The sequence below is a fragment of the Girardinichthys multiradiatus genome, chromosome 19, assembly GCF_021462225.1.
Source record: "Girardinichthys multiradiatus isolate DD_20200921_A chromosome 19, DD_fGirMul_XY1, whole genome shotgun sequence".
NCBI lineage: Eukaryota > Metazoa > Chordata > Actinopteri > Cyprinodontiformes > Goodeidae > Girardinichthys > Girardinichthys multiradiatus.
The window spans coordinates 38,794,983-38,933,210 of NC_061811.1; the positions used below are offsets into that span (position 1 = coordinate 38,794,983).

The 138,228-nt window shown below is 40.7% G+C and overlaps 1 protein-coding gene and 1 long non-coding RNA gene across 2 annotated transcripts; both read right to left on the reverse strand.

The window, feature by feature from the left end:
- Positions 1–14,545: 14,545 nt before the first annotated feature.
- On the reverse strand, positions 14,546–81,157 carry ehd4 (EH-domain containing 4). The gene is made up of 8 exons (XM_047392844.1): positions 80,688–81,157; positions 65,724–65,900; positions 62,810–62,907; positions 26,759–26,925; positions 26,536–26,669; positions 26,300–26,411; positions 24,213–24,377; positions 14,546–15,510 (listed from the first exon to the last, which is right to left on the reverse strand). The coding sequence occupies exons 1-8, from the start codon at positions 80,915–80,917 to the stop codon at positions 14,953–14,955; spliced, it is 1,641 nt and encodes a 546-aa protein (XP_047248800.1). The 5' UTR covers positions 80,918–81,157; the 3' UTR covers positions 14,546–14,952.
- A 34,138-nt stretch (positions 81,158–115,295) lies between these two features.
- On the reverse strand, positions 115,296–123,871 carry LOC124855947. Its single transcript, XR_007035195.1, has 3 exons — positions 122,984–123,871; positions 119,366–119,538; positions 115,296–115,357 (listed from the first exon to the last, which is right to left on the reverse strand). It is a non-coding gene; the product is annotated as an uncharacterized LOC124855947 (long non-coding RNA).
- Positions 123,872–138,228: the final 14,357 nt, after the last annotated feature.

Here is a 138,228-nt window from a genome sequence, read left to right on the forward strand (position 1 = left end):
TGGGGGACCGAAGCTGCCACCGGAACTGCCACAGCCTGCCGCAGGGTGGTAGGGGATTCCACGAGGATGCCAGAAGGTGCCAGACCGGCCGTAAAAGCTTGTCACGGCCGCGGTTTTTGTGGAAGCTGATGCTGATAATCGGCAAATGGGTTGTCATTATAGTTAATAGTGTATGTGGAGTTGCCACCGGAAGTGATACCAATGCTGATTAAGCAGGTGTCATTGTTGTTATAGCCTGTTTCCTTTAACAAGGGTGCCAGAGGATGTCAGGGGCTGCCAGAGGATGCCAGGGGGCGCCAGTCTGCCACGAGGGTCACTGTTGTACATTTACTTTGGCTATACTCTTTAGTGTCCACAAAGACTAATTAGTCTTCCTCAAACCTAGCAAAATTGTTTAGATTTTGTACATCAATAATTTCTGAGCAGAATTTTTCATAGTCCTTTTTTTCAAAAACAAAAGTTTAAAGTTCAGCTGGAGAGCTGTCATCGTATTCATCTTCCCAGTTCTTTATGGCCTCGAGGGTTTCAGTTTGTTCAGTGTTGTCCATGTCAAGTACTTTTGGAAGTGTGACTCTACCCTCAAATGTTGTTTTTGGCACCAATCAGCTGCAGTCTGACTGTCAGTCAACATGTTGCTTCCCTGCGAAAAAAGACGGTTTGTTGAGGGTATTCAGTATGTAGATGCTGTTACTTGTTAATATTGTTAGAGTATTGCAAATGAGCCTGAATTTTATACTATCATATTTGCTTTACATAATCAAAGCTCTATCAATTCCATATTATTGGATGAAGTTCGAGGACCGTGTGATTACAAGAGAGTTGCACATTGGGCAATGGTAGTGACTCCTGAATGCTTGTCTGCCTTCCTTACAGAAGCAGGACACCACAAATTTATCTTAAAAATAGATTCAGAATTGTTAAAAAAGCATACTCTACATGACAACAATAACATCTCATAAGAGACTTAAATAACATTCAACAAAATCATACCTTGATTGTTAGAAAAATAAATTGCTTCTCTCAGGTGCTTTCTTAAAAGGTGACCACTGTTTCCAAGTTGCTTTTTTTCACTGAAGATACACAGAGCAGCAGCACAGTCTAGAAAGGAATCAACATCAGAATAACTCTACTCACATGTAAATGTGAACTAAATATGTCAATATGACTAAATGAAAATGTAAATACAGAAACATTTGGCTTTCAGTTTTTAAAAACTGTAGCTACATTTATGTTCACAGACCAGTTAGTTTTGATCAACTTTCTGGGGCATAAAGTCCACAAATCAAACCTCCGCTTTTACAGTGACAGTGTATTTATTCAACCGAATAATCACATTGTAAAGGTTATGTTTCGGTGGAATAATTACTTTATCACAATAAATTTAATATTCCTCTCTTTGATAGCAACAACATATGCAGTTTTCAGTTAAGCTATCTAACTTATTTGTAGTTGTTATTGGACAATAAATTCTTGACATAGCCCTATATATATTACATTTTGTGTCTATTACAACTTTTTCTTACCTTCCTTGTGTAAACTTTAAACAGGGTTCAGCATTCAAACACATATCTGGCAACCATTTCAAATTGATCCCACCAGCATATCCAGAAATAAAACCTTAACTCATTTGGCAAATAAATGCACTTTATTCCGTCAGTCAAAAAAACGTCTTTTATTTGTTTCTATATTTTGCAGTTGCGCTCGCACAGCCTAATTTACAGACACCCTACACAGTGGCATGGGGGCCGTTGTCTAGGGTGCATCATGTGTTCTTGGTACACTATTAACTGCAGCAAGTTTTTGTAGCCTAGACCAAAACTGACATACAGAAAATGATACTATCATAAGTGTGTATCTTACTGTTAATTAATCCTTTCAAGAAATATGGGCTTATATTGTATTTCGCGAACTGATCTAAAACAAATCATAAAGCATGAACACAAACAGAAAAGAAGCAATTTAAGTGCCAAAGACAAACTAAGCAGAATGAAACAGAGCTATGGACTATTGAGCAAAAGAGATCACAAAAGTATGTCTGTCAATATTTTTATATTAAAAATTGAAGTGACTTTGAATTTAGGTTAGAATGTTGGTTAAGAAACAACCAATAACTGCATCATTGTCTGCAGCTAACAACTGAGTAACAGGTTAGAGCTTCAAACAACACATGGAGAATGACCTATCAGTCTTGTCTCTCTGGCATCCCCTGGCACCCTGTTGCATCCTCTGGCACTCCGTGGCACCTTCTGGCACTCCGTGGTATCCTCTGGCACCCTGTGGCATCCTCTGGCACTCAGTGGCATCCTCTGGCACCCCATGGCATCCTTTGGCACTCCGTGGCATCCTCTGGCACCCCATGGCATCCTTTGGCACTCTGTGGCATCCTCTGGCAGCCCCTGGCATCCTCTGGTAGCCCCTGGCATTATCTGGCAGCCCCTGGCACCCTGTGGGAACCTCTGGCAGCCCCTGGCACCCTGTGGCATCCTCTGGCACCCTGTGGCAACCTCTGGCAGTCCCTGGCACCCTGTGGCATCCTCTGGCAGCCCCTGGCACCCTGTGGCATCCTCTGGCACCCTGTGGCATCCTCTGGTAGCCCCTGGCACTCAGTGGCATCCTCTGGCACCCCATGGCATCCTTTGGCACTCCGTGGCATCCTCTGGCACCCCATGGCATCCTTTGGCACTCTGTGGCATCCTCTGGCACCCCCTGGCATCCTCTGGCAGCCCCTGGCATCCTCTGGCAGCCCCTAGCATCCTCTGGTAGCCCCTGGCATCCTCTGGCAGCCCCTGGCACCCTGTGGGCACCTCTGGCAGCCCCTGGCACCCTGTGGGAACCTCTGGCAGCCCCTGGCACCCTGTGGCATCCTCTGGCACCCTGTGGCAACCTCTGGCAGTGCCTGGCACCCTGTGTCATCCTCTGGGAGCCCCTGGCATCCTCTGGCGGCCCCCTGTGCCATCCTCTAGCACCCCCTGGGATCCTCTGGCAGCCCCTGGCACCCTGTGGCATCCTCTGGCACTCTCGTGGCAGCCTTATGGCCTGGGACATCCAGCGTGTTTTTAAGCATTTATTTATAATTTTCTGTGAGTAACAATTCAGAATAGCCGCTTGTGCTCTATAATAAACCGGCTGTTTGTGCAATAAATCTTCGTCATCCTTTCAGCACGTCACACATACACATAGTGCTATTTATTTTCCATGTCAAGTAAATACAATCACCTTATGTTATGGGTCTAAAGCTGTTTATTAAATAATAATCAATAATGACATCATTATTTAAAGGTAACAGGCTATAACAACAATGACACCTGCTTAATCAGCATTGGTATCACTTCCGGTGGCAGCTCCACAGAGACTATTAACTATAATGACAACCCATTTGCCGATTATCAGCATCAGCTTCCACAAAAACCGCGGCCGTGGCAAGCTTTTACGGCCGGTCTGGCACCTTCTGGCATCCTCGTGGAATCCCCTACCACCCTGCGGCAGGCTGTGGCAGTTCCGGTAGCAGCAGAACTGAGCTCGGCCCTGCTGAAACTCCGGTCCACTAGTTGTCTCCCGCTTTGTTTTTTTTGACGAGGTTTGCACACACTGCAGCAGGGATTCTGGACCACTCCTCCATACAGATCTTCTCCAGATCCTTCAGGTTTCGGGGTTGTTGCTGGGCAATACAGACTTTCAGCTCAGAATAGGTCTGGAGACTGGCTAAGCCACTCCAGGACCTTGAGATGCTTCTTACAAAGCCACTCCTTAGTAGCTCTGGCTGTGTGCTTCGGGTCGTTGTCATGCTGGAAGACCCAGCCATTTCCTTTTCTCTTTTTTTGGTATATCCCAAGATTGAGTTTTTTTTTTGCCACCAACGTTATTTCTTATGCATTATTTGTCCTTGGCTCTTAATCCATAGGATTCAATTTGACGTTTGTCCACCTTTTGCATCTATAACAGCTTCACCTCTTCTGGGAAGGATGTCCACAAGATTTAGGAGTGTGATCATGGGAATTTTTTACCATTCTTCAAGAAACAGATTTGTAAGGTCATAGATTGATGTTGGACAAGAAGGCCTGGCTCTCAGTCTTCGCTCTAATTCATCCCAAAGGTGTTCTATCGGGTTGAGGTCAGGACTCCACAGGCCAGTCAAGCTCATCCATGCTAAACTATTTCATCCATGTATTAATGGACCTTGCTTTGTGCACATGTTGGAAAAGGAAGGGAACATCTCCAAACTGTTCCCACAAAGCTGGGAGCATGGAACTGTCCCAAATATATTGGTATGCTGAAGCATTCAGAGTTCCTTTCACTGGAACTAAGGGGCCAAGCAAAGCTCCTGAAAAATCAACCCCACAGCAAACCCTGTAGAGGCACAATTTGTCATTCCTGAGAATGCGCCTCCACTGCTCTAGAGTCCAGTGGTGGCACGCTTTAGAACACCATGTTGTGATTATGAATATATTATTTAATATAAATGTTTTATCAAATAATTCAGTTGTTAAGGGTTGTCCTGTGAATACCAGCCCAATAAGGCAGTGGTATTAACACAATAGCGAAAAAAGATCAATCAAACTCTGGCATTATTGAACAGCAAAACTCTGCATGCACACAGAATGAATTCACACAATTTCTTAAAAGAATTTATTAAAAATAAGTCAACTCAAATTCAAACATATTTCAATCAACAAACTATTTACTATGCTAAAACAACCCAACTAAACTACCAAGCAGAATAAAAGAAAGAAGAAGAATTATGTACAATATGAACAAGTGAATCAAAGACTGTTAAAAACCATGACCAATAAAGTGATGCAACATAACCATTCAATGTTATTTACACTCACCGGCCACTTTATTAGGTACACCTTGCTGGTACCGGGTTGGACCCCCTTTTGCCTTCAGAACTGCCTTAATCCTTCATGGCATAGATTCAACAAGGTACTGGAAACATTCCTCAGAGAGTTTGGTCCATATTGACATGATAGCATCACACAGATGCTGCAGATTTGTCGGCTGCACATCCATGATGCGAATCTCTCGTTCACCACATCCCAAAGGTGCTCTATTAGATTGAGATCTGGTAACTGTGGAGGCCATTTGAGTCCAGTGAACTCATTGTCATGTTCAAGAAACCAGTCTGAGATGATTTGTGCTTTATGACATGGCGCATTATCCTGCCGGAAGCAACCATCAGAAGATGGGTACACTGTGGTCATAAAGGGATGGACATGCTCAGCAACAATACTCAGGTAGGCTGTGGCGTTGACACGATGAAGATATAGATTGAAAGCTATGTTCAGGGAATATTTTGTGGACTTTAATAAACGTTGCTCTCAAGCGCATGAGTCAGTGAACTTCATGACACCTTTAAACAACCATTCACAATGCAAGATCAGATAAAACCTAATTTTAATAAAATAACATTTAAAAAAAGTATTTGCTGAGTACAACCAACCTTCTGGATGACTAATTCTCAACGGTGTAAATTTTACACCGTTGAGAATTAGTCATCCAGAAGGATGTCCCTAAATATTAATAACATAATATTTAGGGACATATTTGAATAGGGACCAACAACCTTTCTGGTTAAATGATCTTTAGTGGTGTTTGATTAGTTATCACGTTTAGTAAAATAATATTTAAGGAAATATTTCCTTGATTGGAACTAACAACTTTACAGGGTAAATGATCTGTAGCTGGCTCATAAGGTGGGCGAGCATGTGTTCTTAGCTGTTAGTGGTTGGAGCTAACAAAAGAAGCTTAGAGTTGTTACCAGAATCAAACATGTACCTTTAAAATACCACTAATACAGCACGTTATGGCTGATCTTCTGTGTTTCAAAACCATCCTTGTCTCAACTTTAAAACACAACACAGAACACATCCTTAGCTGAGTGCTAGTCTGCTAGCACTTACTGTTAGGGTTGCCAACTCCTTGAAAAATAAATAAGGGACACCTCCTGGTAGGGCTATCCAACTCCACTGTCTGCACCTCTACCGGCCTGGTGATTTTTTTCACCCTTTTTCTTTGTGTGAAATGACTTTGGAAATATTTGACTTGAACCCAAGTTTAATTCGATGCATGTTTTTGACTGATACAAATATCCATGAAAAAATAATTATTCAGCAATTTATAAAATAATTTATTCTTTTTGCAAAATAAAATTACTAGACAAAAACAAATATCCTTCTAAAATAAATAAACCACTATTGAAAAGACCTCCGTCCTGCTTAACTTAAAACAATATAAAAAAGCATAACAGTATAATGCAAAACATTTTCGTAATAGTGCATTTAGTGCAAACAAAAAGTCTATAGAAAAGTTGTAAACATAAACACTTGTGCCTTAAAGGCCATGACTGTACAGTTGTGGTGAAAAAAATGTTGAACTAGTGAACTAAAAAATTCAGTACTGAATTATGTAGAAACAACCTATTTTTTCCATTTATATTTCATTTGAGCTCTTGCTGCTGCAAGGAGTTGTTTGTTTTTCAGGACTACCGAGTAAAACTCTGAGCAGGACATTTCATTATTTAGACTGACAATTAGCTCACTTCTCATTAATTCTGTAGAACATTTGTTCCTCACATCAGTCCCCTTATTTTTTATGATGGAGAAAATATTTTCCACAAACCCACTAGAAGAAGGGATGCTGAGGACAAATGGTACAATAGCCTGGATGTTGGGGATGTCAGCTGCCTGAAGAACTTGCATCCACCTCTCTGCTGTTCCACTGGACTGACACTTCGCCTTTTCCCGAGAGACTGTAGTGAGGCACTCTAGTAGGCAGTTTGCAGGAACACATTCCTCATAAAGCTTATCCATGGACTGACTGACTGACTGACTGACTGACTGATTGACTATCTATCTATCTATCTATCTATCTATCTATCTATCTATCTATCTATCTATCTATCTATCTATCTATCTATCTATCTATCTATCTATCTATCTATCTATCTATCTATCTATCTATCTATTTTTCAAACGTATCTGATGGCGAAACGCGAATCGACGTAACACCTGTATCTATCCTTAGCAACAGTACCTGCTGGCCAATGAGATGAGCCGAAATATTCTGTCAGCTCATTGGTCACAGAGCAGGATATGGCTGGTAATGAATTTACCGTAATGTTAAATATAAAGCACCCCATCATTTATTAATTCTATTGACATTTTAGTGAAGATTTTTGATCCACCTAATAATACGGGACTACGTGCGTCCCGTTTCAGCTCAATACGGGACGCGTACTTTTTATTCTAAATACGGGACAATTCCGTTTTTCAAGGGACGGTTGGCAACTCTACTACTGTAGCTGAGTTTTCTCAACAAAAACAAACATCAATAAACGAACATTATTTAAATTATTTACCTCTAAACTAAAGTTCTCTGCCCAAACACCACCTCTTACATGAACCGTGCTGAGGAGAAGTTGTCCTGGGCATTGAGAAAAACATCCACGTGTGGGTAAACAAAGGGTTAGCATGCAGCTAACCTCCATAGCTGTGTGGTGGGTGGGTCGTTCTGCCGACCCGGCCGAACTGCACATTACTGCTGTGGCCACGGTGCTGCGGTGCCGTTGTCCTTCCTTCAGGCCGGGAAAACCGCTTCATTCGGCGTTGTAGAGACAGAGTCTCTGCTGGGAACTCTGGAACACAGTTTGCTTCTGTAGACCTCAGAAAGACAAGTCAAGCCACGCTTGTTTATTATTCCCATTTGTGAATCAATACCGGATACAAAAACAGCAATGCATTCCTACTTAACTTTGTGCATATGATGGCGTGATTGTATGACACTCTTGGATCCAGTTTGAAGAGTTATGCCTGTTTGCCAGCAAGGAGACATTAACACACTGTCTCTCCTTCCAGCTCCGCTAGGGACCTGTGTGAAAGAGGTCTGTTTGTTGGAATGCGGGGTTTTTATTCAAACAGTGACGTCAGGGGTAGTCTGCTGTTATTCCTCCTGTTCCTGGGCTGAGTTGGGAGTAGGTTAATGTGATTTACCTTGAAAATTCCAGAAAAGATCAAACTGGCCTTTAAATGTTGTAATCCATGGCTGGAATTAACAACCACATCCAAAGTTTTGCATTGCCCTTGGTGATGTATGACCTGAAAGCAGTTGCTCACCATGGAAATTCATTTCATGAAGCTCTCGAAACACTGTTATTGAGCTAATCTGAAGTCCACATGAAGTTTGGAGGTCTGTAGCTATTGACTCTGCAGAAGGATGGCGACCTCTGCACACCGCACTCGTCAGCAGCCTCTGCCCCTGCTCAGTCAGTTTACGTAGCCTACCACTTTGTGGCTGAGTTGCTGTCGTCCCCAATCGTTTCCACTTTCTTATCAAATGATTTACAGTTGCCGGTGGAATATTTAGGAGTGAGGAAATTTCATAATTGGACTTTTTGCACAACGTATTGCACAGGTGGCATCCTGTCACAGTACCACACTAGAATTCACTGAGCTCCTGAGAGCGACCCATACTCTCACAAATGTTTGATTGGATCACCTGGTTTCAATTATTTGGATGAGTGAGCAAATATGTTTTACAATATAGTGCATGTCCTTCCTCCTTATAAAATTTGAAGACAGCATGGAGTAAATTTCAACTGGTATGTTAATACTAATTTGTATTCATTTGTTAATCCTTGAATATGTAAATCATAAAAGTTGTGACATTATGTTACATGCTGTAAATATTCTTGTACATGTTCAAAAAATTAATAAATGCTAAAAAAAAAATCCTTATGAATCCAATCAGTTAGTTAGACTTCAGGCATGTTTTAAAAACATAAAAACCAGGATGACTTTTAATTTTGTTGTTTTAAATTCAGATATAACAACCAGTTTTTTTTGGACCAAAGTCTTTCAAAAAGAAACCTCTTAGTCAGTCACTTACTCTGGGTGGCATTAAATTGGCCTCCATTAATACAGTAAAGAACCTTGGTGATATTTTTGACCAAGACATGATAATAAGATTTGATCCATTATTATTTTCACCTGTTTCACAGAAGACTAAGGCAAAGGTAAGCAATCTATAACCTTTTCCTTATAAATAAATTGTTCTGTTGATTTTTCAACTTCAGTGCATTAGAAGTTGACATTGTTCAAACAAACAAAAAAAAAGATGGTGTTTTGTCAGAGAATGTCTGCTGATTGGTTTGATTCAGGGAAATCAAATGTGAATGGGAAATGGTGTTCCACTAACTCGGTAGAGTTAAAATTACTCTGGACACCTTCTAGAAATATATGCTATTTGAAAAACCAATGTTGAATGTTATTGTTGAAGAACAACAATTCCAGGTTTCTTTTAAGTACTGGAGCCAGACTAACAGAGTCACAGCTCTTTTGAGTCGTGTATCCCTTTAATTATCAGTAGTTACAACTGAGTAAAGGCAATGAGGGTGTCCAGTGACATTAGTCAATGGAGACGCAGTTGGTAGCACTGTTGCCTTGCAGCAAGAAGCCCCAGGGTTCGACTCCCGGCTGGGGGTCTTTCTGCATGGAGTTTGCATGTTCTCCCCGTGCATGCGTGGGTTCTCACTTGGTACTCCGGCTTCCCGCTGTCCAAAAACATGACTGTTAGGTTAAGTGGTCTCTCTAAATTGCCCTAAGGTGTGAATGAGTGTGTGCATAGTTGTTTGTCCTGTGTGTCTCTGTGTTGCCCTGCGATGGATTGGCAACCTGTTCAGGGTGTACCCCACCTCTCACCTGTAGACTGCTGGAGATAGGCACCAGTTCCCCCGTGACCCACTATGGAATAAGCGGTGTAGAAGATGAATGAATGTTAGAAAGGTTATGTTAAGTGAGGTATCTCCAAGCTTGTAGTTTGTATTTTGGTGGAAAACATATCAATAAAAACTAGACTAGTATCAATCTTTGATCTATTTCTGTTTAGTATGCTGTCCTGTTATGATTCTGGCCCGTCTGCCTGCTCTGCTCTCACTCATGCAATCAACTCATCTACTTCACCTGTCTGCTGCTGCGCAATCACTGTCATGCCACACACCTGTGGAGCTGCAGTTATATACATCCCTCTGACAGGCAGATGGTGCCACATTTTCAAAAACATTTGTGAGTAGTTATCCAGCGTTCCTTCCTGACTGACCTTGCTCTCTGACGTTGCCTTGCCTCACGGATTTTGCCTGCCTGCCTGCCTGCCCCTTGTCTGACGCCTCTAGACTTGGAATTCGACCCCGTTTCTGTCCCTGGATTTACGCCTCAGCCTAACCACTGGTTTATTCAGCCTGAGCCCGCCTGACACTCAAGTCCGCCTGGAATTATTGTCAAGAGGACAATCACAGCTCTCTCTGAGAATTTGGATCAGTTGGCAATCTGACATCAGTCTGTTGGATGCTTCCTCATTAACTGTTTGGATCACTTCCTCCTCTGGATTCTGTGCCTCATTCCCATACTGAGAAGGTTAGTGGCTTTATCTAACTCTTTGCAAATCCTGAGTTTTATTCAGCCACAGACTGGTCTCTCTGTCCTCAGTGGTTCCTGGAAGCTGACTGCTGTTCCCCTGCTTTCTGATCCTGAGTTACTGAATAAACCTTTTTACTTATCACTTTGTTTGGCTGAATTTGCTTTCTGTCTCTGGTCGTGATACCTTCAACCGCTGGCTGTCTAGGTGGTGTCCAGAAAACTATGTGGGCTACATTGCTAATTGGCAAACATTTTGAGAAAAACCTGGTCTGATCCGGAGAGACGGCATCCATCCCACTTTGGATGGAGCAGCTGTTCTTTCTAGGAATCTGGCCGAATTTATTAGTTCTCCAAACCTCTGACAACCCAGGGTTCAGACCAGGAAGCAGGGTCAGTTTAACACTCCTCTGCAGCTTCTGTACCGATACCCACCCATTACCCTATTAAGACAGTGTCTCGCCCACTGCCAAAATTCAAGAGATTAAAAAATAATCTAAAAGGAGGAAATCAGGAAAATCTAATAAAAATAAACAAAACTCAGACTAAAAAGAGAAATAAAATGATTAAATGTGGCTTACTGAACATAAGATCTCTCTCTTCAAAGACTTTGCTAGTTAGTGACCTGATTTGTGACAATCAGATTGCTGTATTTTGCCTCACAGAAACCTGGCTGCAGCAAGAGAATTGTTATGAGTCAACTCCTACTAATATTTAAATTTTCACATTCCTCAAAATACTGGGCGAGGAGGAGTAGCAACCGTCTTTTAGTCTGATTTATTGATTAGTCCCAGACCAATTAATAGCTACAACTCTTTTGAATATTTAATCCTTAGTTTTCCTCATCCAAATTGCAAAGCACTAAAACCACTTCTGTTGTTTTGTACCATCCACCAGGCCCTTACACTCAATTTTTAGATCAGTTTTCAGACCTTTTATCTGATTTAGTGTTAAATACAGATAAGGTTATTATAGTGGGGGATTTTAACATTCATGTTGACACTGAAAGTGATAGCATTAAATGCTATATTTAGGTTATCTTAGACTCAATTGGCTTTGCTCAAAACATTAACAAACCCACCCACCTTTGTCTTCATTCTCTGGACCTTGTGCTGACATATGGCATTGAGTGTAAAGACATAACATTTTCTCATAACCCTTTCCTGTCTGACCATTTTTGATAACCTTTGAGTTTAATTTAACGGAGTACTCCACACCTGAAAGAAAATTTCATTATTGTAGATCATTATCAGAAAATGTTGTAACAACCTTTAAAGAATATGTTCCACTTTTAATTTCCTCATCACAGAAAAACACAGATGAGAGCAATAATTTTGTTTCTTCCCCTTCACAAATCGATTCTCTTGTTCATAGTGTTTATCATTGCGTGGTGCATTAGACAATGTTGCCCCCCAGAAAAAGAAGGTAATTATTCATAGGAGGCTGGCTCCCTGGTTTAATTCTGGGCTGCATAGTTTAAGGCAAAATGTTAGAAAATTGGAGAGAAAATGGTGCTCTACACACCTAGAGGATTCCTACTTAATCTGGGAAAACAGCCTACTGTTGTATAAAAAGACACTTCACCAAGCTAGAACAGCTTATTTCTCATTAATAGAAGAGAACAAGAATAATCCTAGGTTTCTCTTTAGTACAGTTGCTAAACTTACACAGAGTCATAGCTCTGTTGAGACATCCATTCCCTTAATTCTCACCAGTCATGACTTTATCGGATTCTTCTTAAATGAAATTGATTCTATTAAAAGAACCTGTTCTGTGTTTGGACTGTTTTGATCTTGTGGAGCTTCCTGAGTTATCAGAAATATTAGCTTCATCTAAACCATCAACTTGTATGTTAGACCCAATCCCAACCAAGTTAAGGAAGTGTTCCCTCTGATTACCAGCCCCATTTTAGGTATGATTAATTTATCCTTAGTAAATGGATATGTACCACAAGCTTTTAAGGTAGCTGTAAATAAACCTTTCCTAAAGAAACCTTCGCTTGACCGAGATGACTTGAAAAATTACAGACCTATATCCAATCTTCCATTCTTATCTAAAATTCTTGAGAAAATAGTTGCTAATCAATTGTGTGAGCATTTACACCGCAATGACCTGTTTGAAGAGTTTCAGTCAGGCTTCAGAGCTCATCATAGCACTGAAACAGCTCTGCTGAAAGTCACTAATGATATTCTTATGGCCTCGGATAATGGACTTGTGTCTGTTCTGGTTCTGTTAGATCTCAGTGCTGCATTTGATACAGACGATCACAATATTCTTTTAGAAAGGCTGGAACAGCGCTAGGCTGGTTTAAATCTTATTTGTCTGACAGATTCCAGTTTGTTCATGTAAATGATAAATCATTTTTAAACTCCAGGGTTAATTGTGGAGTACCACAGGGTTCGGTGCTTGGGCCAATTCTCTTCAGTATATATATATGCTTCCAATGGGTAAAATTATCAGGCAGCAATAGAATACATTTTCACTGTTATGCTGATGACACTCAGCTTTACTTATCCATAAATCCTGATGAGCCCAACCAGTTAGATAGACTACAAGCATGTCTTGAAGACATAAAAACGTGGATGACTTTAAATTTTCGGCTTCTAAATTGAGACAAGACAGAAGTTGTCGTCTTTGGACCACAATCTTTGAAAAAGAAACTGCTTAGTCAATCAATTAATGTGGATGGCATTAAATTGACCTCCGGTAATAAAGTTAAAAACCTTGGTGTTATTTTTGACCAGGACATGTCATTTAAATACCATATTAAACAGGTTTCTAGGATTTCCTTCTTTCACCTCTGGAAAATTGCCAAAATTAGAAATATCCAATCATCACACATCAGAGATCTGATTGTTCCATATGTTCCTAACAGAGTACTTCGTTCTCAGACTGCAGGTTTACTGGTGGTTCCTAGAGTCTCTAGAAGTAGAATGGGAGGCAGATCCTTTAGTTATCAGGCTCCTCTCCTTTGGAACCAGCTCCCATTTTTAGTCCGCGAGGCAGACGCCCTGTCTACTTTTAAGGCTAGGCTTAAAACTTTCCTTTTTGATAAAGCTTATAGTTAGAGTGACTTAGGCTATCCTGAGCTATCTCTGTAGTTATGATGCTATAGGCTTAGGCTGCTGGAGGACATAATGACCACTTTCACTCTCTCTGCTACATTCTCACCCTACTCTCTAATTTTGTGTTATTTGCTGTTAAGTCAGTTTTAACTTTATGTTCTCTGTTTTTTTATTGTTCTAGAAACTACATCTGACCTGGCTCTGTGTTTAGCTGTGGCTCCTTCCTGGAGGAGGACATCGGTCAAGCTACTGCTGCCAACAACTTCATGCTCACCTTATGCAGATGATCCACTTGGCCCTGTCTTTGAGTGTTTAACTCTGTCTCTCCTAGACATAACTACTGGCTGAGCTTTTACTGTGATTAACTGTATGTGCTCTCTCTCATAATCTTTACATACTGTGACTTAAAATACTGGCTCAGAGTTCATCTGCTTAGCTGTATTTCTCTCCTAGATGAACCCACTAAAGGAGCTGCATCCATTAACATTTACTTTTCTTTCCTACAGAAAGTAATCCTGGATCAGTGCTTCTGTGTTCTCGAACCCCCAGTCGGTCGTGGCAGATGGCCGCTCACACTGAGCCTGGTTGTGCTGGAGGTTTCTTCCTGTTAGGGAGTTTTCCTCTCCACTGTCGCTACATGCATGCTCAGTATGAGGGATTGCTGCAAAGTCAATGCAAGCAACTGTCCACTGTCTCTACATGCTCATCCAGGAGGAGTGACTGCTACAAGTCACTGTCTTGATGCAATCTACTGGGTTTCCTTAGATAGAAAAATGTTTTAACCAATTTGAATAATAAACTGAATCTGACTGCACTGTTTGATAGTTGGGATTAATTGGAAAGCATGTAGCTTACTTGAAATCTGTATGATTCGATTGAACTGACTTTGTAAAGTGCCTTGAGACGACATATGCTATGAATTGGCGCTATATAAATAAAACTGAATTGAATCGAATTCTAAGATGCAATTAAGCAATAAGAAAAATGCTAAAAATATTTATAAATCAGTCCAGATAAACACCAGGCTGTGTATGTTTGTTATGCATTGAATAAAAACATGCTTTGTTCTAATCCTTACAATATTAAAAAGAGGTCTTTAATTTGATAGGGAAACCTCATAGAAAGAAAAAATCCCAGTTCTGTACAATCCATGAGTCACATCAATTATACTGTAGCTGATTATTATAGTAAATGACAAACAGAAGACATGAATCCAAAAAAAAAGTTAAGGCAGGAAGTTTAGAGAGGTTAATGAGAATTTTTCTTTTTTCTATAACAAATCCCTCTTTCACACTAGTTTACAAATGAAACCAGACTTTTCCTCTCAGGAGTCTTTGACTTAGCTGAATTGTTTGAAATACAAACTCTTGTAACAAAAGTTATATATTTGATTGTTTAATCAGTTGCAGTTTTTCCACATTTAGACACTGTTCCATTACAGCCTGTCTCTTTGGTGGCTGGTTTGGCACCCTGTGAGCTCTCTAGTCCTCAGTGTGGTTGTACAGTGCATCTGCAGTGGGATTTTTACGATGGGATGGAGGGACAAGGTGATCGGGAAGCTCGGAGGGCAGCTCATATCCCTCCAGCTTAATCTGAATGAGATGCTGAGCGAGGGCAAACTCTTCATCATCAAGCATACCATCTCGATCACAGTCAGCTAGCTTCCAGATCTTTCCTAGCACAGTGTTGGGTAGCCGGGAATTCATCATCTCCTTCTTTGCATTGACGCCAGTGATCTTACCGTTAATGGGCATCAGTGTGTAGAAAATCTCATCATAACGGTGTTTGTCACGACTGACGATCCAATCGTCAGCATCTGCGCCGGCACTGATACCCTCACCATAGCCCCGACCAAAAGGTCCATCCTCAGAGCCCTCAAAAGCACCACCTGACACCATGGCTGGAGGTTGTTTGGACTCCTCTTCCCGGATCATTGCCATCAAAACTGCAATCTTGGTGGCCAGCATCTTATCCACTGATTCAATCAGTTTCATCTTCAGAGATGGAAACTTACTGAAATCATAGTGTTGCAGCATTTCCTGTAGATCAAAAAGAGACACACAGTCAATAAATAAACTGTCATTGTATTCACCTCTGCCTTTAGATAATCATATTTTATGGCTTAAATGAGCTTGTTTAACTCAACCCAAATTGATGTGTTATTAAGAAATGCAAGTCTCCTATGTATGTTTTAGTGTTCTGCAAGTTTGAAAAGCAATTAAATAGTAATTAGCAGTTTGACTGGAGTTAAATATGGACTTATTTACATCTTTGATGTAAAACCTTAATAAAAACAATGTTTGGCTCAAGTGTTTCTCTTTGGATTGGCAACATTAACAGCAGTTTATCCTAACCTTACATGTCACTGTGATAAATCTGAAAATCAAATTATCAGCTGTTTGCAGCATGACACAGCATCCCTGCTGACCTCTGTGCAACACCAAACCCTGTCTGAGTCAGTGCTGTATGTTCAGGCAGGACCAGTCTTTAAGAAAAATCCCATGCAGATGTCCCCTCATGCTCTTAGATTTCCTTCAGACAATATACAGTAAATATACACTGAGCAATCATCTGGAGACTGGAATTGACAATTTTCAGTTTGATAAGCCCCAACTTGTGGGCAATGGTCAGAAACTCAATCATAGATAAGGTTTTGTGGCATTATAAACTGATTTTGATTGGATTATATTATAACTAGGATCAAATTGGATTGTTTGTAAACAATACATTTGCATCTGTCTGTGTGACTGGATTTTATTGCTTTGATCTCATTATATAATTTTGGACATGAAATGATTTAGTGTGTCTTATAAAGTTCCTTGAGATGACATGCTATAAATTGGTGCTATGAATGAACTGCATTGCACTGGGGTATATGATGGCACCAGGGTGCAGCGCTTGCTGTCCACCACTGGCAAATGTGTTTGTGTTAACATTGTTTTTACTGTTATCCACAATAACCACTCTGCTGGTGTATGATCGTCCAGCTCTTTTGGACTTACTGTTTTCTGTTAGGGGCAGAAGTGTGATGGACAGAAAACCTAAACCCTTATTTTGTTGGGGGTAGCTTGTGACCTTTGCCGCCCCCTGGCAGCTTTGCTAGATGTACCTATATGGCGTAGACCAAAGCCTCTTGCATTGACAATATCCATAAAATTTGTGTTAATACCAGGTTAGTGTCCAACAAGACTTTTTTTCCTGAAGGATTTCTTCACTGCCATTGAACTGCCGTTGAGTCTAAAATTTTCTTTGTATTTTGCTGCTAGTAACCTGCCCATTTTTCTCTGCACACTTTGTGCTGAGGCAGACGGAAAAGTGAGTGCCTACAAATGCAGACAGATTTCTCTATCCACTTACTTCAACTATGAACTGTATTTGTACTTGGTTGATTCTGGCCAATACTGTGCGCAGTCATCGGTTATCCACCGATGACCAATAAGGATTTTTTAAATGAATTTTCAGATCTTCTGGCTAAAATCACACCTAAACATGATAGAGTCCTTATTATGGGAGATTTTAACATACATGTTTGTTTTCCTGACCAACCCCAGGTAAAGGGATTTTTAATCCTAATAGACTCTTAATTTGACCAAATTTGCAGCTGGGCCCACACATTTGATCTCGTTTTATATTCTGGTTTAACAGTTTTCTGCTAAAAAGACTTTGGAATTTCTTTATGGCTAAGGCAACTAATGTCATAACATTACAGTAAACCCAACCCAACTCTGCTCAGATATGCCCCCTGATTCTGACCCATAAATCTCTGATTTTGAGCCTGTGACTTTACCCTTTTTATTAGAGGTGGTCGGTCATCTAGAGCCTACCTACTCACTTTCCCCAAAGACTACTTAAGGAGGTTGTTTCTTCTGTTATGAACATCAGTTTTATGTCAGAATGGTTCATAGACTCGAAGCATGCAAATGTGTAACAACTCCTCAAAAAACATAGCCCAGATCCCAACAAACTGTCAACTAAGATTTGTTAAACTGTTGTCACAATTTTGGGTTTTAGAATAGATGGCTTGTCTTTTAACTTGAACACAAAAGAAAGACCACACAATTCCTGTTTCAGCCTCCCTGGACTGGCTGCCTGTCTGTTTAAGAATTTATTTTAGAGTTATTTTATTTATTTTTAAATCTCTAAATGGTCTTGCCCCAACCTACCTCTCTGAGCTCTTACATGTGTATTCCCCCTTTTGGTAACTCAAGTCAGCAGACCAGCTACTCCTGGACATGGCTAAAATGAAGCAGAAGCCTAGAAGGAACAGGGCTTTTGCAGTATAAGCCCCAAAGGTGTAGAACTTGCTGCCACTCAATGTTAGACAAGCCACTTCTCTTTCCATTGGCTTTTGACCAATGGAAAGGACATTTTCATTGGTCAAAGAGCTTTGATACAAAAAGGTATTTTATTATTTGGTCTACTGCTTTTTTATTATTTAAAATTATATTATTTTAGTTTTTTTCTGCTTTTATAATATTTTTAATTTATTGATGTAGGTCTTGTATTTTGCTCTTTTAAATATATGTTGTGACATCATCACAGCTTCTAATAAAAAAATCATGATTCAAAGAAATAACAGCTTGAATGAGGTTATATTATGTCATAGCATAAATCTTTAAAAATGTATAAAAAAATGTTTTTGTTTTTGGTAAAATTTTAATTAGAACATACTAGGGATGGGCATTTAAAGTATCTTTTATAATTATCATTAGCTGCGAAATGCAGCCTACAGAAGTCATCATGGGACCTACAGCAGACTCTTGCCAGTCTTCGAGGGGTAAGTCCAAGTCAAGTCTTTGAGGACAAGTCCCAAGTCAAATCTCAAGTCTTGTAGCAGCAAGTCCAAGTCAAGTCTCAAAGAACTGAAATAAACATTATCTCATCAAATCTATTAAATATAGTGCAGCTCTAAGCCTGCATCGCTGTATGACAGAATTCCAAACCTGTACTGTTACTGTACTGCCCTAAATTATTACATGCACATTTAATAATCATCTTTCAAATTGATCGAATTTAATATTTACCCTATTAGAATTGTAAATAAGAGTTTGTTCTGTAAAAAAAATAACAGAAAGAGATTAAAACATCTAATGTTGAATTTTTGAATGAATCAAATACAGTGCTTTTTGTGTTTGCAATGATTAGTGTAACAACTGTTATCCATGTTTTCATATTGTCCACTCCTTCACTATATAGTGAACTAAAAAGGTCTGGAGGATTTTTCTCTCCTCACTCCAAGCTGCAGAATTTTTAATAATATTGGAAAACCATTTTTAATCCAAATTTAAAACCTTTGTTCTGAATTCTAAACAATAAAGAACTTTAAATGTAAGGTATAAATTTAAACATATTAATGGGACAAAGTGTAGTAGGTAACAAAAATAGTAGTTTTGCTATTTTGCTATTTTAATGTGAATTGATCAGGATGTCTTTTTTTCATTTTTAAACTTAAGTGCCCTGGTATTGTTGCAGCTACTGTGGGGAGAACAAGTATTTGATACATTGCTGATTTTGCAGGTTTTCCTACTTCTAAAGCATCTAGAAGTCTTAATTTTTATCATAGGTACTCTTCAGTGACAGAATCTAAAAAATAATCCAGAAAATCACATTCTGTTATTTTGAAGTAATTAATTTGCATTTATTGTATGACAAAAATATTTGATCACCTAACAACCAGTAAGAATTCTGACTCTCACAGGCCTGTTAGTTCTTCTTTAAGAAGCCCTCCTGTTCTCCACTCATTACCTGTATTAACTGCACCTGTTTGAACTTGTTATCTGTATAAAAGACATCTGTCCACACACTCAATCAAACAAACTCCAACCTCTCCACAATGGCCAAGACCAGAGAGCTGTGTAAGAACATCAGGGATAAAATAGTAGACCTGCACAAGGCTGGGATGGTCTACAGAAAAATAGCCAAGCAGCTTGGTGAGAAGACAGCAACAGTTGGAGCAATTCTTAGAAAATGGAAGAAGTTCAAGATGACGGTCAGTCTCCCTTGGTCTGGGGCTCCATGCAAGATCTCACCTCGTGGAGCATCAGTGATCATGAGGAAGGTGAAGGTGAGGGATCAGCCTAGAACTACACAGCAGGACCTAGTCAATGACCTGAAGAGAGCTGGGACCACAGTCTCAAAGAAGACCATTAGTAACACACTACGCTGCCATGGATTAAACTCCTGCAGCAGACGCAAGGTCCTCCTGCTCAAGCCAGTGCATGTCCAGGTCCATCGGAAGTTTGTCAATGACCATCTGGATGATCCAGAGGAGGAATGGAAGAAGGTCATGTGGTCTGATGAGACAAAAATAGAGCTTTCTGGTCTAAACTCCACTCACTGTGTTTGGAGGAAGAAGGAGGATAAGTACAACCCCAAGAACACCATCCCAACGTGAAGCATGGAGGTGGCAGATGATGGTAGAAGAGATTACACTCTCCACAACAGACTTATAGAAGATATGCAGCATCTTGCTGCAAACACCGAAGGTCCTAAGCTTCCTCAAGAAGCACAGTCTGCTCTGTCCCTTCTTGTAGATGGCTTCATAGTTGCATCTCCACTTCAGTCTGTTGTCCAGGTGAACACCAAGATATTTCTACTCCTCCACCACCTCCACCTCTTCCCCCATTATGGAAATAGTTTAAATAGGATAATAGGAAATAGGCAGTGTGTATCAAATACTTGTTCTTCCCACTGTAACTTAACAGTGAGGTAATATCAAAGGTAATTTTTTTTTTTGTTCAGAAATTATCCAAAGTGATTTAATACAACATTCAGTTGGGGAGACATTCATGTGGTCATTATTTTGAAGCTAAGCTAACATAAACAGATTGGTATGAGCTATTAACATCCCATAAATCACCAACTGATTGATGTTTAGCTGTAATGGAAGATGAGCAAGGAGGAAACCTTTGCTCTCTCAGAAGAACATACTGGATTCCCACTAGAGAGCAATGTTGGATAAGCAGTCCTCAGTAACGCAGTAGCTAAGACTACTAATTCTGCCCTGGGGTCCTTTACATGTGCCTCATGCAGTTCCTAATTTTCTTTGCAGCAGAGCAAACAAAGGATTTGTAAGCGTGGCTAAACACAAGTAACTTCAATATTCAATAATATGGCACATTAAATATGCTGCACTGTTCTGTTAATGTTTAATTCCTGCATGAATGCTTGATATGTCTTTTTTCTGTAGGTTTGCAATAAAATTATTCATCTTTGTTACTGAACTGAATAAGACACTGTAGTGCGCCATTTAGCTATGTTACCATTAGATATATTTTTAATTTATGTTGTTTGCGGTTGTGCATGCAACGGCTCATAAATGCATTGTAATTCAGGAATGGACACAGTTTGAGCTTTCAGTAAATTTGTAAAATCTGATCTTGTTCTTTGGACAGATGAGTCTAAAATCGGATTATCTGGACACCAGAAAAGAGGACATGTTTTGCATAAGCTAATAAACAGCATTCCAGGAAAGGAACGTCAAACCAACTATGAAGCATGTAGGTGGATGTGGCATGGTTTGCTGCAGCAGGACCTGGCCACCTCACCCTTAGAAAATCCACCATGAATTCTATTGTGTATCAGAGGGTGCCTGTAAAGCGTGAAAGTATCTGTAGAAAAATGAAAGATGAAGCCGAACTGAACCCTACAACATGCCCAGATCTTGATCTCATTGGGATGTTATGGGCTGATTTGAAACCAGCTAAACCCAACATAAGAGAAACCCCTCAAACACATCAAAGCTGAGTGAGGAGTGTGACACACTTTCTTCAGACTGATGTCAAAGACTAGTGGATAACAAGTCTATCACTGAAGTTATTTTAGCCAAAGGGGGTGAGACTACATATTAGGGGGTTTGGTGTCCTAATTATTTTCTCAGCTAGAAAACATATTTTGTTAATATCTTGTTTTTAAAAAGGTAATTTTCTTTTGTTCAGAGAAATTAAATGGATTACTTTTCCAGACAAACAAAATTAGTTTAGACATCAACGTGTGAATATGTCCTAATAAAGAACTGTATATTTAGGGCAGGGTGAGGGTTCTAGAATATAGCTACTCAAAGTGGCAGCATGTTGGAGTAGCTCCGTTATATTTATTCTGATTCATTCTTTGTAAAACGTTTTATTTTTCCTTTTCTGGTTGAGGGATCGATTGTTTTGAATGATTATTCACTCTGGTTTTGGATGCTAGGTACTAGGTTTTCTTTTGTTTTTGTTTTTTTACAACCAGTACATGCTGATTAACATCTCAAATGTTTAAATAATATTTGAACTATGGCCCAAAATCCCTAATCAGATGTCGTGGATGTAGAGCAGGAGCAAAGAGCAGAGATAGAAGGACACATTTGAAACAATCTCTTCCATCAATCATAATAGGCAACATGAGATCTTTGGCAAACAAATTGTATGGACTTTAAGTGCTAACAAGGAACCCTGCCAGACCATTAACATTGCAGTATTATGTGTACCACCAAGACGGAGCTGCTGGATAATATCCCTAACCACAGCATCTTGTCCATATCATTCCCCTTCAGTTGTTGCTAAGCTACAGACACAGCACCCCAGTGGCCTGTAGCAATATCTGGTGATTTTGACCATGCTTCCCTCTCTGCTATACTTTCAATGGTTCAACAGTCTGGCCAGCTGCTCCACCAGAAAAAACAAAACGTTGGATTTGTTTATCCAAATGTCAAGGACTCATACATCTCTAAAGCAAGACTTCATCCACGCAAATCAGATCATATTTTTGTTTTTCTTTGCTTGGAATATAAACCCTTTGTTATTAGGCAACCTTTAATAAGAACTGTGAGGAGATGGTCACATGAAGTTAAGGAAGCCCTGCTGGGCTGTTTTGAGGCTACTGACTGGTACGCACATGGAGAGGACATCAATGCCACACCAACCCCATAGTGCGATGCTTCCCCAATAACAAACCCTGCATCACCAGTGACCTGAATCAACTGCTAAACAAGAAAAAAAAAGGCACACAGGGACCTTTTGAGGAGTATACAGAAGCAACTTAAAGTCAAGATTAGAAGCGGCAGCTGGAGAGACTGAACAAGAACAAGGCTGTAGTTCCAGAAGGTGTAAGCCTGACGAATTCTGCAGCACCTCTTCAACTTTAGCCTGAACCAAGGTTCCAGTGCTGTAAGAAGACATCTTGCCTTGTTCCAATACCAAAGAAAAACTAATCCATCACTCCTTAACAACTACAGACCTGTTGCCCTGACATCCCACATCATGAGTGTCCAGGACAGACTCCTGTTGGCCCACCTGAGTAAGCAAAGAAACACCTTTCAATACCTTGTGCAGTTTGCTTATCACCGTATAGTTGGAGTTGAAGACAACATCATACACCTGCTTCAACAAACCCGCTGTCATTTGGGCATAGCAGGCGGCACTGTGGGGATCATGTTCTCTAATGCATTTTACACCATTCAGCCTGAATAGGTATGCTGAATTGATAAATACTTTTCCACCCAAAGCTAATGAAAACATTGCATTTAACTTCTTAGATTACATTTTTAATATAGAAATGTGGGCTTTTTGATCTGCAGCAAAATGCTGTAGATCTTCTAGAAGGCTGTTGCGGTGAGTGATCATGTGATGGCCTAAAAAAGCTCAACAAGCTGATAAACAAGGCTGGTTTTGTTCTGAGGACTGCTCTGGTACATCCGGAGATGATTGTGTAATCAGATAGAGGCTTGGTAAAAAGTCTCATGGAGAACCCTGAGTGTTCTCTTCATTAGACTGTATTACAATCAGTCAAAGGCTTTTCAGATCCACTGCGGTACTGACCACTACAGGAGATCCTGCCCACAGCATCACAATCCAAAACATCTCTTTGAAGAAACTGTTATTATATATAGGAGTTACAACAAAATTTTATTTCCCTTTTAGAGAAATCAAGTATTTTTGAATTCATTTAAAAATAATAGAGTGTTCTAATTTTTCCACATTGCTGTTTAAAGGCCTTTTTCAGGACACTGTGTGCATGTCAGCTGAGCACACATCTCACTAGGGGACTGAGAACTCTCAAACATCCACTCTTGCCAACTACTCGGGAAAACAGACACCCACTATCAGCATAAAATCTCCCTGCAGGAATCACAGACCAGCTGCAGTTCAGTTCATTCTGTCCTAAGGGTCGAAAGCTTCTATAGCATCACACAAACAGTTGTGGTTCAAAAAAACATTCAGGCTTCTACTTTTTTCTTGTCACATCATCTCAACAGTTTTCATCAGCAGGAACACGTGTCCAACAAACTGCCTGAGCAGCATTATCACTGTGCACAGAGAACAGCAGGGCAGATGCAGATTGTGTAACTTAACAATAACCCTTTTCTAACTCAGAATGTCCTACAAGTTGTAAACAATAAGTATTCTTTGCTAATAACTAGTGTTGTAGGCAACAACTTGTACTGCCCTTTATTTATAAGTAGGCTCTGCAGTTATCAAGAACACCTTTTAAAAATATATCTAATCTGATCTGTGGATAGTTGTATAAATCGGTTTCTAAAATTCCACTCAGGGAAAATAAAGATTTATCTGTAACAGTTTTTTATTGGTGCTGCCAGGATTTGTTTGTGTCCAGGTTAGTTTGTTTTCATTTTCCTTATTAACCAAAACTAAGACTTGTATTGCAGAAATGCAACCTTCTGTATGATTAGCTGTGTTTGAACCAGCCACACTGCAGAAACATATTTGGTTGGTTTTAAATGGGACAGAATATCTGCTTCTACCTGCATCTTGGTGACATTAGGGAAGTCTCCAGGGCTAATGTGATGCTCTCTCTGCAGGATAGTGTAGATCTCTGGTAGCCTCATGATCAGCTCTTCCTTCTTCTTTTCACGGCCAAAAAGAGAAGGCATCTCCTTCTTCAGGTAGCTGATGATGTAAGCGTGCACCTGTGGGAAAAAACAAGATTTTAGAGCATGGCCTTGGGCAATTTGATGACAAAGAAACAGTTTGGAATTCAGTTGAACTCAGATATTTCCATACACACACTCATTGTCTGACACTGAATTAGACTAAACATTTTGTTTGGGGTCAGTTAAGAGTTACCAAAATTATTTCTATTTGCTGAAGGACGAAATAAAGAGAGCCAAATCTTTTATACATTTTTCAAATTTAGAAATGTACATACATTCCCTTAATGTTTGATAGGATTGTATGTTTATGATAAAACAATTATATCCTATCCTAAGCTTTTCACAATATTTTTCCCAGCCCAGTCCTCCTGACAGAACCGCTCTAACTGGGCCAGGTTTGTAGGTCACCTTGCTCACACACACATTCTCAGCTGTGCCCACAAATGTTTTATGGCACTGAGATCAGGGCTTTGCAATGGCCACTCCAAAACATTGACTTTGTTGTCCTTAAGCCACTTTCTAAGTTATCCAATAATATACTTAGGATCCATTTAGAATCCCCATTTGTGCCTAAAGCTTTAACTTCCTGACTGATGTCTAGAGATGTTGCTTCCATCTTTTCATTTTGTGAAGTGCACCAGTCCATCTTGCAGCATAACACCACCACGACATGATGCTGCCACTCCTGTACTTTACAGTTGGGATGGTGTTCTCAGACTTGCAAGGTTCCCTCTTTTTCTTTCAAGTATAACAATGATCATTATGGCCGAACACTTTAGTTTTAGCTTCATTAGACCACAAGACATGTCTCCAAAAGTGAAGATTATTGTTTCTGAGAGCATTTGCAAAAAGCCTAGTCTTATTTTTATTTTGCTTATGGAGTATTGGCTTCTTCTTCTCTGAGTGGCCATTCAGTCCATGTTGGTACATGACTCCTTTCATTATGGATAATGATACACTCTTCAGAAGGTCTTTAGCTTTGGCTTTGGGGTTGAATCACACGTCCATCTGTGGGACACAGAACCCATCTCCTTTCTGAAAAGCATTATGGCTGGACATTCCCATGCTGTTTATACTTGCAGTTAATTGTTTGAACAGCTGAACGGGGAACTTTCCAGTAATTGGACCCAAGGATGAACCAGACTTGTGGAAGTCCACAATTCTCATCCTGATATTACGGTTGTTTTCTTAAATTGTTTTTATGATGTCGCAACAAGGCTTTGTGTTTTAGGTGTTCCTCCATCTCCAAGTGTACCTCCAGTTAACTCATGTTGTGGATTAACCTATCAGAAGCTTACAAAACAACGACATCATCATCTGGGGTTTCGCAAGTTGTTTAAAGCCATATCAATTCTAGTGTCGCTTCTGAATTTTAAGGAAGATAATAAAAAATTTTTTTTCCATTATTCGGGTAATATAATAATTGTGATAATTGTAACTGACCTAAAACAGGAAAAGTTTAATCTGACCTAATTTCAGACATTTAGAAAATAATACTTAAGTATAGTGTATTTAAATAGCTAGTTTTAACTGTATGTGTCTTTTTTTGAATCATAAATGACAGTTTCAGCGCTTTAAAATACTGAGAATTTCTGATTGCTTCCAGGCTGACATCCAAACGAGGCTCAAAATTCAGAATATTCAGACATCGCAGTATTTCATCATTAAGTTATTTTTACAATATATCATGGTAATATTTGAAAATTTGCAGAATATAACATTGGGAGTAAATCTTTTTTACATGAATGTAGAGTACTGCTTTTTCGAAAACATAAAAAACAAATTAGAAACTAAATCTTAATGCAACAGTTTGAAAATAACCAGTAAAATTTTACAGCCAACTAATTGCTTTAAATACTAAAAGTTCAAGAATTTTCATTACATTGTGGATACCAAAGAACATTTATTAATGTTCCCGTGTTTCCCTAAGCATCTGAATATGTAAATTATTTTCTCACCTTTGCCAGCCTTGCTCTCTTGATGAGGTCATTGAGTTTACGGAGTGCAGCATTCCTTGGAAGACTCTGGATATCCCGAAAGAGATCCTGAGACTCAGCCTCGAACAGGCGCCTAAAGATGAGGATAATTGAAGTATTATACTTTACAAACAACAACCAAAACTGTCCAATAATGAACAGAGTGAACATCATTATGTGTGCACTGGGTTTTGAATGAGTGAATTTTTGAGTGAGACCTGTTCTCAGTGTTCTGCAGTGGTTTGGCCCAAAAGGAGCCCAGATAGACTCTCACCACCTCTGGGGTATTAATCACCTTCCCCAGTGACCACATGAGGGCACCGTACACCCGCATTAACTGCTGGGTGTCCACCTATGCACAGAGAGGAGAGGGAGCTGCTCAGAGCGACAAAGACAAGTACAGATTAACTTTAGTGTCTAGATTCACTCTGCCCATCAAACCTGGTCCGCCTTGTTGAGGACAACTCGGATCTTGTCATCTTGTCCCTTAAATGCTTTGATGGCTTCAGAGAACTCGTCAGAAATATCCAGTTTGTGGGCATCAAATAGCAGGATGATCCTGTCCACCCGCTCTCCAAACCAGCGTAGAACCTCTGCAAAGTCATAACCTGATGGTGGATGGAAGGGGAGACAAAGGGTTATTAGAAAAACTCCATATTATCTAAGAGCTCTGAAGTTGTTGTATAAACGTGTCTATAGGGCAAGCTAAGTGAGTAATCATGCCAACACATCATGTTTTACTTGTTAAACATGTAGAAAAGAGTCCACACTCCACTGCTGATTAGCAAACAAGCTTATTCAAAAATTGTCCAAGATACAAGGAAGTTATTGACTTAATGGCCTGAGATACTTTTTCAAACTCAGCACACACATCTGTTTGAGTTATTCTTTGGCAGAACACAACGTTTTTGGAGGAGATGTACAAACTTTGAGGGCATATTCGTTGAACTTTTGTGCCTTTTAATTGTGTGGGTGTATTTTTTTGAAGTGTGTAAAGTCATCTGTGGCAGTGTGGGTGTGGCCACTCAGATAACAGTGAGCTCAGACCTGGAAACTCAACCCAAGGCAAAAGGTTTTCAACGTAAAATGGAAATTTCCATCAAGAGAAAAAAGTCCTGCTCCCTAAGTGATTGTGCTCCAGCTGGGCGTATCTCCCACCTGTACACGAAGTTGGTGTTTTTAAGAGAATCTTTAATCTTTAAAGATTGCTTACAGGCAACAACTCAATAAACTATATTTATACTTCAAACACCTACAAGTACATTAAGATGAAACTCAGTCATTTCAGTGTTGTTTTATGCAGTATATTGAGTATAGGATATTACTTTTTCGATGTATACCCTGAGGACCACAACGGAAAAAAAATTGTCCACATAAACTCTGATGTAGCTGAGAAATGTCATCTTCAGTTTCTGCTGCACAGCTGATTGAATGACGAATCGTTGCCATACATACAGAGTTTACTTTAACTCATACAGAAATCATCCAGACTTTAACTATTCCTGTATGGTCCTTTAACAGGGTTTTACAATGGAATATTCCACATCTAGTGTCTGTTACTGTTCCTCTGTAACTCTGCTGGGAGTAACAATTAGAAATAGAGTTTTCCATTTGTTTCAATATAAATTTGTCTAATTAATGAGGTTGTTACATATAGCTAAACTTCTATTTGTCCCTGGTGAGATTGGTGGAATATTTGTCAGGCTGGAAAGTCTCATAAATAAACAAGGGTGTTGGCACTGGAAGCAAAACGACGTCCGCACCTCCCTCCCCTCTCAGGGCTCAGGTTACACCAGCGGCTCAGAAATTGCCCAGGGGAGATGATGCTGAACAATAAATACAGTCATCAGCAAGGATATTTCCTGCACCTATGAAACAAATTTCAGCTGACAGCAATCACATACCAGAAACACAGAGAGGAAGCAAACTCCTGCAGGGTTAAAACCAAGGAAATTCCTCTTATATGAGGTCTAGTTAGCCTCTGCTTCTATAACAGGGTGACTGATTACTTTACATGTTCCATTTCCTTTAAAAAGGGAAATGCCTTCAGCCTAACAATACTACTTCCCCTGCAGTGTTTTCAAATTATGAGAGTACAACCTTGAAATGAAATGGTGGATAGTCCTAAATATATTCCACACAGGATTTCACCACTAAAAGGCACTGTGGAAGGAAGGGACACCAATGTCTGTACAGTCTACAGAAAATGTCCTCCCAAATAAAACCATGATGAACTATTTCTTTAGTTGTATGGTTAGAACACCTGTCCCTGAAGGAGAGGAACTCACTGAACCAGCTGGCTAAGTGGTCAGGATGGCTGATCTTGGAGTCACAGATGTGCTTGTACCATCAGTATCCGCAACCCCTCACCTTTAGCATACCAAATAACAATATAGGATGGATTTATTCATTAAATTGTATGATACCATTTATGTCTTTTTTTAAATGGTATACTCCAAAAAAGCCTATATTACCAAAAAGACAAACATCCCTATAAAACCATAGGACTGTTCAATGGTTCTTGGCCGTGGGAAGCAAAAACAAATTTAAACAGGAAAGTGTGCAGGACACCGTTTACATTTAAGAAGCATTATTGTTTTGGGGACAAATAACTTCACTTTTCTGATTCATGAGGTTGAGACTTTCAGCTCCATTCTATCAACAAAGGACATTGTAGATATTAGAAATAACCTTTTTAAACATTGAAACACCCCTTTATTACCAGTAATGTGCATTATTAAAATCAGCTTAATAAAATAAAAAATAAAAAACAAATGCCATCTCTAATTAACAGTAATTTGGAATTTACAGAAAAATATAAAACATGGAATTCCAGATCTAAATATCCTCCTAAGAGTTTGTCTAAGAATGTATATTTTCCCTGTTGTAAATGAGTGAGACTCCACCCTCTGATGATGACAGAGTGGCAGGAGATCTGAGTGAGCATTCTGGCCCAGAGCCCAGAGGGCAAACCGCAGCCCCACCCTGCAGACAAGTTATAGCCAAACATGCAACTAGTATTTTCCGCACAGCTTTATTTGCGATATAGCAAAACCTACGCTACGTGGGACAGAAAAGACAATCCCTAATTATACTACAACAAAGTGAACTTGATTCAGTCGCAATGCTTTGCACAAATCTTCCTGGTCAGATACAGCTTCCATTACAGGCTGCTGAACAGAACATTACCATGCCAAAAATGTCAAAGGTCTGTCAGCATCTGCATAGGTTAAAAATGTTTTATTTATATTTATCTAGTTGACAAAAAAAAAATTTAATGACTATCTGAACAGATTGTTTCATGGCCCTTTTAGAGTGTGTTTAGTGTTGGTCAAATAATTCTCAAATTGCTACAAGGATTCAATTCAATTCAGTTTATTTATATAGCGCCAATTCACAACACGTCGTCTCAAGGTACTTCACAAAAGTCAGGTACATACATTACAATTAATCCTAACCATTGAACAGTGTAGTCAGATTCAGCCATTTATTCAAATTGGATAAAAAGTTTTTCTATCTAAGGAAACCCAGCAGATTGCATCGAGTCAGTGACTTATAGCAGTCACTCCTCCTGGATCAGCATCTAACGACAGTGGAGAGGAAAAACTCCCTTTTAACAGGAAGAAACCTCCCGCAGAACCAGGCTCATTGTGAGAGGCCATCTGCCACAACCGACTGGGGGTTTGAGAGAACAGAGCAGAGAAGGAAAAAGAACACAGAAGCACTCCAGGAGTACTTTCTATATGAAAGAAAAGTAGAACATTAATGGTTATAGCTCATTTGGTGGCTTCATCTAGGAGAGAAAGACAGTTAAGCAGATGAACTCTGAGCCAGTTTTCAAGTCTAGAGGATGAAAGAGAGCAAATACAGTTAGTCACATTAAAAGCTCAGTCAGTAGCTATGTCTCGGAGAAAAATAGGGTTAGAAAGACAGGGCCAAGTGGATCAGTAGAAGGTGAGCATTAAATTGTTGGCAGCAGAAGCTTGGACAATGCCCCCTCCAGGACGGTGTCACAGGTAGACACAGAGTCAGGCCAGGTGTAGCTTCTAGGAAAAGAAAAGAGAACATAAAGTTAAAAGCTGAAATAACAGCAAATAATGCAAAATTGGAGAGTAGTGTGAGAATGTAGCAGAGAGAGTGAAAGTGGTCATTATGTCTTCCAGCAGCCTAAGCCTATAGCAGCATAACTACAGAGATAGCTCAGGATAGCCTAATTCACTGTAACTATAAGCTTTATCAAAAAGGAAAGTTTTAAGCCTAGCCTTAAAAGTAGACAGGGCGTCTGCCTCACGGACTAAAACTGGGAGCTGGTTCCACAGGAGAGAAGCCTGATAACTAAAGGATCTGCCTCCCATTCTACTTCTAGAGACTCTAGGAACCACCAGTAAACCTGCAGTCTGAGAACGAAGTACTCTGTTAGGAATATATGGAACAATCAGATCTCTGATGTATGATGAGAGGATATTTCTAATTTTGGCAATTTTCCAGAGGTGAAAGAAGGAAATCCTAGAAACCTGTTTAATATAGGATTTAAATGATATGTCCTGGTCAAAAATAACACCAAGGGTTTTTACTTTATTACCAGGGGTCAATTTAATGCCATCCAGGTTAAGTGATTGACTGAGCAGTTTCTGTTTCAAAGACTCCGGTCCAAAGACGACAACTTCTGAGAAAATTTCAAGTCGTCCAAGTTTTTATGTCTTCAAGGCATGCTTGTAGTCTATCTAACTGGTTGGGCTCATCAGGATTTATGGATAAGTAAAGCTGAGTGTCATCAGCATAGCAGTGAAAATGTAACCCTGTGGTACTCCACAATTAACCCTGGATTTTATAGATGATTTATCATTTACCTGAACAAACTGGAATCTGTCAGACAAATAAGATTTAAACCAGCCTAGCGCTGTTCCCCTGATCCCTACAGCATATTCCAGCCTTTCTAAGAGAATATTGTGATTGACTGTATCAAATGCAGCACTGAGATCTAACAGTACAACTACAGACACAAGGCCATTATCCGAGGCCATAAGAATATCATTAGTGACTTTCAGCAGAGCTGTTTCAGTGCTATGATGAGCTCTGAAGCCTGACTGAAACTCTTCAAACAGGTCATTACTGTCTAAATGCTCACACATTTGATTAGCAACTATTTTCTCAAGAATTTAGATAAGAACAGAAGATTGGATATATGTCTGTAATTTATTAAATCATCTTGATCAAGTGAAGGTTTCTTAAGTAATGGTTTAATTACAGCTACCTTAAAAGCCTGTGGTACATATCCATTTACTAAGGATATATAAATCATATCTAAAATGGGGCTGGTAATCAGAGGGAACATTTCCTTAAATAATTTGGTTGGGATTGGGTCTAACATACAAGTTGAAGGTTTAGATTAAGCTAATATTTCTGATAACTCAGGAAGAACCACAGGATCAAAGCAGTCCAAACACAAATCAGGTTCTACAGTTACTTCCAATGTCGTCACACTTGCTGAGGATGAAGTAATCATCTTCGGGAGTATGTCAATGGTTTTATTTTTAATAGAATCAATTTTATTTAAGATGAATCCCATAAAGTCATGACTGCTGAGAGCTAAGGGAATGGATGGCTCAACAGAGCTATGACTCTGTGTAAGTTTAGCAACTGTACTAAAGAGAAACCTAGGATTATTCTTGTTCTCTTCTATTAATAATGAGAAATAAGCTGTTCTAGCTTGGTGAAGTGTCTTTTTATACAACAGTAGGCTGTTTTTCCAGATTAAGTAGAAATCCTCTAGGTGTGTAGAGCGCCATTTTCTCTCCAATTTTCTAACATTTTGCCTTAAACTATGCAGCCCAGAATTAAACCAGGGAGCCAGCCTCCTATGAATAATTACTTTCTTGTTCTGGGGGGCAACATTGTCTAACGCACCACACAATGATAAACACTATGAACAAGAGAATCGATTTGTGAAGGGGAAGAAACAAAATTATTGCTCTCTTCTGTGTTTTTCTGTGATAATGAGGAAATTAAATGTGGAACAGATTCTTTAAAGGTTGTTACAGCGTTGTCTCATAATTATCTACTATAATGAAATTTTCTTTCAGGTGTGGAGTACTCCGTTAAATTAAACTCAAAGGTTATCAAAAATGGTCAGACAGGAAAGGGTTATGAGAAAATGTTATGTCTTTACACTCAATGCCATATGTCAGCACAAGGTCCAGAGAATGAAGACAAAGGTGGGTGGGTTTGTTAATGTTTTGAGCAAAGCCAATTGAGTCTAAGATAGCCTAAATATAGCATTTATTGCTATCACTTTCAGTGTCAACATGAATGTTAAAATCCCCCACTATAATGATCCTATCTGTATTTAACACTAAATCAGATAAAAGGTCTGAAAAGTTATCTAAAAATTGAGAGTAAGTTCCTGGTGGATGGTACAAAACAACAAACAGAAGTGGTTTTAGTGCTTTGCAATTTGGATGAGGAAAACTAAGAATTAAATATTCAAAAGAGTTGTAGCTATTAATTGGTCTGGGACTAATCAATAAATCAGACTGAAAGATGGTTGCTACTCCTCCTCCTCGCCCAGTATTTCGAGGAATGTGGAATTTTAAATAATTAGTTGGAGTCGAGTCATTTATAGTAACATAATCCTCTTGGTGCAGCCAGGTTTCTGTGAGGCAAAATAAATCAATCTGATTGTCACAAATCAGGTCACTAACTAGCAAAGTCTTTGAAGAGAGAGATCTTATTTTCAGTGTTTTGCCAGCTTTGAACATCTACAGACTGAGGTTTTTGCCAATGAGCTGTGATGACCATGTTGCACCCTGGGGATGGTCTGTTCAGGGTAATATTCGGTGTTAGTTCATTTTTGGGTCTCCACTGATTCCACGTTTGCATTGTCCTACGTTACTTTTTCAAAGCTATAAAGTAAACTTCTAAAGGCTTTCCTTTAACAATGGCTTCTTTTTGCCACTTTCATGTAAAAACTAGATTTGTCAGACATTTTCATGTTTAGACAGTGCATTGAACAGAGCTCTGTGAGATCTTCAAAGCTTGGGATATTCTTTTAGAACCTAACCCTGGTTTAAACATTTCCACCATTTTCTCCCTGACCTCTCTGCTGTGTTCCTTGGTCTTCATGATGCTGTTTGTTTTCTAAGGTTCTCTAACAAACTTCTGTGGCCGGAAACAGAATAGCAGTTTTTAGACCAAGATTACCTCCATAGGGTGGCCGGGCACTCCCTTAGAGATCGGGTGAGGAGCTCGGCCATCCGGAAGGGGCTCGGAGTAGAGCTGCTGCTCCTCCACATTGAGAGGAGCCAGTTGAGGTGGCTCGGGCATCTATACCGGATGCCTCCTGGACGCCTTCCTCGGGAGGTGTTCCAGGCACGTCCCACCGGGAGGAGGCCCAGGGGACGGCCCAGGACACGCTGGAGGGACTATGTCTCCCGGCTGGCCTGGGAATGCCTTGGGCTCCCCCCGGAGGAGCTGGAGGAGGTGTCTGGGGAGACCCGGTCCCGGATAAAGTGGAAGACGACGAGTATGAGTACGAGACCAAGATTATACTACTTATTGGACTTTGTTTAATAATTAGGAGAAATCTTAAAGCACTTGGTTACACTGGACTTCAAGGGGTACTGATTTTTTTGTAAGGTAATGTAGTACCTGGACACCCATTCACTGCAGAATTTTCTCAGATTTCAATTAATTTCTTTTTTTATAAATGTTTGCAAGCAATGGGCACATAAACCTGGATGTATTCTTACAAGTTGGGTACACGTGGAAAACAAAAGGTAAACAAAGTACAATCCAATAAGTTCCTGCCACATTTGTACAGTCACTGAAAAGGGACAACTCAAAAAATATGCCAAAAAGCACACTTTTACCATTAGTGTAGTTTACTGTTACAGTTGCAGGGAGAAGCTAGAATTCTGCAGAACTCAAACATGGATGCAGTTCAGTTCAGAGCATCGAATGTCACTGAATCAACAATAACGACCTCAGTGAGGTTTTACTTCTCGTTGGTAGAATATTATCAGTCTGTCAGTAATGTTAAATTAGTATGCACCGTTGCTGAATAATAGCTGGTCTCCAGGAGGAATTTTACATCTGATGCTGTCATTCACCCAGGCTGACTCAATGCAGGGGCAACAAAGTAAGTGTTTAACAAGAGGAAACAGAAGGTAGCTCTGGAGCATGATCATACAGAAAAGCTAAACAACAGCAAAAACACATCAGATTTGTTACACTTCTGTTTTCCTTTTTTATATTTGATAGTATTTGATTTTAAATACATTATTCACCTGCACATAGAGAAAAACTGCTAATCCTGAAAATCCTCTTTGCAGCATAAAGACACATGTCTTTAGCGTCTTTTATAATCAAACCTGTTAAGAAGCTGCTGTGCTGTTTTTGGTAAGAAATATGCTGCACTTTTAACAGCAAACATAAAGGCTGCAATGCCGTGCATAAATACTCATACTTACTCTTGAACTTTTTCATGTTTTGTCATGTCACAACCACAAACTGTATAAGGTTTCATTTGGCTTTTTTGTTGCAGACCAATGCAAAGTAAAGCACAATTGTGACATTGTAAAAAATAACACACGGTTTTCAATATTACAACTACAAATCTAAAGAGTTTAGTGCATTTATATAAACTTCCTTTGTGACAACACTTAGAAAAGCACCGTTTGTTGCAATTGGAGCTGCAAGTTTTCTTGTGGTATCTCAGCTTTGCATATTTAAAAATGGAAATTCTGTCCCATTGTTTGCCAAACAGCTTATGCTTAGTCAGATTCAATGGAGAGGGTCTGTCAACATGAATTTTCAAGTCTTACTACAGACTCTCAGTAGGATTTAGGACTGGACTTTGTCTGAGCCATTCTAACACCTGAATATGCTTTGATCTAAATTCAGTCTGTATAAAAGGTGAAGGTGCGGGCAGGAAGAATCAGCATGACAGTGTGTTTGACTGAAGACACTCTATTGTTGTATTACTGTTTTGTGAAGAGGATACTCTTAGTTCTCCATTATGTTCTTCATTTATCAAAAGCATTTCTTTACACAATCTTCTCCAGAAGGACCAGAACAGAACTAGCCTTGTTTATCTGTTTATTCAACTATTTTCCTCTTTAGTTTTATTTCTTTTACATTTATAGTGATACATGTTGACAAAAACCAAAACAAAAATACTCACTGAACTTAGCCAAACTTTTTTTCTGACATAAAACAAAGAAATCAAACAAAATGAGTATTCTAAAAAGCAGTAATGTTAACAGTATTTACAGTAAAATTCTAGAATAACATTAATCATATATATATATATTTTTTTAATCCAAGCGTTGATACAGTTATACACATCACTCTTAGCCACTCATCTTGCTACTCAAGATGCTATTGATGACCAATTAAACTCTCTAAAGTATATTTAAGTACATGTGATAATCTCGCTAATGGTAAAATGGACACAAGTTTATGATACCACAATTAAATACCAGGTGGCTCTATATCTAACCATCCGTTCAAAATACATAGTACTGCAGTATATGCAGCAATTCTTAAAACATGCCTATGCTTATATTCAAGACCAGAGCCTATAATCCTAAAACTAGGCAATTTGGATTCTTAGAAATATTGATACCAAATATATCCTTATAGATTTCCAAAAACCTAGGATTTTAGGACAAGACCATATAAGATGACCATATATACCTGGCTAGTTATTACATTTGCAACATGCAGCAGAACACTTGGTAATATATTTACTTCAAACAGCAGGTGTTACATGGAGTCTATGAATAATTTTATATCGAGTCTCATACAATATGTTAGAACATGTAATTTTCTTTGCATTCGGCAATATATTTGTAAATATTACATCATCTATATTGTAAGGCAAAATCTTCAAAATTTTTAATTCATAATGACAGGAGTTTTAGTAAACAACTGTACATAAATACATTCAGACACCTTCATGAGGACTATTACAACGAGGCACGTCATGACGTCATGATGTTTTACAGATTTGTATAATTTTGTTTGTGAGTTTATTTTTGTTTTTATTTATGGGTGCCAGCCATGTATCCCAGGATTTTATAGAGTTTTTTTATGTAACCAGTCACACAAGGACCAAACACTACAAGGTGCAAGACCCTTTTTTATTTATTTAAATGTTCATAAATAAATTATTAGAAATCCCTCACCAACAAAAAGTGTCTGTTATTCTTTTCCCAAAGTTCACAGGGAAGGCAAAGGCTTCCAGTCAAAGGCACGACGGACGGACGGACGGACGGACGTCATCGGCTTCCAGGATGTGTCACAGCGGCTGGAGCACAGAAGCTGACTTGTTGTATATTATTTTTGCAGACCCTACGACAGTTTTAATGATCACCGACACAGAGGCACAAAAAGAGAGATACGAGGGGTTAAATGGGCTTCAGATTCAGGGTAATGGTGAGAAACTGCCATTTTTTCAAGCAGAAAAAAAAAAAGACACCAGCTTGAACAGCGGACGAATCGGGTGAGTCCATGGGAAAACTAGACGTGATCATGGGTGTATATTTAAATGTGAGAGGGTAGTAGGGGCTGAGGGAGAAGAGGAAGAAAAAAAAAAATGCAACCCGTTCTTTGCAACAAGTGGGTTGTCACAACGTGATTTCGCCCGGTATGGTGGAGCCAGGGGACTTGTTGGCGAGCACCTGGCGGGCAGGTTACTCCTCGTGGGACCCGGCCTGGCTCAGCCCGAACGAGAGATGCAAGCACATCCCCTAGTGGGCCAACCACTTGCAGGAGACCATGCATGAAGGACCGGGGCAAAGAGGACTGGGCAGCGGACGAAGATGGAGGCCTCGGCAACTCGATTTCCAGATGCTCAAACTGGCTCTAGGGATGTGGAATGTCACCTCACTGGCGGGGAAGGAGACAGAGTTTGTGTGGGAGATATCGGCTAGAAATAGTTGAGCTCACTCCACGCACAGTGTGGGCTCCCGAACCCAGCTCCTCGAGAAAGGCGGGACTCTCTTCTACTCTAGAGTGGCCTGCGGAGAGAGGCGGCAGGTTGGGGTGGGTTTGCTTGTTGCCCCCCAGCTTGGCTGTCTCATGTTTGGGTTTACTCCGGTTGATGAGAGGGTTGCATCCCTGCACCTTCAGGTCAGGGAGAGGTCTCTGACTGTTGCGTCAGCCTTACATGCTGAGCAGTGGTGCGGAGTACCCGGCCTTCTTGGAGTCCCTGTCGGTGGTGCTGCATAGTGCCCCTCTCTAGACTCATTCTGCCGGGGGATTTCAAAGCATACGTGGGAAATGACAGTGACACCTGGAGGAGTGTGATTGGGAGGAATGGCCTCCCTGATCTGAACCAAAGTGGTGTTAATTTTTTGGACTTCTGTGCTAGTCACGGCTTATCCATAATGAACATCATGTTTCAGCTGGGCACATTATGAGGCGGTGGAGGGAGTTCTTCCCTGGAGGAATCAGAGACTGGGTACTCCATGGAGCCACCATGGTTGTGAAGGGGGACCAAAGGGTATGTTCCAACTACAGGGGGGATCACACTCCTCAGCCTTCCTGGTAAGGCCTATGCCAGGGTATTGGAGAGGAAAGTCCGGGTGATAGTCGAACCTCGGCTTCAGAAGGGGAAGTGTGGTTTATGTCCTGGCCATGGAACACTGGACCAGCTCTACACCCTCTACAGGGTGCTTGAAGATTCATGGGAGTTTGCCGAACAAGTCCAAATATATGTTTTGTGGACCTGGAGAAGGCATTTGATCGTGTCCCATGTGATGCCCTGTAGGCTGCGCTCCAGGATTATGGAGTTGGGGGCCCCTTATTAGGGGCCATACGGTTTTTGTATAAGCAGAGCAGGAGTTTGGTCCCTATTGGCACCAAATCGGACATGTTCAAGGGGAATGTTGGATTCCGGCAGGGCTGCCCTTTGTCACTGGTCATGTTCATCATTTTCATGGACAGGATTTCTTGGCGTAGCCAAGGGTTGAAGGGGTCTGGTTTGGGGACCAGTAGATTTAGTCTCTTCTTTTTGCAGATAACGTGGTCTTGCTGGCGCCCTCTAGCCAAGACCTACAGCATGCAGGGGCTGTACGCAGCCGAATGTGAAGCTCCTTCAAGGCCATGGTTCTCTACACGAAAAGGGTGGAATGCCATCTTCGGGTTGGAGGGAAGCTCCTGGTTCAAGTGGAGGAGTTCAAGTATCTCAGGGTCTTGTTCAAGAGTGAGGGGAGAATAGAGTGGGAGATTGACAGATGGATTTGTGCGGCCGCTGCAGTAATTAGGACTCTGTGTTGACCCGTTGTGATGAAGAGAGCTGAGCTGAAAAGCGAAGTTCTCGATTTACCGGTCGATCTGCGTTCTTACCCTCACCTATGGGCATGATACAAGTGGCTGAAATGAGCTTCCTAAGCAGGGTGGCCGGGCACTCCCTTAGAGATGGGGTGAGGAGCTTGGCCATCCGGGAGGAGCTCAGAGTAGAGCGACTGCTCCTCCACATTGAGAGGAGTCAGTTTATTTGGCCCAAGCATCTCTGTCAGATGCCTCCTGGATGCCTCCCCCAGGAGGTGTTTAGAAATACAGATACTGTTTTCAGTAATATTGTTTCAAGTTCAAACCACATTTGTAACTTGGAAATTGATGGAAATAGCTTCTCATCTGTAAATCAAGAAAAAGATTTCATAAATCTGTCTGAAAGAAGATCCCGTATCATACAGATACCAAGATCATTTCATATTTTAAAGTATATATCTGAACAAGCTTGTCTAAAGTCAAGGTTACAGAAAATAGGTGCCAAAGCAGAGTACAGGTCTAGGATCCAAAAATGTCTCAGAATGTTTTTTCCATGTTTTCAGAAAATTTCTAATCATAAAATTATCTTTTATTCCTTGAATTGAGATTCTACTATTCCATTCATAAATAAGGCAAAGAGTTCGATCCAGTCCAGTTGCTTCCAGCTCCAGATAAGTTGAATTTGTTTCTTTTTTTGAACCAATTCAGCAATATATCTCATTTGAGATGCCCAGTGATAAAAGTTTATATTAGGCAATGCTACTCCACCTTTGTTCAATGGTAGCTGACGTTTTTTCCATTTTAAATACACAAATTTATAAAATAAACCGTGTTAACTTAAAAAGCCTTTCAGTTGGGACTGAAGAAGAAGGGTTACTTAAAAACGGAACATCATCTGCATACAATGAAATTTTATGTATTTTTTCTTTGGCTTGAATACCAGTAACTAAAGTGTAGCATCTTATAATTTCAGCAATAGGTAACATAACTAAAGGGCACAGACAACAGGAACACATGTTTGCACCTATTAAAAATGGAGGACACGTTCAGCTTTATGAAGTCACTGACTGCGATGCTGCTACTCCAACAGATGACAAAAATATAACACTACAATAGATTTATAGAAGACCTGTAACATCTTTCTACAAACACAGAAGGATCTAAGCCTTCTCAAAAAGTCTGATGTCCAGGTGAACACCAAGGTATTGTTATGGTCTGGCTCTATGACCACAACAAATAAAAGGAAGCAATGCATGGAATACCTTAAAATTAGGTTTATTTAACAGAAAAAAATCAAACAAAAGCCCTGGCTGGTTGTAGGAAAAGGAGAGGAGGAGGGAGAGTTACAGGAAGTGGTGGGTCTTAAAACTCTTCTAGAGAGACTGGCCAGCTGTTTCCACTTCCAATCAGCACCCTTTAGGAGCTCTGCAAAAACAAAAATGTTAGAAACGCAGAGGACAGGCCTTGGGCCGTAAGACCCCCCCTCTTCAAGACAGGGTCCCCACTGGAACCCTGATCAAAAAAAATATATAATTGTTCTACCGATATAAACCAAAAGAACCTCAAATCCCATCCCAAGACCACAACCGGTTCCTAGAGGAGACTCAGTTAGAAAAACAAGAAAAAAAAAACAAAAATCTATTGGTTTGATGCCCTGGACAAAGCATCTGCGATGACATTATCCTTTCCCTTGATATAACAAACATGCAAGGAAAAAGATTACAGAAACAGAGACCATCTGATTTAGGCAGCGAAAATAGTAAAAGAAAAGTCAAAGGGTCATGATCTGTATAAACAGTTAAAGGGCCTGCACCCACCTCAAAATGTTGCAATGACCAAATGAGATCAAGGGTCTCTTTTTCAATGACTGAATAATTTTGCTGGTGCCTATTAAATTTCTTAGAGAAGAAACTCACAGGTCTTTGAATTCCAAATTCATCCACTTGCAAAAGGACTCCCCCTGCACCAACGTGACTGGTGTCGACTTGAAGTTTAAAAGGCTTACTTATATCAGGAGCCAACAAGACAGGAGAACTACACAGCATCTTCCTCACCTTTTCAAAAGCCTGCTGACAAAGAGGGGACCAAATGTATTTCACATTACTTTTCAAAAGGTCCGTTAGAGGTGCAACAACAGTTGAAAAGCTCCTACAGAAAGCTCTGTAGTATCCAACTAAACACAAGAATTTCATGAGTTCTTTTTTAGTTGTTGGTGCTAGATACTTTTCAATGGCTTCTACTTTTCACTCACAGGACACAATTTGCCCTGACCCACCTGACAACCATGATAAGTAACAGTTGCTTGCGCAAACACACATTTGGCAAGATTTAATGCAAGATGTGCATCGGCTAGACCATCAAAAAATGTCTTGAAGACCAAGTGTCTGAATACACAACAACGTCATCCAAATACACAGCACAGCCCTCCAAGCACCCAACAACCTTATTCATCAAATGCGGAAATGTTGCCAGTGCATTCCTCAAACCAAAAGGCATAACACGGTATGAATACAAACCACTAGGTGTAACAAAGGCAGAGATTTCACATACCCTTTTAGATAAAGGAACCTGACAATAGCCTTTCAGCAGATCTATCTTACTCATGACTTGTGAATTACCAACTTGGTCAATACAGTCATCCATTTGAGGAAGAGGGTATGGGTCAGGTTTGGTTATGTTTTAACTTTTCTGAAATCTGAACAAAACCGAAACGTTTTGTCTGATTTTGGAAGATGATGCCTGAACAATACTATTCTTTAGCATATAGTCAATCTCAGCATCCAGATGATTGCGTTTTTCTTGATTAACCCTTTAAAATCGTTGCTTTATAGGTTGTGCATCACCCACATTAATATGTTCGATTGTGACTGGTAAATAACATAACACAGCGTCCAATTTTCCAGTACTTCAGAATTCTTGAGTCTCCCGGTTAACGATTCAGAACCTGAAACAGGCAACCCAACTTCATCCCATTCCTCTCCAGCAGATGTCACTGTGTTACCAACACACAGGGTGAACTCCATCCACCAATGCAATCTGAGCTACACGTGCATGATAAGGTTTACAAACGTTGACATGAATCAGGCACTGCTTCCTCCTCCGCTCCGGGGTAGCAATAAGATAATTTTGCTCTGACAGCTGTTTCACAATGGTATATGGACCAGAGAACTTGGCCTGAAATGGAGAACTAACAATAGGAAGTAAGCCCAGTACTTGATCACCTGGAACAAAGACACGATGTTCAGTTTTCTTGTCATACAGGCGTTTCATCTTTTCTTGAGCAGATGATAACTTCTCTTTTTCCAACTGCATAGCAATAAAGAGTCTCTGCCTAAACCCATTAATATAATTCAAAAGGTTTTGAGGTAGTTCAGCTTCCTTCCACTCAAAGCAGTTAAAGGACCACGCACAGTATGACCAAACACTAATTCATTCGGGCTAAAGCCCGTACTCTCCTGTGTCGCCTCTCTTGCTGCAAGTAACAACCAAGGCAGTCCATCCTCCCAGTCAGCATTTATTTGAACACAGTAAGCATGGAGTAAATATTTTAATGTCTCATGGAATTGCTCTAGTACACCTTAGCTCTGTGCATAAAATGCTGTAGATTGATAGTGCCCAATGTGCAGCTGCTTCAAAACCTCTGCAAACGTGAAGAGAAATGTGATCCTTGGTCAGTCTGAATGACTTTTGGTATCCCAAAAATAGTAATAAACTGAGTCAGAGCTCGCACCACAGACCTTGCAGTAAACATGTGCAATGGATATGCTGCTGGATACCTGGTATTCTGACAGTCGTTTAAACTTAACATGGAAAAAACTTCCTGAGCACGACCAACTAAAACACAGTGAAGCAAAACTGTGGTCAGAATGAGACCAGCCCCATGTCTCCGCAATCTTTATCAATTGCTCTCTTGTATACTGCTCCAGAAATTCCATTGATGGAGATTTACTAAAATCTTCAACAGACATGGCTAACTTTATAAATATTACAAACAGTGACTTTCAAAAGAATTATGTATGTATGTATGAGTATATATATTTATTTATTTATTTTTTTGGTTTGTGAATTCTGGATCAAAAACATAGATGTTAATTAGGAAGGTTACTTAAAGTTAATTTAAGTGCAATTAGAGGGAGATGGGGTATGAAAAATAAGTTTTACTTCTTCATACCCCTTTTCAGACAATCTATATTAATCAATAATCAATGTCAGATCTCAGGTTAAATATACTGACAAGTTTACTTATTGGAAAATGTTTATTCTACTAGTTTCTATTTATGTTTAAGTTAATTTGATTTATTTGGAACTGGAAATTTAATTTAATTTAATTTTTACCAAACACTTCTTCGTATGGTATTTGGATATTTGTTTGTTTGTTTGTTATAAGCATTTCTGAAATTGATTTATTTATTTACTGTTGTTTGTCATTGTCTGAAATCATTGTCTGAAATAAATAAATAAATAAATAAAAGAGTAAATTGCTGACTACTCGTGCAACCCAAAACAACTAAACTGAACTTTCCCTGTGACTGCCTACCACAACCTAACTAGCTCAATCCTAGTCTTCAGAGAACAGGGATGGCGGGTACTTATGCACTAAATACCAATAGAGTGGCAAAGCGACTAGTAAACTGGCAACCGCTGTCACCATATGATCTCACACTACTATCCTTGAGCCTATGAATCCCAAAGGGGAGACACACTGAAGCCTACAGGGGAGTCAGTTTTAAATTCCCCTAATTGCACAAATTAGGCAACAATCAACACTCACCACTGGATTCTTCACATGAAGTTGAGAGCAAGCAACTTACCCCAAGCCAGAGAAAGAGGAAAAACATTTTAAACAAAACTTAACATTTCCACACTAGCTTCTCAACTAACTTAACAAAAAATGCTTACAAAAATGATCATTTACTGAATAAAAAAAAAAAAAGTTGTGCAAAATTTCTTTTTCAATTTGAACGAGCCCCCAATTTGTAATGGTCTGGCTCTATGACCACAACAAATAAAAGGAAGCAATGAATGGAATACCTTAAAATTAGGTTTATTTAACAGAAAAAAATCAAACAAAAGACCTGGCTTGCTGGAGAACAATGAGAAGAGGAGGGAGAGTGGTGGATCTTAAAACTCTTCTAGAGAGACTGGCCAGCTGTCTCCACTTCCAATCAGCACCCTTAGGGAGCTCTGCAAAAACAAACATGTTAGAATCCCAGAGGACAGGCCTTGGGCCGTAACAGTACTAATACTACTCCACCACCTTCACCTCTTCACATCATTTGAAGTATGACAATAAAACTGAGGGTCAAAAGAGCGTAGGGTAATCTGAGATGCATCTATCCAAGACATTTGCATAAACAAATCCAACATTTTGTTCTCTCTGGTAGAGCAGCTGACTAACTGAAATGTTGAACAGAAGTAGAGGAAGTAGAACAGTGTAGAGGAGAGTGAGGTGTGGGTAAAATCAATAGAAATTGCCACAAAGGCACTGGGGTGTTGTGTCTGTAGCTTAATAATACCTGAGCTAATGAAATCACTTGCGGTGTCAGCAACACTTGATGGTGGAATGTATATGGTTACCATAATAACACTAGTGAACTCTCTTGGTAAACAATATGAATCAAAACAAACATCCAACAGCATTTAAACTGCAGGGGCAATATTTCACAGTGGTATATCCTGGATTTTCTAATACATGTTCTATTTTAAATTCTGCTGTTTCTTTACTAATGTTCTCGAACAAACCTTCGAGGGCTTCACAGAACAGATGGATTTGTACCAGGCCACCACAATATATTGCAAATTTATTGTCATCGCAATCTTACTGTGCGCAATATGGATACCGCGAAGAACTGCCTTGACTGCAATTAGTGTTAATTATTTAAGTACCGGGCATTGAGTCTGTCTATTGCAGCAAAATATTTGGCAAAACTTTTTTAATGGAGCATAAAAAGTTTAAGAAGGTAGAGAGGTGGTATGGGGATAAAATAATTCAGAAACAACAACCAACTTTTTTCATTACCAAGTAGTATCAGACTAGTATTAGTCTGATAGTACTAGTATCAGAGCAGAATACTAATGCGTGCCACATTTTTCAGATTCAATTTACAAACGTTTCTGAAACTATGCCTCTTTTTCCTTTCACTTCAAAGTATATATTTTTTTATTTTGTCTGGAACCTAAAATCTCAACAAAATATGATTTGAACGTAATTTGGTCCACATGCAGTCCAGAAATGCGCAATTAAGTTATTTGATTTGCAAGTAGATGGTACATGTACCCAAGCTCATAAAATAATTTTTAAGTCTTAGTCGAGTCCGATTACAGGTTTTCCTAAATAGCATTATGTCAAACCCTGGCAGCTCCAAGGAGAAAGCACAGGAGCATCTGGGACACCTTCTGTTGAAATCACTGGCCAAAAGAGAGGCAAAAACATGACAAGATGACTGGATTAAATTTCTGTTCATCATTATCTTAAATGGACTACAGCAACAGTCCAAAACAGCAAGTACTGCAAGCAGAGCACCTTACTATATAGAAGCTAAAAATCTTGTCACCGGACAAACCTGAAACCTATACAGTGGAGTGAACAAGTATTTAATACATTGCCGGTTTTGCAGGTTTTTCCACTTCCAAAACATGTAGAAGCCTTTAATTTTTTTAATCATAGGTACTCTTCAATGGTGAGTGGCTTGACAAATTTCACTGTAAAAATAAATAAATAAATAAATAACTTCCTATTTTTGGGATGAAAAAATATTTTCAGTTGTGAAAACTTGAAAAACTAAGTGTGACATATCAGGTACAATATCTGAAGTCAGTCCAGCAAACCAAGGTAGTTGCAATCTTTAACATTATTTAGTGAGTTGTCAGTACTTATGTTGGGACCCACAGCCATGGATTTCAACATTAAACTCCGGTACGGACCTTTCTGGAACTTTCAAAATAAAGTGTATTAACTTTCTTCCGGCACAGCCAGGAAACGGGATAACTGCGGACTTCCTGTGACGCCACTACCCAAATAAAAGCACAGCTGTTGCTACATCCGCCCTCTTCCACACGGCCTTCCAGAGGGACCGGATAGGGGAGAAAAGCACACTGATGTCTCTTTGCTGGCAAACAGACATAAACTCTTCAACTGGATCTAAGGATGTCATACAATCATCGATCATATGCAAAGTTAAATACGAATGAAATACTGTCTGTGTATCCGGTATTTACATTCATGAACGGGGGTAATTAAGGTACAAGCATTGCTTGACTTTCTCTCCAAGCCCTGTAGGAGCAAACGGTGTTCGAGAGAAATCCCCTGCAAAGACGCGGTCTCCCAATCTGGAAGGAAGACAGCAGAGACCGCAGCGGACAGGACGGGCCGCCCAGCTACAGCTCCGGAGCTAACCCTTTTGTTCAGAGCGAAAGCACCTTCAACCCCCGAGGTTAGCTGAAAGCTGAAAAGCTGAAAGCTAACCGCTTGTTGACTGTGGACGTTTCTTCAAGCTTCACCCCTTGGACAATGTTTCCTCACCATGGTTCATGAGGTTAGGTGTTTTGGGCAGAGACAGATTTAGAATGAAATGATCTAAACGTTTTTCATTTTATGAAGTTTTGTTTGTGTTGAACTCAGCTATCTTGGTGCCATCTGCAGCACACGTGTTCAGGTTGTGTTCTTTGTGTTTTTAAAGTTAAGAGAAACTTTACTTGAAGGGTGATTTTAAACAGAAGATTGATCATGTGATGGAAATTCTTGCAGTAAGCATTCCACAATGTATGACCTTTTTTTTTTTACCTTCTCCTCAGAACATCTGTGTTAGTGGAGGAAGCTGTAAAAGCCATTATCAGAAGTTTAATGGTTCAGACCCATCTTTTAGGACGATGTCAGGAAGGGCAGTTAGGTCTGTTCCTAGATAACCTTGTCTCACCTTTGAACTCAAGAAGAGTTTGGGTCATAAAACACAGACTCTTTGAAGTTGAGATAATACTGTCATGTTCTGGTATAAATACTGTGTGTAAATGTTGATCGGGGCTCTGATCAACTGACTTGCTCGGTGACAGAGTCATTCAAACGCTGAATGCCTTTGAATAAAACTTGTAAAGACAAAGTCCGGATTTTTCTCTTCTTGTGAGTCAACTTCTCTCCGCTTTGATAAGAAAATTCCACAACAATCTTGGCGTCACGAACAGAGGAGACCCCAGGAGGGGGACACGGACGCCTGGCCAGCCTGGAGACATTGTCCTCAGTCCACCTCCATATTACGGTAGTGGAGTCCGGGTGCCCGCCTGCGGCTTCTGGCCGATTGGATCCGAACTAATTGTCTACAAATATATCTGGGTGAGAAGTTGCTCTGTATGATATAATGTATATAATTTTTGTATTTTTTATTACACATTAACCATCATCTCCTAACTAATTAATTAGGTTCCGGAGTTGCGAGAGGGAGGACATCAGCTGAGGGCCAGGTCACCCTGTAGAGGTATACAGGGAGGTTGTTATTGATAACGATAACAAAAAGCAGAACACAGGGTTTTGCAGGTGGTTTTTAGCAATTTTCTACACCTCATAAAGGAGAAAAGCCAGACGGCAGACGTGCCGCTGAACGGGTAAAAAGAAAAAATGGGTTCCGGAACCTCAAAGGCATCAGGGGTGTCTCCTTCTCCAGACTCTGCGATTTATAAAATAATGAAAGAAAAAGGTGGAGGTGATTGTGTGCTTTAATTTGGGAGGACAAGTTTGGTTTTCCACAAGGTGGAAGTTTGAGTGTAAATTAGTTGAATAAAATAAAACAGTTGATGGATGGTGATTGGGAGAAAAAATAAAATAAAAAAAGGATTAAAAAACAAGATTTAGATCAGAGAGAAAAATTGGTAAAATGTTGGAATGAATGGATTACGGAGGCTATGCGTAGGGAAAGAAAATCCGAATTGAAACAGATGGCAGGGGGAAAAGATTTGTCCGGGGACGTGGGAAACAGGTATGACAATGCTGGTCGTGCCGTTGAAGACCCCACGTTTCCACCTCCATATAGACCTAGTGATGCTTCACCCTCCTGTCTATATCCATCTTTACCGACGAAGTTGCGGGCCCTCCAGATGGCAGACTTCGATCTAGACTCCCGTCCTCCTCCAGCAGCGGGCCAACCAGCAGCGGGCCAACCAGCAAATCTGCCCGCAAGTCAGCCAAGACAACTCGCCAGTCCACTTCAGCATCAGCCCGTGAGTCAACTCACACTTCCACCTGCAGTGCAGGCTGACGTCACCGAGCACAGCGGCCCCAGCGGAGCGGAAGGTCTGCTCATCTGTGCACCAGCCTACAGATGAGCAGCGACCGGGATCATCGAAGGACCAGAAAATACCTTTCCTCTCCTCTCCTGTTAGCTTTCATGAGTTTACATGGTAACGGAGTGGAAGACAACGAGGAGAAGATAAAAAAGAGGAAGAAGAGTATCAATGCCCTATGTTGGAAGTAGCCGGAACAAATGAGCCTCAGTTGGTGTTTCGACCGTGGACTGCAGCAGACATCCAAGCCAGCGCTGCGTTACTTCCGGATCCCCTAGAAGACGGAAGAAAGTTCGCTACAGAATTTAAAGCTTTATGCCATGAAATGAGACCTATTGGCACAGAAATCCGCCGGCTCCTTGCAGCAAAAATCAAACCTGGAGAGTTAGTTGGTCTGAGATTGCCAAAACCTGCAGTGCGCCTTGGAGAGACAACTGGAGGTGAAAATGAGGAGTGATTGTGCCGTGCTACAACAAGTCAAACAACGTCCTGATGAGACTGTCGCTGATTTTCTTTACCGGATGGAAGAAGCGTTCAATAAACATTCAGGTATGGAGCGCCCCGCTGACCTTACTGTTTTGGGCCCCTGGGAAAAGATGCTGTGTGGCTATATTATGGAAGGACTTCTCCCTGAGATCGCAGCACAAACTAAGACTCTTTATGTTGGTTGGAGACATGGGTTGCGGTTTGAGGAGCTGAAAAGACATGCTTTACACAGCGATGATGTTATCAACGACAGGAAGAAGAAAAAAGTGGACAAAAGAAAGACTGATTTGCATAACGCTGCCCTGACCCTGTATTACAGCACAAATCAACGTGGTTCTTTTCCTCGAGGACGAGGCCGGGGACGCCGGGGCAGAGGTCGGGGAAGGGGACAGTGGTCCCGCTCCGATGCTTGCCATAACTGTGGAAAGTTGGGACACTGGAGGAATGAATGTCCAGAGAAACTGCAGCGGCCGGACACCGGTAACTGACGGGGGGAGGACGGGACCCTGGATCTGGCTGTCACTCGCATTGAGGAGGGGTCTCTTAAGGAGCGTGAGGTTTCACAAAAACACACACAGTTGCATGATGATACTGATTCACATAGGTTGCTTACAGAGGCCATATTACACTTAGAAGGTGCTTCCATAGTTTTAGCAGGCACGTATCTCCATACACAGAACCCTGCTTTTAAAAGAATGCCTACGTTTTCTATGATGGTGATGGGTGAAGAAATTTATTTTGTTGTAGATTCAGGAGCGACACACTCTGTTTTATCAGCTAAATGTATCAAAAAGCAGCCAAAACTGAGTGGTCGATATGTTCATTCTGTCTCTGCTTCAGGTGAAACAGTTAGGGAAAGTTTTTCTGTTCCTCTAAAGTGTTCCACTCCACAGGGAGTGCAGTTAAAACATTCTTTTTTGGTGTCTCCTTTGTGTCCTTTAAATTTGATGGGTAGAGATTTGATGTGCAGATTAAATATTGCTATTTTTTCAAACCCTGATGGACTGACAGTTCACACTCAGAAGGACTTTGACTATGACTATACTGCAGTACATTGGACCCCAGATCAACCCTTATATGCATATCAGTGGAAGCTTCCAGTTGGTCCTGTACCTCAACATTTTGTCGCATTGGCAGTAAATGCTGTGACACCTGATAGTGAGATAATGAGTGCAGATGATCTGCATTGTACTTCACATGTATCTGAAGGACCTGATTTTGATTATGAGGACAGTTGGTACAAAATTACAAATGAGAGAGTGCACCTCTCTGACATGTACTGGAATGATCACATAGCAGCTTTATCTGTGACTTTGACCTCTGAACAGCTGCATTTTTTTCAAGTTTCTGGTTTGGTGCTGCATGTATTATTAGCCAAGTCTGAAAATATGGAATGGAAGGATGTGGGGTTTTTTGTTAGACGTTGTCTCCTTGCCACGGATTGGAGGGAGACAGATGTCCCATATGTGTTTGCGTCTCCTTCTCAAAATGCTTTTAAAAGACATTGTCCCACTGTTGTTTCCTGTAATCGTACAGTGCAACTGATTTCACATTCACATTTGTTTTTAGCTACTGCTTCTTCTGCGGATGCAAATCTTGAAGAGCTGCCTGATTCATTGTGGGCTGCTCACAAATATGATGTTGGTCTTATTTCAGATTGTGAGCCAGTTGTTGTTACTCCTAAATCAAACTACAGGCCATGTCAGAAACAATACTTATTGAAAAAGGAAGCTTTGGAGGGGATTCGTCCTGTTTTTGATTCCCTCCTTAAAGCTGGGGTAATCGTGCCCTGTCCAAATTCACCTGTGAGAACACCGTTATTCCCTGTAAAACAAATTAGGCCCCCTGGAGAGCTTGACGAATGGAGATTTGTCATGGACCTTCAGGCTGTCAACCAGTCTGTTGTGGCCCGTGCACCATCAGTTCCAAACCCTTCTACGATTCTGTCACAAATTCCACCAGAAGCTAAATATTTTTCAGTGATAGACCTGGCAAATGCGTTTTTTTCTGTCCCTGTACACAAGGATAGTCAGTATTGGTTTGCTTTTGAGTTTGATGGGAAGCCATATTGTTTTACTCGTCTTTGTCAGGGCTACACAGAGAGTCCAACTATTTTTAACACAGCTCTGAAGGACTCTTTGGCTGATTTGACTCTGTCTCCTGGAACTGTCCTTACACAGTATGTTGATGATTTATTATTATCAGCAGGATCAGCGGATCAGTGTAGGAAAGACACCTTAAAACTGCTTCAACATCTTCATAAAAAGGGTCACAAAGTTTCAAAATCTAAAATGCAGTTTGTACAGGAAGAAGTGACATTTCTTGGTCATGTTCTCTCACATAAAAGCAGAAAACTGTCCCCTGAGCGCATTGAAGCAGTTCTGAAAATCCCAAAACCTGTCAGCAAGAAACAAATGATGTCATTTTTGGGTATGACAGGTTATTGCAGAGCTCACATTCTGAATTACTCTGAGCTGGAAGCGCCTTTGGCCAGTTTAATATATGGGAGGAGCTTGGCAGCTGCAGAGAAAATTAAATAGCCAGTTCTGCCTCATCTGTCCTTCAATGATTTAAAAACAGCCCTGTCTTCTGCGCCTGCATTGGCTTTACCAAACTCTGACAAGCCATTTATTCAAATGGTGGATGAAAAATCTGGTTTCATGTCATCTGTGTTGTTGCAATCCCATGGTGATAAATTGCAACCTGTGGCTTATTATTCCAGTAAGCTTGATCCAGTTGCAGCTGGGCTGCCTGGTTGTTTGCGAGCTATTGCTGCAGCTGAGAAAGCAGTGTTAGCATCACGTGACATTGTTGGATATAATCCATTGACAGTTTTTGTTCCACATTCTGTTTCCATCATCCTCCTGGAATAAAAGACGTCTCATCTATCAGCAGCAAGGTGGCTGAGGTATTCTTCAATATTATTGGACATGCCCAACATTACAATTAAACGTTGTAACACTTTAAATCCAGCCACACTACTGCCTACTGAGGAGGATGATGAAAGTCATGACTGCGCAGCTGTCTTAAATGTTGTTTGTACCCCTCGTCCTGACTTGCAAGACACCCCTTTGACTAACCCTGATCTTATCTTGTATGTAGATGGGTCTTCCTTCAGTTCTGCAGTGGGTCTGAACCAAGTAGGGTTTACAGTGTGCTCTGACTCAGCTGTTTTGCGCTCAGGTCCTTTGCCAGCGCATTACTCAGCTCAAACAGCTGAATTAATTGCTTTGACTGAAGCTTGCAAGTTGGCAGAAGGAAAGACTGTGACTATTTACACAGACTCAAGATATTGTTTCGGAGTGGTGCATGATTTCGGGGCCTTGTGGAAACATCGCTCCTATTTGAAATCAGATGGAAAACCTATCTTGAATGCTAGACAAGTGTCTGATCTTTTTGATGCTATTTTGTTACCCGCACGTTTGGCTGTGGTTAAGTGTGCTGCGCACACAGGACCGTCTGATTCTGTTTCTAGCGGTAATGCAGCCGCGGACTCGGCAGCAAAAAACCGCGGCTTTGAGGCCTTTCTCCTCAGATGAAACTTTTCTTTCTCTCACTGATCCGCAAGCTGTCACTGTTCCTGAAATGCAATCTTTTGCTACTTCACAGGAAAAAGAAAAATGGCGAAGAGCTGGGTGTATCTTTAACAGCAGTTCTGGCTGGCATGTTTCTGATGGTAGACCATGCCTGGCTAAACATTTTTTTCCCTGGTTTGCTAAATGGACCTATGGATTGGATCATGTGTCCAAAGGGGGAATGCTGGATATGGTTAAAAAATATTGGTATACAAATGGGTTTTCAGTGGTAGCTGAAAATTATTGTAAAAGATGTTTGATCTGTGCTTCTCACAACCCCTCGAGGGTTCCTGCACAATCACAGGCGGCACATCCACGTCCACGGTTCCCATTTCAGCATTTGATGATGGATTTCATTGAGTTGACACCTGCTGAAGGGAAGAAATATTGTTTGGTGGTCGTGGACATGTTTTCTAAATATGTTGAAGCGTTTCCAACAAAACACGCAGACAGCAGTGCTGTAGCGAAGTCTTTGTTGACAGAGATTCTTCCCCGCTGGGGAATCCCAGAGGTGATTTCCAGTGATAATGGGACACATTTTGTTAAAAAAGCTTTGCAAGAAATTAGTAAGCTTCTAGGTTTCCAGTTGAAGACACATTGGGCTTACCACCCACAATCAGGTGGAGCAGTAGAACGAGAAAATGGAACAATAAAGAGTAAGTTGGCTAAATGCTGTGAAGAAACAGGCTTGTCCTAACCAAAAGCTCTCCCTCTGGTTCTTATGTATATGCGGATGAAAAATAGATCCAGAGCTAATTTGAGTCCTTTTGAAATCCTTTTTGGGAGACCTGCAAATACAGGGGGAAGACTGAGTACTAACCTAAGCACACTAACAACTGCTCATTTTGAACATTCCATGTTGGAATATTGTATGGATCTGTCACGTTCTCTCTCTCTCTCTCTCCCATCAGACGGTGAAAGCTGCCTTACCCCCAGTAGCTGACAGACCCCTGCACCAGTTCCAGCCAGGACAGTGGGTGCTGATTAGAGATACCAGGAGACGTCACTGGAGAGACAAGCGGTGGAGAGGTCCGTTTCAAATTCTGCTGGTGACTCACACTGCCGTAAAGATCCAGGAACGTGACACCTGGGTCCATTTTACGCACCGCAAGGTGTTCACTGGAACACCACCCGAGCAGCATCCTGGTTCTGAACCTCCTACCTAGAGGAGCTTCCAACGACCGCCCACCTGTACCAGACTGGTAACAGGGCAGCTTGAAGCGCAGAAGCCACTCAGGAGAGGCAGCAGAATTTTAGTTTTTTTAAGTTGTTTATAATTTGTTTTCTTTGAGAAAAAACTGTTTGCTTTCTGTACCAGAAGAAAGGACATTCCACTTCAAGGTCACGATGCAGTTAAATGGAAGATGGTCTGTTCTGATGCTAATGATTGGTATTGCAAGTATTTTTATAACTCTTGTGTTCATTTGGGAAAAGGTGCAGCAAAGACAATGTGTGGCTAATCTGAGGAATTGTGCTAATAATACTCATCAGCGGATTCGAAGAGAGATTCATCACTTTTCTGATTACTATGATCATGCTGATAATGTCTAGTGGCAACTGATGCATCAAACCGTGAGGAAGATAAGAAATGATAGTTGCTATGTTTGTTGTTTGATTACACATGCTATTAATGATCAACCATTTTTGGTACCAGTTCCTATTGATACTGCTTATACTCTAGCTACTTTCTTTCCAGATAACCGGTTGGTGGAGGTCATTTTTGGGGTAATAGAAATCCGTTTAAAGATCCAGATATTTGCATTGCTCAGGAGGAAAGCACACCTTATTTCCTTGGAAAGACGGAGGGTTGTAAAACTATTATACCAGTTTCATGTGCCTTGACCCACAGTAATACATCTAGACCTTGTCCTGTCAGAACTGATCCTTATACTATTTCAAAAACTTTGGCTCCAGATCCTTTTGTGTTAACTCTTAATCTTACAGCCTTACCGAATGGAAGTCAATTGTATGGCATGGCAGGTAAATTAACCAGGGTTCTTGTTACTTTTCCTAGTAGAGATGAGTTCTCGTGTCCTAAGAACATGGTTTGGATGTGTGGAAACAGATCATATCTGTATCTGCCTGCTAATTGGTCTGGAGTATGTTATCTAGCTCACTTACTACCTACGGTTATGATTCAATCAGCCCATTATTAGAGAGGAAGACAATGCTCAAACGGCAAAAGAAAGCTAGGATCCCACATTGGAAAGGGATTTTGGGTACAATTTTTCCTAGTTATGGTGCTGCTAACGCCGCCCATAGGATTAATGAGTTGTCAGTTGAGTTAGAAAATCTTACTGCTTTATCTGAGGAAGGTTTCACTGTTCTAACTACGGAGCAGCAGGCTATAAGAACTATGAGTTTGCAAAATAGAATGGCCTTGGATTATCTGTTAGCTGAGAGGGGTGGTGTTTGTCATTCAATTGGGGAACAATGTTGCACTTTTATTCCTGATGTGTCTAATAACATGACAAGTATCCATGATAGATTTGAGGACTTGCTGACGACCCAACGGAAGGAGAATATGAGTTCCTCTTGGAATCCTTGGTCTTGGTTCTTTGCTGGTGGTTGGATATCTTGGTTAGTAAAGATTGAAGTGATTCTTTTATGTTTCTTTTTGATTTTGATGTTTCTTTCATGTTGTATTATTCCGATGGTTAGTGGAATGGTAATGAGACTGATACATTACATGTATAAGGATGTACACTTAATTTCTGTTTGTCATGATTGTGATGATTCTGCATTTGAGGTGTCGGATGGTATAGATACCGATGGATTTTATGTTGCTTAAGATGCTTTAATGATGTGCTAACTCTAAATTGTTTGGGGAGTTATTACTGATGTTCAGCACTTTAGTGGTATACATGGAGTTTTTGCGATGTTGTTATTCTTGTTCCTTCAGTTTTGTTTTCCTGGTGATTTGCGAACCTTAGCTCTTCTTGAGGGCCATGACTATACGGCGTTTGATTGGTATATCTTTTTCTTTTTTTCTTTTATCTTGATTGTTTTTCTGGGTGTTGGTTTGCTAGAATTTTTTGTATGATTGTCTTGTAATCACAAGGGAGGAGTGTGATGGAAATTCTTGCATTAAGCATTCCACAGTGTATGACCCTTTTTTTTTTACCTTCTCCTCAGAACATCTGTGTTAGTGGAGGAAGTTGTAAAAGCCATTATCAGAAGTTTAATGGTTCAGACCCATCTTTTAGGACGATGTCAGGAAGGGCAGTTAGGTCTGTTCCTAGATAACCTTGTCACCTTTGAACTCAAGAAGGGTTTGGGTCATAAAACACAGACTCTTTGAAGTTGAGATAATACTGTCATGTTCTGGTATAAATAGTGTGTAAATGTTGATCGGGGCTCTGCTCAACTGACTTGCTCGGTGACAGAGTCATTCAAACGCTGAATGCCTTTGAATAAAACTTATAAAGACAAAGTCCGGATTTTTCTCTTCTTGTGAGTCAACTTCTCTCCACTTTGATAAGAAAATTCCACAACAATCATAACACGCCGTCAGCGTTTATGCATTTTAACCCTTATATTAACCGAGGTATTTTAAATGTATGTGTTTGTTTCTGGTGCTAAGCTAGCAGCTTCTTTGTTAGCTTAACTGCTAACAGCTAAGGACATGTGCTTACTGCTAAACAATATTTACCCAGAAAGGTTTAGTTTTCAATCCAGTAAATAATGTGTACCTAGCCTCATTTTACTAAAGTTGATAACTAAGTAAACACCATTAAGCACCATTTCTCCAGAAGGATTTGGCTCTTTCCAAAATATTCCCTTAAAAATATTTCTTCGAATATTATTTTAATAAATAAAAGCAGCTAATGAGACACCGTTGAGAATTAGTCATCCAGAAGGTTGGTTTTATTCAGCAGATCATTCTTTAAAACATTATTTTATTAAAATATTATTTTATTTGATCTTGCATTGTGAAGGGTTGTCTAAACGTTGCTGATTATTGCTTAAGTTGGTTCCAAGACTAACTTCACTTCACTTCCAGGTTCTTCAAGATAATCCTTGGTTCTCAAAAATAAACATTGCATGGTAATGTTGCATCACTCTTTTGGTCATGATTTCCAATCATCTTTAATCAACTTGTTTATATTGTACATAGCCCATTAGTCTTCCCTATTCTTTAATTCTGTTAGGTAGTTTAGTTGGATTATTTTAGCATAGTAAAGAGTTTGTTGATTGAAATATGTTTGACTTTGAGTTGACTTATTTTTGTTAATAAATTCTTGTATTTTAAGAAATTGTGTGAATTCATTCCATATATGTGCAGAGTTTATGCTGTTCAATAATGTCAGAGCTCGTCTCACACCTTTCTATTTTGTCCTAATACCATCGCCTTACTGGGCTGGTATTCACAGGACAACCCTTAACAGACCGAAATATTATTTGATAAAATATTAAAATATTAAAAAAGAAAGAATATTATCAGATTCATAATCACAACACTTATATAGCCAAGTTGTAAGTCATTGCATGGCTGAAAGTACTGCTTACCTTCGTATTTTTGTTGTGAAATGTGGGAAAACCAACTTTTAGAGTTGGCTTTTGAGTTAGAGGCTGAGTGTTGTAATGATCAGTTTGAACAATAAAAATACTTCTAAAGAAATGCTGGCAAACAAAGTTTTGGTGCACTTTCTGTATAATAACAATACAGCTTCTTATTTATGTAAGTTAATACAACTCATAGTTAGGTTAACAGTAGTCATCTATTAGATGGTGGCCTAGTGGTTAGAGAGCATGACATTTACTTTCTGGAAAGGCTGCAATGGTTGCTGGTTTGAAACTCAGGTAGTAAACTCTGGGTCCCTGAACAAGACTCTTAATCACAGAATGCTTCCTGAGCGCCACTGGTGTTCAGCCCACTGCTCCCAGAAAAACGGGATGATTTAAAACGCAGAGGACACCACTATGGGACGAATAAAGAAATTTGAGATTTAGTTTGTCCAACATAAAATTTTAAGCTTTTACAACTTTTGGTTGAATTACAAAAATGCAGAAATCAATTTGGGCAAACTCAAAAGCAAAATGTAAGAGGTTAAGTTGAATTCCTAAAATTAAAAATGCCCTTAGGTTGTTCCCTTAAAATTTTGAGCTATGCCAACTTTTCTTTTTCTTTTTTTTTTTACACCGTTGCTGTTACAGCCTCAAACACACAGTTTGGAGCCTGGCAAGTTTTGTTGTCTCATAATAGTGATTTAAAGCAAATATATAAATAAAAATCAAATGATTCAACTGTTTTGCAACATAATTTTAAGTAATCACAGCTGCTAAGACCAATCGTTGACTCTTTTTATACCCTAAATAAACAACAACTCATCAACCTTATTAAATGAAAAAGTAAAAAACTAATGTTTAATTAATCGAAATTACTTATATACATGAAACTGTGTACTTGCCTTAGTATAAGAGGACAAAACAGTTTTAGAAGTATAGAAATGTATTTCAAATAAAGAATTTCTGCATCCATACAGTACCAATTACTAAGAATAGCAAAACATTTAAAAACATGCTCTCAAGACTGCATTCTCCATTATGTTTACACATGGACCTGCACCAAGCTGTTCAGCATATACAGGTCCTTCTCAAAATATTAGCATATTGTGATAAAGTTCAATATTTTCAGGGATTCGGGTTAGGAGAGTTGGCAGGCCAATTGAGCACAGTGATACCATGGTCAGTAAACCATTTACCAGTGGTTTTGGCACTGTGAGCAGGTGCCAGGTCGTGCTGAAAAATGAAATCTTCATCTCCATAAAGCTTTTCAGCAGATGGAAGCATGCAGTGCTCCAAAATCTCCTGATAGCTAGCTGCATTGACCCTGCCCTTGATAAAACACAGTGGACCAACACCAGCAGCTGACACGGCACCCCAGACCATCACTGACTGTGGGTACTTGACACTGGACTTCTGGCATTTTGGCATTTCCTTCTCCCCAGTCTTCCTCCAGACTCTGGCACCTTGATTTCCGAATGACATGCAGAATTTGCTTTCATCCGAAAAAAGTACTTTGGACCACTGAGCAACAGTCCAGTGCTGCTTCTCTGTAGCCCAGGTCAGGCGCTTCTGCCGCTGTTTCTGGTTCAAAAGTGGCTTGACCTGGGGAATGCGGCACCTGTAGCCCATTTCCTGCACACGCCTGTGCACGGTAGCTCTGGATGTTTCTACTCCAGACTCAGTCCACTGCTTCCGCAGGTCCCCCAAGGTCTGGAATCGGCCCTTCTCCACAACCTTCCTCAGGGTCCGGTCACCTCTTCTCGTTGTGCAGCGTTTTCTGCCACACTTTTTCCTTCCCACAAACTTCCCACTGAGGTGCCTTGATACAGCACTCTGGGAACAGCCTATTTGTTCAGAAATGTCTTTCTGTGTCTTACCCTCTTGCTTGAGGGTGTCAATAGTGGCCTTCTGGACAGCAGTCAGGTCGGCAGTCTTACCCATGATTGGGGTTTTGAGTGATGAACCAGGCAGAGAGTTTTAAAGGCCTCAGGAATCTTTTGCAGGTGTTTAGAGTTAACTCGTTGATTCAGATGATTAGGTTCATAGCTCGTTTAGAGACCCTTTTAATGATATGCTAATTTTGTGAGATAGGAATTTTGGGTTTTCCTGAGCTGTATGCCAAAATCATCCGTATTAAGACAATAAAAGACCTGAAATATTTCAGTTAGTGTGCAACGAATCTAAAATATATGAATGTTAAATTTTCATCATGACATTATGGAAAATAATGAACTTTATCACAATATGCTAATATTTTGAGAAGGACCTGTATATACCAGAATAGGAGCTGCAAGCACCACTGTACCAGGGAATTCTAATTGCTACATTTAACATTAAAACTCCATACGTTCCTTAAAATCTCACACAGCTCAAAGAGATCTTAGGGATCAAGGCATTACTCTAGACCTTCTGGGGCCTTTTCTAATGAGAATACGTGCCCTCTTTGATTAAACGTTTAACTGGTGTTTTCTATGATATTTGTATTTTCCTACAACTCGTTTTCCTTTTTCAGATTTGACCTCATAACAACCCTCTTGCAAAATCTGTCAACTTAATAGCATGTTCTCTCTTATATTTTCAACACGTTCCTGTTTAAAGCAAATGGATCATCTGGATTTTAACATTACACTTATACAACTTTACAAGTAGGCAACGTCTTTGAATACTTAAAAAAACTAGCTTCACTTCATGAAAATGTGCAACAAGCATATTCAGTCATCACTTGGTTGAATTTCGTATGATACTAATGAAATGTGTGTAATATGCATTTTTTAAAACACAATCCTTCTCAAACTTGTTCTGTGATGCAGGAGCAGAGTCTCCATCTACAAACCACAATATTTTGTGAAGCACATTTCTCTGTAGATCATCAGTAAAATTACAACCTACCTGACAAATTTCAGGTACTTGTCAAAATCGCAATTATGGGGCAGAGCCCTCCTTTTATTGTTAAATATGATGGCGATAAATGCTAAACATTATTCTTATCCCTCTGAAAGATAAATGTCTGAATTTTTAGACATTAATTTTGATTTAAGACCTAAATGTATATTTTAGAATCTGAAAAGTCAAAAAGATGAAAAAGTCAAAAATTATAACATCAACTGTAAATACAAAATAAATGTCAAATCTTTTATTTGTGATGTTCGAACTAATGTAAGATGAAATTCAGTACCAACAGAGCATTTCATGTTTTCTGCCGGAGGAGAAACATTCTGACAACATTGGGTGATGATAAATTAGGAAATGTTTGTCTTTGACCCCAGTGATTATGTTAACCGCACAATCTTAGAATGTCACCACAGGTAAAGCTCCGCTTAATTAAGATTAAATTCACGTATGAGTCATCATTATGAATTATTTGTCTTCAGAATACCTTGTTTCCTCTGGGGACCAAGTTACAGTTCTCATCTGCACATTTTGCTATATTTCAACAGCAGTAAAAGAAAATCGGAGTTTAACGATTCTAAAAAACAGCTCCTAATGGAAAATTGCTGAATAAGACAATTTCGCCTTTATTTTTACAATTCCAGTACCTGTGAATTGTCTTCTCACAAGATAAAAAACTCAAAGAATGTAAATTGCCACTTTGAATGCTGAGATAACATTTCCTTTCAGTAGAAATAAACAGCACGGAGAATCCTTCCAGAGAATCGAATCCTGCAATTATGTTTTCAGTATCTTTGGTTTCAGATCTGCATTTCTAAGCTCTGTGGTTTGAGATCAGCAGTATTGATTCATCACAGGAAACAGATGGGGAGACAAAACAGGATGTAGAAAAGAGGATAAAAGAAGTTTTCTTCTAACGCTCATTCAGAGAACTGCCTTTAAAGGTCAACGGTGCAGATATTCCAAATGGCATCTTTTAATCTGATCCTGGGAGCTGGAAACACAGTATCCTGAATGTTTTAACGGTTTTCACATGATATTAGAGAAAACAAACATGTTTGATTGCTGAGGTAAATATAGAACACTTAATATCTTGAGCTCCTATGGTTAAGGAGCATGAGTTAAAAAAAAATGTTAAGTAAATTTTTGAAAATTACTATAAAATGTTTCAATCCCCTGATGCCCACATACAAAATTAACATGTTATTTACAGGCACTTAAAAAGTGACAAAGTAAAAAGTCACGGTCAGATTTCATGATGGATCTCGATTTTATCCTTTAGTTACTATAATAATTACAAAGGTAATTATCCTTGTATGAAAATGTACTCTATAAAGATTTTAAAACTCCTTTTCCCTTAGTTTTTATAAAAAAGTTAATCTACATTGTTTACCGCTTCCCAACTCAAAATGCTGTAAAACCTATTATTTGCCAGCCATAGGCAATAACATTGAAATTTGTTTTTTTTAAATTAAAATTAAGAAGACGATCCTGACCCCGACTACCACGGGGATCCTAAATGTTACCATTTAATCTGACTTAACCTTTTCTGTTTTAGGTCCCTTAAGATTACCATAATAATTTCAATTTACTAAATGCCAGAATATTGAGTGAGACATTTTTTTTTTCAAAGTTCAAATTTAATATGAACTAAGATTATTATGTCGTTAATGTGGGAAAGCACAGTTGATGATGTCATGTAAGCTACTTATAGGGTAATTCACAACATCGGAGTTAACTGGAGGGAAATCTGTTGATGTATTTTATGGCAACACCTTAAAGACATTACTTCACTGACATGTCAACATCACGGGAAAATCAAAAGACATCAGGCAAAACACCAGGAAGAGAACTGTGGACCTCCAGAAGTCTGGAGTCCAGTGGTCAGATGAAACGAAAACTGAAATGCTTGGTTCTAATGACCATCGTTATATTTGGAGGATAATCAAGGGTACTTGAAAGCCTGAAAACACTATCCCAACTGTAAAGTACAGGAGTGGCCGCATCGTGTGCAAGAGGGAATGGTGCACTTCACAAAATGAATAGCATTATGAGCAAGGAACATTATGTGGAAATACAGAAGCAACATCTCAAGCCCTTAGCTGGGAAATTAAAGCTTGGGTGCAAATGAGCAATGACCCCAATCATAAGCTAAAATTATTTCCAATGGGTCAAAATTCCAGCAAACTGTTGTGAAAAGCTTGTGGAAGAAAACACAAAATCTTTGACCCATACAGTTTAAGAGGCAATTCTACCAAATACTAAGAAAATGTGCCTAAACCTCTGACTTTGTGAATTGTTTATTTTCTAAGATTTATTTTTCTTACAATGTGTTATTTCTTTAAAGAAATTCTAAATAATTCTTTCTCTCATTCTGACAGTCAACAGATATATTTTGCTAATCCTAACTGAACTTAAACAGGAATAGTTTGACCGTCAGATAGTTAGGAAAAAAAGCAATGTGTATATTTATCCAGTGGATGTAAATATTTGACTTAACTACTTCTGAAGTTTAAAAGAGAGAATCAGCACTAAGAGAGGCAGATGTGCAATAACTTATAAACTGCTTTACTGTTGTGGTGGTTTCTAGCACAGAAAGCCAGAGCAGGAATGTGCAAAGTCGTTGGCTTTTCTTTCAAATAACCTCTAAATATCCAGTCCACACATATACACCACAGAGTTTTTTTAATCCTGTGTTTTTATATTTTCAATGTGTTTCCATATATTTTTTAAATACTCTGTTCTTCATCTTGACCAAAGATCCTCTAAATCCCAACTTTGACACTGATTACAGATTTTAGTTTATTTGGATTTCTCTTTTTGAAGATATAAGAACTGCATGTAGATGATTCTTTTAGCCTTCCTGCCATGAGCCGCCATTTAAATTGGGAGCAGAGTTTGAGTCCGAATCTCAACATTTCTAAATCCAGCATGTTTTATGACAGGTTAAAATAAAACAGTGAAACTTTGCTGTAATACAGTCAGCCGTCCTGCTATCCACATAAAAAGTCATGCTTTCTCTTGCTCTCAGGCTGACTGAAGCCAAGATGTGTTTAGGCAATTTTCAATTAAAAAGCTGCTTGCGCCTCTAAGCCTTTTCTGATCATTTTTAAACACCTCAATGACACTGAAAAAAGCTAACACTGAATTTTTCACTCTCAGGCCCTGGTAGAGTTAGGGTGACTGAGTTTCCAACCTGGCAGTAACTGGTAAGGGATCAAGCCAAATATCTACCCATCCCAGTCACAAGCCAATTTCTTGTTGCATCTCTAAGAAGGAATGTGAGTAGTGCCAAATTATAAGAAACAACCTGCATAACCACTACCTTGTGGTAGCAGTAAAACATTACATCTAGCTGACATTAGAAACAAAACAGTCTTATGAAAAAAACGTTTAACTATTAAAATCTGCCAATAATAATTGGTGTTAGAAAATCAGTGTCCATTCTTACACTGACACACACACAAAGGAAAAGGGAGACATATACCTCTGCTGATTCGCTGTTTCTCTCCAGATAGAATACCAGGAGTGTCAATGATGCTGATGCTCTGAAGAACCTGATTAGGCATCTGAGAGCAGATAAACCTAACAACCAAGCACACAAAGGGGAAATAAAAAGGTTTATTTTATTCACTGGTTAATTTACAAAAGAGATTTTAGCTTTTTGTTTCTTTAAACAATTGCAGAGGATGAGAAAACATAGAACAATTTTTTTAATAAGCTTCTCAGATGAAAACAATGTCAGAATCATAGGATTACTGGTTGTTTTAGTTAACATCACTGCTGATAGTTGTTTAATATAATCTCTGGGAACTAAACCTCAACACAGTTTGGCTTTGTATTGTCTGTCTTATTGATTTTTTTGGCAAAGGCTAAAGAATGTGATAATGTTAAAAGACAGGGATGTGTTCGACAATGATTTTCTAATCAACAGCTAATTCCTTGATTATCAGTTCAACCTGTTTAAGTGCAAGCTAAGTAAGAGGGTTGTAGCCCTTTTTCAGAAATCTGCACCATCGTCACCATCAGCTGAACTGGAAGCAGCAAGAACTCTCTTTTTACCCAAATCCAATCCCAAGTATCGGCTCAGTATCCCGATCATGGGATTTTTAAATCATTGGCATCAGAGTCACGGATGAAAACTTCACTCATGATCTCTATTGTTTGTCTATTGTCTGTGATTATATCAGCTGGAAAACCAATGAGATGTGTTGTCAGTTTTTAATAATCATGAGGGCCTATTTTTGTGTTTACACTTAGCAAAACTGTATGGTGGTGTGTGAACATTGTGAACAGAGAGATGAAGAGGCTGCAGTAACTTAATGTCTGTTTCATGTGACCTATTCTGTTTGCTGCGCTCAGGTGTACACAGGGCGTTCTCATTGTAGGAGAGACCTGCACAGGGAGCAGCTGAAATTGAGTTCTATGACGTTCAAAATAAAGCGCCATCTTTGTTTTGTTAAGCAGGAAAACACCTTTCCTGTATGTTTTATCTGAACAGGAATAACTGAAACTAAAGTGAAATATGTTAAGAGCCAAATTATCAACAGTCATATCAAACCAGAGAATAACATGCTAACATCCTAGCCTAGTACTGTAGACTGCCCCCTGGCCTTCCTGCTAAAACAGAAGACTGTAACCATATGTGTCAAGTTACAAGTTTCAGGTGACATAATGTCCAAAACATTAATGCACCTTTTAACTGAGTTTAACCTGTTTGAGTACCAAATAAGATTGACCTGAACAAACTATGATTTGGCCAAAAATATAGGTGCCTTTAAGAAAAGGAAGATTATGAAGAAGAATAAGACAATGTGTAGGGTTTGAAACATTAGTGGCAAGTACATAAATGCAAAACTAATGAAATCTAGCTTGTTATTTTACTGCACTTCAAAGCTTCCAAGTTTTTAAGTATATACTTGGAATTGATTTAAGTTTAAGTATCAGACAGCTACTCTGTATAGGCCTATGCCTATTCTTAAATGACTCAGATCAGTATTTGGCCCCGAAACAGGACATTGTTAGTATTTTATTGTGGTTTGTGCCATAAAAATAGGCAGCCGAACTTGTTTAATATTGTTTAATACTGTTTTAATGAAATTAAATAAGTTACGTTGTGCACAGGAAAAACAGCAATTAAAAAACTGCTAACTGGGCAATGTAGTAAAGGACAGGTATAGAAGAGCATCCATCCAGATTACTGCCTGTTATTCTTTAAATTTTTTTTTGTTTTTCCTTAAAGTCCTTCCCATTTACAGATCTTAACTGTTACTGTTTGCTTTTTCAATGTTCTTTTCACTGATGAGTCTCACGGATCACCTAACTTCTGTAAATATCCCAGGTTGTGTTCACAGTATGTGCGAGACGTCCCACTTAGCTAATGGGCAACAATAAATTATTTTGCAAGATTGGCAGCTGGAAAAAACAAAAATCTAAAGCCGGCCGTGGTGACGCAAACACACTTCCCGTCAGGAAACGACAAATTATTGTGGACGGGTTCTATGTCACATCAGGACATGATGGAATTCCTAAAATAAGGAGTGCCTCAGGTACACATCAACACACCCTGCAGAAAGGTCAAGTGTCCTCCACTTCCTCACAGAACGGAGGAAATGTGGTTGAACCAGAATTAGATTTGAGCTAAATTTAAAAGGCAGTTACAAACTCAGTGTATGTGTTTTATGTCAGTCCAGGGTGGGAGCCGGGGAACGGGGTCACTTATCATGATAAAAATGTTTCAGGCATAGTTGTGACAGGATTGCGAATGGGATGGGGGATATTTAGTGAAAATAGGATGGAGGTCACCATTCAGGCTAATGAAATGATTCAGTTCTACAAGTCGGCCTTCATTCTTGTTAACCACAACATGACTTGGTACGGTAACCGATGTATTACAGTAACACTCTAAGGCTGAATCAAAGGGTGTCTGTTGAACTGACTTTGTTTTAAGCCAATGGCACAGACTCAGTTTCAGCTTCCCTGGGTCTCACAATAGATCTTGTTCATTTTATCCACTGGTTCGTTTACAAGGGATTGTTTAGCTTTCTGTTTCTTCAAACAATTACAGAGAAAGATAAAACAAAGAAAAAGTTGTTTAATAAACTAAAATGTCAGAATCATAGGATTACTGGTTGTTTTAGTTAAAATCACTGAAGATAGTTTAAAAATATAATATAGTTATAATATAATTTTGTTTTTGCCCCTTTAGGTATTGAACATGTATTGAAAATACCAGCAACAAAAATATCCAATACTAGATTTAAACTACTATATGTGAATAGATTTGCCAGAGTTCTATTAGTACTCTATTAGTACTTAGTCATACACTCAATTTCAGCCCCATGAAAACCAAACTGGTGTTTCAGGAGTTTTTCATAAACATTATCTGAGTGTTTCTTTACCTGTTGAGGAAGGCATTACCGAATGCATTGAGTTTTCTGAAAGGTTTCTTTGAGTCGACCACCAGAGCATTGCCAGGGACAACTCCTTCGGTTTCCCCATACATCACTGCAATGAAGCCATCAGTGGTTGGCTCCGGACCAATACGCATCCCAGGAAAATCCTGCTCCAACAGATACCTGGGGAACAAATGTGGGATTTGGTTATTTTTCCACAATTCAACTACTGTTGAAACAATTCCTATTTTCATTTTAGCCATTTAAAAGCCTTGAAACATTTATACTGTTCTGACAGAAAAAGGATTACCAGTACCCATACTGCAATTTACGGTTTCTGTGTTCAAATGCCAATGTGAATCAGGGTATGTTAAGATTTTGAAACGTTACGGTTTCAACACTGCAAACATTTTCTTCATAACGTTGCTAGAGTTGAAAGATCTAACACTGAGAACTTGGCAGATTGACTGGAGGTTTCTCCTGTTGTAGAGTGCATAAAATAACACAGTGCTACCCGTCCCATACATGCGCCTGAGGACTCCTGGTGTTTCATCTTTCCCTTAGTTACAATAAAATACATATTTTGCCGTTTGGAAATATAACCAGTGGTAAATAATGAGGAAATTAATGGCGTGGAAACCAACCATCACTCTTACCAAGGTAACACTGTTTTAAAACTACAGATGGCAATCTAAGAGTACCATGTTTGTTAAACAGCTGACTGCAGGCTGGCTACAGGTGCAGATAGCCTGACTAATATCAGCTAATATAAACTTGCAATATTTATGTCACTCTATAAAAGTAGAACATCAAAAAGATAAAGCAACTGAAAACTAATACTACAGTTAAGCCAGAAATTATTCATACCCCTGGCAGATTTAATCAATTTCTTTATGTGACCAACATGTTTTTCGAAACTGGAAATTATTGATGTGTATGAAAAATATTATTCTGCAAGGTGCTTTAGTTTTCAGCAAGCAAACTCATTCAATGTTGATGATATGAACCATGGAGAAATCATGACCCAGAAACAGACTTCTACGTCACGACAACAAGTGGATCACCTCCTCAGCCCCAGCAGAGAAATCCTCCTTCTGCCCAGACCCCACCCACCTCTCCACTCCCCTCACCTGGATTTCACTGACACATGGAAAACCTTGACAAGATCAGAATACAACTTACTCCATGCCAAAATGACACATTTTCTCCCCAAAACCCCATGCTAAGCAGAGCGAGGTTAAGTGGATTGGAGCTGTGCGGTGCTGGCACAGTGACTGGAAAGAGGCATATGTTACAGCAATGAGTATTAGAGATGGGTGGGGTGGCAACCTAATTAATGAGTCACTAAAGTGTAAAAAGGTGTTCTGTGCAAATTTCACTCTTTTGAATATCTGGCTGTCCAGGTGAAGGGCCCTTATTTTGGAAACATAGACACACACAATATTGTTTAACTCTATTTTATTTGTTTATATCTAATATTCATTCAATTCAAAAATACTTTATTAATCCCAAAGGGAAATTAATTGTTGTTGTAGCTCATTATGAAGGTTTCTTCAAAGAACCGTTGTAGATGCTGATGGCTGTGGGCAGGAAGGATCTCCTGGAGAAGCCTCTGACTGAAGACACTCTGTTGTTGTACAACAGTCTCATGAAGAGGATGCTCAGGGTTCTCCATAATGTTCTTCGTTTTATGAAGAATCCTTCTTTGCACAATGATCTCCAGAGGTTCCAGAGGAGTCCCCAGAACAGAGGCATCCTTTTTTTCTTTTTATCAATTTGAGTTTTTCCAAGTCCCTGGCTCTGTTGCTGCTACCCCAGCAGATGATGGCAGAAGAGATCACACTTTCCACAACAGCCTTATAGAAGATCTGCAACATCTTGCTGCAAAACCTGAAGGACCTAAGCTTCCTTAGGAAGTACAGTCTGCTCTGTCCCTTCTTCTAGACAGCTTCACAGTTGCATCTCCACTCTAGTCTTTTGTCCATGGGAACACTGAGGTATTTACACTCCTCCACCACATCCACTTCTTCTCCCATGATAGAAATAGTGTTTGACCTATTTCTGTTTCTCTTTAAATCTACAATCATCTCCTTTGTTTTATTCACATTCAAGATGAGATGATTGCTTCTACACCATGCCACAAAGTGGTCCACAAGCTCCCTGTACTCATCTTCTTGTCCATCTCTGATCCACCCCACAACTGCAGAATCATCTGGGTTTTTCTGCAGATGACAGGAGTCTGTCTTGTACTGGAAGTCTGAGGGATGGTGAGAGTACAGTCCCCTGTGGTGTGTAAGTACAGTGCTTGGCATAAAGGAGTACAACCCACCAGATTTATCAGAAAACCTTTAGTTTTCTTTCAGATTCCTCATTTTCTATGTGGTACTATACAACAAAATATTCCCACAAATGGGGGCTATCGATTGTAAACAAAATTTATTCATTTGTACACACAAAAATTAATTTTCATAAAATTCATTAAAGCCCATTTTGCAAAAAATTACTGCACCCCAATTAAAATCTAAGGAGAAAAGCCAAACTTAAATCTACAAAATTCTAACTACCGGGAATTCAACCACAGGTGAGTCTAATTATTCATTTCAGAGGTGTCTAGCAGACAGATGACTATAAAAGGGCATTATGTGGGGCTGCACGAGTGCTGCTGGTGTTGGGAATCTGCATTTCATTGATGGTATCATGAACTCACAGATCTATTGCTCTATACTGAAAGGGAAGATGCTACCATCACTCCGTGCGTCATGCACTTTTCTAACATGACAATGATCCAAAACACACATCTAAAGCTACTGTTGCATTTTTGAAGAACAGGGTGAAGATGACTGAATGGCCAAGTATGTCTCCTGATCTGAACCCAATCAAACACCTATGGGAAATTCTGAAGAGACAAGTTGAGCATCACTCTCCATCCAGCACCCATGCTCTAAAAGAGGTTGTTCTTGAAGAATGGAGAAACATTGATGCTGCAGTATATCGGCAACCTGTTCATTCCATGCCTAGAAGACTTGGTGCTGCCCTTACAAATCACAGCGGACATCCAAAATAGTAGATGTAGTAGTTTTTGTTGCAGAGTGCATTCATTCATTCAACACGATGATATATTTCTAGAGCGACTGGAGAACTGGGTTGGGACTTATGGTACAACACTTGACTGGTTTGACTCTTACCTGAAGGACAGGGATAATTTTTTGTCAATATGCAACTTTACATCAGAGTTGACAGAAAACCCATTCAAGCACTGGGTAGATGCATAGAACAAATGAATGTGTGGAAGTGCCATAGTTTCCTTCAGCTGAATAAAAACAAAACTTAAGTAAATATTTTTGGACCAAAGGAGGAGCAATCAAGAATCAGCACACGGCTTCAGTTATGACAGCTAGAAACTACTGATCAGGCCCAAATTCTGTGTGTCGTGATTGACTCAGACCTGAATCTTCAGCGGCCATAAAGACAATCACTAAGTTGACCCTCTATCACCTGAAGAACATCTCCAGGATTGAAAGACTAATGTCCCAGCAGGATCTTGATAAACTCATCCATGCGTTTATCTTTAGTTAAATTGATTACTGCAACGGTGTTTTCACAGGTCTGCCTAAAACGTCAATCAGACGGCTGCAGCTGATCCAGAACGCTACTGCCTGCATCCTCACAAAAAAACTAAGAAAGTACGTCACCCTAGTTCTAAAGTCCTTAATACTGGCTCCCTATACCTCAGAGAATAAATCACTTAATAGCTTAGCACCATGATACATTAAAGATCTATTGCTGTTGTATCAACCTTCCAGATAACTCAGGTCTTCTGGTTCAAGTTTACTCTGCATCCCTAGAATCAGAAGGTAACATGGAGAAGCAGCATTCGGTTCCTATGCTCCGCTAATCCGGAACAAACTTCCAGAAAACTGCTAAAATACTGAAACCTTGGGTTTCTTTGAATCAAGGTTAAACGCCCATTTGTTTAGAGTTGCTATTGACTCTTCTATTTCAACTATTAACTGAAACATCATTCATTTTAGCCTGTAGTCCAACTTTTCTTTAATTTAATTCTTTTGCCAATACTATGTACTTTTTTAAATGTTTTTTTCTTATGTTTTTATCATGTAAAGCACTTTGAATTGTCTTGTTGCTGAACGGTGTTATACAAATAAACTTGCCTTGCCTTACCTAAAAACAACAGAATTTTGGAAAAGATTGCAGTCACTAGGGAGCATTTAGTGAAAAGTGAGCAGGTTTTGCAAACAGCTAAAACAGGAAGAACTAGATTTATCCACTTCTCAGCTTGATGATGCTAAAACTACCATTTATCATTAAACCAACCACAAAAAAAGAGATGTTTAAGCTGAAATAACTTCTGGCTGTAGATTTGACGATAGCGAGAAGTTAGCATTCCCAGTCTCCTCTTCAGTCAGTCACCTTACTAAGGGGCCAAATAAAAGCCGTGTTTGCACTCTTCAAAAATGTTTTCCCTTCCCCTTAACATTAACACCATCACCCTCTTACACATTTTTCTATTGAAAGGAAAGCATGACAGGAAGGAAAATGGCTGTGGAGAGTCTGTCCTCTCACTTCCTGCCATTCATGACCGTCTGAAGATCAAAGAGAAATGTGATAGTGAGGGGTTCAGATGACTACCATAAGGAAAATCCAAAAGAAATGTCATTATTCATAATATTTATTAAATTTGCATGCATTCAAACACAGCAACAACATCTGCCACCAGCCTGGTTAACAAAGCCCGGAAACCACCCTGACACTCTCCCTTTCCCCCACACCCCCCCTTTTTTGCTGACAGGACACCTGTAACCTGTAACTCTATGCATTACATTAACGCTCAGCATGGACTCCTGCTTTAGTTGCACTGCCATACTTGCACAATGATCACCTGCACTGTTGTATTGCTCTTGCATCTTATACTGCTCTATATTTACTCTCACTCACTTAAAACTGTGCACATATATTTATATTATATTGTAGATATGTTTATACTGTTTAATTTGTACTGTATTGCACCAACTACGCCAAAACAAATTCCTTGTATGTCCAAAAACGTACTTGGCAATAAAGCTTTTCTAATTCTGATTCTGAATCTGATTCTGATTTCTGATTCTGATCATGTTTTATGTTACAACCAAAAACTTCACACTACCACAAAGTACAGGGGTTGGACAATGAAACTGAAACACCTGTCATTTTAGTGTGGGAGGTATCATGGCTAAATTGGACCAGCATGGTAGCCAGTCTTTATTGATTGCACATTGCACCAGTAAGAGCAGAGTGTGAAGGTTCAATTAGTAGGGTAAGAGCACAGTTTTGCTCAAAATATTGAAATTCAGTTTTAATTCAATTCAATTCAGTTTTATTTAAATAGCGCCAATTCACAACACATGTTGTCTCAAGGCACTTCACAACAGTCAGGTACATACATTCCAATTAATCCTAACAATTGAACAGTGCAGTCGGAGTTAGCTTTTTATTCAAATTGGATAAAAAGTTTTTCTATCTAAGGAAACCCAGCAGATTGCATCCAGTGAGTGACTTGCAGCATTCCCTCCTCCCGGATGCATACAACATTATGGGTGACATACCAGAGTTCAAAAGAGGACAAATTGTTGGTGCACGTCTTGCTGGCGCATCTGTGACCAAGACAGCAAGTGTTTGTGATGTATCAAGAGCCACGGTATCCAGGGTAATGTCAGCATACCACCAAGAAGGACGAACCACATCCAACAGGATTAACTGTGGACGCAAGAGGAAGCTGTCTGAAAGGGATGTTCGGGTGCTAACCCGGATTGTATCCAAAAAACATAAAACCACGGCTGCCCAAATCACGGCAGAATTAAATGTGCACCTCAACTCTCCTGTTTCCACCAGAACTGTCCGTCGGGAGCTCCGCAGAGTCAATATACACGGCCAAGCTGCTATTGCCAAACCTTTGGTCACTCATGCCAATGCCAAACGTCAGTTTCAATGGTGCAAGGAGGGCAAATCTTGGGCTGTGGACAATGTGACACATGTATTGTTCTCTGATGAGTCCACCTTTACTGTTTTCCCCACATCTGGGAGAGTTACGGTGTGGAGAAGCCCCAAAGAAGCGTACCACCCAGACTGTTGCATGCCCAGAGTGAAGCATGGGGGTGGATCAGTGATGGTTTGGGCTGCCATCTCATGGCATTCCCTTGGCCCAATACTTGTGCTAGATGGGCGCGTCACTGCCAAGGACTACCGAACCATTCTTGAGGACCATGTGCATACAATGGTTTAAACATTGTATCCTGAGGGCGGTGCCGTGTATCAGGATGACAATGCACCAATACACACAGCAAGACTGGTGAAAGATTGGTTTGATGAACATGAAAGTGAAGTTGAACATCTCCCATGACATGCACAGTCACCAGATCTAAATATTATTGAGCCACTTTGGGGTGTTTTGGAGGAGCGAGTCAGGAAACGTTTTCCTCCAGCAGTATCACGTAGTGACCTGGTCACTATCCTGCAAGAAGAATGGCTTAAAATCCCTCTGACCACTGTGCAGGACTTGTATATGTCATTCCCAAGATGAATTGACGCTGTATTGGCCGCAAAAGGAGGCCCTACACCATACTAATAAATTATTTTGGTCTAAAACCAGGTGTTTCAGTTTCATTGTCCAACCCCTGTAGTGCATAACTGTGAAATGAAAGGAAAATGACACATTGTTTACAATGTTTTTCAAATAAAAATCTGAAAAGTGCATTTCTATTTAGCCCCTGAGTTAATACTTTGTAGAACCACCTACATAACCACCAAGCATATGCTTAGGATGCTGTCCTGCTGGAGTAAAAACCTCCTCAGTCTCAAGTCTTTTTCAGTCTCAAGCAGGTTTTCTTCCAGAACTGTCCTGTATCTAGCTTCATTAAACGTTGTACTAGCTGACCAGCTTCCCTATTCTTGTAGAAGAAAAGCATTTCCATGGCATATTGCTGCCCCCATCACCATGTTTTAGTGTGGGGATGGTGTGGTCAGGGTGATGTAAGCTTTCCTTTTGGATGCAGCTCAAAGTGTTTAGATATGGTCTCATCTCACCAGAGCCCCATCTTCTTCCACATGTTTGCTGTTGTCCCTACACAGCTGTGCACCATAAACAGGACTTTGTGGGACTTTCTTTGAAAGTCTGGCTACTCTTTCATGAATGCCATATTGGTTTGTTGTATGACTAAAATGGGGTCAACAGACTCTCCCACCTGAGCTCTGGATCTCTGCAGCTCCTCCAGAGTTAAAATGGGCCTATTGGCTGCTTCTCTGATCAATGCTCTCTGAGACCAGCCTGTCACTTTAGGTGGACAACCATATATTTGTAGGTCTGCAGTTGGTCCATTCTCTCCCCATGTCCATATGATAGATGGAACAGATCTCTGTGATATATTCAAAGCTTGGAATATTCCAACATACCCCTCCTTTAAACTTCTGCACAACGTTCTCCCTCACCTGTCTGCTGTGTTCCTTGGTCTTTACAATGCTGTCTAAACAAGGACATAATTAGCTCATAACTTGATATAATGCAGTGCAGCACAACATATTGTGTAGTAGTGTTAGGAAACAGGGGGAAGAAGAACAATAAAAAGGAGTAGGTGGTGAAGAAGAATATGTTGACTGCGCTTTTCTGGTTAGATGTTCCAGTGATTCAAAGCATTCTTCAGGACAGGGTGTTGCCTCAGCAGCTTTTAACCCTGCACAGCTACTCTTACAAGGATTAGTTTTCCCTCATTGAATATATCGTAACACAGGCCCCAACTCAACATTATTGCAGCTCACTCGGGTCTAGGTCCCCTGTAAGACCCTTGATCCTGAGATAGGATGTAAGTGAGATAGGAAAAGAACAAGAACACACGTCGACAAGGAGCAGGCGGGGTTTCACTGCAACCAGCTCCTAACCAGCAGTGGCTCTCAGCTATGTCTGCAATGTTTGCTGCCAAAACCTTCAATGTTTGTACTCAACATGTGAAAGCGCATAAACACACATTCACACTATGCAGCCATGATACACTATATTGCGAAACGTATTAGATCACATCACCAAATCAGTGAATTCTGGTGTTCCAATCCCATCCATGACTGCAGGTGTATAAAATTTGGTGTGGAGAAACTTGACTGGCCTGCACAGAGTCCTGACCTCAACCTTCTTGAACACCTTTGGGATGAATTAGTGGAGGCTGCAGTTCTGGTGGTCTCCTCTGACTATGAACACAGTCCTAAAACCTGTGGAAGATGTTTACAGAATAGTTAAAGTTGTTGTTGCTGACAACGGTGGTTCCAACACCACACTGGAAAGTTCATGTACATGTAAAAGTAGACAAATACTTTTGGCAATATAGTGTATGTATATGATTAACTTGAAATGTATACTAAGTGGCTACAGATTATGAGTCAGTGTGTTAAAATCTTCATTAACCTCAATCTTATATCTTGGGTTAATAAACTGTCCATCTACTTATTTCACAAGTTCCTAATTAGTAAAAGCTTGAAATGCACAGTTTGACTGAGATTATCTTTGAATTATTAAAGAAATTCTTTTAATAAGCATTCAATCTTTCTTGAGCTGATTCTTGAGAAATGCTATTTATGTTGCAAAGAGACATCAAGCTGAATATATGCAAAGGCTGGATCTAAAGGCTTAAACAATAAGTCAAATATTGTCATGTGTGCAATCATGTGTCAACACATGATTGCACACATTACAGTAAAATGGGTTTCTGCAATCAATCCAATATTGCTTTAACCAGGACCTGATTCAAAACTGACGTACCATTTCCAGCTGCAGATCCATGGAGCCACATGACATATATACACACACACACACATACATACACACACATACATACAGTGCCTTGCGAAAGTACTCGGCCCCCTTGAACTTTTCAACCTCTTGCCACATTTCAGGCTTCAAACATAAAGATATAAAATTCTACTTTTTTGTGAAGAATCAATAAGTGGGACACAATCGTGAAGTGGAATGAAATTTATTGGATATGTCAAACTTTTTTAACAAATAAAAAACTGAAAAGTGGGGCGTGCAATATTATTCGGCCCCTTTACTTTCAGTGCAGCAAACTCACTCCAGAAGTTCAGTGAGGATCTCTGAATGATCCAATGTTGTCCCAAATGACTGATGATGATAAATAGAATCCACCTGTGTGTAATCAAGTCTCCGTATAAATGCTTCTGCTCTGTGATAGTCTCAGGGTTCTGTACAAAGCGCAGAGAGCATCATGAAGACCAGCCAGGTCCGAGATACTGTTGTGGAGAATTTTAAACCCGGATTTGGATACAAAAAGATTTCCCAAGCTTTAAACATCCCAAGGAGCCCTGCAAGCAATCATATTGAAATGGAAGGAGTATCAGACCACTGCAAATCTACCAAGACCCGGCCGTCCCTCTAAACTTTCATCTCGAACAAGGAGAAGACTGATCAGAGATGCAGCCAAGAGGCCCATGATCACTCTGGATGAACTGCAGAGATCTACAGCTGAGGTGGGAGAGTCTGTCCATAGGACAACAATCAGTCGTACACTGCACAAATCTGGCCTTTATGGAAGAGTGGCAAGAAGAAAGCCATTTCTCAAAGATATCCATAAAAAGTATCGTTTAAAGTTTGCCACAAGCCACCTGGGAGACACACCAAACATGTGGAAGAAGGTGCTCTGGTCAGATGAAACCAAAATCGAACTGTTTGGCCACAATGCAAAACGATATGTTTGACGTAAAAGCAACACATCTCGTCACCCTGAACACACCATCCCCACTGTCAAACATGGTGGTGGCACCATCATGGTTTGGGCCTGCTTTTTGTCAGCAGGGACAGGGAAGATGGTCAAAATTGATGGGAAGATGGATGGGGCCAAATACAGGACCATTCTGGAAGAAAACCTGTTGGAGTCTGCAAGAGACCTGAGACTGGGATGGAGATTTATCTTCCAACAAGACAATGATCCAAAACATAAAGCCAAATCTACAATGGAATGGTTAACAAATAAACGTATCCAGGTGTTGGAATGGCCAAGTCAAAGTCCAGACCTGAATCCAATAAAGAATCTGTGGAAAGAGCTGAAGACTGCTGTTCACGAACGCTCTACATCATTCATAAACACACAAACACACACACACGCCTCAAGGTTCGACATGTTGTGTGTTCAGAGATGCTCTTCTGCATGCCTTGGTTGTAACGAGTGGTTATTTGAGTTACTGTTGCCTTTCTATCAGCTCGAACCAGTCTGGCCATTCTCCTCTGACCTCTGACATCAACAAGGCATTTGCGCCCACAGAACTGTCACTCACTAGATATTTTCTATTTTTCGGACCATTCTCTGTAAATCTTAAAGATAGTAGTGCGTGAAAATCCCAGTAGATCAGCAGTTTCTGCAATACTCAGACGAGCCCGTCTGGCACCAACAACCATGCCACGTTCAAAGTCACTTAAATCACCTTTCGTCCCCATTCTGATGCTCAGTTTAAATTGCAGCAGATCATCTTGACCATGTCTACATGCCTAAATGCATTGAGTTGCTGCCATGTGATCAGGAAACGGGACAATAATACATGCAGTTTATGACGACTGCCTATTATTGCAGCTCTCCTTTTATCACATCATCCTCTTATTTCCTTTGACCTCCAACCTTGAATGATGGTTACATTACCATGGCACTTCAAAGATGAGTAATACTGAGTACAATTCGCACCAAAGATGTGCTTGTTTAGCTCCTGATTTGTTCACCTCTGAAATTGTGGCAGATTAATGTGCCAATTAATGGAATACAGAATAGACTGTATGCATTTCAAAGGAAATCAAACATCACACACAAGAGATATAGTATGCAACAATCATGGCAACTAAGTTCATCTATCTATCTGCTAGCAACAGTCTTCTGTCATTTAGACCATATGTTAGAGAGGTTATTAATAGCAGTGATGTCAGCAGTTTATAATATTGATGAGTTCGTTTTCTCCTAAATCAATATTGTCGTTTTGCACATAAGTCCAGCATACAAGGCATGCTATGACAGATTATCTATGCTGTGTCCCAAATATGCAGTTTTTCCCAGAGGCAGTAAATGGACGACATACAGCTGTTAGGCAACTTTTTCATCCAGGGAGACACACACTTGTCTGCACAATCATACACCAGTCTCCTTAAGACATACAGTGATAACAACTCACAAATACCCAGATTGCTCTCCTTTACTTGAAGTAATATTCATGGTCAAAAGTAAATACACCTTTTTTTTTTATTCTACAGTTTTACTTATCAGGACTTAATCAAAAATGATAAAGTCTATATCAGGTTCTGAAAGATTCTAAAATCTAACCTAAAAAACACACAACAGATTTCAATAGGATTTTGCAGTACTGTACCTCCAACATATTAGGGTACTCAAATATATTAATGCCATTACTCTGGATATTGCTATTGAAAACTGATAATGGCTGTGGTACTCAATGTGTTACTTTAGTGTTTATGTATCGAAAATGTTCTGCAACGCCTTTCTTCCGCTATATTTTTTCAACAGTGACACCTAAATTCTGGAAGATGTTATGAGATAGGGTTTATAACTGGTATGCACAGTCCACAATGCTGATGCTACAACTTGTTCACTGCTTCCAATATACGGTAACATTCAGTGACCTGCCAACCGCCAAATAAAAGGACTTACAGGTCCTTCTCAAAATATTAGCATATTGTGATAAAGTTAATTATTTTCCATAATGTAATGATGAAAATTTAACATTCATATATTTTAGATTCATTGCACACTAACTGAAATATTTCAGGTCTTTTATTATCTTAATACGGATGATTTTGGCATACAGCTCATGAAAACCCAAAATTCCTATCTCACAAAATTAGCATATTTCATCCGACCAATAAAAGAAAAGTGTTTTTAATACAAAAAACGTCAACCTTCAAATAATCATGTACAGTTATGCACTCAATACTTGGTCGGGAATCCTTTTGCAGAAATGGCTGCTTCAATGCGGCGTGGCATGGAGGCAATCAGCCTGTGGCACTGCTGAGGTCTTATGGAGGCCCAGGATGCTTCGATAGCGGCCTTTAGCTCATCCAGAGTGTTGGGTCTTGAGTCTCTCAACGTTCTCTTCACAATATCCCACAGATTCTCTATGGGGTTCAGGTCAGGAGAGTTGGCAGGCCAATTGAGCACAGTGATACCATGGTCAGTAAACCATTTACCAGTGGTTTTGGCACTGTGAGCAGGTGCCAGGTCGTGCTGAAAAATGAAATCTTCATCTCCATAAAGCTTTTCAGCAGATGGAAGCATGAATTGCTCCAAAATCTCCTGATAGCTAGCTGCATTGACCCTGCCCTTGATAAAACACAGTGGACCAACACCAGCAGCTGACACGGCACCCCAGACCATCACTGACTGTGGGCACTTGACACTGGACTTCAGGCATTTTGGCATTTCCTTCTCCCCAGTCTTCCTCCAGACTCTGGCACCTTGATTTCCGAATGACATGCAGAATTTGCTTTCATCCGAAAAAAGTACTTTGGACCACTGAGCAACAGTCCAATGCTGCTTCTCTGTAGCCCAGGTCAGGCGCTTCTGCCGCTGTTTCTGGTTCAAAAGTGGCTTGACCTGGGGAATGCGGCACCTGTAGCCCATTTCCTTCACACGCCTGTGCACGGTGGCTCTGGATGTTTCTACTCCAGACTCAGTCCACTGCTTCCGCAGGTCCCCCAAGGTCTGGAATCGGCCCTTCTCCACAATCTTCCTCAGGGTCCGGTCACCTCTTCTCCTTGTGCAGCGTTTTCTGCCACACTTTTTCCTTCCCACAGACTTCCCACTGAGCTGCCTTGATACAGCACTCTGGGAACAGCCTATTCATTCAGAAATTTCTTTCTGTGTCTTACCCTCTTGCTTGAGGGTGTCAATAGTGGCCTTCTGGACAGCAGTCAGGTCGGCAGTCTTACCCATGATTGGGGTTTTGAGTGATGAACCAGGCTGGGAGTTTTAAAGGCCTCAGGAATCTTTTGCAGGTGTTTAGAGTTAACTCGCTGATTCAGATGATTAGGTTCATAGCTCGTTTAGAGACCCTTTTAATGATATGCTAATTTTGTGAGATAGGAATTTTGGGTTTTCATGATCTGTATGCCAAAATCCTCCGTATTAAGACAATAAAAGACCTGCAATATTTCAGTTAGTGTGCAATGAATCTAAAATATATTAATGTAAAATTTTCATCATTACATTATGGAAAATAACTTTATCACAATAAGCTAATATTTTGAGAAGGACTTGTATATTTAATGACAGAACAGAACCAACATCTATGAAAAAAATCTTCCGCTACTTTTATACTCTCACAAACCTTTCACAATAGTGCAGCAGGTGCTAGTGACCAAAGAGAAATTGTGGGAAGGAGCAAAGCAAGAATCTGAAAAACAAGCATTAAGCAGAGGCAGAACATCACATAGGAAAAATATACACTGCTCAAAAAAATAAAGGGAACAGTCAAATAACACATCCTAGATCTGAATGAATGAAATATTCTCATTGAAAACTTTGTTCTGTACAAAGTTTAATGTGCTGACAACAAAATCCCACAAAAATCATCAATGGAAATCAAATTTATAAACCAATGGAGGCCTGAATTTGGAGTCACACACAAAATGAAAGTGGAAAAACACACTAGAGGCTGACCCAACTTTGATGTAATGTCCTTAAAACAAGTCAAAATGAGGCTCAGTATTGTGTGTGGCCTCCACGTGCCTGTATGACCTCCCTACAACGCCTGGGCATGCTCCTGATGAGATGAAGGATGGTCTCCTGAGGGATCTCCTCCCATACCTGGACTAAAGCATCCACCAACTCCTGGACAGTCTGTGGTGCAACGTGACGTTGGTGGATGGAGCGAGACATGATGTCCCAGAGCACATCTGGTACATCATGTCTGGGGAACGGGTGGGCCAGTCCATAGCTTCAATGTCTTCATCATGCAGGAACTGCCGACACACTCCAGCCACATGAGGTCTAGCATTGTCCTGCATTAGGAGGAACACAGGGCCAACCGCACCAGCATATGGTCTCACAAGGGGTCTGAGGATCTCATCTCGGTACCTAATGGCAGTCAGGCTACCTCTGGCGAGCACATGGAAGGCCATGCGGCCCTCCAAAGAAATGCCACCCCACACCATTACTGACCCACTGCCAAACCGGTCATGCTGAAGGATGTTGCAGGCAGCAGATCGCTCTCCACGGTGTCTCCAGACTCTGTCACGTCTGTCACATGTGTTCAGTGTGAACCTGCTTTCATCTGTGAAGAGCACAGGACGCCAGTGGCGAATTTGATGGTGGAAATATTTGGCCTCAAGATATCTGAATGAGGTGCAAAATACATGAAGCCATGTAAAGCATGTTACACTTTTAAAGTCAAACCCAAAATATTCTGTTGAAGATCTGCTATGTGCCACAACTTGCAGGTAAACAAAGACTTTACACTGGAACTATCATTCGTTTCTTCTACTCTGACTGAGTAATCAGGATTTTTGAACTACTTCAGGTTTCTTTCACTGTCATCGGAACACGGCATTTCTGGGTGCAACAACTGAAACTGAACTCTTTTTCTTTCTATTCAGATTTCAATAAGAATTCACACATTCATTGGAGAAGATAACTCAAGCAATGACATCATAATCTAAACCTTGTCTAAGAAAAATTTCAAAATAAAAACATTCTTTAATTCATAATTTAACTCGTTCAGTAACATGTGCTGTTCGGTTTGACAGTGTATTTTTGACCAAAGACGATTTAAATATAATTTGATATTTTCGGCACAAAGTTCCATCAATGAAGTTTAAGAATTGTAGCAACAAATGAAGTTTGATTTTCGTGCGGGACACCAGCCAGACAAACCTGCAGCGGCTCACTGCAGAAGTTCGGACTGACAGAGCGGTCAGTAGCCTACCTGATGAAGGTGGTCTTTCCTGTAGAGTACTGTCCCACCAGCAGCACCATGGGCTTACTCTGGAAATCTGCCCCCTCCAGGGCCGGAGAGTGGAAGTCATGGAAGAGGTAGGTCTCCTCCAGCGGCAGCAGCTTCTTGGTGTAGAGAATTTGGAGTCCCTCCGTAACCGTTTGGTACATCTCTCCTTCCTTGTTGCGGCCACCTTGCTCCTGTTTGACCCAGCTGAACATGCTTGCCGCTGCTCTCTGAAACACTACAATCCAACTTCCCTTTTTCGATGTTTCAAAACCACCCGGATGCTTCCTCGTCCCTTCCTGCTCCGTCAACAGTGAACCAGAAAGCCGATGATTAGCTCCTGGGAGTCTCCTTAACCTCTGGACACAGTGCTGAGTCTGTCCGCAGCTGTTTGCGTTGTAGACGTTGCTGATGATGTGGGTACCTGCGGGCACTGCCCTTCCACCGGGGACGCTGCTGTTTCCCAGGGACAGGACGGGGCGGGGCGGGGCGGGGAGAGGAGAGGAGATGTTCTTCCCAGACGTTACCTCAGGAAAAGTTCCAAAGTGCATTGGAAAAATACTCTGTGAGATCTATCTGTTTAAAACAATAAAATTAATCCTATAGGGACAGGAACTCTAGAGGTGCTTGGCCTGTGTGTCTTTGTTTTGTCCTGGGCACTGTGTTTCTCGGATGGATGGATGGATGTGCTCACAAACTTTACATAGCAGCTATGCTCTTTCACTCTACATATTAAGAGTTTCTTTCATATCACAAGAAAACCATTGCTCTAATTTTTTCTTCAATCATTCTACTAATTGTAGGGCAAAAAACATCTATAAACACTCTAAAAAAACATGCAAACAGAGCTATAACAAGAAAATTTGGATGGTACTAAATATTAGCCATTTGAATTCTTACAATTTTGTTTAAGCATTTTAGTTTATAAATGTAAGATTCGGTATTGGTTTAATTCTAACAACATTAACTTCCTAAAGCACCACCACAAAAGAAACTTGTAAACTGAGCTTGTTAAACCTGAGGCAGATGTCACTAATGAACAGAACATCTTATCTGAGGTTGTCAGGGAAAGATGTTAAATGTCTCGTTTATTTAATAGTTAAAGTAGTAGGTTTGATTGGCTTGTATGTAATTACAAAATTGTCATCATCATGTTCTGAACTCTTTGATTGTGTGGATATGTTATACTTCCATTTGTTTAACAAATACAGTGGAAAGAACTGTTTGATGGTCACACTGGTGATTTTGCAGGTTGTCCCACTTACAAAGCATGTAGAAGTCTGTAATTTCTATCATAGGTTCTCTTCAACTGTGAGTGATGGACTTCTAAAACAGAAATCCAGAAAATCACATTATGTGATTTTTAAGTAATTAATTAGCATTTTATTGCATGACATAAGTATTTGATACATCAAAAAAACAAAAGTTAATATTAGGAACAGAAACCTTTGTTTCTCCAGATCCTTCAGGTTTCGGGGCTGTCACTGGGCAATATGGACTTTCAGCTCCCTCCAAAGATTTTTGATTGGGTTCAGGTCTGGAGACTGGCTAGGCCACTCCAGGACCTTGAGATGCTTCTTACGGAGCCACTCCTTAGTAGCCCTGGCTGTGTGCTTCAGGTCGTTGTCATGCTGGAAGACCCAGCTATGACCCATCTTCAATGGCCTTACTGAGGGAAGGAGGTTGTTGGCCAAGATCTCCTGATACAGGTCCTTCTCAAAATATTAGCATATTGTGATAAAGTTCATTATTTTCCATAATATAATGATGAAAATTTAACATTCATATATTTTAGATTCATTGCACACTAACTGAAATATTTCAGGTCTTTTATTGTCTTAATACGGATGATTTTGGCATACAGCTCATGAAAACCCAAAATTCCTATCTCACAAAATTAGCATATCATTAAAAGGGTCTCTAAACGAGCTATGAACCTAATCATCTGAATCAACAAGTTAACTCTAAACACCTGCAAAAGATTTCTGAGGCCTCTAAAACTCCCAGCCTGGTTCATCACTTAAAACCCCAATCATGGGTAAGACTGCCGACCTGACTGCTGTCCAGAAGGCCACTATTGACACCCTCAAGCAAGTGGGTAAGACACAGAAAGAAATTTCTGAACGAATAGGCTGTTCCCAGAGTGCTGTATCAAGGCACCTCAGTGGGAAGTTTGTGGGAAGGAAAAAGTGTGGCAGAAAACGCTGCACAACGAGAAGAGGTGACCGGACCTTGAGGAAGATTGTGGAGAAGGGCCGATTCCAGACCTTGGGGGACCTGCAGAAGCAGTGAACTGAGTCTGGAGTAGAAACATCTAGAGCCACTGTGCACAGGCGTGTGCAGGAAATGGGCCACAGGTGCCACATTCCCCAGGTCAAGCCACTTTTGAACCAGAAACAGCGGTAGAGGCGCCTGACCTGGGCTACAGAGAAGCAGCACTGGACTGTTGCTCAGTGGTCCAAAGTACCAAAGCAAATTCTGCATGTCATTCGGAAATCAAGGTGCCAGAGTCTGGAGGAAGACTGGAGAGAAGGAAATGCCAAAATGCCAGAAGTCCAGTATCAAGTACCCACAGTCAGTGATGGTCTGGGGTGCCGTGTCAGCTGCTGGTGTTGGTCCACTGTGTTTTATCAAGGGCAGGGTCAATGCAGCTAGCTATCAGGAGATTTTGGAGCACTGCATGCTTCCATCTGCTGAAAAGCTTTATGGAGATGAAGATTTCATTTTTCAGCACGACCTGGCACCTGCTCACAGTGCCAAAACCACTGGTAAATGGTTTACTGACCATGGTATCACTGTGCTCAATTGGCCTGCCAACTCTCCTGACCTGAACCCCATAGAGAATCTGTGGGATATTGTGAAGAGAACGTTGAGAGACTCAAGACCCAACACTCTGGATGAGCTAAAGGCCGCTATCGAAGCATCCTAGGCCTCCATAAGACCTCAGCAGTGCCACAGGCTGATTGCCTCCATGCCACGCCGCATTGAAGCAGTCATTTCTGCAAAAGGATTCCCGACCAAGTATTGAGTGCATAACTGTACATGATTATTTGAAGGTTGACGTTTTTTGTATTAAAAACACTTTTCTTTTATTGGTCGGATGAAATATGCTAATTTTGTGAAATAGGAATTTTGGGTTTTCATGAGCTGTATGCCAAAATCATCCGTATTAAGACAATAAAAGACCTGAAATATTTCAGTTAGTGTGCAATGAATCTAAAATATATGAATGTTAAATTTTCATCATGACATTATGGAAAATATTGAACTTTATCACAATATGCTAATATTTTGAGAAGGACCTGTACATGGCCCCATCCATCCTCTCCTCAATGCGGTGCAGTCATCCTGTCCTCTTTGCAGAAAAGCATCCTCAAAGAATTATGTTTCCACCTCCATGCTTCACGGTAGGGATGGTGTTCTTGGGGTTGTACTCATCCTCCTCCTTCCTCCAAACACAGTGAGTGGAGTTTAGACCAAAAAGCTCTATTTGTGTCTCATCAAACCTCATGACCTTCTCCCATTCCTCCTCTGGATCATCCAGATGGTCATTGGCAAACTTCAGATGGACCTGGACATGCACTGGCTTGAGCAGGAGGACCTTGCGTGTGCTGCAGGATTTTAATCCATGGTGGCATAGTGTGTTACTAATGGTCTTCTTTGAGACTGTGGTCCTAGATGTATTCAGGTCATTGACTAGGTCCTGCTGTGTAGTTCTAGGCTGATCCCTCACCTTCCTCATGATCATTGTGTTATGATTCTGGCACATCTGCTCTATCCTGTCTCCCTGGCTGCGATCAGCAGATTAGATGCACCTGGTGGCTGCTGCAGTGTAGTGCAATCTGTGGAATGCCAAGCACTTGTGTCTTCCCTGATATATACGGACTCTGACAAACAGACGGTGCCAGATTTTTTGAAAACCATTGTGTGAGTAGATATCCAGCGTTCCGTCCTGTGTGATCATTGTTCTTGACCTTGCCTCGCCTTTTGGATTTATGCCTCTGCCTGCTCCCTGTCTGACTATTTGGATTCTGGTTGTCAACTTTGTTTCCTGCACCTGGTTTATGCCTCTGCTTGCCTCTTGCCTGATGCCTCTTGTTCTGATCGTTGACCCTGTTTCTGTCCTTGGATTATTGAGCCAGCCTAGCCCTCGGATTATTCAGCCTGGAGTCACTTCTTACCTGTGCTGTGGAGATTACCGCTTGCCGCCCAATGAGGTTTCCCCTCTGGGAAAGTGAGGTTAGTGACTTTTCTGATCCCTGCAAAATCTGGGGAGACTACAAGTCACTAATCCCTCTTTCTGCCTCAGTGATTCCTGGAAGCTGTGAGGAGTGTTACCTGTGTGATGTTTTCCTGTGGCTGAATAAACCTTTTAAACTTTCAGTACTGTGTCTGGCTGAATCTTGGGTCTGTCTTTTTCTGATTCATAGCACATTGATGCTCCACGAGGTGAGATGTTGCATGGAGCCCCAGACCAAGGGAGACTGACCATCATCTTGAACTTCTTCCATTTTCTTATAATTGCTCCAACAGTTGTTGCCTTCTCACCAAGCTGCTTGGCTATTTTTTGCCAGTGTATATATATAAAAAAAAACATTAGCTGTTGTGTCTAGGATTTGAGTCAAAATAAAAAAGAACAGTTAGAAACACAATTTTTAATCAATTTGACTAAATTTTTTTTTTTTACTTTTTATCAAGTATATTTTAAACAGTAGAATTAAACAAATTTGATCTGTTAAGATGTCTTTTAGCTGGTAAATGTATACATAATTTCTTCTCAGAAATACTGATTAAAATCTATCAAAATAAAATTTTATTTTTGAAAGTGTCCCCTTATCAAACATGTTCCCATCAATTACTTTTGGGTGGATTTTTTAAAAGTCAGCAATGAAATGCTCAAATATGCTGATACAAGTCACAGATGCATCTTAATAGCCACAACATCTCTTAGAATCAAATGGCTGTTGGCACCATTTAGAAACAAAACTGTCATATACAGGTGGAAGAAATGTTACAGGCCTCCCTTCACTTTAAAGAAATATCAAACTATGGATTTGTTGTTTTATGTGTGACATTAGAACTCAGTTGCCTCGCCATACATTCCTTAATGGTTTGGTAATATTCATGTGATCATTTTATATGTCTATATGCATCCCCTTGCCTGTCACACCCTGCAGGTGAGGGAGAGAAATGGAAAACACACCAGCAAACCAAACCTGTGCTCAGCTCCTAGACATGACAATTTGGGTTTGAAAACAGTTAAGGCTTTAGCCCAGGACCTGTCTTCATCCTGTCCCCTTTTTAAAAATTGCCCTTTACAGTCTTTGTTTATGTATTTTGACCACTGTTTATTCCTCCTGCTGAATGGGGCTCACCCTGGTCTCACAGAGTATAAATGATTTTGAGACCGGACAAACTGCACGTTCCACCAAATTACAAAATAATTTTAGATAATCAAAATTAACCTTGTATATTTTGTTTTTCTTGCTGTTGTATTGTTGAACTTTAATTAATAAAAAATTAATTTAAAAAAAAAATAATTCATTAAAGTATCATTAAAAGCTTTTTTAACAACTACATTTTTTAATTGAGGTAAAAACAATTAAATATATGCTTCTATATTCCGTTAATATATTTGTACACCTGATTTGAGACGATTCAGGGGTTCACCAGTCATGGACCTTTCTGCGTGTCACTGAACTGAGATCAATATTATAGCAGGGTCGCAAAGTTGGGGGGGGGGGGTGCAATGGCCCCCTACCCGCCTATTCCGGCACCAGTGAAAAGTGCTCCCAAAAAAGAAGAAAAATAATGAGTGTTTTATGTAATGTATGAAATGCCATTGGATACTTTCAGGTATGCAATTGATAAAAAAGATTACATAGGTTTTCTTGTATGGATTCTGGAGGGACGAGGAGCAGTGGCAGTCGGCCCACAGGGGGCCTGATAAAAGAGGTGGAAATGTAAAATACATTTTTATACATTTTGTTATATATATATATCAATTTTACTTACTAAATTGTGCCTCTATGTAATATGAAGTATATATAAACTACATTTCCCACATACTGTTATGATTCTGCACTACTTCATCTCTGTCTGCCTGCTGATCTTCTCTGTGCTGCAGCTATTAGGAGGATTGCTTTCACCTGCTCCTTCCCAGCCAGCTCCCTAAGGTAAGGTAAGGTAAGTTTATTTATATAGCGCTTTTCAGTAACGAGACACTCAAAGCGCTGTACATACAATTACAATACAATCACAAAGAACACAGAAAAACAAATCAAATGCTAAGAAATCTAAAAATCTATGAATCCTTCTGAGAAATCTAAAACTCTGGTTAATATTACAATGATACAGATAACATTAATAATCCTTTGGGTTTTACTGGTAAGAGCTGGTTCTAAACCAATCTTTCTAAAGAGGTAATTATATCATTAAGTCCTCTATGTAGGGGAAAGCATCTTGTGCTAAGAAGTCTCATCATTCCACTGAATTCTAACTAGTGAAGCTGAGTCACTGGTACAAAACAGCTTTAATCCACATTTTCAGGTGCTTATAATATATTACTTTTAAGTTGACCTAAGTAATCTAATTAAGAAAGCTGGGTCATTGGTGTAAGAGCAGCTAAAGTCCAAATTACTAATAATGTTTGGTTTTCGCTGGTAAAATCTATGAAAAGTCATGAAATCACACATTTAGGTAAAGTAAGATAGGAGGGGGAAACAAATCATATTTCAGACTCTATTCTTAGCAGAATAGAGTCTGAAACAGTACAAAAAAACCTCAGCAGGGGTAAGCGTAAGCAACACACACATAAGTAAAGATTTAGCAAGGGTACGGTGGAATCTTGAGGGTGTGTTTGCAAGAATTAGACTGTCAACACTGATAGAAGCACCATTGTCCTTGAGAAGAGAGGTGAAAGTTTTATGAATCGGCTGCATAGTCCTATCAGTACACAGCTGGTAGGGGAGTGCTGGGGAAGAGCATCGTGTTTATATAACATCCAGGAGATATTTTGTCGATAGCCAGTTAGCAGAAGTTGCCAAGGCCACATTGGGGTGCCAGATTTAGAAAAATAATAAATGTTGTGGTTGAGGCAGTTGTGAATTTCCAACCACCTTAAGAGTTTTACTGGTATGTCTCAATTGCGAATCCAAATAGCCAAATTTCTGGTATTTTCCGCAGATCTGGAGCGTACAACTTCTCCAAGATTATATCCTTTAACCTCTGAGTCCAACCGCTGCCAGGCTGCGATTCTGTTCAAGAATCGTGTCCAGCTTGCGATTCTGCTCTCTTAACATTTCAGTCTGAGTGTTGATCGCTCTACAGACTCCATCTAACATCACAGGCAGCTTTGGAAAGCTTTGAACAGCCGCCCACGTTTTGCGAATCACTCGATAAGCCAGGTAACCACCAACTCCAAAAAGCAGAAATCCTGTTATCAAAGTCCAAATATGTACACATTTTCTACGTCCGCGACCGACATTGTAGTCAGGCACACAATCTTCCACTGCTGCCAAGAATCCATTGTGTTTCCAGAGAAGAACGTCCCGCCTGGACAAAAGGGTCTCCTTTACCCTGTCTTCCCGTAGGAAAAAAATTTTTTGACCAATTACGTTGAGAGTCCATCTGACCAAATCCATAATTTACAAGTTTGGAGGATATGCAAAGTGAGGCTCTGAGAAAAATACAGACAAAAGCAGAAGATGGGATCAGCAGGGAGGGAGAGAAAATGTGTGTGTCTTCCACCAAGAGCAAGAGACAAAAAAAAAAAAAAAACGCCTCACCAGCTCCACCTGTTCACCTGGCTTTATAAGCAGCACTCTGGCAGACACAGTGCCAGAAAGCCTTGCCTGCCTGATTCTGATCTCGTTTATGCCCCCTGGATTTCTGTGCTCTGCTCTGCCAACGTCGGATATACTCTTGGCTTCTGATTTCTGGACATCGACCTTGCTTCTAACAACAGCTCTCTGCCTAACCCCTGGATCTGTCTGCCTCCCTGTTCATGACCTTGCGTCTGTGCCCTGACCGACGATTAAAGCCTCTCCCTTGGATCCTGTCTCCTGACTTTGCTTCCCCGTTTTTGACACAGTTTCTGTCCCTTGCCTGCCGCATTCTGTTCACTCACTAGGAGTACAAACCTGAGAGCCCATGTGACGCTGTCCTGCTGTCACTGGATCATCACACTGAAGAGCCGAAATTCAGTTTCCTTATCTCTCAACTGATACTGAAAATGTTGGTGGCTTTTATTCTGAGTTTGTCACTATTCTCGGTACTCTGCTTAGCCACTAACCTATCTGTTCCGAGTGCTGCAGCGGCGCAGCTGAATAGCCAATCATATGCAGTTGCTAGGGCGAATGAATTAAAAATGGCCAGTGACACAGAATTTGGTGGCCTTGGGGGACTGAGAATTTCGACCCTCGCAGGTTAAATCCTTGTGCAAGGCAATTAGAGGGATGATGGCAAACTTAACGACAAGGTGCATCTTCCACTGAATTCAGTGAGATCCTTCACAAGGAGGACGGTGGAGGAGAAAATCTGGTTTAAGGAGCTGGGGCCCGATATTATCAACCAGCAGACCAAGGAGAAAAATAAAGTCTACAGTCCAAGAGTTGGTTCAAGTGCAAGTCGTGGCTGACCAGCTGTGGAATAGCCAATGCACTTTTCTGTGCCTAATGGGGACACAGCCAGGACAAACCAACTTGAAGCATGAACAATCAAGAGTTCATATGGAAAACTGTGTCAAGCTAGCTGTGCTCGGAAAGATTAGCATAGCGGCGCAGCTAGATGACAGATATCACATTGCGGTAAGAAGGCACAATGAAGAGGTTGATTAGAATAGTCATATTTGATCTAAACTCATTGACTGTATTAAGTTTTTTGGTGCTTTTGAACTGGCATTGTGTGGGCATGATGAAAGGGATGCTGTTGTATTCGTAGTCTCACTGTTGATTCTATTTCACATATTGGAGCAGGTAGAGAAATGTATTGTTACATCAGCCCCACCAAGAATATTTTTCACCAGCAGCCACTCAGGAGATTGCGACTAACCCCAGGGTATACGTCTCTCTGATTGCTTTAGCAAAAGAGGTGATATGCAGATTACTTAAAGGTGGCAAAAAAGGTTTAATGAGCCCAACCCCCAGGACTGGGGGTAGAATTTAACCTTTTTTTTTTACCGCAAGTTCCATTAGGTAAACATAAACATATGTGGTATCCACAGAAATAGTATAATCTTGGCTAAAAGCTGATAAAAAATAATTTCTACAAACACCTAAAACAGTTAAAACTAAGGGCAGTTGAATCAGAAAATCAACAAACTCCACAAAATGACATGACCACAAAACTCTGTCTCAGCTGTTCGCCACACGGCTTCTACACACTGTTAGGTATTATTTAATCAACTCAGAGGTAAGGAACGACACAGAGTCAGATGTACTTGCAGCAAGGGTAGCTCACACTTTGCAGTACAAATCTACAAAGTATTAGCACCCCTCTCTCTTTATTTATTAATCATTTGTCTTGATTATAACCAAACAGAGGAAGTGGGAAGTGGGGACCTGGTGAATAGCCCCCAGATGCTGCTAATAAAAGCATAAAAGCATAACTCATTCTTGTCCCCATCTCCCTTCCTGTGACATGTAAGGAGGGAAAAGCACTTAGAGCAGACATGAGTGATAAACAATACAAAAGTTTTCAAACCCTAACAGTCCCCCCTGTTTATCACGAATAAGTCATGATTAAATACAAATAATAGAAAACACTGTGTGAGCACAAACCCACGGACAGAAAGCAGATTATATTGTGGGAAACACTCACACGGTTCCTCCGCCCTAGGCAACCACCAATCATGGCAGAGTGAAACAATATAATAAAACAAAGAAAAAAAATGTAATAAAAATAAAAGAATTAAAACAAGCCTTGTTCATATCATCATTGCATTTTCCTCATTTCACTTAAACAGCAACTTATTTCGGTTTTCTGCTATAAGGTCATTTTATGAAGTACAATTATGAATACACTCAGGCATTGAAGATATATTCATTTACAACATGTCATCATAGTCATCTGTTTTTTTTTTGGGTCCAGTGTCCATCTTGTCCATCTCTTCTCGTGTGATGTTGCATCCTGTGGATCCTGCCTTAAACAGAGAAAGAGCCCTGCTACCAGGATTAGGCTCAGGCTTATCAGTCCTGTCCACACGTTACAAAAAGCCATGCTAAATTGGGCACAGGTCAGTTGTTTTCTTCGCCGGTTTGAGATGTTGGGCCATATGGGTTTCCAACCCCTTTGTACCCGGTCTTTCCCCTGTTACCCCGTCGGTTGGTTTGGCTCCTGTAACGGCAATATTAGCTTACAGTGGCTCTTGTGGATCCAGGATGGTCTCTCTGTGATTTTCAGAGCTGTCGGTGTGGTCAGGAGAACACGATATGGCCCTTTCCAGCAGGGGGTGCTCCAGTCCTTTCTGTGGAATGTCTTAATCAGGACCAGGTCTCCAGGACTCGGGTTGTTCTGTGAAATTGAAGCAGAATTTACTGGCAGACTACTGGACAACTGTACTTCTTTTGTTTGTAACATTTTATTCATCCATTCAGCTAATGATGTTTCCTGCTGTGCTTTTCCTATGTCATCCATTTCTGTTGGCAATGGAAAAGGTCTTCCATGTACTATTTCAAATGGAGTGAGAGCAGTTTGATTTGGAGTTATTCTCATCCATAATTTAACCAGGAATAGGCATTTGGGCCATGGTCTCCCTGTTTCTTCCATTGTTTTCCTTAATCTATTTTTTATTGTTCCATTTGTTCGTTCAACCAGCCCAGCAGATTGCGGGTGGTAAGAACAATGGTTTTTTAAATGAAACCCTAATGCTTTAGAGCACAGTTCTATTACATTATTTACAAAATGAGTCCCATTATCTGATCTTATGATTTGTGGGATACCATATGTGGGGAATAAATGTGTCACTAAACTCTTCGCCACTGTGAGCGCATCACAGTGTTTGACGGGGTACATCTCAACCCACTTTGAAAATGCATCTATAACCACTAAACAATATTTCTTTCCCCCTGACCATGATAACTCTATGAAATCCATGTGTATTGTGTGAAAGGGATGAATTGCTGCTGGGAACTGGCCTCTTTTGGGTCTCATGTTCCCCTGTGGATTATGTTTGCAGCAGATAATACATGATCTACAAAAGGTTTTTGCATAGTCAGAAAGATTTATGGTGTGGAAATGTAGATTTACTAAGTGTATCATTCCCCCCCTCGACACATGCGAAATTCCGTGTGTCGCATGGGCCGCCGTCTTGTATAAATTCTTTGGTAAAATTGGCTTTCAGTGGCTTTCAGTGGTTACTGCATAACCAACTCTGTTTTTTCCATATTCGTCTTTTGATGCTGACCCATCTACAAAGATTATTTGTGCGTTTTTCAGAGGTGTCTGAGAGATATCTTGCCTAGGTTTTGTATCTTCCTCAACCTTTGTTTTGCAAGAATGTGGTTTCCCATCTTCTGCTGTTGGAATTAATGTGCTAGGGTTCAGTGGACCACATCTTTGCAGAGTTATATTTGGTTGCGAGAGTAGCAATGAGGTCAACGTAATATGCCTTGCATGAGTCAAGAAAGGAAGTGAAGTTTGTAGCAATGCAAGTGACACTGAATGAGGAACTTTCAGTGTGCACAGCACAATTTCAGCTGTCTGCTTCACAGCTTCTGCCGCTGCTGTGCAGCTCTGCAATCAAATTGGAAATCCAGATGCCATGGAATCCAATTTTTTAGAATAAAATGCTAAAGGTCTGTTTTTGGAGCCAAATGGCTGGGAGAGAATTTAAGTGCACCCTTTCATCAAACATTTTGACAGGTGGGCGGGACTTCCAGTGAGGGCGGGACTTCCGGTGGGGGCCATGTGGGCGCCATGTGGTTGCCATGTGGGCAGGAGGTCACGTGGTTAAGCAGGGGGTGTGTCCAAGGGGCGTAACAGTGGATGCTGATTGGTTGTCGTCATTAGGGGCGATACCTTAAATGAGTCAATTAAAACACAGGGGTGTGTTTAAGGGTGTTACGGGGAAGGCCTTAAATGAGCCAATTAAAACACACAGGGGTGTGTTTAAGGGTGTTATTAATAATCTGTATGTTTTTTCAGGCGTTAATACATCTAAAAAACAAAAAAAAAGACATGCATCCTTTTATATTTTAAAGGTATAATCAACTTAATGTTGACCTATCACATGAAATCCTAATAAATGAACTGTGTAACCTGACAGAATTGTAAGTTCATTTTGCTTTACAGCAGGACCTATTTGTTGAATATATGAGCCAGTCTAAATCAGTTCAAAATAGAAAAGACCTAAAAAGTAAATAAAAAAATTGTGCTTCACTACATCGATGGAATGAGAAAAACCTTCAGCTTCTGCGTCAACATACTGGAAAAGCAGCTGAAAGAGGTAAGACGAATATGAGATTAACAGAAAAAAAAAAGAACTTCAGTATACTGTTTCCAAATTACAAATTGACTCTAGCAATGATGTGTTTGTTTTTGAATCATGAGAGACTCCATTTTAGGAAAAAGGAATGATAATTTTAGTTACCTGTAGCTTTTCTAAAACATTTACTTTTTCATCTTAGAGTAAAAGGTTATTCAGGGTAGTTACAGTTATACCATATCCAACTGTTAGGGGCGATGTCAGGAAGGGGCAGTTACGTCTGTTCATTAGATAACCATATCACCTTTGAACTCAAGAAGGGTTTTGGTCTTAAAAACATAGTCTTTGCAGTTGAGATAACACTGTCATGTTGTGGTATAAATACTGTGAGTAAAATGTTGTTCGGGGGCTGTTTCATTGGTTAACCTCAGTGTCAGGGTCTTCAAATGCTGAATGTCTTTGAACCATAACACTTGTTACATTGAAAATACCAGTACTGACAAGAAAAAATGTCGGTAAATATTTCAGGAAACCCGGAAATTGTGGCTTCTACTTCTGATAATTCACAAAAGCACAATGACATCTTTAAACGTAAGTAAGTAAGTAAGTATTCATTTTTAAGAAATCATTAAATGCATGTGAATGTTCTCTAATTTTGTTTATTTATATTGTTTATATATATATATATATATATATATATATATTTGTTTCTTTGTCATAGAACCCACCGCTGATGACCTTGATGATTTCATCTTGACACAATCAGATTATGGTAAGTAAATGTTAAATGCAATAAAATATATATATATATATATATATATATATATATATATATATATATATATATTATAGTTAACCCTTGACAATGTTTCAATTTATAGATTTGATGAGAGAGGTAAACCCGAATGATCAAGTTGGAGGGTTCAGTGGCTGGAATCGACAGTCAAAATTGAGAAGGTGAATTATTTCCAAACAAGAGAAACCCGCAACAACAACTGAAATTAAAACTGATTCTTTGAATACTCCCCCGTCAATTATCATCATTTCCCCTGAAGACACACCGGATAAGTCACCAGCACCACCAGAAAGTAAGTAAGTCCTAAGAACTATCTATTTTTCTTTGAGAGTGAATGTATTTTAAACCTCAGATAAAAACTGTTTACAGATTCGACTGAGAGCTCTGTGGAAGACACAGCTGTCGAGCAGCAGCAGCAGGGTAGAAAAAATAAATAAAAATGAAATAAAAACAATATGTATGTATTTTAAGCATAGTTCAATAAAATGTCATATAAACCTGTTTACAGATACATCCAAAGATGCCACATTGAATCCGCCCACCAGAAGGTCGCTTTTCAAAGATCAAGACAGCTTTCAGCAGAGAGGCACCGTTTCAGTTCAACAAGAAGTGAAATCTGGAGGTTTTACCGCAAAGAATCGGAGTAAGATAAAAAAAAAAAAACTTGTGTATTTTAAAAACTATTTTTCGTTTTATTTATGAACGCTGTGCTGCGCAGCGTAAAATAACTTTTATTGTCTTCTGTTTTTACAGAATATTTAACCCCGGCCAAAAGACAGCGACTCTCTGTGCTACAAAGCAGAGCAACGCTAGTGAGTGGATTAATGAACGGTACGTTTTAATTCATACATACATACTGAATTAATTTGAATTCCTTTGTTTTTTTTCCAGCTTTAATGTGATTATTTCAATATATATATATATATTTATTTTTTATTTTATTTTTTTTTTGTTCATTCTCCTTACAGAGGTAACATTGATGGTAGGACAGATTGGCTACAGAAACGGACAGCGCAGGAAGACAGTCTCTACAGCCTCACGGGATCTTCGTAATAAGGCCTCATCGTTAACGCTTCTGGCAGCATGTCAGATTCTGTTAAAGAAGCATTTTGGTGACATCAAGGTGATTTTAAACTGAACTGATCACTGTGTTTTGTTTTTTGTTTTTTTGTTTTTTTCTGTAGGTTAGTTTTATTTTTTATTTTTTTCTTATGTTCATAGAAATGGATAACCGAATCAGACTTGCCCTGGATGAAATAAGAAATTTAGTTAATGAACTTAACGAAATTCCCGTTAATGCAGAAGTAGCAGATAACATCGTTTTAAATGCATTTCCTGCTAACAGTGAAAATGTAATAAATGAACATCAGCACGGTGACGTTTTAAACGTAATCAATCAGGCTCTTTACGATTTAAATAGCGCATTTTGTCCACTCAGTATTGAGCAAAATGATCCACCTGACACTCATCAGAATCCTTCTACGTCACCTGCCGCAGATCATCACGGGGGTCATTTCAATACGGACGTAGCAGTTAGTTCTGATCAAATAATCAGACTTGCCCTGGATGAAATAAGAAATTTAGTTAAGGAACTTAACGAAATTCCCGTTAATGCAGAAGTAGCAGATAACATCGTTTTAACTGCATCTCCTGCTAACAGTGAAAATGTAATAAATGAACATCAGCACGGTGACGTTTTAAACGTAATCAAACAGGCTCTTTACGATTTAAATAGCGCATTTTGTCCACTCAGTATTGAGCAAAATGATCCACCTGACACTCATCAGAATCCTTCTACGTCACCTGCCGCAGATCATCACGGGGGTCATTTCAATACGGACGTAGCAGTTAGTTCTGATCAAATAGAGCGAGATCCTCCAGCAGTGGTTGAACGTGAACATTTTAATAACCATGAAATAAGGAGACCTTTTACCATACCGCCGCCCTGTCCAAGTAATGTTCCAGATTTAGCCGCATTCTATACAGACATCATGCGTATTATCATTGAATTAGCCCACGCTGCGAGATCGTTAACCAGACGTAACGATGTTGTGCAGCCGGAATTAGTGGGTGAAAATCTCAATCGTCACATCACATTTACTGTTACAGATGATGGAAATATGATCCTGCCTGCTTTCGAAAACTTCCTCAACGATTTAGTACAATCGAATGTAAATATACCTGTAGATAATAACATGGAATTTGTTCTTCAGGTTGTTAATGACCCAGCAGGAGGTTCTAAGCGTAAAGCTGCAGGAACGTTAGACTGTGAACTGTTTAATAAGAAAATGCGTCATTTGTATATTATAAACAATACCGGTAATCAGTTATGTTTTGCAATCAGCCTCGCACACGTCTCTGATCCTGAGCTCACGGATCACCGTGCTGTAGAACTGGGGAGGAGATGGCAGCATCAGGCAGGCCTCGACGAGCAAACAACAGTTACTTTTAGTGATATTGGTAAATTTGAAACCATTCTGAAGAGAAAAATTGTAGTGTTTCACAGAACCACGGGCTCTACTGCTCTGTGTAAATTTGAGACCAGTTTCCCTGATCGTTCAAACCCTCTGTTTTTGCTGTTATTTCAAGGTCATTACTATGGGATAAAAAATCTCAAAGGTTTTATGGGGTGCAGATATATTTGTAATTACTGTTACACCAGCTATGATAATGCAAATACACACCATTGTGAAGGTTATTGTCCAGTGTGTCGAACATATAAATGTATGCAAGAGATTAGCAATCCTGTAAGCTGTGCAGGCTGTCAAAGAATCTGTCGTAATTCCTCATGTTTCAGTAGACACAGGGAACCGCGCATCAGAAATAGTGCTGAAAGGCCTATGAGTGACTGTGAGTTGGTAAAACTGTGTAAAGTATGCAAACGGATATACGTTATTCCAATCAGTAAACCGAATAAACCACACGTGTGTAATGTAAAATGCAGTATTTGCGGTGAAAATGTACCCCCCAGCCTAGACATTACATGCGATGATCATAAGTGTTACATTCTGCCTTGCAGTGCAATTAATCAGCTTGATGATAAACTGATTTTTTATGATTTCGAATGCCTCGTCAATGAGAGCGGCATGCATACCCCCTTTCTGGTCTGTGCTAAAACGTTGAAAGGTGATGAATGGTACGCTTATGGACTGAATTGCACCCAAAAATTTCTCCTGCATTTCAGGAGGCCAAAGTACAGAGGTTACACCTTAATAGCGCACAATGCGCGGGGGTACGATGGTTACCTGATTCTCACAGCAATGCTGCAGTTAGGGATTAAACCTCATATCGTCATGGTAGGGAGTAAACTTCTCTGTTTAACCGACCCTGATTACAGGTTAAAATACATTGATAGCCTGTCCTTCATGTGCATGAAGCTTAGTGCCATGCCGAAAGCGTTAGGCTTTACCGATCAAAGCAAGGTTTTTTTTCCCCACCTATTTTCCTCTGAACAACATCTCCAGTATGTGGGGGCTTTTCCTCCTCCATCCTGCTACGCTGTAGAACGCATGAGTCTTCAAGAACAACAGGTGTTTAACAGCTGGTACAGAGAAGCGAGCAAAGAGGTCTTTGACTTTAAGAAAGAAGCTATTCGTTATTGTAAAAATGACGTTGAAATTCTTTTTCAAGGATGCTTAAAATTCAGAGACGAGTTCTTTAAGGAGACAAGTGTGGATCCGTTTAAAAGTATCACAATAGCATCAGCCTGCATGAAGGTTTTTGTAACCAATTTCCTTCCTCCTCAAACCTTAGCCATTCCATCACCTCTGGACTACAGACGTAGTCACAAACCCGAGGATGGTCTGATTTTACTTCTACACTCCATGTCAGAAGTAAACATACCTATATCTTCAGTCATTAACCCTTATGCTCGTGAAGAATATAGACGTTTCAAAACAGAGGGTACATCGATTGAAAATGGGGGTACACCCCCCAGCGTTAAGTAGAGAAGAAAAAGAAGAAGAAGGCAGATAACTCATTCTCCCTACTGGTCGAGATCTGAGCTGGAAGATCCAAAAAATGCTGATGGGAGATCAAAAAGGTCTCTTCGTAAGACGACACTACCACCCCGATGGATTACATTTTCACCATAAACCGTTATAAGAAAATGAAACATGTAGTCTATTTCTTTTATTCAATAAAATATTTATTGATTATATTTTTCAAGTCTAACTTCGTTCTCTTCTTCACACACTAACATATGATATCATTACACAAATATTAAATCATAAGAAGAAAAAAAAACAAACAATGAAAAAAAAAAAAAAAGACATTTTAAATTCCATAACAATCCAGAAACATCTCCAAAGAGCATGTTCCGTGAGTATAAAATGTACAACTTTGATTAATGACACATTTCTGATATTTTTTCACAAAGTTAGATACCATTAAATCATTCTTAATCACATCTCCGGTGTATTTCGACAACACTTGCTGCATTGATAATCCGCACGCTCTATGACATAGATAAAAAATGCAATGGTGACCGCACACAGTGGACAGAGTGTTTTGAAGCTGATTATTATGATACAATATTTTTGAGGATCTGTCTTCTAAAAATGTTACGATGCTTGATGGGTAGAACTCGAAATCCGGAGAGAATCCATAAGAGTCAAAAAAGCTGGATTGACCATTCTCATCCAATGTCAGAGCTAGCCAGTGTTCCCCCGGCATGTGTGAAGGATGTGTATTCACAATAAAGTAGGCCGGCCCTGGGAATTTGTCAGCTAGCAGCGGCAGCTGGTCGCACGGCCACACACCGCAAAACAAATCTCCCAGCAGATGACGCATCAGGCTCTCAATTTCATGATTATTCATGCCTGATTAGATTAATAATAATCCACCAGCACACGCCTCTTTGAATCAATCTCTAAAATAGAATCATAACAAGCGTAGATGATCAGCGTGGTGGTATGAGGCAACGGGTTTCTGAAGCGCATTTCCAATCTTAAATTCCCACTAGAAACTGGAGATAGAGCATCTGTGTCCTCACCCGGGTTAAGATTAAATGTGAATAGAGAGTATCCTTGATTAAATTCCTGACGTGTTATACTCAGTGGAAGATCTTTTAGATGTTGTCCTGTAGCTGTAAACAAGTTGTAATACTCTCTCACTGAATGACCTTGGTTAAAATTTGGCTGGAAGGCTTTAGCAGGAATTTGTCTGCCATCCTTACACAAAGCTAAATATTCCATATCAAAATGATTAAAGTCAAACGGATTGAGATTGCGTGTTCCTGTAAAAGCGTCATGATCCAGTAACGCAATCACCACATACTTTGGAAAGAAGCCTAAGAAAAGATTCTCTTGGTTGCATACCCTTGAATTTTCAGGGATGGAATATGTTTTTACATTCACACGTGAAAGTGGATACAGAGCATTTGCTTTCATTAAAGCTGAAGCGTGCCCCAGTCGTACAGCTGGAGAGACAGTAACTTTTTTGATAAAAAGAGATGCTCCTAATATCCTGAGTTTGTAAGTGGAGTCTCTTGCGGCCATGAGACAAAAGGCATCGTTGGCTCTTGTAAGTTTAATTTTAAGGTCAACAGAGTTTAAAAGAAGTCTCTCGCAGAAAAATATGTCTGCATGCAGACATATTTTTCTAACCCTAACCCTAGGAGATGTACCTCCCTGGAATTTGCCGTAAAGCCTGCTCTGCTGTTAAGACCTTGGTTAGGGCCGTTAGTTGTAACAATAGAGTTCAGAGCACCTGCAGTGTCTTTATAAAAAAGACCAGAGCTAAACTGGGTTTTTAAAGAATCCTCAGAAAAGTTTAACAACGTCTCAATCATGGCTCTATATGGATGTGTAGCGCTGGATTGTGAAATCATTCGATCTCCGAGAGTGACGTCACACTGACTGAAGATGGTGTTTAACGGGTAGTTGAGCCTTACAGGTGCATCATCTGGCAGGTTTGTTCCATTCTCGTTAGTAATTTTCACTCTGAGATGCAACAGCGTATCGTTGAGATCCAGATACTTTTCTCCGTCTCCCGGAATGAAAAACCCGATCGGCCCTCCATCAGTGATTGCTGATAAAGGCTGGATCTCGGTGTAAATTGTATCTTCGATCGATAGCTGTGTCATCGGGGCAGAAAATAAGTCCAACTCTGCCAGCGTGCACTCTGATGATTTGTTATGTAAAAGAGCCATTATTTAAATATATCAAAACTTGCGGATTACTTCCTTCCTCTTCGTTTGTCAGCTGCGACTGATCTCCTTTTTCGCGTTTGTCGTTGTTTTTTAACCGTCCTTAAACGATCACCAGGGGGTCTTGTTCTGGGTCTTTTGGATAAAACCATAATTCCTGAACCTTCTTGACCGTCGGTGTGTGTAGAACTACTCATTTTACTCACGGCTCTACCGATGACATCCGAAGCGATATTTGATGCAGCCATTTTAAGATGGGGTTTTGCAATTGCAAATCCTTTTTTAACCAGAGGGGATACGAAGCGGAATAATTTTGAAAATAATGATCCAATTCCGCGTCCGTACATGACCGGGGCCCCATAAAACCCTGGCAGATTACCGCCTGATTGACTTACATAGTAATTTACAAAGTGATTTGGATCACGTCTCAGACTTAGCTGTGCCATGTTCTCTCTTGCCTGCTTGATGCAGTGTTGAATGACCAGCGTAATATGAATGATAACCAATCAATCTTAGAGGTTATATACATATCTCTGGAATAGTTTATACAAATAAAATTTATCTCAGGCTACGTTGTGATATCACCGGTCTGAAGTGTAGTCTTATGACGGTCTTTCCATAGACGAAATTTACAGGAACGTTTTGGTCCGATTTAATTTCTATATTGATATTTTCAATATGTCTTCTGGAGACTGGAAGGTAGTGGGCGGGGTTAAACGTCTGAGTAATCATATCACTGAATGTGCCTTGTACTTTGACGGTCCGCAGTAAAGGTGCAAAAGTGTCGCCTACTATTTGAGGGCTGACCACGTCGCTGTAACAGTATAGGTGATAGAAACCAGCCTTTATATCCGCCGGAAAAGGAGCCAGTTTTGGTTCAGAAACATGAATCCAATCCCCTGGTTTCACGCCCATCATAAAAGCTAAAGTGTTGAAGAAGCGTATTTCATACGGACTGTTTGCTTGAAATGCAAATCTCTTTTGAACCTTGCTGAATTTAATGCGTAAACCCGATTTCAATTTTTTGAAAAACATTTCCATCTCTGTCTCGAGTTGAATAACGCTGTTATAGTAGCCACTTCTGATCCTTTGCGTATTGATCTCCACATCACCAACCTTCCTCCATTCAAAGTAGGCATCATAATCCGGTAAATTATGCCATGTATGAGGATATGAAATCTCGGCTAATGCAACCATCCATTGGCCTTCTAAATCAATATGTTGAGCTAAATTTACACGGACACTTGAACTGGTATTATTTTTAAACACTTCCATGCTAGCATTAGATGGAAGAGTAACGTAAAAGCCATCATCCTCTACCTGACGGTTCATGATGCTGTTTCAACTGTGAGGTTTAGTGCAAACCTTTTTTATACGTTTCGAAGTTCATCAAACTTGATCCAACTGTTGAATTTCTCAGGCCAGTTTTTCCAGCTTACAAAAACCTGTTTGACTCCCTTGACCGTACGTCGTTTTAATATTTTTTCCACTTGATACATCTTGTCGTTAAATATTTTTACTTTTTGAAGTTCCTCAGCGTAAAAGGAACCCTCGATAGGTTCTCCATCCAAATCTTTGAGTTTGTATACAGGAGGAGAACGGGGTATCCGGTCATACACTGTAAACACTTCATCCGTAAAACTCTGTTCGTATTTTTTGTCAAACACTCCACGGACCTTGGATATTCTGACAAGATCCCCTTGTTTGAACGTTGTCACTGAGTCCTTGCAATATCTGTTGGACTTGACATCATACAGATTCTGAAACACTTGAAAGGCATTTTCTGGGGTCACTTCCATAGGGCTCATTTTAATGCTGGAGTGGTAGGAATGGTTGTAGCTTCTAGCTAGGTTTTGCAGTACATCGACGTACCGCCGGGTATTGTTAGCTGTAAAATATCTCCACATCCTTGTTTTTAATTTGCGGTTAAATCTCTCGACCACTGAAGCTTTTGCTTCACTCGCTGTGGCAAAATGTTCAATACCGTGTTTCTCCATTAAAACCTTAAATTTCTTGTTAAAAAATTCTTTACCGGCATCAGTCTGAAGTTTTTTGGGATCTGACTTTCTGTAAAAACTGATTCAAATGCCTTTACCACCTCAGCGGCTGTTTTCCTCTTCAAAACCCGTACATACGCCCTTTTTGAAAAGATGTCAATGACTGTTAATAAATAATTGTAACCATCATTTTCCATGGCCAGAGCTTGCATGTCACAGAGATCAGCCTGGAACTGCCTCAATGGTCTGGTGACAAAAACGCTGTTTCTCGGGAACTTTATTCTTGCAGGTTTATGTAGAGTATAGGTATCTTCTCCTGATAAAAAATCTTTAACTTTTTCAACCGCAACCTTCTTTCCCGTTTCATCTTGCATAACCCTCCTCAGCCTATCTACACCCCCAAAACTTCCCGGATTTGAAGGGCTATAATATACTTTCTTCATCAGCCGTCTTCCTGCCATCTCTGCCTTATGCTCACTCTGCCGATTACTTGTTAAATAATGAGAAAAAACACACAGGAGGGTAGATTTATCCTTATTTGTTTTTGTTTTTTTTGTATTTAATATAAACAAAAAACAACCAGAAAACAAAATCAGATAAAATGCAGATGAATTCAAACACTACTAGCTTTTAAACAACACTTTTGGGAAAGGTTACTATGTTCCTACTTTAATTGTATTTAATAGTAAAAAGAAAAATCATATAATGCAGATTAACTAAAGTACTGGAATACTAAAAAAAACATGATACAACAAGTCATCAAACATGTGAGATCAGTTTGTCAGTCCATAGCACTCTGAAACAGAGTTAAGTTGTTTGAGATGTTTCTCATCGACCATGCAATCATAAACGTGCGCTATTGCACTGTGGATGCCTTGTACCGATTTCAGTTCATATAAAACCGTCTTGGCAATCGTCTTCACTCTGAAGTCATCCGCTTGTATGCTTCAAAGTACCAGAAGATTCTGAATAGCAGGAACGAGTTTGGGGGTTACGAGTCGTCGTACGATGCGTTGAAAGTTGACTTGGTAATAATCCTCCCCCAGTACCTCCAGGCAATGGTGTTGACGCTGGCTTGGGTGGTTCGTTATACATCCATAGCAGGTTTCTCTGAGATAGTTCAAAGAGGTTATGTTGAATAAATGAAGTATCGCTGTTTTCACCGTATTGATGAGGGTGGTTGAGAACCAACCGTCAATTTCGTCCTCCTGGTTACTCTCATCCTCTGCTGAAGGCTGAGGGTCCTCCATCGGTCCCAGGGTTTGTGTAGGGGCTTCGGTAGAGGGTGAGTAGCCGGTGGCTACCTCCTCCTCCACGACCACCTTCATGTCTTCAGGCAGGACATTCGCGTCTACAGACTCAGCCATGAATAGCGGTGATGGTGAGCAGAGGTCTGGAGAAAGCGGTAGATATTTCATGCTGTATCCTGTAGGTGATGCAGGACTGAAGTGGTTCTCTGAGAATGAGGATGTTGAGGTGGATGGTGAGAAGAGGTCAGGGGAAGGCGGATGATATGGTCCAATGTTGAAGCTTTCATCGTGCTCAGGAGAGAAGTGGATCTCTGCTCGGTGGTTGTAGAGATCCCTGTATGGTGTCGGTCCACTCATTCTCATGATACGATTCTCAGTGTCTGTGAGCTTGCAGTTATCCCCCCGTATATATATCATAGGAAGGGGCGTGTCCTCAGAAGAGGGTTCGTTCTAAACGTAAAACAGGAAACGTCAGCGTTTTTTTCACTGACATGACATCGATCCAACTTCGTGACTTTTGGAAAAGGTCGGAAAGACGATGTCCAATTTCACTCATCTTCTCTGCCCAAGCTTCAAACGGCAGAGCCAGCATTGTCTTGAATACGCCGCAGTCTTGATTGAAAGCCTCCAACACAAACAGATCTGAGGGACTCGTCCGGTTGTTCCTGCGTCTGCTTGCCCAAAAAGACCAGCGGCCATTTGCTGTGGTTTTTGACCCCCACACTGCGCTAAAGAGAGGTTCTCTCTCAGCTATTTCAACATCGGATGGTATATGAAACATTCTCGCCCGTTATACAGGTCGAGGAGACAGTTCATTTTCTTCTTCTTCTTCCTCCCTCTCCTGCCTTGAGACTGTTTCAGGGCTATCATTAAGGTGCGGGATTGCAAGTTTTAACACAGCCCAGTCGCTGTGGGTGAGTGTACACAGAGCCAGTGATCCATTAAATACCTCATCTTGATCCAATTGATACAGGCAAAGCTCTCCTATTTCATACATGAAAATATAACCCCAGCTGCCAACCAGGCCATATGGCTCCAAAGACCATTCTTCCTGCAGAGTGTCGAACGGGGGTCTTTGTACCCTGCAGATGTAGTATGTTGATTTCTTAGGAGCATTCAATTCACGGGATGAATACTGGTAGACGGTCACTGGGGTTTCGCACAGAACTGACATACCTCTTGTCCGACCCGAGGTCTGATTTTCAACCATGGTTGTTGAAGTTGATGTTGGATCCTCATCATCGGTAGAGTATGTCATGACGGGAATTCCGATAGGTATCTCCGTTGAGGAAGTATATGATGCAGTTGCTTGTTCATCATCAATAGGTATCTCCGTTGAGGAAGTAAATGATGCAGTTGCTTGTTCATCATCATCATCTTGGCACGCGTTGCGTTTCTCCTCCGCTTGACGATAAACTCTCTTAACTCTAGCCATTGTTGAACGGGTGTTCTTTTTTCCAACGAATGCTGCATGTAAAGTGCAGAGTTTTATCTCTGTATTTAAAGTAAACACTAAAGCACGCCCTATTGTTTTCATTGGGTTATTCAAGGTTTAACGATGCTTACAAACACACCCCCTCTATTTTTAATTGGTGCTGATGCCAAACAGTTTCCGATAATACCATATTTGTCTTGTTCTATTTAGAACAAACACACCCCTGTGTTTTAATTGACTCATTTAAGGTATTGCCCCTAATGACGACAACCAATCAGCAACCACGGTTACGCCCCCTTGGACACACCACCTGCTTGACCACGTGACCTCCTGCCCACATGGCGCCCACCGGAAATCCCGCCCTCACCGGAAGTCCCACCCACCTGTCAAAAAGTTTGATGAAAGGGTGTACTTAAATTCTCTGCTGGGTTAATACAGCTTTCATATAACACTTACACGCATCTACACAAAGTGTGAAGGGCTGGCTATAATCCGGCAGAGCTAAGGTGACTGTTGTTTGAAGCAGATTTTTTAGCTCTGTGAATGCTGCTTCTCCTTCCTTAGTCCATGTGATTTTGTCTTTTAATGTCATAGATCATAGATTGCAAGGGTTGTACAATGGCTGCATAGTCTGGTAGCCATTCTCTGCAAAAGTTACACAGTCCCAGAAAGGACATCATTTGTTGTTTAGGTCGTGGTTTTGGGGCTTCCTGTATGGCTGTTTTTCTACTACTTGATGTGATAACATATGTCCCAAATAAATCACTTTCTCCTTGCAAAACTGCAGTTTATCCCTAGAGGCTTTGTGCCCTGTCTGGTAGAGATGTTTCAGAACTGTTATGGTAGCTTCCTCACAGTGTTGTTGAGTGTCTGAATCTTAAGGCTTGTGTATATACATGTGGGCTTTCACTGAAGCCTTGTGGTAGTCTGGTGTATTTTTTCCCTTTAAACTGAAAGCCAAATAAATGCTGTGACTCTTCATGCAATGGTACCGTAAAAAAAAGCATTGCTAAGATCTATGTTAGGTATTATTTAGTCAACTCAGAGGTAAGAACGATACAGAGACAGTTTTACTTGTGACAAGGGTAGCCCACTTTGCAGTGCAACTACAAAGTTTTTGACACCCTATCTCTTTATTTATATGCACAGTTCAACAGACAGTTCAGACAGGGTGTATGTGTGTGTGTGTGTGTGGCTGGTAGGAGGCTGGTTCGCTTGGGAAATAGATAACAGGGATTTCACACACAGGAGGGAGGACTGCACTCAGAGACAAGCTGCATACCAAAGAGCAGACTGCAGGTGCATTACAGCACAAAGTTTTTACATGAGTGATAACAAGTCCTCGCACCCATCCAACAGTCCCTCCTTTTATCACAAGTAAAAACATTTAATATAAAAACGAGTAAGAAAAATACTCTGTATGAGCGAAAACCCACGGACGGTAAACAAATTATATTTTGTGGGAAATACTCATACGGCCCCGCCGCCCACGGCGACCATTAAATGTTAAATGTTGATTAATACTTGAAATCATAAAAATAAAAGAATAATACTTGAAATCATAAAATTAAAAGAATTAAAAAATCTGCCCTGTTTATGTCATCATTGTACTTTTTCTCATTTCACTTAAGCAACAACTTCTTTCGATTTTCTGCTGTAAGGTCATTTTATGAAATACAATGTATGAGTACACTCGGGCTTTTGATGTGATTTATTTACAACATGTCATCATAATCGTCCCCTTCATTTTCGTGCATTTCTACCTAGTTCAGTGTTGCATATGCCACCGTGAACGATACCAGAAATTCTGTAGGAATGGATGTGCGTCATGTTCTTCCGTCAGTGGTCTGAGATGCATTCCATCAGATGTCCATCTCTTCTGGTGCGGTATCACCTCCTGTGGATCCTGCTTTAGACAGAGAAAGAGTCCTGCTACCAGAATTAAGCTCAGGCTTATCAGTCCTGTCCACATGTTACAGAGAGCCATTTTATAATTGGGCGCAGATCAGCTGTTTTCTTCACCGGTTTGAGACGCTGGGCCATATGGGTCCTCCAACTCCTTTGAACCCGGACTTCCTTCTGCTACCCCGTCGGTTGATCTGGCTCCTGTAATGGCAAAACTGGCTTACAGTGGCTTTTATGAATCCAGGAAGGCCTCTCTGCTATTTTCAGAGCTGTGGGCGTTGTCAGGAGTATTTGAAACTGCCCTTTCCACCGAGGAGTGCTCCAATCCTTCCGGTGGAGTGTCTTAATCAGGACCAGGTCTCCAGACCTCAGGTCGTTCTGTGGGATAGGAGCAGAGATTATCAGCAGACCACTGGACATTTGTTTTTCTTTTGTCTGCAACATTTTATTCATCCACTCAGCTAATGAAGTTTCCTGTTGTGCTTTCTCTATTTCATTCATGTCAGAGGGCAGAGAAAACAGTCTGCCATGTACTATTTCTTTGAGAATACAAATTTATATCAGCAACTTGGTGTCACGTGATCTCAGGCTCAGAATATAGTGGGTGGAGTTATACAATGATGTACAGTAGGTGGCAAATGGAGTAAGACCAGTTTGATTTGGAGTTATTCTCAGCCATAATTAACCAGGGATAGGCATTCGGGCCATGGCCTCCCTGTTTCTTCCATTGTTTTCCTTAATCTTTAACTGAAACCCTAAAGCTTTAGAACTTAGTTCTATTAATTTATTTACAAAATGAGTTCCATTATCTGACCTTATAATCTGTGGGATACCATATGTGGAGAAGAAATGTGTCACTAGGTTCATCTATTACAACTAGGCAATATTTCTTCCTCCGTGTTTGCGACAAATTATGCATGATCTGCAAAAATTCTTTGCATAGTCAGAAAAATTTATAGTGTAGCATTAATGCTTTACCAGATGTGACATATTCCCCCCTTGACACGTGGGTCTTCCCAATGTGTCACTGTAGCTGTCTGTGTATATAGTAAGTATTTGTCCCTCATGTAATTCACATACTCTTACGACAGCATATAATTCTGCTGTTTGGGCTGATCATGTATTGGGTAGAGATTTAGCTTCTATTATCCTATCGATGGTTGTTACTGCATAACCAACTCTATTCTTTCCATATTCATCTTTAGATGCTGAGTCATCTACAAACACAACACATGAATCTGGTATAAGGGTTTGAGAAATGTCTTGTCTGGGTTTTGTGTCTTCTTCAACTTTTGCTTCATAAGAATGTGGTTTTCCATCTTCTGCAGTAGGTATTAGAGTACTTGGATTTAAAGGGCACATCTTTTTAGAGTTATGTTTGGCTGTGATAATAATAGCGATGTCAGTGTGATATGCCTTGCATGTAGCGTCAGGTGCTTCTCTTAATATTCCTGACTTCAACATATCTTGTATTACTGGCTTAGTACCTTCTTCAGCTTCTGGCTTGAAGGGGTATTGACGGACTAATGGCCTTTTTTCAGATATTAGTTTTAACCTTGTATGGTGGGAACCCCTTTATAAGTCCTACATCAGTTGATGATTGGGACCACAGTTCAGGTGGGACAGCAGCTAGGGCAGGATGCATGTTGCTCTCTTTGCTCAGCTAAGCCTTGTATTTGTCCCTCTGCCTCATCTAAATGTGTCCTTGGATGGACTTTGACTCTCCACCCTAGAGTGAGCTTCCAGATTCCTGTATTAGGATCCACTTTCGACAGTGTCAGTGCTGTTCCTGCAGAGGTTTAAAGCCTCTGTTTTTCCAAATTCTTATTATTCTTTTTTATCATATTTTATATGTCCTTATTACATTTAAAAATGAGATCACTATTTTTGGCAGTTGCTATTATTTTAAATAATGCTTGGTTTAGTTCTTATTAAAAATAAAAAATAAAAACTCACTCACTGATGAACACAAAAAATGAAGGGCATATTATATCTTATAATCTTAGTTTATCTTACCCAGTTTTATAGATACACCATACAGTTTCAGTCAACTTTGTATTTAGTTCAAGTAACTAAAATTTGTTTCAATTAACTCAAGTTTTCTCTATTTCAGTCCAGTCCAGTAATTCTGTTAAGGTTCATTTCATCTTATGTTAAGTTTGAGTCTAATTCAATCATTGAACTTTCTTATGGTTATCAGTATTTTCAATACAGGTGGAACCTTTGCTATCTTTATATGATTTTTCAGAAAAGATTCTGGAAACCTTATCAAGATATAAGTTTGGCAATGATCATCAGAACATCAGACCTTTATTGGCGCTTTTAAAGTCCCTCAAAGATGTATTACAATGAAATCAGTCATTCCCATTCACACACATTCACACACTACTTACTTATTTCTCTGTCAGAGTAATTTTATTTGCAAAAATTTGAACATAATTTGACTTCTATTATTCTTAAAATGTACATTGTTTCCTCATAACCCCTTTTGTTTCCACTAGGTCTGTTTTGAACGCTTCAATTCGTTTTTTTTTTTATTCACCAAGAATCGATAAGGTGGTCTTAGTGGGGTTCACCTTAAAGGTGTTATCTGTTGAGTGTCATGTTATCATTGTCAGGTCAGTGAGGTTCATAAGTCAGTCAGAACCTTGGTCATTTGGTCTGTGCTCATAATGTGTCATAGATCCAGCCTATGATTAGTCAGCAAAACTTCCACCTATAGGAGAAAAATTAATTGTTAATGAATGAGCTGCATTTCCTAGGAACACTGTCTTCCTCCTGGATGAGCATCACCTGTTGAAAAACTTTCATCATTGTTTGTTTCACATATTCAATCAGATCTTTATATTATACCAGTAGGTGAAGTTGTTAGTATCTCATGTAGACTGACATATACTGTTGCATTTGGAGAAGATCTCAGATTAAATAAACATAGTTAGAGCTTCAATCCAGGTTCATTTTGTGTCTGCAGACTTTATTCTGTAAGATTCTGTTCATGTTTTGCTTTTCTGTTTTGCTTAAAAGCACTGAAGGGCCAGGTTGAAAAAGTTGACATATTAGTATTTATACTAGTGCAGGAGCAGAGAAAATCCCAGAAGATACAAAATGTCCCCCTCCTTGAACCGTCACCATAACGTGGTGGAGGGGTTTGAGTGCTCAAATGATCCTAGAGGCTATGTTGTCTGGGGCCTAAATGCCCCTGGTAGGGTCTCCCATGGCAAACAGGCTCTAGGTGATGGGTCAGACAAAGAATGGTTCAAGAACCCCTCATGAAGAACAAAATATCGAGGCACGTGACGTCGCCCGGTACGGCGGAGCCGGGGTCCCACCCTGGAGCCAGGCCTGGGGTCGGGACTCGTCGGAGAGCGCCTGGTGGCCGGGTTGCTGCTCGCGGGACCCGGCCGGGCCAAGCCCGAACGAGAGACGCGAGGCCATCCCCCAGTGGGTCCACCACCTGCAGGGGGAACCGTGAGGGACCGGTGCAAAGAGGATTGGGTGGCGGACGAAGGTGGAGACCTCAGCGGCCCGATCCCCGGATGCTTAGGCTGGCTCTAGGCATGTGGAATGTCACCTCGCTGGGGGGGAAGGAGCCTGAGCTTGTGCGGGAGGTCGAGAGATATCGACTAGAAATAGTCGGGCTCGCCTCCACGCACAGCGTGGGCTCTGGAACCCATCTCCTTGAGAGGGGTTGGACTCTCTTCTACTCTGGAGTGGCCCACGGGGAGAGGCGGCGGGCTGGTGTGGGTTTGCTTGTTGTCCCCCAGCTCAGCAGTCTCGTGTTGGGGTTTACCCTAGTGGATGAGAGGGTCGTATCCCTGCGCCTTCGGGTTGGGGAGAGGTCTCTGACTATCATTTCAGCCTACGGGCCGAGTGGTAGTGCAGAGTACCCGGCCTTCTTGGCGTCCCTGTCGGGGGTGCTGGATAGTGCCCCTCCCGGGGACTCCATTATTCTGCTGGGGGACTTCAACGCCCACGTAAGGAACGACAGTGACACCTGGAGAGGCGTGATTGGGAGGAATGGCCTCCCCGATCTGAATCCGAGTGGTGTTTTGTTATTGGACTTCTGTGCTAGTCACGGATTGTCCATAACGAACACCATGTTCAAACATAAGGGTGTCCATCAGTGCACTTGGCACCAGGACACCCTAGGCAGGAGGTCGATGATCGACTTTGTTGTTGTATCATCAGACCTTCGGCCGCATGTTTTGGACACTCGGGTGAAGAGAGGGGCTGAGCTGTCCACTGATCATCACCTGATGGTGAGTTGGATCCGCTGGAGGAGGAGAAAGCCAGACAGACTTGGCAGGCCCAAGCGCATAGTGAGGGTCTGCTGGGAACGCCTGGCGGAGCCCTCGGCCAGGGATGTATTCAACTCCCACCTCCGGGAGAGCTTCGACCAGATCCCGGGGGATGTTGGAGACATAGAGTCCGAGTGGACCATGTTCTCCGCATCTATTGTCGATGCTGCTGCCCATAGCTGCGGCCGTAAGGTCTGCGGTGCCTGTCGTGGCGGCAATCCCAGAACCCAGTGGAGGACACCGGCAGTAAGGGATGCTGTTAAGCTGAAGAAGGAGTCCTATCGGCTGTGGTTGGCTTGTGGGACTCCTGAGGCGGCTGACGGGTACCGTGAGGCCAAGCGTGCTGCGGCCCGGGCTGTGGCAGAGGCAAAAACTCGGGCCTGGGAAGAGTTCGGTGAGGCCATGGAGAAGGACTACCGGTTGGCCTCGAAGCGATTCTGGCAAACCGTCCGGCGCCTCAGGAGGGGGAAGCAGTGCTTTGCCAACACTGTTTATAGTGGGGGCGGGAGACTGCTGACCTCGACTGAGGACACTATCGGGCGGTGGAAGGAGTACTTCGAGGATCTCCTCAATCCTGCCATCACGCATTCCGTGGTGGAAACAGAGGCTGGGGACTCGGGGTTGGACTCTTTCATCACCCAGGCTGAAGTCACCGAGGTGGTTAAAAAGCTCCGCGGTGGCAAGGCTTCGGGGGTGGATGAGATCCGCCCTGAGTACCTCAAGTCTCTGGATGTTGTAGGGCTGTCATGGTTGACACGCCTCTTCAACATTGCGTGGCGGTCGGGGACAGTGCCTCTGGACTGGCAGACTGGGGTGGTGGTCCCCCTTTATAAGAAGGGAGGGTCTGCTGCATAAGAAGGGGGACCGGAGGGTGTGTTCCAACTACAGGGGATCACACTCCTCAGCCTCCCTGGTAAGGCCTACGCCAGGGTATTGGAGAGGAGAGTCCGACCGATAGTCGAACCTCGGCTTCAGGAGGAGCAGTGTGGTTTTCGTCCCAGCCGTGGAACACTGGACCAGCTCTATACCCTCTACAGGGTGCTCGAGGGTTCGTGGGAGTTTGCCCAACCGGTTCACATGTATTTTGTGGACCTGGAGAAGGCATTCGACTGTGTCCCTCGTGATGCCCTGTGGGGGGTGCTCCAGGAGTATGGAATCGGGGGCCCTTTATTAGGGGCCATCCGGTCCCTGTACGAGCGGAGCAGGAGTTTGGTCCGCATTGCCGGCACTAAGTCGGACCTGTTCCCAGTGCATGTTGGACTCCGGCAGAGCTGCCCTTTGTCACCGGTCCTGTTCATAACTTTTATGGACAGGATTTCTAGACACAGCCAAGGGCCGGAGGGGGTCTGGTTTGGGGACCAGTGGATTTCGTCTCTTCTTTTTGCGGATGACGTGGTCCTGCTGGCCCCCTCTAGCCAAGACCTACAGCATGCGCTGTGGCGGTTCGCAGCCGAGTGTGAAGCGGCTGGGATGAGGATCAGCTCCTCCAAGTCCGGGGCCATGGTACTCGACCGGAAAAGGGTGGCTTGTCCTCTTCAGGTTGGAGGGGAGTTCCTGCCTCAAGTGGAGGAGTTTAAGTATCTCGGGGTCTTGTTCACGAGTGAGGGAAGAATGGAGCGGGAGATCGACAGACGGATCGGTGCGGCTGCCACAGTAATGGGGGCGCTGTGCCGGTCCATTGTGATGAAGAGAGAGCTGAGCCGAAAAGCAAAGCTCTCAATTTACTGGTCGGTCTACGTTCCTACCCTCACCTATGGCCATGAACTTTGGGTCATGACCGAAAGAACGAGATCCCGGATACAAGCGGCTGAAATGAGCTTCCTCCGTAGGGTGGCCGGGCACTCCCTTAGAGATAGGATGAGGAGCTCGGCCATCCGGGAGGGGGTCGGAGTAGTGCCGCTGCTCCTCCACATCGAGAGGAGCCAGTTGAGGTGGCTCGGGCATCTATACCGGATGCCTCCTGGACGCCTTCCTCGGGAGGTGTTCCAGGCACGTCCCACCGGGAGGAGGCCCAGGGGACGGCCCAGGACACGTTGGAGGGACTATGTCTCTCGGCTGGCCTGGGAACGCCTTGGGCTCCCCCTGGAGGAACTGGAGGAGGTGTCTGGAGAGAGGGACGTCTGGGCGTCTCTGCTGAGTCTGCTGCCCCCGCGACCCGGTCCCGGATAAAGCGGAAGACAACGAACGAACTTTAGCCAATTTTTCTTTTTTTTTTTATACATAAAGAGCAAGATTCAAAACATTTTCAAAAGGCAGATTGTGGCAGAATGTAAACAAAACTGCTTATTGATTGATAAAATAACATTCAAGCACACAATCACCATATTAAAAGGCTCTACTTCTAGAGAATCACTAAACTTCTGGGGTCCGGTTTTGGCCCGCGGACCTTGAGTTTGACACATGCAGGGTAGAGTTACAATTTTTTTTTCAGGCCTTTCAGCAGAGACAGGCTTCTGCTGTTTGCAGAAGTTTTATCTTTGTTTTCAGGCAGCTGCATCTCTTTGTCAAGGTTGTTTCACAGAGCTGAAATTTAACTTCTCTCAAAGAGGAAAAATCAAGAATGCACACAATCTGAGCCAAATATGGAATTATTTCCCTGTAAAATGAATCTTTTGCATTTTATCATGATATTGTTGGTAGTATAACACCATAGAATGATTTTTAAAGCACTTGTTTCTCACTAATGCTTGCCTACAAAATCTTTTACTCTCAGATTACTTCTTTAACAACATTCTGTTCTCTCTTCTCTAGTCATTGTTCACTGGGTTGTCCAGTTGGACAGTTTCCATGTTGTCCACATTGTCACCTCCTCTTTTAACTTCCTTTACCACGTCCTCTAAAACCACCACTTAGTCTTTATAATTTGGGGCTACCTTGGTATTCTAAACTGGGATGGGTAGCGGTCCGCCCCCCTTTATTTGTTTTCAGTTAAGCTGAAAGTTTTTTCCTGTGCTTTTCTTAAGGCCTCATCATCGTATTATGGCTATGTCAGTTAAAGGCTGCTCTTGTTGTTTTTTTAATTCATCTTTTTGTTTTAATCTGTTTATTAACTGTGTGGACTCAGGGACTGAAAGGTCCCCTTTGAAATTATAATCTGGCAAGGTTTTTTATTGTCTCTTGAATCTTTTGAATGCATAATCTCCAGTTTAAGATCCCCGTGTAGTTTTAGGATTTCAGTGATAATTAAGTTACCTGAAAATCCGTATTTTTATGCCATCGTGTACATATTTATGTTAAATCAGAGCTTTTTCTCTGTCCCTTCCCCATTGTTCTTTGTAATTTTTCTCTTTTTAGTTTTCATTATTTCTAATTTTAGATCCCCTTGTAGTTTTAAGACATCCTTTGTATCTAATTTGCCCAAAAACCCATGTTTTTTATTTTTTATTCCATCTATGACAGATCATACCTGCTCCTTTTACATAGTTCTCCATAAACTTTACATCCCCTTCTAAGTCAATTAGTTTACTTTGTTTCTTCCATATTATGTTTTATGTTAGTTTAATTATAGTATGAATGTCCCAGATAAAAGGTCACTGGCATGAGACTTTAAGGAGAGGACATTAACACGCCCTTCTACTGCGACTAATTCGCAGTGGTGTTAATTTTCTGGAATGAAATCCGACCTGAATCTCCAAAGTCACCAGTACGTAGTTTTAATCTGGGCAAAAGAAAACACAGGACTAGCAGAATCCTACTATGATTCTATTAAAATGCTTAGTCCTCCATACACACACAATACAGTCACACAGTTAGTTTCAGGTACCTTGTAATTTTTCTAAGTTAACTTGGTGTTATTTTATGAGCTCAATTTACTCCGTTCTTTTTACTTTTATAGCGCTTATTCTATTCCCTCGCAGGGGAATAACCCTTAGTCGTTTGATTTGGCCCCCTTCTTGGCGGGGCCCTACCTTAATTTGTCACTATTCCTTTCACGGTGGAATAAAACCATACCAATGCAGTGTCCTTACCGGCGACGCACTACCAACGACTTTTGAGTACTTTTCTTCTTTTATTTATATAGCGCTTTACTCTATTCCCTCGCAGGGGAATAATCCTCAGTCGTTTTCTTTAATCCCCTTCACGGCGGGATTGTACCAAATTTGTCACTATTCCTTTCACGGTGGAATAAAACCATCCCAATGCAGCGTCCTTACCGGCGACGCACTACCAACGACTGTTAAGTACTTTTCTTATTAACTGTATTTTAAAACTGTCTCACCTCAGAGTTGACTTCTTAGTGACTCTCTGGACCCTGTGAGAGTCACCCCGCGCCGAGGAAGGCGATAACCCACTGGCCAGGTGTGAATTCAAACACACCGGGACATTCAGCCACTCCGGCTAATGGAGGCTGTGCAGCGGTGCTTCGCTCGACGTCAGGCTTCCCCCACGGATCCCAGAGTCACTGTTAAAGCAAAGAGAAATAAGGTTATTGAATTAATCCGGCTCGAAGGACCAATTAATGTTAGGTATTATTTAGTCAACTCAGAGGTAAGAACGATACAGAGTCAGTTTTACTTGTGACAAGGGTAGCCCACTTTGCAGTGCAACTACAAAGTTTTTGACACCCTATCTCTTTATTTATATGCACAGTTCAACAGACAGTTCAGACAGGGTGTATGTGTGTGTGTGTGTGTGGCTGGTAGGAGGCTGGTTCGCTTGGGAAATAGATAACAGGGATTTCACACACAGGAGGGAGGACTGCACTCAGAGACAAGCTGCATACCAAAGAGCAGACTGCAGGTGCATTACAGCACAAAGTTTTTACATGAGTGATAACAAGTCCTCGCACCCATCCAACAATCTACCACTGAGAAATATTTTTTATCTGGAGTTAATGAATGCAGTAATGTATGTGGATTTGAGACGTTTCTAACCATATGTTCCACAATTTTATTTATTGGTCTAAGATCCTGGACCATCCTCCACTTTCCTATGCTGGCTTTCTGTACTGGAAAGATAGGTGTGTTGCATGTAGCATCAGGTGCTTCCCTTAATATTCCTGATTTCAGCATGTCCTGTATTACTGGCTTAATACCCTCTTCAGCTTCTGTTCAAGGGGTACTGGCGAACTACTGGCCGTTCTTCAGATATTAATTTAACCTTATATGGTGGAAACCCCTTTGTAAGCCCTACATCAGTTGATGATTGGGACCACAGTTCAGGTGGGACAGCAGCTAAGGCAGGGTGCCTGTTGCTCTCTTTGCTTTCAGCTAGGCCCTGTATCTGTCACTTTGCCTCATCCAAATGTGTCTTTGGATGCACTTTGACTGTCCACCCTAGAGTGACTTTCCAGATTCCTGTGTTAGGATCTACTTTCCAGTCAGAGCTTGTTAATGCCTCATATCTCCCTCTTTCAGCAAGCTGTATAAAGTTTTCCAATTCTTTCCACTGGCCCCCCACAGGTTTAGTTAATGATAGATGAGGTGTACTGCCTTTAAACTGTTGAAGCTGTCTTCCTGACAGTATGATTGAGGTGGAGGATTTCCCTGTTTTGGCGTCAATATACAGGTGCTGTATGGTAACAGTCTGATTGTTTTCTCTGTGAAAAATAGTGTCATATTGATAATCTGGCCCTGGAGTATTTTTATATCTCATGGTCACATGGAGCTCAGTATCTGGCATGTACTGTGCCCCCTGGGAGGTTTGTTTTTCTCTGGTTCTCCTCAGCAATTCTCGAGCTGTTGGTGTGGGGCCTAGATTGAGGGACCAGTAATAATGCGGCTGTGATTGTTCATTTAGGACTAGGGCCCCTTCTTCCACTACAGCTTTCATACCTGTTTCTTTTGATACTATATTTATATGCAACGTTTGCATAAGATCTCTTCCCAACAGGTTTACTGGGCATTTTTGACTTATCAGAAGCCTGACAAGTAAGTTTTGTCTCAGGTTCTGTTATTGTTACTGGTGCACTTAGGTAATGTACCTCTGATGTGCCAGTTGCTGATCTAACATACACTGTGGTGTTAGAATATTTTACTCCGGGTGGAGGTTTAGTTAGCACAGTTCTACATGCCCCTGTATCACACAAACAGCTATATGCTTTGCCATTTATTATTATGTTTTTACATGGCAAATCTTGCATCCTTCTTAGTGCTATAAGTTCCAGTGCTGCTTGTATGTCAACTTCCTCCATTTCACTACTGTTTTTCTCTGCTAGTGGGGGAGGAGGTGGGGGCTGTGGCTGTAATTGTCAATTCTGGGTAGAATTGGGGTTATACACCTGCTTTTCATTACATTCTCTTGCAAAATATCCTGGCTCATTGCAGATCCAGCAGTTTTCATCTCTTGCGCCAGGGTTTTGTAAAATTGTTCTACATTCTCTAGCATAATGCCCTATTTTTCCACACCTCAGACACGTATTGCTCTGTGTGTAGCTGTGTCGTGGCCCTACTCTGTGACCTCTGAATCCTCTCCGTCCTCTTTGCCCGCTTGCCCCTGAGCGATGCAAAGCCATTAAACTGTCTTGCATTCCACACGTATCTGTCTTCCTATCTTGCTGTGTTTTATGGGCATGCTGCGCATATTCCAAAGCTTGTGTAACAGTTCCTGTATTTTGATGAACCCAATGTTTGTCTATATACCGTCTGAGTTCAATTTTGAGGCCTTGCAAAAAGGCTTTCTTCAACTGTTGCTGATAGGCTCCTGCCTCTGCTTCATCATATGGTATAGCAGAGTTTGCTCTAAAAACACGTCTCATCCTATCCAAGAAATCTTGTGGGTCTTCTTCGTCCTTCTGTTTACATTGTGAGATTTTACCATAATCTGCTGTCTGTATATAAACTCTTCGAATTCTTTCAAAGAGTAAACGTAAGACGTCCCTTAAATCTGGTGAATTATGTGCTAATGTGTCACCATTGTCATCGCATCCAGTGAAACCTCCTGCTACTCTGCACCAGCGGTGGCCAAACAGCTGGGTAAAACACTGGAGCATTTCTCTGCCATTAAGATGGAAGCTTCCTCTAAGTTCTGTAATAGCTCCTAAAAACTCCTCTACTCCTTCCTGTATCGGTGGGATACCTTTTAAAGCAGCAGTTCTGTCTTCCTGTGTCCATGGCCTATATACTAGAATAGTTGGCGGCTGTCGGTGATTAGCGTCACCTGTTTGGATTGGCTACCTCAACTAAAGGCAATGTCTTCCTCTAAATTTATTTCAGATGGATGAAATTTCTGTTTGTGAGCCATTAAGGCTTCGCCTAGGTATATGCTGGGAATTTTTTTCTTATATTTACTCCCAGTTCGCGCTCCTGTACACCCCCAGGAATTAGGAGACCAGGACTCAATAGAAGAGCTCTGTTCTTCTGTTTTAAAAGGATTGCTTAATTTTTCTTGCTTACTTTTAGGAGTTTTAGGAACTGCTACAGCTCCTTCTATCTCTCCTCCAATTTGTTGTGCTGCAGCCTCCTGGCCTACTTCCTGCTCGGCAGGGGGCTGCACTCCTCGCTGTCTGGATGCGACCACTGTTTCCTCATGTGGGCGCACCAAGACCGCAGCTGTCAGCTTCTCCTTTCGTTTCTCCTTCTTATCTCGCCTCTGAATGTTTCTTAATTTACTTTGTTCCAGCCATTTGTCTGAGAATTTATACTCGACCTTTCTCTTTTCCTTTTTAGTTGGTTTCTTGGTTTTCATTATTTCTAATTTTAAATCTCCTTGTAATTTTAAGATATCGTTAATATTTAGTTTACCCAAGAAACCATGTTTTTTATTACATCTATGACAGATCATACCTGCTCCTTCTACATAGTTCTCCATAAACTTTACATCCCCTTCTAAGTTAATTAGTTTACTTTGTTTCTTCCCCATGATGTTTAATTTTAGTTCACAATACTATAAATGTCCCAGATAGAAGTTCACTGGCATGAGATTCAAGGAGAGGACATTAACACGCCCTTCTACTGCGAATAATCCGCAGCGGTGTTAATTTTCTGGGATTAAACCCGACCTTTATCTCCAAAAATCACCAAAACGTCTTTCTATTCTGGGCAAAAGAAAACACAAGACCAGCAGAATCTTGCTAAGATTCTTCCAAATGCTTAGTCTTCCAAACACACACAACAGCACTCACACAGTTAGTATTTTAACATATTTATGTCCCTTCAGCAATATGTATGGTCGACCTAGCTTAGTTTATGAGCTCCCTTATTATTCAACATTTAATATAATTTCCTTACGGCGAAATGTTACCAACCAAATTATCCAGTTTCACTTTACGGTGGAACCACCTAGTCGTTTCTAATCTCCTTACGGCGAGATCATTACCTAAATTTATCGCTATTTCCTTGCGGCGAAATAAAACCTTCCCAATGCAGTGTCCTTACCGGCGACACACTACCAACGACTTTTAAGTACTTTTCTTTTTTATTTATATAGCGCTTACTCTTATCTCATGTACTGTATTTTAAAGCTATCTCACCTCGGAGTTGACTTCTAGGTGACTCTGTCGGATCCCCAGAGTCACCCGGCGTCGAGAAAGACGATAACCCACCGGCTATATGTGAATGTCACACACCGGGACTTTCAGCAACCAGGCCTAGGTGCGGCTGTGCGGCAGCGCTTAACTTGACATTCCCGGAGATCCGCCAGTCACTGCAAAGAAAAATAAAATCAGTTTAGTTCTTATAATCTCCGGCTCGAAGGACCAAATTAATGTTAGGTATTATTTAATCAACTCAGAGGTAAGGAACGACACAGAGTCAGATGTACTTGCAGCAAGGGTAGCTCACACTTTGCAGTGCAAATCTACAAAGTATTAGCACCCCTCTCTCTTTATTAATACATGCTGGGTCACACACAGTTCAACAAACATTCAGGGTGTGTGTGTGTGGGTGTGTGTGCGTGGGGGGTCAGAAAGGTTAGGGTTCATTTGTCGTGATTATAACCAAACAGAGGAAGTGGGAAGTGGGGACCTGGTGAATAGCCCCCAGATGCTGCTAATAAAAGCATAAAAGCATAACTCATTCTTGTCCCCATCTCCCTTCCTGTGACATGTAAGGAGGGAAAAGCACTTAGAGCAGACATGAGTGATAAACAATACAAACGTTTTCAAACCCTAACACACACCAACCAGTTTCTGTAAGCAATGAGCTCACAGATTCCAGAAAATACATTTTGTTGCATTCCACCCAGATTTTACTCAACCAGCAGCAAAGGAAGGTCAGACTTATCACTCCCATTTAAAAACATAATTATTAACATAATAGTTGTGTAGATAGAGTATGTCAATTCTCAGAAAAATTCTGTTAGATTTGTGCATGTTATTATCAGCTCAAACTTCACAAAACCCGTTTGGGCTGAGTTTAGAGACACACAGAAATCTTGTTACAACCTTTTTAGCAGACACTGTATTATTAGCATTCTCAGTTCTTTGCTTCTTGCATGGAATCTCATCCATCAATATTGTTGATGTTGATGCATTGCATTGGAGCTTGAGACAGACAATTCAGAATTAAAAATATGTGGGATGCTTGATTTACTTTGCTTTTATATCTTGCCATTGTGGCATAAAAATTTTCAGAACCACATTGTCTTGTTTAATGAGGTCACTGAATAGTTCTTCATCAAAAACGGTCCCTGTTGAATCTTTGTATGTAACTTTTGCATCAGGTGGCAGGCAAGTTATTCACTTTCAATGACTGGAAAAGCAGGAAGGCAAAATTATAGTTTAAATGTAAAGTAGAACAATCCAATTCTCTAAATAGCCAGATTTTGTGATTGGCTTTATTTCAGTTTTGTAAGTTGTATTGATGTGTTGATAGGATTAGAAAGGAGTGCACACTGCAAAACTGAAAATACTGTCTTCCCCCTCTTCCCCTTTTACTGTAATGTTACTTGGAAAAACAAGTGTTGAGAACTATGTGTACTTTAAGCACACTAATTTCCCCCCAATTGAGGGTAAAAAAATGATAAGTCTTTCTCATGGTACTGATGAAGGTCGAACTGCCCTTCAACCTCGTCCAACTTTACATACTTGCGCAGTTGTGTCGAAAAATACATGCCTGCAGAGATTTGCGCTTACATTTAAAGGATAGGGATGGGGTGGAGGCTGCTGAGATTTGTGTCCCATCTCCTTTAATCCCAAAATAGATCATACAGGTATGAAACTCATACCAGTAGCCCAAAGAACATGTGTGATCATGCAGAAAATGTAATATTATCTATAACTGTCTATTCCCCTAAGATAGCAGGGCATTCGTTTTTTGACGAGAGAGATGTGAAGGCTGCCAAGATTTGTCTGTCTTATTTTTTTCTGAAAGTTTATCAATAATTCAAATAATATTGTAATAATAGGAGTAAGCATGTAAGCCTTTTTTCTACCCAATCTAGTACTGGAGTCTACATCAAATGAAAAGTTGAAATTGACAATATTCACTTATTACAGAGAAGGTACTGTCTGAAGAAGTGCATATTATTCGGTTATAATTATTTATGTGGAGCTTATTGAGTTTTGTTGTCACGATCAACTGGTGTTTATGATTCCTGTTGTTTATTTATTAGATCTTGCATTTTCAAGACTTTCAGTTTTGCTCAGTGTCTAGTTTATTCTTGTATTCTGTTGTGTTCTCTGCATATTTAATCTTACTACTATGTTTACCTTTGCCCTTTGATTGTTTTTGTGCCAGCTAAGCTTCCGTGTGTTAATTACCTAGCTCCCTCAGGTGCCCTTCCTCCTCACCTGATCCACGTTACGTCTGAGTAGCCCATATTTATATATTTCTGGAGCATAAGACTATTTTTCTTTTAGCAACATAATGAAAAGGCGGGGTCTTATTTATCTTATTTGGGTACAACCTCTGGCCAATTAGTTACGCTACTTAATAAAGAACAAGTAGGTTTTAACCAACTTGTTCTTCACACACACACTTACAGTTTATGTTAAAGTGAGAGTTCTTGTTTATAAAAAAGCTTTATTGTTCTGATGGTATTTTCTATCTGCTGAGCCTGCTGTGCCCTTTGGAGGTGAAGAAAATATACAGTAAACAGTAGATATTGTCACTGGAAGTACGTTGCACTGTTCCAGCATACAGTATATACATTACCTACTATAAGTATGTATTTCAGAATCTAAGGTTGTGAAAGTATAAGATTTTAAAAAAATTTTCTCCTGTCTGAATTTGTGATTTTGTAATTATGTTATTTTTACTTCTATTTTATTCTTTTAAGTATCAGAATTTTCACAGAACTTTATATTTGTTTGTCTGATTACATCATTTTGCACAGATTAAATCAGATATTATGATCAAAAATTCACTTAGTTCTTGAGTAGCCTATTTTTACCAAATACATTTTTATTTTTATTTGAGTAACGTTTTGTATGTCTACTTTTGAGGAGTGGTGGCCTAGTGGTTAGAGAGCATGGCATTTGCGTCTTGGAGAGGTCACAAGTACCCTGGTTCCAATCCCACAGCCTGCCACTCTGGGCCTAGAAGACCATTAGCCCTAGAATGCTCTCGCACACAATGGCAGCCCACTGCTCCCTAAGGGATAGGTTAAATGCTGAGGGTAATTTCTCCATTGTGAGATCAATAAAGTCTGAATTATTATTATTTTAACTTGTACTGAAGTAGTGCTACTCTTACTTTAGTACAATTTTTGGCCAATCATCCCACCTCTGCAGGCATCTGAATGTGTTGTATGCCATTCAGCCCAGCATCATTTTAAGGAGGCTGTAGAGCACACGCCAATAAAGGTAATGTATTTGTTGGGGTCTGGAGACTTTGTTCTCCTTTTGTGTTCCATCATGTCTGTATTCATCCTCCAGATGGCAGCAGGAGTGTGCTGGCTGGATGAGATCCCCAGATGATTCCAATCAGACCTCCTTACTGGAGGTTAAAGAGGAGTCTGCTGCCAGAACTCCAGCGCCAGAGTGATAACGATCAGTGGTACTCTCCAGCCGCTATAGTTCTAGTACCCTGTTCTTTGAAAACCTTGCTTACACTATCTGTGTGCCTTTTCAGAAGATCTACTCCCTGGATCCAGTTCCCATCCATTCCCTGGATTCTTTGTTCTGAAGTTCAAATTTCAAGATAATTACCTGGTTCTCAGTCCTAGCTGGCGGTGGTCAGCTGCTCCTCCAGGAACCTTCCTCGGTCGAACCCTGCTCACCCTCCACCGCTCCTGCTTCTAAAGACTCTGGTGAAACTGACCTGTGTGATCAAACATGTAACTGTTACAGACTTCCTGGTTAGAACCTGTCCTCCAGTGAAGACCCCACTTGTTCCTCCCTGGTGGTGTTCACTCATTGAACCTGTAAATCAGCTCAAGTTTCCACATTGCAAGTTCCAAGATTCAAATCTGTCTGACTCTCCATTGATATGCCGCTGTCCTGTCACTGCTGTGTTCCAGCTCCAGAAGATCAATTACGTTTATTTGTGTAAATAAATCTAAAAAACCTTTGCCTTTCCGTCTAAGTGTTATCTGCATGTTGGTCAGAGCTCTTGGGAAAACTGTGACAGTATTTCTTTGTAGTCCAAAAACTACAATTTATAGCTTTTTATGATTGTAATGTATATAGGAAATGCTAAAACTTTCCAATACATGATTTTGAAATTTACTGCTTAGTCCTTTTAAAAATATGGTATTCTGCTTCAAAGGTCTTAATGCCAAACATTAAGACCTTTGAACTACATTCTGTTGCTCAAATTTTGCAACCTTAGTACAATGCTCCATTTACTGTAGTTAATTTATACTTTTGTTTTCTCTTTCCTTTTAGGTTTCACAACCCTTTGATAGGCATGGACTTAATAGGCAATCCAAAAAAACCAACAAATGGAAACCTGTATGTCTATGTGATGATGGATAATTGCACAAAGTGGTGATCTATAGCATCTATGTATGTAGAGTCTCCCTCAGTCTGCCTAGCTACTTCTCTGCACTTCCTATCACGCCAATCATGTGGATTTAACACTAGATAGTCCATCTGTTACGTAATCTACTAACATAGGATATAACCATAAAGTAATTAAGCACAGAGTCCTGTTACTTTTGAAGGTGATCAATCAAACAACCTGTCGTCATCACACCACCACCAAATGTCTCCTCTAGAGACTGGTTTAAAACACTTATTTACTTTTACAATTGTAGTACACCATACTGCAGTGAGATTTCCCAATTTATTACCTCTCTCTGTCATATTTATACAGGTATAGTTTCCAGTGGTGACTCGCTTATGGAATACTGATTTATCCTTATCTGCTCTAATTACAGGAAAAACAGAATCCTTGTGCTAACACATTTCATTAGGATTAGTTTGATTCATTACTTCCATCACACAGAGTTGTGGTATCACAGCTGGAATTATTTGTAACAAAAGCCTTGAACCCAAACACACAACACAATCTCTTTTAGTCATGTTAGCTGCTTGCTCTACCATCAATAACCAGTTATTATTTGTTCCTGATACTCCAGTAATAACCTGGAACTTAGTCATCTGTGGTTAACTTTCCTAACATAATTTTCACTCTCTTCGCTCTGTTACCTGGATTGCATTATCAGCTTTATGGAGCTTAAACAACTTCTTTTGATGACTAGCATAAGCAGTGGTGCCCCACTCTGGTGTCCAATTATTTCCTTCATCAGCTACCATCATGGACCATGAAGTATCTCTTCTTGTCATTAGTTAAATACCATTTATAACTTCTATAATCCTGTCCTTTCCTTCCTCATTTGGTCAAGCTAATGAGTGGGTTCAGCAACACAGCTATGGTTTTAGATTTCACGCACACTTGAATACCATAAGTATAAGAAGTTTGTTTAGTGCACATAGTTAGGTTATCTTACCTACCTTGATTTAGCGCAACTTGTTTCATATAACTCATAACAGGTGTTGTTACATCCTGATTCATCCTGACTGGTTCCCAGAAGTACCAGAAAAATAAAAATCAATATAAGGAAAAAAATAAAACCACCCAGCATCGGAAAGCATTGCTCATCCATCTAGAAATCATTTTGGCTGAAATTTTTACTCCTCTAAATGGTTCCAGTGTCTTAATTGTCTTCACTGACTTTCGGGTCTCTCCAGCCTCTAAATGTCTGGGTCCACCCTATTATCAGTCTATAAATCACTTCCCCTGACGGAGCTTTTAACCAAAATGATCTTTTTACAATGTGTAAGGTGAATCCAGGTTGATCTCTCAGTTATTTCACTGCCCTTGCAGTGGTTAATAATACCTAATATGGATCCTCCCACTTAGGTGAATACCAATGCTTCTTCTTTACACTCCTTATTAACACCCAGTCTCCTGGTTTCACTAGTTAGTTTTCCTGCTGGGAAATAGAACATTCCTCATAGCTTAAATTTATTTCTGTTGGTTTCTAACATACTCCTCATATAATCAGCTAGGTTAGCTTCTTCATCTAACTCCCGCTTATTTTTTAACTGTGGTATCTGTATGGTCTTCCAAATAACATTTCATAGGGTGTTAACCCTGAGGTGCTTGTAATGTTTAGTTGGAAATAGTTCTATCCGTTTAGAAAATGCATCTATAATGACTAAACAGAACTTTTTCCCTTCACTGTGGTTTAACTCAATAAAATCCATATGAATTGTTTGAAAAGGGTATCTTAGTTTTGAAAATTGTCCCCTTCGTGGTCTTAAATTCCCTTGTGGATAATGTTCTACACATGCTAAACATGTTTTACAAAATTTTTTTTTTATAAGAATTTTAGAATTTAATCAATATGTTATATAATATTAATATATCTGTCCTACTACTCCCCCCTGTTGAGACATTATGAAACACGATGGCTCAAATATTGCTTCCATTTATAGGTTCTTTGGTAGGACAGGTTTATTATCTGGTCAAATATAGTTTTCATCTTTTAATGCAGCTCCATGTTTTTTCCACATTGCTATCTCCTGTAGTGAGCTTTGTTGTTGCATCTTTTCTAACACTATATCCATTGTCACCAATGCATATCCTGTTTGTGTCTTCTCCCTCTCATCTTTTTAGAGAAATCATTCACATAAACTATTTCGTGATCCTGCAAATCACTTCTAATTTTTTCTTTTTTTTTTTTTTATTCTGCAGTATTAATGCTGAAACTGCATGGGAAACTCTTAAGGTTAAAAGGTGAAACAACACTATTGCAGCACTGCAACTGTCATTTTAGGCTGCAATTACAGCTCTCACACAATATAGTTGCGCACACGCAACACTATCTAGTTTTGAAAAGAAATAGGCTATTATTTTCATTTTATCTCCATGTTGTTGAACCAGAACTGAAGTCATAAAATGTCCCTTGCAATCTACCATCTGAACAAACGGTTTACTATAGTCTGGTAATGCCAAAGCAGTACTGGAAACTAGAACTTGTTTTATGTTGGTAAATGCTTCTTCAGCTTCTACACTCCATTTCAATTTAGACATCATTTTCAGCTCTTCCTCATACATTAATTTGTTTAATGGAGCTACTATTTCTGCATAATTTGGCACCCAGTTTCTACAATAATTAGTTAGTCCAAGGAAGGACATCATTTGCTTTTTTGTTACTGGTTTTAGAACTTGTAATATTGCAGTCTTTCTTTCTTCTACTATTGTGCGTCCCCCTGCGCTAAGATTATGACCTAAGTATTTAACCTCATTTTTACACAATTGAAGTTTCTTTTTACTGACTTCGTGTCCCTCTTCTGCTAAATGTTTCAATAATGCTATTGTATCATTTTTACAAATCTCCTCATCAGGAGAAGCTAATGGCACATCATCAACATATAATCAACTCTGACTACCTCCTAGACAGTCAAACTTGGCCATACTTTCACTCATTACCTGAAAGTATATAGTTGGACTTTCACAGTAGGATTGAGGTAGTCTGGTATAAGTATATATTTGTCCCTCAAAGGTAAATGCAAACCAGAACTACCTATCTTTCCTGTTGATGGAGCTTGTTTTTTAACTGGAAAAATGGGGGTGTTACATGGTGAATCCTCGCATTTTATTATCACCCCTGCAGTTATTAAATCCTTTATTACTGGTTTTATTCCTTCACGAGCATCATATTTCAAAGGGTATTGTTTTACTCTGGGCCTGTATTCTGTTTTTGCTCTAATCCGAACAGGTAATGCTCCTTTTACTAAACCCACATCAGTAGGATCTGTTGACCATAACTTATCAGGGACTTCATTCAAAAACTGTTCCTCCTGTTCAGTAAGGAATAGTTCTCATTGTTGTTTTGTATGCAAATGTATCCCTTCCTGCACTGTCACTGTCCAAAATAATAATTTCCTAATTAATCCTGTGGATGCACTAGGTTCTGTATTCATTATTGTTACAAACCAGTCTGTGACATCTTTTCCCCTCTGCACTATTCTTCCCATCCTGCCACTTGAGTTCTTTATCCTTGAATAAAGATATTTGTGGGGGTGACCACATGTTGCAGAGCTTCTTAGTGTCTTCCTCTAACACTACTTCAGCAACTGACGTACTCTTCCTATCTGTATAAACATAAGTTACCATGACTTTTATAGGGGTTACTTTATTTAATACTTCTTCATAAATTTTATCCTGTCCAGGAGTATTTTTATACCACATGGTAATATGTAGATCATCTGGTGTCATCTGATCTTGTAGTCGAGTAATGACATTTCTTCCTTCTGTTAGTAAAGCTTTCCCTACGTCTAGGGGTGGCTTATTTGGAACATCCAGTTAATAGTGGTAATAAGGTGGTCCTACTCCTTTTTTAACATCAACACCCTGATGTTATTTGTTTGTAATTTCCTCTGCTCACTCCTCTCTGACCCCTGCGGTTTTTGTCCTCTGCCTCTAAATTTTTCTCTTCCTTTGTTGTTTTAATAATAAATCTGCTCTTCTTCTTCTTCTTGCTGAAAAAAAAGTGTTGCCTATTTATTTATTTATTTATTTCCTTTTTTTTTTTTTTTTATCCTTCATAACTTTTTCTGCATGGAGGGCATGATTTACATAGTCTTCTAGATTTGCTGTGGGGAACCCTGTAAAATATCTCCTTACCCAGGTATTAATTGCATCCCTGGAACCAGCATGTAGTGCATTTTTTTAACTGCTGTCAATAAGCTCCTTGCTTGTCTTCATCTTCTTGTAGACCACTATGTATTTTAAACACTTTTGTCAGTCTAATCCTATATTCTTCAAAATGTTATTCCTCTTTTTGTTTCACTCTGGCTATTAAAAAGAGTAAAATATTTTCTAAGGTTACACAGAAAAAAAAAACCATGTCATGCCATGAACCTCCGTGACACACTGTATCAACAGCCTTCAGCGTCTCAAAACAATAATAATAAAAAATAAACACAAATAAAACATACATGAGGTACAGCCATGGTGGGGATGGATTTATTCACCAAAGGGACTCATTTTAGCCCATCTTATCCTGTCGAACCTCATCAGATCTTTGGTACAAAACAAAAACTTTCCACCTACTCTTTTTACTCCCCTTCTTCTGTCCTGCTATTCCACTTTGCAAGTCCATCAAAAATTACTTCTTAGCCCTCTGACCTTTTCTGCTTTCCACAAAAACGTCCATTCTTGTCTCCTGCATCACATCTCTCTCTTTTTAGTTACTTTTAAGCAATAATCTACATCCTCATAACCTTCTTTGTCCATTTTTCTTAAATCACGTTACTTTTAATGTACTTTTAATTATTGCACCCTATAGATCACCTAATTTTTTTTTAGAGTTTAAACAACCATCATAATGATATGTGGTTATCCATTTATCTAAATATTTTAATTTTAATATTTTAATTTGATCCTGTGCTTCCATAAATTTCCAATCTTTACATTATTATTCATTTTAGTGTATTTAAATCACCCTTTTCCCATTTCTTTTATTTAAATTTGGTCCAGCATATAAATACCTAGGGTATTCTAAATACTGGATTATTCTGCTCAGTAGGGTGACAGAAAAATCTCCTTTTGTGGTAATTCTCACTTCAACTCTTCCGAGTGGAGAATTCTTGCCTTTGCATCCACAAAAGTTAGTCACTTACAATCCCACTGCTTTGGTATGAGGCAAACCTAGTGGTTTAAATCCTCCATTCATTTCTCACATCCACACATTTAAAACGCAGATTTTATTTAGTATTTTCTGTTGTTTTTAAAAAAATACTTCTTAACACTCAAAGGACTCCGCCGTCCTGGATCACGGAATTTTCAGTATTTTACTAATACTTTAAGCAGAACTCCGGCGCACTGCTGTTACCCTCGGAATTTTCAGTATTTTCACTAATACTTTAAGCAGGACTCCGGCGCACTGCTGTTACCTGTTAGTGCCTAGGTTTACAGGGTTTGTTTCTTACTTCACGCAATGACCCCCAGTCATTCGTCACACTTTTGTTTTAAATCCAGATTCAACTCACCACTTTGTCCTCTCCTCTCTCTCAGAGTTCCGTCAGCCGTCAGATCCCAGCGGGCGGGCCGAAATCCAGTCCCGCAAAGGGTCTGTGTGTCTTCCTGATGAAAACAGCCGTGCGCACGGTCTTTTCCTGGAGTCTACCGACCCGCTGGAATCATCAGGCGTAGTTGGAATCCGGCTCTCGAAGGACCAAATTAATGTCAGGTTTAACCAACCTAACAATATTTATTAACATCACAAAACGAAAAGAGAGACAAAGTACTAGGTATTTACTCGCTTTGCGAGGAGAAACGGTCAAGATGTGCTCAGTTACAGATCTCGCACTGCTCTGAACAGCATCCAACCGCTTCCTCTTTTTATTGTCTTTCGGGGGTCCCTAGTTTACAAAAACATTGTTCTCTAAAGGATGGGGGAAAACAACAGCTGCATCTTAAACAGGTCATAAACAGCTTTATACATTAACAACACATTTCCACAGTCCCCTTTCAGCTTCCAGGGCCAGTTGTCTTTTGTTGAGTGTAATCAGCCTTCATCTTTATGACCTCCTCAACTGGACTGCTTCCTTCTCTGCTAGCTCAGCACCATTTATGACCTTTGCCTGCAGACAAACTCACACATCCTTTACTCACATAAACATCATGAAAGGTTATGAGATCAAATAGTCAACTTAAAGAATAGGAGAAAATATAAGATAAATCTATATTCAATTATTCCAACAACTGGAGACCCAGCCAAACCATAGGTTTCAACATGGTACGGTGAACATTTTTAACCTTTAACTCATTATCTAATGGTGCAATGGTATACACAGAGCCTCCCTCTTTCGATGGTCTGAGAACTTTATGCAGTATAGACTCCCATAAATCATGGATCTCTTTGCTCCCTCTAACACCAAGCTCCCACAGCAACACAAAATGACCCTCTCTAAATGTAGCATCTCTAAAATGCTGGCCGTAATTTCTTTTTCTATGCTCAGCAGTCCCTTTTAGACACTCTCTAGCACCCTCAAGTCCATCTGTTAATGGCTTTGATGCTCCTGAATCCATTTATGGATGCTGCCACATACATGGTCCTGAAATCATCCCAACAGGAAGTTAACTTGCAGTCTTGGCTCCTGACCAAACATCAGGAAAAACTGGGATTCTCCCATAGAGTGAAGAGCTATGGAATTAAATATACAGGAGTTTTGGCAAGGTGGAACTCCAATCCTGTTTCCGAGACACTGACAGAGCATGCGACCAATTGTGCAGTGTTCTGTTAAATTGCTTGTTCTGCCTATTACCAGCAGCATGGTATGGTATGGAATGGGATGTCTCAATACCATAAAAGCTACGCAGCTGTTAAATAAGGGTGCTTTCAAAGTTTTGCCCCAACAGACCAATCATAGGTAATGCCTTGAAAATTTGATTTGCTGAGCAGAAACATACAGGTCTTTCTCAAAAAATTAGCATATTGTGATAAAGTTCATTATTTTCTATAATGTAATGATTAAAATTTAACATTCATATATTTTAGATTCATTGCACACTAACTGAAATATTTCAGGTCTTTTATTGTCTTAATACGGATGATTTTGGCATACAGCTCATGAAAACCCAAAATTCCTATCTCACAAAATTAGCATATTTCATCCGACCAATAATAAAAGAGTGTTTTTAATACAAAAAACGTCAACCTTCAAATAATCATGTACATTTATGCACTCAATACTTGGTCGGGAATCCTTTTGCAGAAATGATTGCTTCAATGCGGCGTGGCATGGAGGCAATCAGCCTGTGGCACTACTGAGGTCTTATGGAGGCCCAGGATGCTTCGATAGCGGCCTTTAGCTCATCCAGAGTGTTGGGTCTTGAGTCTCTCAACGTTCTCTTCACAATATCCCACAGATTCTCTATGGGGTTCAGGTCAGGAGAGTTGGCAGGCCAATTGAGCACAGTGATACCATGGTCAGTAAACCATTTACCAGTGGTTTTGGCACTGTGAGCAGGTGCCAGGTTGTGCTGAAAAATGAAATCTTCATCTCCATAAAGCTTTTCAGCAGATGGAAGCATGAAGTGCTCCAAAATCTCCTGATAGCTAGCTGCATTGACCCTGCCCTTGATAAAACACAGTGGACCAACACCAGCAGCTGACACGGCACCCCAGACCATCACTGACTGTGGGTACTTGATACTGGACTTCTGGCATTTTGGCATTTCCTTCTCTCCAGTCTTCCTCCAGACTCTGGCACCTTGATTTCCGAATGACATGCAGAATTTGCTTTGGTACTTTGGACCACTGAGCAACAGTCCAGTGCTGCTTCTCTGTAGCCCAGGTCAGGCGCTTCTGCCGCTGTTTCTGGTTCAAAAGTGGCGTGACCTGGGGAATGCGGCGCCTGTAGCCCATTTCCTGCACACGCCTGTGCACGGTGGCTCTGGATGTTTCTACTCCAGACTCAGTCCACTGCTTCCGCAGGTCCCCCAAGGTCTGGAATCGGCCCTTCTCCACAATCTTCCTCAGGGTCCGGTCACCTCTTCTCGTTGTGCAGCGTTTTCTGCCACACATTTTCCTTCCCACAGACTTCCCACTGAGGTGCCTTGATACAGCACTCTGGGAACAGCCTATTCGTTCAGAAATTTATTTCTGTGTCTTACCCTCTTGCTTGAGGGTGTCAATAGTGGCCTTCTGGACAGCAGTCAGGTCGGCAGTCTTACCCATGATTGGGGTTTTGAGTGATGAACCAGGCTGGGAGTTTTAAAGGCCTCAGGAATCTTTTACAGGTGTTTAGAGTTAACTCGTTGATTCAGATGATTAGGTTCATAGCTCGTTTAGAGACCCTTTTAATGATATGCTAATTTTGTGAGATAGGAATTTTGGGTTTTCATGAGCTGTATGCCAAAATCATCCGTATTAAGACAATAAAAGACCTGAAATATTTCAGTTAGTGTGCAATGAATCTAAAATATATGAATGTTAAATTTTCATCATTACATTATGGAAAATAATGAACTTTATCACAATATGCTAATATTTTGAGAAGGACCTGTAAGCAGGGAGTAAGTCAGTCTCTACTTTTCACATACTCCTTCAGCTCTCAGTATTTTTCTGCTTCATCACACTCAAGGTCAAGTTTGTGCAATAACAATTCTGCAGGCCACAATGTCTTATACTAACACAGGTTATACATTTTATTTCCCACACTGGTTATAAACATAATAATAATGATGCACACACATAATATATCTCCACAATTTCCCCCATTTGAAGTCTCCTAAGACTTCACCACTAATTGGAGATACTGCATAAAAGATTTTAACAATCATTACAACCTGTGGAGCAGAAGGAAATGTTTGTCATCATGCTTTTTGACCCTGCCTCCAATGCCATGCCATGTGCCCAGGGACTATTGCCTGTCCGGCCTTTGTAGTCCCAAGGATGCTTCCAACCTTCTAAGTCTTGATAGGGAGTATTGACCCCTCTAACTGGAGGGTGTCTATCCGTGCTTTATTCCATAGTCTGTCCAAATATGCCAATATAATATTCTACCATCCTTCTGCTCCCTAGACAGTAATACATATCAGACGCCCTGTAACTTACTCTTACGGGTTAATCTTCGTCCTCCTCCTCGTTAGCATCCACCGCAAGCAAAGGCATCATATGGGAAGGAGGAGGTGCGGTTTTCCCTTCAATGGTTGTAGTAATAAAGCGAACAATCAAAGATCTTATACATGGTACACAGCAACATCCACAGGTAACCATAATAGCTACAAAAACAGCAATGGATATAAACAATGACATAATCAACCCTTTCCAGTGTCCAAACATGCCCGTCATCCAGTCTTCGAACGGATTGTCTATTCCTGAGTGCTCATGCATAGTGGCTGAAAGTGTTTTTAACCCTTCTAAAGCTTTTGAGACGGAACCATCAGGGGCGGTATTATTGGGTATGAAAGTACAACACATGTCTCCAAACATAGCACATTTTTCAGCAAACACCATGTCCAGGGCCATCCTATTTTGTACTGCCATAAAGGATGTGGGGACAGTTTGTTCAGCTAGGCCCTCCACAGCATCTCTAGTGAGGTTGGCCATTCGAAGAACATTGTAATGTATGTAATTAATGCGGTCCACATTTTTATTGGGAGTTACCGGAAAAAAGGCTGCAATAATGGGAAGGTTTTCGAAGCCTGCTGAGACTTGGTCCACCAATTTATACTCATTGGGTACGCCTCGGGGGACTCCAATTGCATCAATGTAGGTGGGCGAGCCTTCGGTCAGGTCAAATGCGTTTGTGCTCCCCTTCATGACATGTCTACGCCGTCGCCTAGTGAGAGCCGTGCTTTGTGCATGTTTCGAGGGAAGATACTTAAAGTCTTTACCTAACAGAAGGAGAGGTGCCTGCAACCTAACCATGGCACACATTCCAATAGTATTATTTTGAATCCTAGTTAATAGCCGATGTCCTCCACAATAATAGTAGAGTCCTGATCTTGCCCAGGCACCTATCACTGAGCCTGGCACCGTGATGTTACACCAATCGCGAGGAATTTGTCATACATTTACCTTTGGTGTTGTGGAAGTGAAGGTAAAGCAAGTGTATGTGCCATTTCTTCGTTGAGGGGTGAAAGGGCCTGCTCTGGTGTTATTGGCAATGGGTGGGAACAGACTGGCCAAAGTGGTACAGTTTGTCGGAGTAGCCACTCTAGTCAGCTGTAGCATACAGCTATAACCCCACTGGTCCTCTGGATACAGAGGAGCAGGATCAGTAGTTAAATGTGGTCTTGCAGCCACGCAGGCCACATAATCTGATTTACTTTGTTCTTTGGCAGTCTGAGCTATCCATTGGAGCCAGAGGTTATCTTCAGTATATCCCGTGGCCATCTGGATAATTTCTATGGGTTTTAAGGTGTTGTAGTCTATCTTTATCCTCCCCTTGTCTGACTCTGCCTGATTGGAGTGATTTCCGAAATTTATCTTGATGATGCCTTCCGGATTCTGTGTTCCATCCTAAACATGAAATGGGCGTTGTGTGTTCCTAGGGGGTTGTGTGTCAAGGCTTTAAGGGTTAAAAGAAATGGGTGTTGCCCGTTTGAGGCGGTATTCGGTAAACTACCGCGTATCAGGGATATGTTTAGCGCTTCAAGTTTAGGTGTCGGGTCAGGGTTCAAAATATTGGTATTCCATGGTCTGCTGTAATATATAGTGTTTCTCCACCACCTACCGCACAAAGGTTTGGGTGTGTCTGCATTTGTGGACTCACAGTGTGTGGAGAGTTCAACATTAGTGCATAGGTAATAGTGGAGCCTCGTCAACCGTATGCTGCCTGAGATTGGTAAGAGCTACAATTGATATCGTCACAGAGATCAAATTCGAAAGTTGTGGTCGCACCGAGAGTGTAATTTAATTCTATTCCTCCAAACGCCTGGAGGCATTTATCTGGACCATGGGGTTTGGATTGTCTTTTATTGATCCTGGGATGACTGGAGCATGTCTGGAAAGGAAGTTCACAATACAAACCTAGAATCAATGTGACAATGAAAAATGATAAAACACCTATACCTCCCGTGACCCAACCCTTAAGGGGCCTGGGTCCTAGATTTTTACCTCCCATTCTTTTCCAAGGTACCTGCAAAGGAAGATAAGGATTAACAATATGGTGAAACACAAAAGACCTCTCTTTTTTTTTTTTTTTAAGTTCAGAGTGTTCAGTTAAGTTCTTCGGTGGGAGAGCAGCTACGACCACCAGTGAAAGAGAGGAAAGTTCAATCACATCCGCCTCTTCAGTGTGATGTCCTGGTCTTCACTCACAGGTGTACACTGACCTGGAGCTAAGTGGTCTCACCAGGGGATTATTCTGCCCCTAGTTGTGGGACCACTGATCTGACGGTGCACCTAAGGTGTAGTCTAACCTTTAGGTGTAAATGAACGCTTTCTCACCCTAGGGGATTATTCTGCCCCTTGAATTGAGTGAGAAAGGTCTTCTGGTGTGCTGGTGTTGTCCCTCAGGTTCTGCTCTGGCAGCGATCTCTGTGGTGCCTCTGCTGCTGCACACTGGCTCCAATGATACCACGTGTCTCCTTCGCCCTTGACCCTCACCGCATGTGAGGTTCTCTCTGTGACCTGGAATGGACCCATCCACCTGGGCTCTGACCACTTCCGTTTGATGACTTTCAGAAGGATCCACTCCGCGTCTGAGGTGGTGGCTTGAACCTCGGATGGTTGGGCGGCCACCTGTTTTGAGAATGCTGCAACCAAGCTGTGGAGAGATCTATAGTAATCACGGTGAGACATAGATTGTTCACATTCAGTCAAAAAAGGTAACCTGGTTTTTGGGCCTGGAAAAGGTCTTCCAGTCTGCAGTTCATGGGGCGTCAACCCATGTCTCTGGCTCACTGAGCTTCTTACTGACATCAAAGCTAAAGGTAATGCTGTGACCCAATTCATTTTGGTCTGTGCACAGATTTTAGCCAATTTGGTTTTGATTGTCTGGTTCATCCTTTCCACCTTCCCTTGAGATTGGGGGTGGTACACTGTTCCAAAGGAATGTCTCAATCCCAAGAACTTTTCAACCTCTCTAAGTTCTTCATTTTTGAAGTGTGTGCCGTTATCTGACCTGATTTTCGCAGGAAAACCGTGCCTGGGGATGTAGTGATTAATCAGACACTTCACCACTGTTTTGCTGTCTTCCTTTCTTGCTGGCCAGGCCTCTGGCCAACCAGTGAACGCCTCCATGCACACCAACAGATATCTGAACCCATTCACTCTTTCAGTCATGTCTGTGTAGTCTATGATGATTTCCTTACCTGCTACCGGGTCCACGGGGAACTTACCCGGTGCAGGCTTCAGAGTGGGTCTCACATTGAATTGTTGGCAGGTGCTACACGAGCTTATCCAATGACCTACCGTCTGTTTCAGGTATGGATGCCACCAGTGCTCAAGACTCTTCATCATTTGTGCAGTTCCTGCATGTCCCGGTCCATGTGCTTCTTCCAGCGCTGTTGTGGTCAACCCTGGGGGTAGGATGGGACGTCCGTCTGGACTTCTCCATAGTTCATCCTGGTCTTTTTTTCCCCCTCTTGCCTTCCAGGCTGATTTCTCTTCCGGTGAGGCCCCCTTTTGCAGTCTACTCACCTCCTCCAGAGTCGGTTCTGGTGTCCATTCAACTTCAGAGTTCATCAAGATGTGTATGGGCAGATATCCAGCTTTGGTTTTGGCTGCTTGGTCTGCAGCTTGATTAGTGTAGCTGTTATCATGTCCTTTGCATTTTATGACCGCTACTTCTTGGGGAAGTAGTAGGGCCTCAACTAATCTTCTCATTTCTGGCTCATGTTTAATGGGTTTCTGTCCTGCTGTTCTAAACCCTGTTCTCATCCACTGCTTCAGTTCCACGTGCGCTGCTCCCGTGACATAAGCTGAGTCTGTGTAGATGTTTACTTTTTGTCCTTCCCCTAGTTCTAGGGCTGCTATTACTGCTAGCACCTGTGCTCTCTGTGCTGATTGGGTGTCTGTCAGCCCTTCTGCCTTAAGAGTCACAAAGTTCGTTCCTGTGTCTTCCACCACTGCATAGGCTGCTTTCAGACCTTCTGTGTCATGTCTAAAACCACAGCCATCTGTGGACAGGTTTCTTGCTTCTGTCAGTGGTTCTCCTTGTAGGTCTGGTCTGGTTTTCTCACTTACCTCAACTTTTTCGGCGCATACATGGGGCTCTCCTTCTGTCAGTCATTCTGTCTGCCATGTTGATCCCTTCATGGCTGTAGATGATATTTGGCGCCTCCAGCACCTTACTCAATCTCTGTTGTCTCAATGGTGAGAGTGTGAAAGTTTTGGAATTGACAAATGCCACTACTCCATGTGATGTTAAAATGTGTAGTGGATGTCCCATCACCACATGGGCTGTTTTTTGAATTATTTTTGCCAACCCTGCTGCATGTCTGGTACATTCATGGTGTCTTTGTTCCATGTTGTCAAGCATCACGCTAATATACATTAGCACTGTTCTTACTCCCCCTTTTCTCTGGAACAGCACTCTGTTCGCGGTGCGTGCTGTTACAGAAACATCCAAGTGAAAGGGCAATGTGGAGTCTGGATGTGAAAAGTTAGCAGCTTGGGAAAGGCTGGTTTTAAGAGCAATAAATGCTTCCTCTGCTTCTGTTGTCCATTCTAGAGGCGCTGTCAAATGGCACATGCCCTGTTTCTTCATTAAGTCGCGGAGTGGGGCAGTCAGGTCAATGTATCCTGGAATAAATGACCTGCTGTATCCAATGAGTCCCAAGAAGGAAAGCATGTCCTTTACCCGCACCGGTTTTGGATAAGAAAGGACAGCAGATTGATGTGAAGGGGACATTCCTGTCCCGGGCTGAGAGATTACCCTGCCTAAGAAAATTTGTAGTTTGGCTTTGCTGACCTTGTACCCAGCTTTTGCTAGGTGTGAGAGCACCACAGCCTTGGCCTCCAAGCATTCAGAAACAGTTGGTGTCGCTAAAAGAATGTCATCCACATATTGAATCAATGTGGTGTTCGGTGGGAGGGGACAGTCTTGGAGGGATTCCTTAAGGACCTGATTAAATATTCCTGGTGACAGAGCAAAACCCTGCGGCAAACGAGTGTAGCGGTACCTGTTTGACTTATATGTGAATGCAAAAATACCTCTGCACTCCTCAGCTAGAGGCAGGCAGAAGAAAGCGTGGGTATGTTCCAAGAAGAGCCATCAGCTGGTTCCAGCACCCCAGCGTTCCACAGGCCTTCTGTGGACATGTTAGTAATGCGGTAGGTGTTACATGAGGGGGAATAAGATAGATTGGGTGTGGATGAAGAATGCCAGTCAGTGAGAGCTGGGGAGCATTTCAACACTCCTCCCAGTTCGCGGGCTTCGTGAGCAGGGTGGAGCGCCAGTGAAACATGGGGTACACCATCAGACCAGATTTTAAACCAGTTCTCCTGTTCTGTAGACAGCTGCACGGAGGCTACGACACC

Bases quoted from the DNA above. Each gene is read 5' to 3' on its own strand.
- ehd4 (XM_047392844.1), bottom strand. From the start codon at position 80,917: ATGTTCAGCTGGGTCAAACAGGAGCAAGGTGGCCGCAACAAGGAAGGA. The intron at 62,908-65,723 runs GTAAAGAAACAC...CTTGGTTGTTAG, and splicing joins GGTAATGCCTTCCTCAACAG to GTTTATCTGCTCTCAGATGC. The intron at 26,670-26,758 runs GTTTGATGGGCA...CTCTGTGCATAG, and splicing joins TCCTCAACAAGGCGGACCAG to GTGGACACCCAGCAGTTAAT.